A 144,179-nucleotide genomic window follows, 5' to 3' on the forward strand; every position below is an offset into this window, starting at 1 on the left:
TAAAGTGATCATATAACAAACAACTAATCAGTACTGATACTATATGCTAATAGATATAGGAGTGATAATAATACAGTAAATGCTTTGAATTTCTTAGATATAGCTGTGCAGTATTCTTAACAGACTGGATAGCAGCAGACAATAGAAGGCTTATTACAACCAGAAGAGACATGAGACTTTTATTTTTTAGAGACTTGAGACTTAACTTGGACTCGTGACCAAAGACTTGAGACTTGATCAAGTCTCACCCCACAAAGACTTGAGACTTGACTTGGACTTGCAAAAAAAGACTTCTCTGGCGCACGCACACAAAATGGCTCGTTCCACACACACAGACCCGAGCTTTAATGAAACAGAGACGTAATAGTACTGTACTGTATCATATTCTTTTCGAATCAATAATTTTTGAAATTATGATCTTTTTTTTTTTGTTGCAATAACCATTTTTCCTCCTGGTCCTCCCTGTCATGCCTCTGCGCCCCCCACTTTGAGAACCACTGGTCTAATGTATTATGAAGCATCTACTGAACCATTACAGCTCAATAACATTCATTGACTCACTTTGAATACATATTCTCCACCACTTTCAAACTTTGTACCTGATTTGTATTTTATCCACTATCAACTATCACTGTTCTTCACAGTGAGACTCATTGTTATTCAGCAATTTGCTCTGTTTGATTTAAATGCACGTCTGAGGGGCCGTCCACTTTAAGTTTTAATTAATTAAATTATTCTCCTGTGAGCCCTAGACCCAACATGTTAAAAGCACTTCTGTAACTATTGAAGTCATAAATGCCAGGATTTCAAGCATAAAGCCCTTTTCAGACTTGCATGCTTTAATTGATGTGCTCATTAACCCTCTTTTAATTGGACATGTCAATTTATATACTTCAAACAACTTCTATAAGGCTGAGAGGTCGAACTTGTGCCGCCTGTATACCGTGAGCACACTGGGGATTTATTTATCAGTACAAATGCAAAAGGTCGCTAATATGTAGATCCGGTTGTCAGACAGGTTATGGACATTAATGCTTAACATAATGTTCTTCTGCAATAACTAACTAACATTACCAGTAAAGAGTAAAAGAACGGATATATTTATTTGAATTGAATGATTGTGTGATGTGCCTTGGTTATTTGGTTTGTCTCTTTCTTTGCTATTTAAATTGGTTAAATGTCACGGCGGTGCCTCACATCTTGAAAAATAAAGTTATTAAAAAAGTAATAAAAACAAAAAGTGGCTAAAAGTCCCTGCATGCACTGAGGCTTCTTCTATTTCCTTAGGTTTTGATGAGAAAAGTCAAGTTTGCACTCAACTCTAAACTACATCAAGTGTTCATCACTCTTCTCCACCAAACTTTCCTTTTCAAGTAAATATAAGTGTCTTATTTTAATGTTTATTTGTTCTTCATCTGTTATGTAATACCAATACTGCACGAGTTTGATCTAAACGGAAAAAAAAAAACGTCAATATGATGATTCACAAAAACATGTGGTCCAGGGCCTGTTGCATTACGATACCAGACAACTTGAACAAAATGAGGAGAGTTTGAAATAAAAATGAATGATGCAACAGTACAACGACAATGTGTTAATTTATGTTTTTTCTTCAGCTTGCAGGATCTACTAGTGACGTTATTGCCTTTTTTTCAAGAGTCCATTAATTCTCTTACGCATACAAATTAGTCAGTATTGCCTGATGTGCATGTGTGCATTTGTGTGAATGTGTGTGTGTAGGCAGCTATTGTAGTGCCATCAGGTGGGCGCGTGTGTCAATGATACAAACTGTACAAAAACAAGTGGTTGCAACCTCACCAGTCCTCAGTCTAACCCAAACAGAATGATGAAGAGAATGACGCACAGGCCTTCCCCAACACCAACTCCTCCATATTCATTACCAGATCAAGCGATGCATGATTTAAGTTTTAATTGCCACATGTAAGGAGATGTGAACATTCATATGTATCATAATATGACACAATCAGGCAGAATATAAAACGTATATCTGCTTTCACTGAGAAATCTCAGAACCAAATAAAGCTTATAGTCAGGTTCATTATAACTTGATTTTAACTTTCGTGGGATTTTTGTGGGGATTTGCTAAACTATACATTTTTGGAAAGGGTATTGTATAAGGATTCAGAAAATCCATGTTTCCATTTGCCCAGATGTTTATATGGCGGCCATATTGGAATTTCCAAAATGGCCGCCGTAAAATGTAGGTTTTGTAATATCTCGGCTTCTAAATAATCTGGAACATTGATTTTAACTTCTAAACCTACATTTTCAGGGTCAAGGAACCCAATGGTGGTAGTTACAAAGGTATCACATTTTACAACATTAACCCTTTGATGCATGAGTCGGTCGAAAATGACCTGTGCTAAGTTTTTTTAAGTATACAAAAACAAATTGAATTGATTATTATTCATAAAATACTCTATAATAGACCATTATCTTATATCAATAAATATAAAATATCTATAAATTCAATTCAGGCAAAAAAAAAAAAAATCTTATGGCAACGGCCCTGTTCTTCAGACTTCCGATATTCTTCTGATATTTGTTGTGGACCACAAATAGCCTACTATATGAGAAGTGTCATCCTTCAAGGTTATTTTACACATCATTTGATACATGTACAGTAAGTATTATCTTCATTTTTACCTCAGAAAAGTTCAACAGGTTTTATGTCCAATTTCATTTAAGCTAGTGTGGTGACACGTTATGGGACATAATTCACCTCTCTTATTGTGTTGCCACACGGACCCTTTAGTGGGGACACCTGGAGAGTTAGCCCCCATTCCTGCTAGCTCGTTAAGCAGAGCAGACGATGTGTTGACCTCTCTATATTTAATGGATAATAAAGAGTGGAACTCCGTTCTGAATACACCGCCTCCGACTCCCTTTTCCTGGCGCTACACTGGTGACCCTGACGTTTCCGAGAAAGTTTCCGGAAAATTAACGAGCATGGCTGAACGCGATGTGTTCGTAAAGCTGCCGGAATTCTGGGAGCACGCCGCGGAGGCATGGTTCGCACATGTGGAGGCGCACTTCGCCTGCCGACAGGTCCGTGACGGGGACCTGAAATACTACCATGTGGTAGCAGCGCTGGGCAGCTCTACGTCGTCCAGGTTGGTGGGATTCATCGCAGCCCCCCCACATCATGGCAAATATGAGGCGATTAAGGCCCTTCTCCTTAAGACATTTAGCTTATCTGCTAAGGAGAGGGCCCGCCAGTTACTTGACATTCAAGGCCTGGGAGACAGCAAGCCATCTCAGCTAATGGAGAAAATGCTAAATCTGCTAGGGGGGGAAGATCCCCGGATTTTATTCACGGAGATTTTATTCACGGAGATTTTCCTGCGTCACTTGCCTCCCCGGGTCCAGACGGCGCTGGCCAACACGCCTGTCACGGAGCCGCGTGCCTTGGCGGAGGAAGCGGATCGTTTTTTCCTGGCTACACAACAGCCCGGTTCAGAGACGTTAGCCGCGACGCGCAGCAGCCCATCTGCAGTCAAGACAGCATGGCGGGGGCCGGACACAGCTGTGCAGCTACAAACCCCCGGGAAACGGAGGGGCCGGTGCTCGGTAGTGGCCCTGAGCGTCGGCGGCACGTGCAGGCTCCTCTTCGTCAGCGACAGCGTTTCGGGGAGCCTGTTTCTGTGTGACACGGGCGCTCAACGGAGCGTAGTTCCCGCGTCGAGTGAAGACGTCACCCGGGGAGGGCACGGACCGCGATTGACGACGGCTAACGGCGGTCCCATTCGCACGTACGGCGTGAGGCCTATGTGTTTGTGCATCGGAGGACAGCGTTTCAGCTGGGATTTCGTGACAGCGGACATTTCTTTTCCCCTCCTCGGAGCGGATTTTTTGTGTGCTCATGGACTCTTAGTGGACGTTAAGAATAGGCGTTTGATTGATGCCTTGACGTTTTCTTCCCCCGTGTGCACACTTGGCAGCGCAGCGTACGACGGGCTGTCGGGCTCGCTGTCAGGGGCAGACACGTTTCTCAGACTGTTGGCCGAGTTTCCAGACCTGTCGCTGCCCACCTTCTCTGCGCTTACCACTAAGCATGGCGTGGAGCACCACGTCACTACCGAGGGGCCTCCTGTCTACGCCAGGGCCCGGCGGTTGAACCCTTCTAAGCTGGCTGTGGCGAGGGCGGAGTTTGCAACCATGGAGCGCCTGGGCATTGTCCGCCGCTCTGACAGTCCTTGGGCTTCCCCCCTGCACGTCGTCCCCAAACCGAACGGCGGGTTCCGCCCGTGCGGGGATTACCGCCGACTCAACGACGCCACTACGCCTGACCGCTATCCAGTGCCGCACATTCAGGACTTTTCGGCGCATCTGGCCGGTACAGGGGTGTTTTCCAAGGTGGACCTGGTGCGTGGATACCACCAGGTGCCCATGCACCCCCTGGACATTCCCAAGACGGCAGTGATAACACCTTTTGGACTTTTTGAGTTCCTGCGGATGCCTTTTGGACTCAAGAATGCCGCTCAGACGTTCCAGCGCCTGATGGATTCGGTACTGCGGGATCTGCCGTTTGTGTTTGTCTACCTCGACGACATACTCGTCGCCAGCGCTTCAGTGCAGGAGCACCTGTCCCACCTCCGAGCCCTTTTCACACGGCTCAACGAACACGGATTAATCATCAATCCGGCAAAGTGCCAGTTCGGGGTGTCTGACATTGATTTCCTGGGGCACCGCGTCACCAAGGGCGGTGCGACACCTCTGCCAGCGAAGGTGGAGGCTGTTGCGGCTTTTCCTCGCCCGCTCACAGCCCGGTCGCTCCGTGAGTTTCTGGGGATGGTGACCTTCTACCACCGTTTCATCGCCCGGGCCGCACACATCATGCGGCCGCTGTATGAAGCGTTGAAAGGCAAGACCCCCGTCCAGGCGATTGACTGGACAGCAGAGGCGGACGTCGCTTTTGCTGAGGTCAAGACCGCGTTGGCTCAGGCGGCTTTGCTGGCACACCCATCATCTACGGCTCCCATTTCCATCACCACGGACGCGTCGGACTACGCGGTCGGCGCAGTGCACGAGCAGTGGGTGGAGGGCGCTTGGCAGCCGCTCGCCTTTTTCAGCCGCCAGCTGACGCCCAGAGAACGCAGGTACAGCGCCTTTGACCGAGAGCTCCTTGGACTTTATTTGGCCGTGCGGCACTTCCGTTTCATGCTGGAAGGCCGTGAATTTACGGCGTTTGTCGACCACAAGCCGCTCACCTTCGCCATGTCAAAAGTGGCGGAGCCTTGGTCGGCACGTCAGCAGCGGCAGCTTTCCTACATATCAGAGTTCACTACGGACATTAAGCACGTGGCTGGCAAGTCGAACCTGGTTGCTGATTGCCTCTCCAGAGTCGTCATCGGTGCCGTCCAGTTGGGCCTGGACTATACTCGCATGGCGGCGGACCAGGTCACAGATCCCGGCGTCCAGGCTCTGAAGGTGGAGGGCGCGGGGCTGCGCTTGGAGGACGTAGTGTTCGGCGACGCGGGCATTACCCTCCTGTGTGACGTTTCCACGGGCCTGGCGCGGCCTGTCGTCCCTGCCAGCTGGAGGCGCTCTGTGTTCGAAGCGGTGCACGGCCTATCACACCCCGGCGTTAAACCTTCGGTGCGCTTGGTGGCCGCGAAGTTCGTCTGGCATGGGCTGAAAAAGGATGTGAGGACTTGGGCCAGGGAGTGAGTGGCTTGTCAACGCGCTAAGGTGCACCGCCACACGAAGGCCCCGTTGGAGCGTTTCCTGGTGCCTGAGAGGAGGTTTGATCACGTCAACATTGACCTGGTTGGTCCGTTGCCTTCCTCTCAGGGGTTTTCCTACCTCCTCACCATGGTGGACAGAACGACCCGTTGGCCGGAGGCAGTTCTGCTCGTTTCGACAACAGCCGCAGACGTTGCCCGGGCCTTCATTGCAACGTGGGTTTGTCGTTTTGGCACCCCGTCAGACATTTCCTCAGACAGGGGCTCTGAGTTCACGTCCGAGCTCTGGAACGCTGTGGCAGGCGGTTTGGGGGTCAAGCTGCACAGGACTACCGCTTACCACCCTCAGGCTAACGGCCTCTGCGAGCGCTTTCATCGCTCCATGAAGGCGTCCCTCAAGGCGTCCCTCAAGGCGTCCCTCAAGGCCGGCCTTACGGACGGTAACTGGGTCGACAAGCTGCCCTGGGTGATGCTGGGCCTGAGGACCGCACCTAAGGAAGATCTGCAGTGTTCTACAGCGGAGATGGTCTACGGTCAGCCGCTGAGAGTTCCGGGGGATTTCCTCCCAAATGCATCAGCTCCCTGGTCTGCCACGGCCCAGCGAGTTTTTCTGCGTGACGCGGCGGAGGCTTTCGCTCCAGTCCCGACTACTCAGCACGGTGCGCCAGGGTCTCAAGTTCCCGCGGAGCTACGCTCAGCTGGGCACGTCTTCATCCGTCACGACGCAGACAGAGGGCCCCTGCAGCCCCCTTACGACGGACCTTTCCGGGTTTTGGAACACGGTGAAAAACACCTGGTGGTCGACATGGGCGGTAAGGCTGAGCACGTCTCGGTTGACCGGGTGAAGGCTGCTCACTTGGACGTGGACCGGTCGGTGGTGCTGGCTCGGCCGCCGAGACGGGGCCGACCCCCGGCTTTGATTCCTGTCAGGGAGTGTGGACCTGTTGTTCCGGTCCCTCCTCTGTCAGGGGCCGCACGGGCGGAGGTCGCTGTACCGACTCCGGTGCGCAGGTCTCGTGGGGGCAGGCGGATTGTTCCTCCCCGCCATACGGATTTTGTTTACACGTGAATTCTGGGGGGGCTTGTGTGGTGACACGTTATGGGACATAATTCACCTCTCTTATTGTGTTGCCACACGGACCCTTTAGTGGGGACACCTGGAGAGTTAGCCCCCATTCCTGCTAGCTCGTTAAGCAGAGCAGACGATGTGTTGACCTCTCTATATTTAATGGATAATAAAGAGTGGAACTCCGTTCTGAATACACCGCCTCCGACTCCCTTTTCCTGGCGCTACACTAGCTAACATTACTATTGTGTAATTCATGATGACGTCATGATGTTATCATCTTGTATCATCGAATACAGTAGTTTGCTAATACTAGTTAGCTAACTAAATATGCTAGCTAACAATACTGTATAGTTTGTGTCATGACTGTTGTTTGAGAGATGTGTTATCATCCAATTAGCCTACTTTATAGTTAGCTAACACTAGCTAGCTAGCTAACTAACTAAGCTAGCTAACATTAGGACTACTGTATCTACAGTATAATGTGTGTGTGTGTGTGTGTGTGTGTGTGTGTGTGTGTGTGTGTGTGTGTGTGTGTGTGTGTGTGTGTGTGTGTGTGTGTGTGTGTGTGTGTGTGTGTGTGTGTGTGTGTGTGTGTGTGTGTGTGTGTGTGTGTGTGTGTGTGTGTGTGTGTGTGTGTGTGTGTGTGTGTGTTGTATCATGTGATGAATATGTGTTATTGTTCCTCAGACTTCTGATGTTCTCCTGATATTTGTTGTGGACCACATCGGCCCTACAATATTAGAGGTGTCATCCCAAGAAGATTATTGTACACAGCTTCTGATACATGTACAGTAAGTATTATCTTCTTTTTTACCTCAGAAAATATGTAATTGGGTAGATTTCAGCAACATACTTGCCATGTAAGTATTGCTACTGTAACTAAGCTAGCTAACATGAATTATAGTGTGTCATTCCAACCCAGTCTCACGGCATTTCGTGTTCACCAACACGATTTTTAATCTATTGATTCGTGTTCACCATCACGATTTGCCCCTTTTTTTCGTGTTGCACAGCACGATTTTAAAAGCAATGTATTTCTACTGGTAACGTGTTTCGTGCCTGCAGGCTGCAGCACGTCTTTTTCTCCGGTCGGGTCGTGGAAGACCAGAAGCTGTGTGGTTCATAAAAACATGTTCTTATTCAAGAAGTTATTGCTTTTATTTTAAATCGTATAATTTCGGACTTTTGTTGTCGTCTGTGAGGAAAATAAATGGGGCTCAGAGCCTCAGGATACTAAAATCTGTATTTTTTAAATCTTTTTTTCCTTCTAATTTGTTATTCTTTTCAAAATAACGCACTGTTATTTACTCACCAATAACACACAATTATCCTTGCTTTTATTTATTGGTTTAATTCCATAATCTCGGGCTTTTTTGGCGTCCGTGAGGAACTGAATTTCAAAATAAATATAACCGGAAACAGACGTAGACATTTCGAGCGATTACCCAAGATCCTCAGCTATGGTTTTAAGCTCGCTGATTGGATGTGTTAGCCGCAATGCATGCTGGGATTTGGTGTTTATATTATATGAAATCCGGAAAACATTTTAAAAGTATAAAATAATACTTAATTCCGAGTGCTCTTGCTTTTCTCTTTAAAAGTCATCACATAACGGCATTGTAATACAGGGTTCGGCTGCATTACATATTACAGATCTGCCGTAGTTCTTTATTTAGAGAGCCCTGATGAGAAGACCTTTGGAAAAACTGGAAGAAATGGCGCCGAAACTGAATAATTGACGTGGATCATAAATATATCAACAATTAAACAACATCTTCAATTTCTCTTCACACAATACGTCTCCTTGCAGTATCAACACTAATTCGGCTGACTTTTACATTTGATCTAATTCATAGATAGGTTATATTTACACCATAACGGTGCACAGCTGATAGAAAAGGACTGTAGTTTTCAAAGATATTATTGATTTTCTTTGAATGTAAGAATGTAAATACTGAGTCTGAAATAGTATAGCAATATGCTGTAAAATGATGTGCAAGCATGCATAAAACTATACATCTTCAGATGTTGTACATACACACTAATAATACAAAGTTATTATGGCTGTGTGCACCTTGTGTGCACCTCCTAGTGGTTAAAGCACGTTATTGAATTATTGTTTTTATGTGTTATATTTGATTAAAAAAATATTAAGAGTACATACTTTCATAGGGGGAAAGTATAAATATAGAAATATAGAATATAAAAAATCAAGAAGATACTTTAGTGATCTCTACAATAAAACAGTTTAGTGCAGGATGTACACCATAGACTGTATATATAAAGATGTACACAGATATTAATAGGAGGAGGTGCAAAACAGAAAAACGGATTAACCTTTATTTAAACATTAAATATTAAATATTAAGCCTGACAAAGTAATTAACGTCTAATATATTGCTTTCCTGCAATGTTAACTATGTTGAAGCACTTATTTTAACTGATATTATACACATTAATTATACTCTTATGTATGTAGATAGAATAAGAAATGTGCAGAATATGACAGTTTAATGGTGGAGGTACACACATATTGATAGATGTGTAATGCACTGTTGAGGAACCTGTGACCCAAGTTTTTCATTCATTGCATAACTATACCGTAGTTGTGTAAATGATATGTCAATAAACCTTTGAAAATCTTGAAAGGGATGTGCAAAATAGCCATAATATACAGTCTTTAATTAACTATTAGTAGAGAATAACGAGTAATGAATATACTTTATTACTTGTTTCCATTCATGTCAATTGCAGATACATGTTTAGTCTTCTCAAGCACCAACTATCAAATATCTCTCCTGATTGTTGGCACTTGACAATCACCTTACCTGAATTTTAGTCAGGTGTAACTAAAGTCTGATTTAAGGGTTGTTTATATTTCACATCATTAATCAGAATCTGCAAAGTAACTCAAATAAATGCAGTGGAGTAAAAATACCAGGTTAACCTCTGAATTGTAGTGGAGTAGAATTACAAAGTAGCAATGAGCTATCATGTGGGTATACGGCATTAATATAATGCTGTGCATTATGGACACAAGTGATTTTCACCCATTTATTAATTATATGTTTTACATTTGATAACACCAATGTGTTTAATAATGGCAACTTTTAATTGTGGGAAAAACGAAAACGTTCAGTAGAGACGTCCCATAGAACATTTTGCGAAACACAATAGCCAGCATGTGTAGTTCTGGAGGGGTGTTCGATTCCAGTTTTGGATAGTCTGGCGTGGTTTCGTTCCATTTCACACAGCTGTTTGACGCTCTGCGTAACCTTACGGGAACTGTAGTCCTAAACGATAGCTGGAGATTATGGGTAGTGTAGTGTCTTCGGCCATCCTAAACTCAGAAATGTTGACAATCGCAATGATGCTCGAAATGTCCCTTATAGGCCTACGTCTGTTTCCGGTTATTTTTATTTTGAAATTCAGTTCCTGACGGACACCAAAAAAGCCCGAGATTATGGAATTAAACCAATAAATAAAAGCAAGGATAATTGTGTGTTATTGGTGAGTAAATAACAGTGTGTTATTTTGAAAAGAATAACAAATTAGAAGGAAAAAAATATTTAAAAATACAGATTTCAGTATCCTGAGGCTCTGAGCCCCATTTATTTTCCTCACAGACGGCAACAAAAGTCCGAAATTATACGATTTAAAATAAAAGCAATAATTGTGGCTTGATATTGAGTAAGAACATGTTTTTATGAACCACACAGCTTCCGGTCTTCCACGACCCGACCGGAGAAAAAGACGTGCTGCAGCCTGCAGGCACAAAACACGTTACCAGTAGAAATACATTGCTTTTAAAATCGTGCTGTGCAACACGAAAAAAAGGGGCAAATCGTGATGGTGAACACGAATCAATAGATTAAAAATCGTGTTGGTGAACACGAAATGCCGTGAGACTGGGTTGGTCATTCATGACTATTGTTTGAATGAGTAGCGTATTAATCATGTATAAATTTAGCCTGTCAACTAGCTTGACAATATTTTCTGTCTTCGCAGTTTCTAAGCATGAGTGGAGAGTCACAAGGTAGAGAAGCATCATGTCAAGCCGAGGAGTCCGTTAGCTGGAAGCAGTGCATTATCTGCCAGTCTGATGATGACACGAAAGAAGTCCTGGTGCAACATCCTAAATTAGAGTCCTATGGACTCGTACTGCAGGCAGTTCAAGAGAGGGTCAGTTTGAATGATGGGGACTACGTCCAAGTCCAAAGGCGACTGCAAAACTGCACACTAGAAACATTGTGCACAGAGCAGGCAGTCTGGCATCGCTCCTGTCACTCAAATGCAACTAACAACGACCAAATACAACGTGCAAGAGACCGCAATGCACACGCTCTAACTAGAGGACACTACACTGCCAAAAAGCGTGGACAGAAAAGAGGAAGCACAGAAATTGATGATCCAGACCTCTCAACATTTAGTTTTTCATCGCCATTCACACGATCCTATACAAGTCCACTGAATAAGGAACAGTGCTTCTTTTGTCAAAAGGACGATGGCCAACAACTGTACCAGGTCAGGACTGAGAATGCTGGTAAACATCTTAAAGAGGCTGTGGAAATGTCCCATAATACTGCACTGAAGACCAGGCTGAACACCTGCATCTCACCAGGTGATGCACATGCGATTGATGTCCAATACCACAAAGTTTGCTGGAGAAAAAATGTGTTCCATGCTCTTCGAGAACCTAGCACTAGCAAAACTGCCAAAGAACCTTTCCTACAAAAGTCAAGTCTGCTTGAGCTGATTAACCTTATTGATGTAGAAACACAAAACCAAGCATACCTTAGCATGGATGACATTGAAACCACATATATCAATATGTTTGGTTCAGAAGTATTGGAAACTCATCTACCTGCATTCAGTAGAAAGTGGCTGAAAGAAAGAATCCTCACTGCTTTGCCACACCTGAAGTCTGTTTGTCAAAAAGACAGAAGGAAGCCAGCAATCCTCTACTCCCCATATGCATGTGAAGAGGACATGGTTAATACTATGACAACAACTGATAAGAAGAAGGAGGAGAACAGCATGAAGACAATCTAGAAAGCAGCACAGGTGATAAGGAAAAGCATTGCAACCTTCACCAAGGAGAGAAATGTCTTACAGGTATCTAGTGACATTACCGATGTTCCAGCTGAACTATACACCATAATCCATTGGATAATGGTTGGGCCTGCTGAAAAGCTGGAACTGAAAAGAGGACCAGAGTTGTTGACCGAGCCACACTGACGGTGAGCCAGAATATCATGTATGGGTTCAAATCCAGTGCACAGGTAAAGTACAAGCCAAGCAGTGAATCAGCATCATGTAGGTCACCCCATGCACGAGGACTGGCACTGACTATCCACCATGACACACGCAACAAGAAGCTGATGAATCTGCTCAATGCTCATGGCTACTCTGTTTCACATGGTCGTGCCCTTCTCATGGAAACTGCTCTGGCCAATGCTGTTGTAGAAAACACCAGAGCGCACCAAGGCCTCTATGTACCACCATTCCTGAGGAAGGGGACCTTTGTATTTTTTGCAGCTGATAACACAGACTTTGCAGAGGACACTCGTGATGGTAAAGGAACCACCCACGGGACGATCACTGCAGTGTACCAGAAGATTGATCCTTCTAAAGAACCTGTTGCAGAGCCTCTCATCATAGGTGATGCACAGAGTCTATCAGTCACTCCCTACCATGTAGACATACTTCACTGTGACAAGCCAACACCGCAGCATGCCAAGAGGTCAGAACAGTTTGCCATCAGCAGGGGGATCTCAGAATCCTATCAGCTGACACATCTAGGATGGGTTGTTGCATCTGCATTATCCAGAATGAAAGCAGGAGAAACTTCCAGCAATATTCCAGGCTGGGCAGGATACAACTCACTGTTGTCTGAAAGCGTTCCCTTGACACAGGTTGGAGCCTTGCCACTATTTCCAGAGGTGGCACACGAGTGGTCAACTCTGTTGACTATAATCATGCAAGCAAATCAGCTGAGGAAGTTGGCAGTTGGGGAAGATCACCCCACAGTCATTACCTTTGACATGGCCCTCTATGAGAAGGTGATGCAGCTCCTAGATGCCAGACCTGACCTGAAACAGATGGTTGTTCCCAGACTGGGTGAGCTGCATGTCGTCATGGCTGCCCTCAGAGCTCTTGGTGCCTCCATGGAGAACTCGGGTATAGATGATGCCTGGATGGAAGCAGATGTGTATGGTCCTGCCACAACAAGGCAAATCCTGAAATGCACACACTACAAGCGAGCTCTCCATGCCCACATCTACTCCTATGTAGCACTCTATGAAATGGCTCTGGAGGAGTTCTTCAAGGACAACCCACAACTGAAATATGTGTCCCTGAAGGCAACAGAGGGAGTAGAAGCTGCCTGCTCGGAGGGTAAAGACATCAAGGCTGAATCTGTGAAGCAAGTCAACAGGACCCTCCTGGAAGCCACTGCTGAAGTCATCACAGCATTCCAAGAATGGGAGGAACAAAAATCCCAGCATGCAATGTTCAAGGCCATGATGAGCTACCTACATCGGGTGGAAACAATCCTGTTCTTCGTAGCAGCAACTCGGAATGCTGACCTTGAACTCCATCTGCAGGCTGGAGAAGCACTGAGCAAGCTGTTTTTTTCCATGGATCGCATCAAGTACAAAAGACTCTGGTCAAGATACATCGCAGACATGCATGACTTGAGGATCAATCACCCTCAGACCTGGGAGGAACTACACGCAGGTAATATATCCGTCACCAAGAGTGTCATTCCCTTTGTGTCTGTTGGGGCAGACCACGCATGCGAACATCTGAACAAGCTGATGAAGATTCGCTCTGGGATTATTGGCATCTCTAACAATGCCAATGCCAGACAGAGATTGTTCATGGTCACACCAGAACTTTCACGTCTGTCGAAAGAGTTCAAGAGTCAATTTGACATGGAAGCTGACAGAAGCACAGAGCACCATGAGCTTGGGCCAAGTGCAGTCAAGAGGGCACATGGTACAATCGACAAGATCAAGGCAGCCATACTCAGTCATGGAAACCCCTTTACCACTGAAGGTGACACGCTGTACAATGTAATCACACTTGCCTACATACCAGATGAGTATGTACCACAGATCTTGAATGCTGATGTCACTGGCCAGAAGTTGTATGAAGACTACGTGTCAGAGCGGATCAATGGAGATGTCAGCCTCTGGGCCCCTGTGAAGAAAGTGAACAATAAGATGTTCCTGTCTGGGAACAAGAAGATTACAGAGAAACTCAGAGACAATACTGTGGATCTGAAGGAGACCAAGGACCTGTTTGCAAGGCTGATGGTACTTGCCAGGTCAAACCGAGACATAAACCAGAAAGAGGCCATAGGAAACTATGAATTTACTCTAACACCAAGGGCACTGTTTGCTTCTAATGGAACAATCCTGCCATGCCATGACAAGTCCAAGTTAATCAGTCTCCTTGAGAAGCTGACAAGAGAAGATGTGCCCCATGAAGACCATCAGCTGCCTCAAACTGGAAGTACTACCCACCAAGATGCAATGGATACAGGATTCATAGACACCACATCTACTGATCAGCCAAGTTGAAAGATAGCACTGATGGACCGCATGGTGCTTGTGCAGAGGCTGAGCAAAAAACCAGCCACTGTAGTGACAGTCAAGGATCTGAGTGGCTGCTTCAATGACAGACTGATGTCACTAACAAGAGACTATGATGAAATCATCCTTGTGTTCGACACATACAGGACAGATTCTCTGAAGAGTGCAACCAGAGATAAACGAAGACAAGGAAAAGCTATCCAGTACCAAGTCAGAGATGACACCAACATCAAACACATCTCACTGAGCAGGTTCCTCTCTCATGACCAGACGAAGGCCGATCTGACTGATTATCTTGCAGCCAAAATTCTAGAATACAACAGGGGATCCTCCAAGCTGATCATCACGTCAGCTTCTGGTAACACTAGGAGCAACAAAGACCTGCTCTTTGAAGAAAATAACCACGAAGAAGCAGACACGCTGCTGATCCACCAGGCTGTGCTGGCATCACACCGAAACCCAGCTGATGCACAGTTGATGTTCTTCTCACCAGATACAGACATTCTAGTGCTAGTCACAGCAAACTATGATCTCTGGCTGAAGAACACATCGATTTCGATGGCCTCTGGTGTTGTGCAGATTGAACCACTGTGGCGAGCTCTAGGTAAAGAAAGAGCAAAGGCATTGCCAGCTTTCCATGCATTCACTGGGGCCGACAACACAGGCAGATTCTCCCGCATAGGCAAGGCAACCTGGCTGCAGATCTATTTAAAAGCAGACGAAGATATTATCAATGCTCTGCAGATGCTTTTGGATGAAGCAGAAGTGGCGGAAAGAATGCTGTCCACTCTGGCTTCCTTTGTATGTGCAGCCTACTCACCCAAGGGTATCAACATAAAGACAATCCCTGAACTACGATGGCATCTCTTCTGCAAACACAGGGCAGAGAGTGACAAGCTCCCTCCAACACTTGGAGCGCTGAAGCAGCATATTTTGAGGGTCCATGTCCAAACCAGGGTATGGGCACAGGCAGCCATTGCTCTTCAGGATCCGCAGCTGGACCCCCTGCACAATGGGTACTTCAGAGACTCGGATGGCATGAAACCAACAACCACAGAGGTCCTCCCAGCCCCAAAGGCCATCATTGAGATGGTCCAATGCAGATGTAAATCTAATTGTTCTTCTGGAAGATATTCGTGCAGAGCTAATGACTTAGCCTGTACTGATATGTGTCATTGCAGTAGCCAGTGCCAGAACGAAGATGATTCCCATGCCGTGATGGATGAAAGTGTTGATGATGATAGTGATGATGATGCATAGATGTGTATACATTTAGATGTCTAATTAAGAAGGTTGCTTATTTTCTGTGGACACAAAATGTGCATGTCATGATGATACTGAAGTTCACAATTTTAAACTCAGTTTAATCAGTTATTGTCAATTATCTGTTAAGTCCTCAATAAAAGTTATGTTAACATGCAAGTTCTACCTCATTATTGTTGGCACCATTGGATTCCTTGATCCTGAAAATGTGGGTTTAGCAGTTAAAATCAATGTTCTAGCTTATTTAGAAGTCAAGATATTACAAAACCTACATTTTACGGTGGCCATTTTGGAATTTCCAAAATGGCCGCCGTAAAATGTAGGTTTTGCCATATAAACACCTGGGCAAATGGAAACATGGATTTTCTGAATCCTTATACAATATCCTTTCCAAAAATGTATAGTATTGCAAATCCCCACAAAAATCCCACAAAAGTATATACAGTAGTGAACCTGACTATTAGTGGAGTGTCTCATTTTGGGGATTGTATTCATAAATACACTATTTCCTGCCTGCAACCTGGCTTCTGTTACAGCAAATTAATTGTATATGCTACACAAATATGGCCAGGATCCGTTGAATTTTCTGAATATTGGGTTGTAGATGAAAATGGTCATGGTTTAGCATGAAACACTTTTTATCTTTGGGGGCACCTGGAAGCTGATTGTGTTTGGGTTAGGGGTTAAACTTTAAACTAAAATGTTTTTGTCCTAAAGATTGCCTGTGCTGTAAGTTTAATTTTGTGTTGGCACGATCTGCCTGTTTTTATTTTTATTTGAAAGGTGTTCACCCCAAGTCCTGTCTCCGTGATTTCCCTCCTGTCAAATTTCTGATTCTGTTCACCAGAGGCCTGTACTACGAATCCAGTTCAACATACCCTGTATATGTTTGAGTTATCTGGCTTAACTAACCCAAAACAAACGCGATCTCGCTAAGCGGTCCTATGACGCTTGTTATCATCTCGGCAGTGTTGGGTGTAACGCGTTACAAAAGTAACGGAGTTACAGTAATGTATTACTTTTTGCTGTAACGAAGTAATGTAACGCATTACTAATGACATTTGGGTATACTACCCGTTACAATGCTCACTAACGCAGTCTCCTGCGGAGACTTGGGATGGGCGAGCAAAATCTGTGTACGCAGGTCGGCTGGTAGTAGGCCCTGGAGGAAGTAGTCCCGGGCTAACTCACTCTGGATAACAGGGGGCATGTGAGCATAGGTGAACCAGCCCCTCAATTTCGTTGGCGAGCTCCCTCAGCGGCTCCCCAGGGCGACGCTTATGGCTACACAGTTCAGAGCGGAGCAGGCTAGCTGCAGAGCATAGTCCAAAGCGCCTCTTTAAAGCTCCCACCAAAGCATCATAGTCACTCCTATCAGGGTTAAGTAGCAGCAGGCTGGTTAAAGCATCCCCAGTAAGGCGCCTTTTCTTCAGCAGACCACTTGCCAGCCTGAAGTCATCCACACAAGCAAAGCCTCCCTGTGTTTTTATAGCGAGACGCTATAATATGACACATTATGATGTGATATGAATGATAATGGGACTCATCGACGTCTGCACTCAGTGCCGCAGATCCGGCACCAGAACAAGAGAGGGCATATGATTTTCATGGGAGGGCACCATGTGCCGCGGCCAGTGGCGGCGCCAGAGATTTCTTTTGGGGGTGCTGTGGGTTAGCTTGACGTTTCATAGAGGGTGCTCTAGGGTCCCATTAATGTACCGGGCGCTACAGTTGCATTTTCTAAAGGAACACTCCCCATACGCACATACAGTACACCCGCGACTGTTACAATGAAGGCTCGATAATCAGCTCACGGCATATAAATATCAGCAGGCAGGGCCGTCCCTGGCCAACTTGAGGCCCCACGCAAAGTTATATGATGAGGCCCTCTGTTTCGCGAGCCTCGCAGCGGCGAAACCATGCTGCACCACACTAATTGCGCCGCATAAGCTCAGTTGAGGCTCCCTCCGCAAGATGAGGCCCCACGCAGTCTGTGGGATCTTCCTATAGGGAGGGACGTCCCTGTAAGCAGGGGTAAAGTGATATTTTTCAATCAATCAATCAATCAATGTTTATTTATATAGCCCAATATCACAAATGTTACATTTGTCTCAGTGGTCTTCACAGTGTGTACAGAATATCAGTATGACAATACGACACCCTCTGTCCTTAGACCCTCACATCGTACAAGGAAAAACTTCCAAAGAAAACCCAGTTTAAAGGGAAAAATGGGAGAAACCTCAAGGAGAGCAACAGAGGAGGGATCCCTCTCCCAGGACGGACAGACGTGCAATAGATGCCGTGTGTAAATTGAAAAGATAATACATTTGCAACATAGGTAGTCCAAATGTTTGGAAATGCATGTGTGTATAATAGGAAGATGAATCCACGAGGATATCCATCCAGGACCTATGATCCAGGACCACAGCCACGACTCAAGATCCAGCGCTCGCGATCCAGGACCGCAGGATCATCCATGACTCCGGATCCCAGCGTATATAGACACCAAAAAGAAAGACATTTGGGGAAGCTGGGTTAATCGGAACATGAGTGTACACGGGTATAGACAGAGAGAAGGAAGAAGTAAGATGTCCCCCGACAAACTAAGCCTATATCAGCAAAACTAGGGGCTGAATCTAATCAGCCCTAACTATAAGCTTTATCAAAAAGGAAGGTCTTAAGCGCACTCTTAAAAACGGATAGGGTGTCTGCCGCCCGAACACAAACTGGAAGCTGATTCCACAAATGTGGAGCTTGATAAGAAAAGGCTCTGGCTCCCATTGTACTTTTAGAGATTCTAGGAACAACCAACAACCCTGCATTCTTGGAACGCAATGCCCTAGTAGGACAGTAGGGTATAATGAGTTCTTTAAGGTAAGATGGCGCCTGCCCATTAAGGGCTTTGTAGGTGAGAAGAAGAATTTTAAATTCTATCCTGTGTTCTATAGGGAGCCAGTGTAAGGCAGCCAGAACAGGAGTAATGTGGTCCCTTTTCCTAACTCTGGTTAGTACACGAGCCGCAGCATTTTGAATCAGCTGAAGCGACTTGATTGACTTCTTGGTACTCCCTGATAATAAAGAGTTACAATAATCCAGCCTAGAAGTAACAAATGCATGGACTAGTTTCTCTGCATCGTTTTGAGGCAAGATATGCCTGATTTTTGCAATGTTACGTAGATAGAAGTAGGCGGTCCTTGAAATTGATTTTATGTGGGCGTTAAAGGATAAATCCTGATCAAATATAACACCAAGATTCCTTACAGTCTCACTGGAGGCCAAATGAATGCCATCCATAGTTAGTATGTCTTTAGATAATTTGTTTCGTAGATTTTTCGGGCCAAGTACAATAACTTCAGATTTGGTCATGTTTAACATCAAAAAGTTTAAGGTCATCCACGTTTTTAAGTCCTTAAGGCAGTCTTGAATTTTATTTAGATGATTAATTTCATCAGGCTTGATTGATAAATATAGTTGAGTATCATCCGCATAACAATGAAAGTTTACAGAATGATTCCTTATAATATTGCCTAACGGAAGCATATATAATGTGAACAAAATAGGTCCGAGCACTGAGCCCTGTGGCACTCCATGGCTAACTTTGGTTTGCGTGGAAGATTCATCGTTAACACGTACAAACTGAGAGCGTTCAGATAGATAGGACCTAAACCAGCCTAAAGCAGTTCCCTGTATGCCAACTAAGTGCTCTAGTCTTTGCAATAGGATATCATGGTCGATAGTATCAAATGCAGCACTGAGATCGAGCAAAACAAGAACAGAGACAAGTCCCTTGTCTGAGGCTATTAGAATATCATTTGTGACTTTAACCAGAGCTGTCTCTGTGCTATGATGTGTTCTAAAGCCAGACTGAAAATCTTCAAATAAATAATTGTTTTTTAAGTAATCACACAACTGTTTTGCGACCGCTTTCTCAAGATTTTTTGAGAGGAACGGAAGATTAGAAATAGGTCTATAGTTGGCTAAAACCTCTGGATCGAGGTTGTGCTTTTTAAGAAGCGGTTTTATCACTGCTACTTTGAATGATTGTGGAACATAGCCTGATAATAAAGACATATTCATAATATTTAATAAAGAAGTGCTAATTAATGGAAAAACTTCCTTCAACAGCTTAGTTGGAATTGGGTCTAACATGCACGTTGATGGTTTAGAAGAGAGGATCATTGAATGTAATTGTTCAAGGTTAATGGCTGAAAAGCATTCTAGTTTACTATCTAGTGTAATATTAGAACTTACGATTCCGGGAGCTGTTGATAACACTATACTGGTCGAAGGCAAGAGGTCATTAATTTTGTTTCTAAGAGTAACAATTTTATCGTTAAAAAAGCACATCAAATCATTACTACTGAGTGCTATGGGAATAGAAGGCTCAATGGAGCTGTGGCTCTCTGTCAGCCTGGCTACAGTGCTGAAAAGAAATCTTGCATTATTCTTATTCTCATCTATTAATGAAGAGTAGTAGGCTGCTCTCGCTTTACGCAGTGCTTTCTTATATTCATTGAGAGTAATATGCCAAATTAAACGAGATTCTTCAAGTTTAGTGGAACGCCATATCCTTTCAAGTTGTCTAGACTTTTGCTTTATTTTGCGGGTTTCGGCATTATGCCATGGAGCTAATCTATGTTGTTTTATTTTCTTCTTTTTCAAAGGAGCAACAGAGTCTAATTTTATTCGCAGCGCATCTATAGCACTATCAACAACATGATCAATTTGGGGTGGTGTACATTTTGTATAAGTTTCCTCCCCTACATGCAGACATGCTATCGAGTTAAGTATTGGTGGAATCTCTTCCTTAAATGTGGCTATAGCACTAACAGATAGGTTTCTGCTGCAAGAGCTTTTGACTAATGCTTTGTAGTCTAGTAACAGTACTTCAAATGTTACTAAGAAATGGTCGGATAAAGCAGGATTATGCGGTTCGACTAATAGTTGCTCAATTTCAATACCATAAGTCAGAACAAGGTCGAGAGTGTGATTATAACAGTGGGTTGGTTTATTTACACTCTGACAGAAACCAACAGAATCTAATATAGAGTTAAATGCAACAGTAAGGCTATTTTTATCATCGTCAACATGAATATTAAAGTCACCTACGATAATTACTTTGTCTGTTTTAAGAACCAAAGTTGATAACAAGTCAGAGAATTCTGACAAGAATTCTGAATAAGTGGGGGGTGGACCTAACCTCCTCTAGGGGGGTCCGGGGGCATGCTCCCCCGACTTTTAATATTGAAGTTAAAAGCATCAATCTGGTGCACTTGAAAATGAAGAGATCTATGGATACATCTCTCAACACCCATATAAAACAGAACTGTAAACAGATTTACTTTTTCTTTGTGGATATTTTACAAATCACTCCCCTTTTAAACTGTATTCTTGTTTTACTGTCATATAGTATATTTCATATACTATATGACAGAAAAGGGGGATCAGAGGGTGTGTGCCAATTACAGAGGCATCACACTACTCAGCCTCCCCGGGAAAGTTTACTCCAAGGTACTTGAAAGGAGGGTCAGGCCGATTGTCGAACCTCAGATTGAGGAGGAACAATGCGGATTCCGTCCTGGTCGTGGAACGACGGATCAGCTTTTTACTCTCGCAAGGATCCTGGAGGGGGCCTGGGAGTACGCTTATCCGGTCTACATGTGTTTTGTAGACTTGGAGAAGGCGTATGACCGGGTTCCCAGGGAGTTACTGTGGGAGGTGCTGCGGGAGTATGGGGTGAGGGGGTCTCTACTCAGGGCCATCCAATCTCTGTACTCCCAAAGCGAGAGCTGTGTCCGGGTCCTCGGCAGTAAGTCGGACCCATTTCCGGTGAGGGTTGGCCTCCGCCAGGGCTGCGCTTTGTCACCAATCCTGTTTGTAATATACATGGATCGGATTTCGAGGCGTAGTCGTGGGGGGGGGGGTCTGCAGTTCGGTGGACTAAGGATTGCACCACTGCTTTTTGCAGATGATGTGGTTCTGATGGCTTCATCGGTCTGCGACCTTCAGCACTCACTGGATCGGTTCGCAACCGAGTGTGAAGCGGCTGGGATGAGGATCAGCACCTCCAAATCTGAGGCCATGGTTCTCAGCAGGAAACCGATGGACTGTCCACTCCAAGTAGGGAATGAGTCCTTACCCCAAGTGAAGGAGTTCAAGTATCTCGGGGTCTTGTTCTCGAGTGAGGGAACAATGGAGCGTGAGATGGGCCGGAGAATCGGAGCAGCGGGAGCGGTATTGCAGTCGCTTTACCGCACCGTTGTGACGAAAAGGGAGCTGAGCCAGAAGGCAAAGCTCTCTGTCTACCGGGCCATTTTCGTTCCTACCCTCACCTATGGTCATGAAGGATGGGTCATGACCGAAAGAACGAGATCGCGGATACAAGCGGCCGAGATGGGTTTCCTCCGCCGGGTGGCTGGTGTCTCCCTTAGAGATAAGGTGAGAAGTTCGGTCATCAGGGAGGGACTCGGAGTTGAGCCGCTCCTCCTTCGCGTCGAAAGAAGCCAGTTGAGGTGGTTCGGGCACCTAGTTAGGATGCCACCTGGGCGCCTCCCTAGGGAGGTGTTCCAGGCACGTCCAGCTGGGAAGAGACCAAGGGGTAGACCTAGGACCAGGTGGAGGGATTATATCTCTTCGCTGGCCTGGGAGCGCCTTGGGATCCCCCAGTCAGAGCTGGTTGATGTCGCCAGGGAAAAGAAAGTTTGGGGCTCCCTGCTGGAACTGCTACCCCCGCGACCCGACCACGGATAAGCGGGAGAAGATGGATGGATGGATGGATTACTATCTGACATCACATACATCGTAGCATTAAAGTTCACAGTTTATTTATAATTAAAAAAAAAGAATGTTTTTACATTTTTATAAATAATAAAAAACGTGTTTATTGGGGGAGGCCAGGAATGTCGAATGGGCAGTGGCGTTTTTATATGTACAAAAGTGGTGGGGCACAAAAAACGTAGATGTTTATATTATGCTTTTGCAGTGACGTGAGGTTCATGGCTGGTGAGGCACTGGCACTTCAGGTTTCCAAATATTATATTTTGACCTAAATCAAAATATAATATTATTTTCTAAAGCTTTTTTAGTCTGATGCTTCGATTAATTTTAAACAGACAGTTCAACAAAAGGATACCCACATTTTTTTCATTTTATCATTTCAATATTGGATTGTTTTTCCAATGTGTTTCTTCAATTTTCAATTTCAATTTTCAATAAAATGGTGGTCTTACCTTGACTTGAAGATGAAGTCCATTTGCCTATCCTTCTGGACAAAAATCTCTATTACCTTTTTGTAAAAGTCCTCCTTATCTTCTTGTAGTTTCAGAAGTCGAATCATAAATCTAAACGATAGATTTATGATTAGAAAATTATAAAAGTAGGGTAGACATGTGGATATTAAAACCTTGAAACCTTAATGACCCCATGATGTAATTATTTATATCTTAAAACCTTTAACAACTATATTTAGATTTTCATAAATATCTACATTTATGTATAAATACATGTGTAGCAGTTAGACAAACATAATCAATAGATGATCTAATTATTACCTATTTTATATGTACTAAAAAATAAAAATAAAGTTTACTAAGCCCCCTTTTTGTTTTAATTTATTAATTAGACAAACTGATTCGTGCTTAAAGTCATATACTGTTGTGTCTCAAACGGATAGACTAGATTATTAATTAATTTGCCTAAATTACTTAAAACGCTACAATAACATTTGCAATTCTTTTTTAATCTGCCATGTACGGTATCTACGGAGCCCCCTAGGGGACATGGAGAAGAAATAAAAATAATAATTTAAAAAAAAAATGTTTTGAGAGAACTCGCAATACTTTTCATTTAGTACTTCCTGGTCAGTTCGGCTGCTACGGCAACACAGAAACCACAACAATGGAGTGGTTCATCGATTTTACTTTGAACTTGGCCTTAAATATAAATATATAACATCAGTGCTTGGCAATAGGCACGGGTTTCACACAGACAGTATATATAAAGGGTTTCACATAAGTGAAGACACCTCAAGAGAACACTCAGAGCGAGGGGACATGCACGTCCCTCTGAGCTGAGTTATTGACAGATTCGAATTTTGCGGATCAATATCTCATGAACATAACGTTGTAAAAATACAAACAACATGACTTTACAATCATAGCAAGGTAGACAACGAGCTACAGAGTCGTTTTTATCAGAACAGTTCGATACGCGCCGTCATCCGAGCTAAACATCAAGAATTGGTCACAATCTGCAGCTTGAGGAGGAAGAGGAGTGCTTAGGGACCGTCTACAAACTGCAACGGGGTTTTGCGAGATCTCGCAAAAGAATTGCGAGATCTCGCAAAGGGGTTTTGCGATATCTCGCAAAAGAATTGCGAGATCTCGCAAAGGGGTTTTGCGATATCTCGCAAAACATTTTATTGTATTTTTTTTTCAAAGAATTTTTTTTTTCTTCTCCATGTCCCCTAGGGGGCTCCGTAGGTATCAATGTCTCTCAGCCACCGCAGTGTCGTGTCAGGTGGGCGTGTCGTGTAGGGGGCGTGTCGTGTACTTGCTGCGGCTGCAGCTGAACCATATTGGGAAAAAAATTGGCTTCGTAGTACAGGCCTCAGGTGCCCTTGGGTGTTTCTCAATGTTGAGGAAGGATGCTCCAGAGCCACTATTTCAAGTACACTACGTACGTCATCGAGTGCCGCCGAAGGACTGTTCCAATGTCCAGCATACTTGGAATTCAACCTAGGCCGGCGTACTTCGTAGCGAGAAATTTCGAGGCTGCACATGTGTAGACTCCGCGGTCTTAAAATCCCTACAATTCTTTGCGCACGGACCAATTTCCAAATCTTTGGCGGAAATCGCGCTCCATTTAAGGCGGGGCCTCGCATATGACGCACACCTGCACACCTGTTAGCCTGTTCCACAATTCTTCGTTTTCCGAGGCTAGGAAGGATTCTTGCCTCGCTTTTGAAGCAAGTGACTCGGAAGACATGTGCTAGCAAGCAAGCGTCCTCGACATTGAGAAACACCCCTTGTGTTTTTCCTGTCCTGCCCAGCTGTGTCCTCTGATTAGTTCTGCATGTATTTAAGTTCTGGTTTACTGTTGGTGGTTGGGGGATTCTTGAGTCTTTCACAAGGGAGAGAGTTCTGTTAAATGTTTTGACTTGAAATAAAGCTATTTTCACTTTAAACCATTGTCTGTCCTGCAATTGGGTCCTTCCTGCTCTGCTCACCCCTGACACACAAGTCACAAAAACAATCGTAATTGAAGGTCCACTCACTCCCTTTAATTGATCACAGTCACACGGTCACCATCCACTGTCTCTAACAAGCTTTGAAGTTTGATTTTTATTGACTTTTTTTAAGGTGTAAATTACTGATGTTGTTTTTTCCAAGCACGACCAGGTAAACATATGAAAACAACATAATCTCTGCCATGCAGATAGCAGCTTCAAAGAACCAGGTAAATAAAAAAGCATTACATTTTATTCCCTAGGTATAAGTAAGGATTATAGTTTCTTACAGGATTCCTTGATCTCCTTCCACCTCGCTGTATGCTGTGTTGTTAAACTGCTCCTATGACTGAGCAGATCTTTTGAGCCCTTATGGTCACTTCCGCTGTGGAAAATAAAGCCCTTCACAATCTCACTCCTCCTACCCCAGATAATTACTCTGCCCTCTTAAATCTGTTACCGTATATTCCTCTAAAGGCTGAGACATCGAGCTGAATAAACAAGGTGATACAATATCTCACTCAGGTTTTTGTGTTCGCCCTGAGTTACAGGTGTTAAGAGAAATGCAGAAAGAATCAATTAGCTTCTTCTGTATGGCTTTTATTCCTGACAAAAGCCCAAGGCTGCTGCTTTTCAAAAAAAAATCTAACCGGAAACAGTGAACTATGACACATGATGACAAATTCATAGACAAAAAAGTGTTCTGATACACAAACTAGCACATTCAGAAGATGTTATATCAAATAATGATGTTCTTAATGTATGATTTGGTGATGGATTTTAACGGATAGCAAGTGCCATTTGCACATAAATGTAATTATAATCATTGTTATATATAAAGCAATAATAATAATATTCGTCACATGGTGCACAAACCTGTGTTTTGTTTCCCTGCACTGTAAACATACAGACATGTAAACACCTGTTGCTCCTTTATATGTGCAGACAGTGTGTGCTGTGTGTTTGCCAAGGGTGTTCCCTAATCAACCAGGCTTCAAATCATCACCTTCTTACAAATAGGTGCAACATTTAGCTTGTTTTTAAATGCTTTTGACAAAAAAGCATGCATAATCATGCCTATTTCAAATGATTTGGTTAACATGTCAGGGCTATGTCCTGCGAACAGAGAGGCTGGTGGAGTGCTTTCTGTCCTCTTGCACCGAGGAAGTCCTTTAAGCATAGGAAGTCACCAAAGGTGCTGGTGTCCGGAGAAGTCTTCTGTCAAATAAAGTGATGTATTGCTTTCTCAAGGACTGCTCCAAGCTCTCAGCACTTCTAATTGCCTCTCTGAGCTGGTACTTGCAGGTAGTGATTGCAGTGTAGTTTTTGCAGCCCCTAAAATGTGATTGACGTCATTGGATACAATGTGAAACCGCTAGCCTCAACAATTTGTCAGACCCTTTTCATTCCTAGTCAGACACAAATTAAATGTGCAAACATGCACAAACAGCACACAAACTGACATACAGAACACAGTGAGAAAGCAGAGCGAGTGGGCTGATTGCAGTAATTGGACACAATGAAAATATGAATGATTGCTCGAGCAGAAACAGACGTCATTGAACACAGTTTGAAAAGAGACCAAGAGGGTGAAAGACAAAGAAAAAAGACAGATTCATTCTAAAATACATGGGAAATTCAAACACTGCAATCTGAAATGTACACCCAGTGGAGACACATTCAATTAATAATATGATGTAGGTAAAACTACACTCATAAATATGGGGGGGAAGTGCATATTAGGTTTTTTTTTAAAATTGTATTACCTCATCTCTGTTATCTTTCTGTGATTTTTAATTCATACAGTACAACCTGTCTGCACACCAGCCTCACATAGGAACTATAAGAGTCAAGTAGAAATGTCTGACAATAGTACTGTACTTCAATGTCTGCAGAAGAATAAAGGTGTCATTCTCACAATAAGCATTCTCTGTGAAAGCCTCCCTGCACAACACATGCCTGTAACACAAACTGAATGTTAACCTCGAGGATCATTTAAATAATTATTTGCATATCTATTCTCCCTCTGTAAAGGAATGCTGTGATAATATCCTTCACTCAATATGTTACCATCTTTGCAATAAACACGGAATGAGAGCAGAGAAATTAGGTGGAAAGTCTCCATAGAAAGGATGTGTGTGCTTGCCACTCTGCGAGTTTGTGTAACGATCACATGCTTGATGCAACAGATGGATTTTCAATGTCCATGTCATGGTACCTCTCCAGAAGGCAGCAATTGAAACCTTAAGCTTTTTGTCAAATCGTTGTGATCACTGCAATTCACTGACACAGTCGGAGTGCTGCCGAGTGATCCTTTCCCCACGGGAAAAGAAGAAACATAGACATTTTGAAAGTTTGAAGTAATACCGCTATTGTATTAAAGGAAATCTGTTTGCGGTAACCAACAGAGATTAAATAATACCTTAATTGGCCCTTGTTTAATACCTTGAATACAAAATGTATCCAAATAAATACGTATACTATATTTTAATTGGAATTAATGCAAAAGAATGAAATCACTGGACTCAATCCTTGGAATTAATTGTATTGGACTTTCTTGATATTAGATGTACTTATCAGAATTTGGCCAATGTACATTTTCAAGGATTTAGAGTACAGAGTTTTATCTTTTGTGTTTTTTTTATTAACTGAAGCCATTATGTGGTTAGGGTCACCCTTTGAATTGCATTGCTCTGGGGGTCTCTTGTTCATTATGCACGGGGGATTTCAAGAGAGCTCGCCCTGTGTCAATAAGCTGTTTTAATCTTTTCAAATCCTTTAAGATGTTGTATGGGATTGGGCTGCACATTGAACCTGGCTTGCCTAACATTGAGAAAAGCTCGATGAAATGCATTATGCCTCTCATGACATTTAAAGCACTGCTCTGTTATATGGGCAGGGGTATGTTGTCAGAAAGCAAGCTGAAAGAATGAAGCAAACATCAAATCAAGTTTCTGCAACACTAGCAAACAGTTGCCTGCTAAATGTTCCACTATGTACAGTATGTTCACTAGCTGGTCGCTGAATAAGAGAGAATGGGAGTTTTATCTTGATTTTTTTTTTTTTACAATTAAAGAAATACATTTGCAGTCTGTCAAATCAAAACAATGAGGTAAAGGATGCTAAAAGGCTATAGAGCTGAGGGATGCTGCAGAGTCAGAGACAAGAAAGAAATATCTTTAACCATCCACTTTAAAATGTAATTTTAAACTTTAAAACAGGTTTTAGTTTAATACATCATATATGCTTTAGCTAATTAAAAGAAAAGCTTTAAAAGGTACAAAACATAAATTTGACTTACTGTCCTCTGCCCCAGATTTACGTTACAGTCTCTTATAAGTCATCTGCGGGGTTAATATCTTCCTCAACATGTTTTTATTTACAAAGGTGACCATTTGTGCTTTGCAGATCAGGGCGTGTATTCTGTATAAAACCTCTGCTACAGAAGTGTTTGCGCAGCACAGTAAGTGGTTGCTTTTAATGGATTTGCCCACCACTGTAAGTGCACAATCTAAACATGCCACACAAATGCTACTCACAACATAAAACATACCGTTAATGGATTCAGTTATTTTTCTCTTTGTTTATTGCATTGCCTCCAGCTGTTGATGAGATAATTGTTGCCCTTCTCTTTCATAACAGAATATATGTTCTTCACCTCTAAATGGTTTATGTCAGTCCATGAATTACATTGATATTGACATGCAGAAGCATGTGATTTAGTTATAATACACTGACTACCCCTGATAAAAGAACTGCAGAGGGGTTAGCCTCACACAGATGGTCGAATGACGCACACAAACCCTGAGAAAAAAGTGAGAAAGAAAGACAGGTGGACATGAAATCCATGTGGTATATCATGGTCTGCATGCAGAATTATGAAAAGTGCAGTCTTTTCCAAGCTTCTGTTGGAACAGATTTAGATCAAGAGTTCTGGGCACACAGACAATGTTTTTAACAGGAAGTGAGAAAGAACTGCAAAAAAGGGTGTAGGCTGGGCTTGTTTGTGTCTGATAAATACCTTAATCTCATAAAGACACAAGTGCTCCGACAGCCTCTGGCCAGGTCAGGCAGAGACGCAGGCTGCAGCAGATATCTTGCGTCACTGAGTGAGCACCAACAACTGTGATATTTAAAATGAGTGCCCACGCCTCTGCATGTTTACAAAGAAACATGCTGCAAACACACTTTGCATGCATGCTCTGTTTGTTCAGCACTGGACTCCACATTCAGAATAATGTTTTTCACAAAAAAAGAAAATCTATTTAAGATGATATTTCTTCAGGAAGCTCCTCTGTTCTGGAACTTCACCATTAAACATGTTGTCACGGTAACTGAGTCTGACATATGAAGGAAACCTGAGCTTGTGAAAGCCCTGTTGCTGTGGTGATGTCTTTACTCAGAAAAAATGAAATGACTTTGAATGAAGAGTGTGAGCTGTGAGGGAAGCAGGACGTGCAAAAGAACAATAGATGTTCTACTTAGATAACGCCAATACAAACACACTGCATGTCACTGCAGACCTGACAGCATAATAGGATGACATCTAAATGAAAGCCATTGCAACAGGTGGAATTGTTCATTAATGCCAATATCTGATTTCATATTAGAGATGATACAGTTGTGTCTTGCTGCACATACAAAGCAAATTAACAAACATAATTCCTAATTAGTCTAACTGATGATTTCCATAGATAATGGCAATTTAGCTTTCATGCATTTTGTAGTGCCTTTTGTATGCCTTGCAAAATCAACAAGAGGTTGTTCATAGAATGTTGCAACGTCTAAACAATTCAGGAGAGCAAAATGAATGCAGACAGAAGCTGTGTTGGTTCGAGGAACTCAGACAAAGAGTACAGAGGGTCTCTGCGGTTTTGTAATTACAATGGCTTGCACTGGCCATCGGTGTCTGGTGGAGCCTCAGCTTCCGGCAGCAGCTCAATACAGAATACTAATGCTGCAATTAGTGTAACCCAGCAACAGGAAGTAGGCTGCCCTTGAGGAGAGAAGAGAGAATGGAGCTGAATACATCTCTGTGATACTGACAGGCTGTGGTGGCGGCTGCCAGGTCCCTGCTCAGACCCGAGAGAAAGCCTGAACAGCCGGAAGTGCCCCGGCTCCAGCGGCTGCAGGGAGGCAGAGGTCAAAGTGCAGTGGCAAGGTCAAGAGCAGCAGGATCATTACGGGTTACCCCTGTGACAGTCGAGTGAAAGACACTTCCGACCGCTCCCACTTCCGCTGAAAAGCTGTCCTAGCAGGTTCTGACCCTGCATTTTTATTCAGAATATATAACCCAATAAAAAAAACTGTGAGTAAACTAAGCAAAGTAGTCTACTTCTGCAGCATGAGGCAATGCAACTAGGAGTATAACTAAATACAATATTTATTTATCATGAACAAATGTACCTGCAAATGATGAACAAAGTGACAGGTGCAGAAAAAAACACCACCCATGCCATAAAAGTAGCAATACCAAATACTCAAATACTCTTTTACAAGTAAATGTACTCATTATGTGAACTGGTCCACTTTAGAAAATGACATTACAAACATAGGATTAGTTTTGCATTTAGGTGTCTTTCACAGCTGTTTTAAGAGGTACTCTAAATGACTTGGTATACTCCTGCTGGATATCTTAACCTGGTATAACATGTTAATATGATGATTTATCAGTTGATTCATATTTTAGTCTTAGCTTAAATCTGAATCTCTAAAGTAGCTAGTAACTATAGCTGTCAAATAGATGTAGTAGAGTAAAAGTACACTTAAGGCTTCTAAAATGTAAAGGAGTAAAAGTAAAAAGTAGCATAGAATTTAAATACTTAGGTTAAGTACAAGTAGCCAATGTACTTCATATCATTCTACCCTTCACACATCAGCCAATTTAAATATAAACGAGTTCAAACATTGTAAAGGAAAGCAGACACATTGAGGTAATTTTTCGACTCAATAGTAAGATATGAACAACATATTGGCAGATAATTGGATGCCATCTCATTTATTTTCTTTGATTGCACCCCCATCCCTAAGTGTGATAATCAGTCACTGAAACAATTAGAGGTGCATGCAGCCATTCAGAGCTCTGAAACATGGCAACCCTCCAAGTATCGACCTTCAGGTAAGTCTGTTATAGAGCCGGTAGTTAACTTTCAGATGGGGCAACGCCATACCGTGGTCTTCTGTGGTGTAAAGACTGTCAGGGTGAACTATCCAGACAACAGCCTGAAGTTATCGGATGGATGCCTGGTTCTGATTGAACTTAAATGGTACCATTTGTGACTCTGCAGACTGCATCAATTCCACCTGCTCGTCCCCTCGCTTACATCTCAAGTGGAGCTAGATAGCACATGTCCTGCATTCTGATGAACCCGTAGCTATGACAACTCGTCCTCAAGTGGTAACTCGTTCAATGGAACACACTTTGAGCATTACGCAGCACTTTCACTTAAGTGCAGCTTTCTGCTTGACTCGCTTATTGCAAAGGCACATTATTCCAATGTGGATGGACAATAACATGATAGACCCAGAGCTTGTTTTCAACACTTTTTACATGTGTTTTTTCTTCCTGAATGAGTAGTCCAGTCCATTGACAGTGATGTCATGTCTGAGTCCTCCATTCATGTTTTGTCTCCTCGCTTATAGAAGAGAGGACTCAGAAGAGGGAGGTTTACTACTTGTCATGCTTCATACTACCAACGCAGTTATTGTTTCATTATAGTTTTATTTTTGCCTTTCAGTGGGACGACAGTAAACACATTTATTAGCAGAACATGATTAATTGAATCCAACAGTAGGAGGAGGATAACATAATTGAGATGTTATTCAACGAAGAACACGGTTATACTGAGCAGCATCTGCAGCTTGTGACCTTCCTGTGACAATATATACATATTTTTTAAGCTTATACAGTGCCGTAAAATGTACACATATTTGATACTGTGTAGAAGTAGCAATACTTAAATGGAAAATATTTGTATTAAAAAGTAGAAATCTAGTCTAAGTCAAAGTAAAAAAGTATTTGCATCAAAACATACGTAAGTACCAAAAGTAAAAGTACTCGTTTAGTGTAATGGCCCATTTCAGAAACATATTGTTAAGGACCTTACAGACACTTGGACTCAAACGCACGACTCAAAAGAAAGTTTGTTCAAAAATAGTCTTTACTTTGTAAAAGTATAAAGTTCTAACAAAACATCACTCCTAAGAGGCAAAACATAGCAAAGCAAATTACAAACTAAATAAACTTGACTATGGTCACAAAATACAATAATCTCTGGGCGAGACAAGCTGGCTCTCTAAATGGCACAAGGCACAAGACGAACTGGCACAGGACAAAGGGAGACAGGACTATTTATACATGAGGTAAGGGGGAACAGGTGGAAACAACCAGGGGCGGGGCAGACACTGACGATGGCGGGAAAACACACAAAGGGAGGAAGTAAAGGGACCTGAAATGAGACCAGAGGTAAGTACAAAATAAAACGGGAAGTGCAATGACAGGACTAGACAGGTGAACAAAAAGACTTGACTAAACATAAATCTAACCTGGGCTATGAACTAAACGTGAAACAATAACATCCACCACCTCCTTCATCCGGCTGGCACTGCGCAAGAGAGCCCGACGAGCACCGGCCCAGATCCGGCGGAACCGACGGACCATAGCGTGAGCTGATGGGACCGTGACCTCGGCCTCATTGGCAGGGAACAGAGGTGGTTGGTAGCCGTGCACACACTGAAACGGTGTGAGTCCTGTTGCGGAAGTGGGAAGCGTGTTGTGGGCGTACTCCACCCACATCAGGTGCTTGCTCCAGGATGCCTGGTTCTGGGAGACCAGGCAGCGCAAACAGGTCTCTAGCTCCTGGTTAATGCGCTCTGACTGGCCATTCGACTGGGGGTGATATCCTGAGGAAAGACTCACGGTGGCTCCAAGGAGATGGCAGAACTCCTTCCAGAAACGGGAAATGAACTGTGGGCCCCGGTCTGACACAATGTCCCTGGGAAAACCATGAATGCGAAAGACATGACGTAACATGACCTCTGCCGTTTCCTTGGCAGAGGGAAGCTTGGATAGTGCAATAAAATGTGCCATTTTACTAAATCTGTCCACCACCGTCAAGACGGTGGTGTTACCTTCTGATATCGGTAGTCCGGTGACAAAGTCCATCGAGATGTGGGACCATGGCCGATGCGGAACAGGAAGTGGCTGCAGCAACCCCATCTGTGCTTCAGTGGAGGTCTTGTTCCTGGCACAGACAGTGCAGGCCGCAACATATTCTGCCACCTGCTTCCTCATAGCCTGCCACCAGAAACGTTGCTTGATCATGAAGGTTGTGCATTTCACTCCAGGATGACAGGTGAGCATAGACGTGTGAGCCCAGTGTATTACCTGTGATCGAACGGAAACAGGGACAAACAACCTATTTCGTGGGCAACCCCTAGGTGCCGGGGTCTCACCATTTGCCTGCTTCACCACCGATTCTATTGGCCATGAAACTGCTCCAACCACACGGTTAGGTGGAAGGATGCTCTCGGGCTCTTTGGCAACAGGTTCAGGATCGTACAAACGTGACAATACATCAGGTTTAACATTCTGTGTGCCTGGTCTGTATGACAATACAAAATGAAACCGATTAAAAAACAATGACCATCTAGCCTGGCGTGAGTTCAGTCTTTTGGAGTTCTTAATGTATTCCAGGTTTTTATGGTCAGTCCAAACTAGAAATGGTTGCTCAGCCCCCTCCAACCAATGACGCCATTCCTCCAAAGCTGTTTTAACTGCTAAAAGCTCCTTATTCCCCACATCATAGTTCCTTTCTGCAGTTGTCAACTTACGTGAAAGGAACGCACATGGGTGTAGCTTGTTGTCCTGGACAGATCTTTGGGACAGCACCGCCCCAATGCCATCGTTGGAGGCATCCACCTCCACGATAAATTGTCTCCGTGGGTCGGCCACTGTGAGGATTGGGGCAGTCGTGAACAGTTTCTTGAGCTTCTGGAAAACTTCATCCGCCTGTATATTCCACTTGAACATGACATGGGGAGAGGTTAAAGCATGTAAAGGTGCTGCAATGCCACTAAAGTTTCTTATAAACCTCCTGTAGAAGTTTGCAAAGCCTAAAAATTGTTGCACCTTTTTCCTGTTGGTGGGAGATGGCCAATTGGCCACTGCACTGACCTTCTCTGGATCCATCTGGATTTGATTGGCCGAGATGATGTACCCCAGGAAGGAGATGGTCTTGACGTGAAACTCACACTTTTCAGCCTTGCAGTAGAGTTGATTCTCCATCAGGCTTTGCAGTACCTGGCGGACATGATGGGTGTGGGTCTCCTCATCGGGTGAGAAGATCAAGATGTCATCGAGATAAACGAATACAAACTTGTTGAGATAATCCCTCAGCACATCGTTGACAAATGACTGAAAAACTGCCGGAGCATTGCATAATCCAAATGGCATGACTAGGTACTCGTAGTGACCACTGGGAGTGTTAAAACCGGTCTTCCACTCATCCCCCTCTCGTATCCTAATGAGATGGTAAGCGTTTCTCAAGTCCAGTTTGGTGAATAGTTTTGCATCCTGCAAAAGTTCAAAGGCCGAAGACATGAGAGGGAGTGGGTATCTATTTTTAACTGTTATTTCATTAAGGGGACTATAGTCAATGCATGGACGGAGGGTACCATCTTTCTTATCGATGAAGAAAAACCCAGCAGCCGCTGTGGAGGAGGATGGTCTGATGAGTCCAGTTTTTAGAGAGGAGTCAATATAGGACTTCATAGCCTCCCTTTCCGGTGCAGAGAGAGAGTAAAGTCTCCTTTTAGGGATCTGAGAACCAGCCAACAGGTTAATGGGACAGTCATAAGGTCGGTGGGGAGGTAGGGACATGGCCCTAGTTTTGTTAAATGCTTCCTTTAAGTCCTGGTAACACAAGGGCACTTTAGTCAGGTCGGGATAATCCGAAATGGAGTCAGGCTTATGAGTGTGTTTGTCTTGTTCCTTTTCAGGTTCTGTGGAGAACATAGGAAGGTCTGAACAGGTCAGCCTACAGCCTGGGCCCCATTCCTTAACCCTCCCTGATCGCCAGTCAATGATCGGATTATGTTTGATCAGCCATGGATAACCCAAAATCAAGGGGTGTAGTGCAGAGTCAAATAACTGGAATTTCATTTCCTCTATGTGTGTATTGTCAATAGTTATTTGGACAGGTTCAGATACATGGGTTATTTTAAATAATAACTTGCCATCTAAGGCACTGGCAGTAACAGGGGAAGTCAACGGAACAGTCTTGATGCATAGTCTCTTTGCCAAACTCCAGTCCATCAGACTTTCGTCGGCACCTGAATCGACTAATGTCCCCACAGTAATGTCTTGGTCACGCACTTGAATATGTACCATGGTCAATGAACGTGGAGGGAAATCAGTTGCAGAGAATTGGCTCACCAGCTGCATGGGTTCCTCCGGTGCAGCCAAGGGCGCTGGTTCCTTGGGCGAGGCTGAGGAAGGTGGACTGGAGCTCCATGGGTGTCGAAAGGCAGGTGAGTACCCCATGTGGCTCGGAGGTCGTGCACTGGTTCTAATTCTCTCCTTCTGCCTTTCATGAAGCCTGTTATCAATGCGAATTGACATGGCAATGATGGAATCAAGATCTGTGGGTATTTCATGGGGTGCCAACTGGTCCTTTATAGAGTCTTGTAGACCATTCATGAAGGCATCAATTAAAGCAGGGGTGTTCCACCCACTGTCTGCTGCTAGAGTACGAAAATCTATTGCATAGTCTGTCACTCTCTGTTGTCCCTGTTTGATCTGCATAATGACTCGTGAGGCTTCTCTGGAAGGTGATGAGTGATCAAACACACGGCTTAGGGTCTGGGTAAACATGTTCAGTGACTGACATATGGGCGAGTTTCTTGACCACTCGGCTGTAGCCCAAGCAGCGGCTCTACCAGACATGTGGGACAACATAAAAGCTACCTTAGCTTGGTCCGAAACAAAGGCAGCAGGGTTATGAGCAAAATGTAGTTCACACTGTACCAGAAAGGATCGACAGTTACCAGAGTCCCCGGAAAACCTCTCCGGAGGAGCCAGGCGAAGCGTCGATCCAGGTGGGGTGGTGTGATCCGAAGCAACAGACGGTGGACCTGACATTGCTGGAGTAGGTGCAGAGGAACCGTCTTTGAGGGGTGAGAGAACTTGCTGCATTTGAAGTGCCAGGTGATTTACTTGGTTGGTTACAGCTGATTGGAATTCATCCTGACGATCCGTGAGACCAATCATTCCTTGGTTGATGGAAGACAGCTGTTCAGCATGGAGGGTTAGCTTAGCATCCTGCGCTAACACATCGGCCTTGAAGGAACCGGAGTCGGCTGAGTCCATTTTTTGGCCAGTTCGTTCTGTTAAGGACCTTACAGACACTTGGACTCAAACGCACGACTCAAAAGAAAGTTTGTTCAAAAATAGTCTTTACTTTGTAAAAGTATAAAGTTCAAACAAAACATCACTCCTAAGAGGCAAAACATAGCAAAGCAAATTACAAACTAAATAAACTTGACTATGGTCACAAAATACAATAATCTCTGGGCGAGACAAGCTGGCTCTCTAAATGGCACAAGGCACAAGACGAACTGGCACAGGACAAAGGGAGACAGGACTATTTACACATGAGGTAAGGGGGAACAGGTGGAAACAACCAGGGGCGGGGCAGACACTGACGATGGCGGGAAAACACACAAAGGGAGGAAGTAAAGGGACCTGAAATGAGACCAGAGGTAAGTACAAAATAAAACGGGAAGTGCAATGACAGGACTAGACAGGTGAACAAAAAGACTTGACTAAACATAAATCTAACCTGGGCTATGAACTAAACGTGAAACAATAACATGAACCTGATTAACATGACATGAACAATTTAGCAGACATGACGGGATGTTACACATATACTGTATATGAAATGAATATAGTTTGATTATTGATGCATTCATGTGTCCATCACAGCTGGTAAAGATGGGGATTATTTTAATTACTGTATACTGCTGCTGGATATCTAAACATATAATTAAATGTAAGTGTTAATCGATTAGTTTATTTATATTTTCGAATTTGCTAATAATCTGCTGAATCTGCAAAGCAACTAAAGCTGTCAGATAAATGTAGTGGAATAGATGTATAAAGAAGCATTCAATGAAAAATAATCAGGTAAAGTACAAATACCTAAAGTACAGTAAAATTGTACTTAACTACATTCCACCACTGGTATACCTTTACATAATGTAATCTCGATGTACCATGGTGTTTCATTTAATGTGTGAAATACATTTAGAATGTATTTGAAAAGTTAATAGACAGGGATTTTCTTTGTTTACTACTTGGTATTTTTCAGGATGAAACATTTTGTTGTTGCTCAGTATGCCGAGGAACTGTTGTGATGTCAGAGTGTTGCTGTGTGCTTCCTGCTGAGGACTAATGAGGTGAGGAAAGAAAAAGCGACTTTTCTATGCTGGGGGACGTGATTACAGTCGCAGACCCTGATTTGCCAAAATTGCACATAAAATTGCAACTTCTTCAGACAAATTGGTTCTCAGCTGAGGACCAAATCAGAAAAAAAGAAAAACAAAGGTGTGCAGATCACTTGAAATCACCCCCAAAAATACCTGCAGTTATTTTCCAGATCTTTCTGTGAAAAATATCAATGTGTACACACGGTCGACCAATACGGTCTGCCAACATATTACAATTTAAAAATGTTTAAAGGTTATTTTAAGTTTGGGTACTTGTTGAATTGCCTGTTGATTTTGTGATATAGTGGGTGGTAATCAAACAAAAAGCTTGTTCCTATCATGGAGAACAGAACATCCATTGTGTTAGAGTGGGCTGAGCTGTTTCTTCCAGTAACTATCCTTCAAAATACCTTTAAACATCACTGACATTTCTGTAAATGAAATTAAACATTACATTACATTACTTTTCAAAAGATGATTAACAAATGTAACACTTAATGGATTTTTGGAGCAGTGATTTTCTTTTATTTGGTTTATTTTTTTAGCTTGAGCTAGAAAACTTTCTTTCAATCCGACCTATCTTTAAGTGGGGTTATACAAGATGATTAGTTGCCCCCTATATGCTTCATGTAAAGACTGTACTTGTGAGGATAGTTCTTTTTTTAAATTTGCCATTTAAAAAAAGGACTTCCATTTTAGATCACAGTTTCCTAAAAATACATGTCTTGAAAATGAGCCACTGGTTGCAGAACACCAGTAATTATCGTCAGGGAGGATTCAAGGAAGTATTTATAGTTGGTGAAACTAATAATTTACCACGAGTGGGGAGGGATTTCTATAGCAAAATGGCATGCAATTGACCTAGCCTAATTCACAGTTTCTTCCTTCCTTCAGGCAGAGACCACTTAGATTTAAAGAAGGACTGAGTCATTATTCTTGCCAGATGTACGAGGACACTGAAGGCTCATGGTGTGACTGCTATCAGAAGATACCCTGGATGCATCAGATTGGCAAGTGACATTTTCTTTTAGAACTGAATATCACACATTTGCGTCAGGGGACTTTACAACATGAACAGCATACGACAGCCTACGTCTTTAGACCCTTGCAGACAACATGAAAAACTCCCCCCCATAAAACTATCAATGAGGTTACATGAACACTGGATGATACATAACAGGGGCAAGACAAGATCACATGACATGCTGACCTCTCACTCCATGTGCACACACTGAATCTACTGCACATGGATGGTGAGGTATAGGTGTTAAAGAACTCAACTTTTGGGTATTGTCCTCTCTCCCTCCCTCTCCCATCTCTCTTTCTCCCTCCCTTTCCCATCCCTCCATCAGGAACTCCGTTTATGGAGCTCCTGCAGATCAGAAACCTGTTTCCATGGGGACTGCTGCCTTTTAAACTGGCTAGACGTGTGTGTGTGTGTGTGTGTGTGTGTGTGTGTGTGTGTGTGTGTGTGTGTGTGTGTGTGTGTGTGTGTGTGTGTGTGTGTGTGTGTGTGTGTGTGTGTGTGTGTGTGTGTGTGTGTGTGTGTGTGTGTGTGTGTAAGACAGTCATGCAGAGAAAAGTTCTCTCACTTTGCTTTACCTGGCTTTTGGTTCCGGATAGATTGCTGAGGGACATCTAAATCTCTAATCAAAAGCCTATTATGTCAAATGAGAGTTTAAACTGCAAGCAGACTGCAGTTTGCATCAAAGTGCATCAAAGTTTATATAGCATAACAACAAATACAGTATATGCAATCAGTGTCATCATCCATTTAACAACAATATGTGAAAATAAGAGTGAATGCATCAATTCTCGAGACACACTGGCCAAGACAGGGTTTGTGCATGCACAACTTAACGAAAGCAATACTGCACTTTGAGAACATCTTTTCTTATTGTTGCACATTATAATTGCTTGCCTAAATGTGATTGCATTGTTGATTCTGTGCAGGAAACGCTGCTGGCCACAGCTTCTTGTCCTCTTGGTTTCAGTGTAAAAGTGAATGCATACTGCCCCCCAGTGTAAGCAACAGGTTTGTGTTAGAGTTGTGAGTGTATGACTCATCAGTAGCTGTGAATGGTACTCATATAACATTTTTAATCAGATTGGATGGTATGTGGTTATAATTATATTGTCAGTGTGCAGTTAGTAACATCAATGTATGATTACACTTTTAAAAATGCATGTAAAGGCAATGTTAAATGGTGATTGTGAGTCATTGATAAGATGGACTTTTATTAATCCCTCGTGTGGAAATTGTTTCTCTGCATTTGACCCATCCTAGTGTAAAGGCCCTGACACACCAAGCAGTCACCAGAGGACTAGCCGACGCTGAAGTCGGCTGTTGCCTGGCCGTGTTCTCCTGCGTTTTGGCCATGTGTCGCACGGGAACACACCGCACCGACTTCAGTGCGTGAGTGGCAATAACTCTCCTTACCGCAGGCGGCGGTAGTGTGTATTCGTCATTCAAAAGAGGCAACAACCGGAAAACAGAGAAGAAGAAGAGTATCTTTTCTCCGTAATATCATACAGAGCTGGCCTCTCCTGGATCAAGGTGATGAGCAGGTCTTCGTTTGCATCATTCCAGATCGCCATGATGAGATGAAAATGAATAGCAGTCTGTGTGTGCCTTCTTAAATCGTTTGTTTACATCCCTCACTTCCCATGCACTGATTTGCTAGCTGAACAGCCAATCAGAGTGATTATTTGGTCCGATGCATGGCCGATTCAACATGTTGAATCGGCCATGCATCGGGTCTGGCAGTCCAAATAAGGCGTGTCACGGTCGACGGTGCGGGACACACCAACCTGACTACGGCGCCGCAAATGCCCGACAGCCTCTGACGGCATCTGACTCCCAAAATCGGGTTGGTGTGTCAGGGCCTTTAGGAGCAGTGTGCTGCCATTTTGAACGCCGGGGAGCAGTGTGGGGAACGGTGCCTTGCTCAGGGACACCTCGGTAGCACTTGGTCTTGCCAGGACTTGAACTGGTGACCTTCCAGTTGCCAAGCCAAGTCCCTATCGACTTCGCCATCACCGCCATTTTTTTTTTTTAACATAAGAAGTGGCAGAATACTCTGCTAATGGAAAACAGTGAAGGTTATGATAAGTAAAGCTGTACTTATAATTATGGCATAATTAAGGGTTTAAGTTGAATGGTCTTCACCAGAGTTTACTGGAGTTCAGGCAGGCAGTTAAACCCACCCCTTCCCCAGCCTGTGAGTTGTTCCAAGCCAATGACTCACTAATCACAGACAACCATACTCAATTACAGATCAAGGGGGCAGAAACTATTCAGCACAATACAAGCGGAAACACAATCTAACATAATTGACTTACAGACAAATGCTTTCTTTTATTTGTGGTGACGAATGATTGTTCAAAGGGCAAATGTCAAGACAAGAAAGCTGAAACGTTTGGAAAAAACCTTCCAGGTATCCCCAAAGGATTTGTCAATGCTTCACAGAATTAATTTTGATTTAACGTCCTGAGCAATAGCTTTGTTGCAGACGGATAAATCAGTTTTACTCCACAATCATCTTTAAAATTTAACTTTTGAGCATTATCCACTCCCAAAATGTACAAATACATTTACACTTCGATGACTAGCACTAGGGATCTTGGCACACATTGCAACATCCTAATGACTTCATAGTGAGAAAGCTGTCTGTATACACATACACCAGAGGTGAGCTGCGCACAGAGAGGCTTGGACAGATGGACCTTGAACTGGTGTTAAAGTGACCCTGAGCATATCATTTACCCAACAGTCCATATTGATCTGACACAAAGTACATCATCTGTCCAAGGATGACGAAGATATCTGCCCTTCCACTGAAGGTGGAAACTTCAACCAAAGTGCCTGCGTAAGCAAACTCAACTAAATAATGAATGGCATGAGCAGACTGCACTGGGATCATAGTCAGGTAGAATATGTCAGGTGAAATAGAAAAGCCTTAAAAACTAACTCCAATATAAGAACCTTCAGGTGGAAGATTTAATGACTTTCATGTCTCTTTCTGTAGTTTATGTTTATGCTTAGAAAAACTTCATCAGACATCACAATGAGCCCCTCTGCAGGAACGAATCCAGGGATTTAATTAAAACCAAATAAAAATTATTTTATTATTGTCTTTTGGACTTTGTCATTATTGTACAGACAGATAGGCAGGAAAGAGGAGAGACAGGGGAGAACATGCAGCACAGGGCTGTTGGATTTGAACCTGTGACACTGCCAAGGACTCTACTTAGAAGATAAAAAAACAACTCGACATTTTTTGTATTCATACAGTTTCTGACCAACTAAATGTATTGGAAATTACAGACAGGCAGAAGGATGCGTGGACGCAGGGGAAGAGTTAGATAACAGCAATCAAAGAAAATGTAACCCAAACTTAAAAAGAAAAACTGAAAGAAATTCACATTGTTTATGTTTTTACAATGTTATTATTGTGTTACTGAATTAGATCTATATAATTAAAAGAATAAGTCTTGTTGTATGCAAAACACACCTGCTGAAATAAACAAGAAAACTGAGGTAACATCATTTAGGGAAATATAGTTGGAAGAAGACTATTAAGCTATTAATGCCCAACAGGTAAATGTATTTTCCACTCTGGTGTTTACACACATTTCACACACAGGGAGGATATACATGAACCGAGGATGAACATGAACAAACAAGTGGGATAGTAGAGGTGGGAGAGTGAAAAAGCTGCAAATTAGCCGGTGCCATGGAGCAGTTATGGCACCGGTTCAAGGGCACCTCGGCAGTGCCCAGGAGGTGAACCGGCACCTCTCCAGCTACCAGTCCATTCTACGGTTTTGTTTTTGGTCTGGTCTTCAGTTCCCAGGCCCCAATAATAACAAGAAGCAAAGAAAAGAAGCAGAACTACTAATGAGTAGACAACAATCCAAAAAAATGCATTAAAAAACGATTTGGGTAAAAGGGTCATTTTAATCTTTAATTGAATTTTCTTAAAAAGCTGATTTAGTTGTCAATGCTCAATAGAAAATCTCCTCCAGCCAGTGACCTTCTCACACCATGACTCACTGATGCAGACACTCATCAGGAGGCACACGGCCTCTCCATCTGTTCAGTTCAAGTGAAAAGGACAAACCACACCACTGTTGAATTAATAAATGAATAATGAATGAACAGCTTTTTACTTGCATTGACCATTGGGGAAATGTTACAAAGCGATTTTAGGGGTTTTATTTCTTGTGTTGCACATAAAGGAAATTAAATGTTTTCTATTAACATGTCTATGCTTCTTAAGGGTCTACTAAGTGCTTCACCTTTTCTTCATTTACATGTTTTGTTTATTTAATAGCATTTCATTTTGCACAGCCCGATTGCTTATTTTTGAAAAACTTCAATTTGCAAGAATGTTCAAAGTACAGCTTTAAGTTCTAAGGGAAATACACATCTTCTCTTTTGAAATATATTGCAGCTAGAAATAAAACCCTGCACCCTCAATTTCAAGCCCCTGCTCCAAAGCTTTCCTGTGAATGGCCTCCCGACATATTTTTCTTTTACATACAATATATTTCATTGTCTCTGCAGGGGACGGCATGATATTGCCGGGTTGAGGGTTGTGAAAGCAGGCTGACATGCAGGATCAAATAAATGGAAGGGGAAACAAAATGAGAGAAAGCTGTTTTTTCAGTTATTTAGGTTGTGTATAAAACAAATAAAGGATTGATATAGAACACAGCTTTGTTTATATTAATGAAAACACCCAAAAAACAATCTTTATAAACAAAATGACAACAGCAGCAGAGACTACTTCTGCCATATATTGTCTCAGATAATGCATGTTAATGAATCAGAAAACACACCTATGTGCATGTAAAGTTACATCACAAATGTTCAGACTTAAAGGTGGGTGGGGTAGGTAAGTTTGAGAAACCGGCTCGAGATCACTAGAATTTGAAAATACACAACCGGAGAAAATCTGCCACTTCCTTACAGAGCCCCTCCTCCAACACACACGAACGCGCACATGACCAATGAGGGCACGAGATAAATGTGTGCCCCGATGGAAGGCTGACAGGCAGGTAGGCCAGGTTGTACTTTTTACAGTATTACGGCTTCTACAGATGAAATTTTTGTATGGATTTTTTTGTCAAAGCATTTAAGATATTCATTGCTATCGGGATGTTAAGAGCATTCCATGGAATATAACAAAAAGTGTATCTCGAGCCGGTTTCTGAAACTTACCTACCCCACCTTTAATTTCAACCCTTACCACTTCAAACATCTCACACAGCCGCAAAAGGTCAGAATGTCCCAAATTGTAATATCACCCACTGCTAAATTGATGCAATGTGAGATAAACGGTCCTTTGTGAGGAGGGATAATGGAACTCTACACAGTGGGAGAAGGAAATGAAAGAAAGTGGATGTCTCTACTGCACCACCATTAACGCCACAGATGTACGTCACCTTGTTAACATGCTGCTGCCTCAAAGGGAGGCCTATCTGTCACTCACAATCATAGATGTGAAAAGCAAAGTGCTTCACTCTCCTGGTGAGGTGTTTTGAATAACAGGAAGTCCTTTAATGGTTGTGTAACTTGTGACAAGTAAGAAACATTCACTATGGCATGATTCATTGTACTCCTTTGCCAGGCTAAATGTCAAAATTACCTTACCTGCATGTATTTGGATTGTGAAAGGGAACTGGAGCATGAGGAGGAAATGTAGGAGAAGAAGTGGTCAATTGATGAAATAGGTCAAACAATATGTAACAGAGCTTTATCCCAGAAAACTCAAATTTCTGATTTATTGAGGCACTTTGCTGTGGCTCTGTAAAGGTGTGAATAGTTTTTCAATATTACTTAAACAGTGAGGCTATGTTGTGACACACACACTAGCAATAGCATAAGGACAGAGTGAACAATGCATGCTTTCGTTACTCAGGAAATGGTAAGTTTTGTTCCGTACAAGGACCTTCAAGGCCTCCTGAGTGTTATGCATCAAGTTAAATAAGGTTAACCAATTTTAAGAGCAGATTAAACACATTTATTCTCATGTTGTCATGCTGCGCCACCACTGGATGGCAGTCTGAATCTCTTCAACTGCACTTTCCAGCACGAATCACCAACTTATTTAGTTAATCAGACACCAATTCAATTGTTATTTGATTGACATGCTTGTATTTTAATTGTTTCCAATCATTTTCCTCATTTAAAAAAGGTCAGAATCATATTATTAGATTCAGATAAAATATGTATAAAAATACAATCTTCAATATCATGTGGTACAGAATATGATAAAGAAACAACAATTCAATTCAATTCAGCGGTCAACTAAAATCTTCACAAAGGCTATAATGTGGAGAACTTTTGTTTAAGAGGTGTTGATTATTTTTGTTTGATTGGTACAATGTCATCCAGAGAGGAAGTTAATACATGTTGTCTATCCCTTGTATAAATGTGGATTTTCCTTTTTTAAATGTAATAAGCTTTATGTAATTATAGTCATAGACTGTTTATAAAGCCACATTGACGGTTATGTGCTGAAACACCAATACTACCCTAAGGCAAGGCAAGTTTATTTATATAGCACCTTTCAGCACACAGCAATTTAAACGCGCTTTACAAAATAAAACATTTAAGAAGAAATACAGCAGAAACACATTATAAAATGGCATTTAAAAACAGGCATTAAAAAGCAAAGATAATCAAAATAAACACAACATGTATAGAATACATGAATAAAAGCCATAGGCTACTGCAGTGTGAATATGAACAGCTCAATCAAAAGCAGCAGCAAAAAGAAAAGTCTTCAGCCTGGATTTAAAAGTAGTAAGAGTGGCAGCGGACCTGCAGGATTCAGGGAGTTTGTTCCAGATAGTCGGGGCATAATACCTCAACGTTGCTTCTCCATGTTTAGTTCTTACTCTTGGAACAGAGAGCAGACCCATCCCAGAAGACCTGAGACTCCTGGATGGTTCATAGTTATGCAGGAGATCGTTAATATAATTTGGTCCTAAACCATTTAGTGCTTTAAAAACCAGCAGCAGTACTTTATAATCAATTCTTTGACAGACTGGAAGCCAGTGTAAAGACTTGAGAATTGAACTGATGTGATCCACTCTTAGTGTTTGTGAGTACTCGAGCAGCGGCATTCTGAATCAGCTACAGCTTTCTAATGGATTTTTTAGTGAGACCTGTGAAGACACCATTACATTAGTCAAGTCTGCTGAAAATAAAAGCATGGACAAGTTCTTCCAAATCCTGCTGTGATATTAGTCTTTTAATCCTAGATATATTCCTAAGGTATGCAGACTTAATAATTGTTGTAATGTGACTGTTAAAATTCAGGTCTGAGTCCATCACTACACCTAGATTTTTTGCTTTATTTGTTGTTTTGAAGTCTGCCGACTGAAGCTCTGCGATGACTTTTATTTGTTCCGCCTTTGCTCCAAAAACAATACTCAGTTTTGTTTTTGTGTAATTGGAGAAAGTTCTTACTCTTCCAGTCATTGGCGTGCTCCATGCATTTACTCAGTGTTGTAATTTGAGAATAGTCTCCTGGTGAAATTGTTATATAAATGTGGGTGTCATCTGCATAGCTATGATAACTTAGGTCGTTGTTTTTCATTATTTGAGCCAGTGGTAGCATATAGATATTAAAAAGCAAAGGTCCTAAGGTGGAGCCTTGAGGAACCCCACGTCATGTTTGTCAACACTGATGTGTAGTTGCCTATAGAGACAACGTTTTTTCTGTCCTTTAAGTAGGATCCAAACCAATGCTAAATTGTAGCCGGAACTCCCAAACAGTTTTCTAGTCGGTCTAGCAATATGTTGTGGTCAACAGAAGAACAGAAATGGGGAGCTGCACTGGCATAGAAGTCTCTGGTCGTTGGGTGGCGACAGAGAGCGAGATGGCAAGTGTCAGCGGCATCAGTGAAGAAGAGTTTCTAGTAGTCTTAGGCTGCAGTCGGATAGTTTAAAAATCAGCTCCTAAGTTCTAACCCTATCGTCTATTCCTTGACCTCTGAGTGAAACGTCACGGGGTTAAGGGATAGTGGATAGGAGAATTCAAAAGGACTTAGGAGAAGAGACTGCGGTACTTTAGAGAATCCGAATGCACTTTCACTATCCAACGTGTTTATGATGCGCCAGCGGACGTCATTGTGTGCGTCTGCTGCTGTGGGGAAACTATGGAAACCAGTTTTCTATACAGCCGCAGCGGACTACAACATGGATGTTTAATAAGAACGACGGACTACTGTAAACTCATCTAGAGACTCTGCACCCAGGGCCGGATTAACCATATGGGCAACCTGGGCAAGTGCCCAGGGGCCCTTGAGCAAAGAGGGCCCTCAGTGACAAGATTAAAAAAAAAAAATTAAAAAAATATATTTATTATTATTTTATTTTTTTCGGGCACAACCTCACTCATCATACATTGTTTTTAAATGACACTCACTCTTCGCTATAAATAACACAGCTTTTCTATAGGGTCAAATTAATATATTTTCTAAACCGTCTCTGTACTGTAGGTCTCACTATGTATGCGCTCAAATGTATTACTACGCGGTGGCAGTGTATAGCCGAATCACAGCCCCACCCTCACTCATGTCACATTTTGTCACGTGAGCAGAAAAAATGGATGGTGCCGGTAGCCCAACGCCCAGCGGGGCTGCGAAAAGAAAGAAAAAGAAAGAAAAAGAAGAGAGAGTGGCGGCTGCATTAAAAAATGTGCCAACAATAAATAGCTTTTTCAAAAAAGCAAAAAGTGACGAAATAGGCCAGCAACAACCACAAGGAACAGTGGCGGCGGTCACGGAGGATGTTGTTGAGCTAGCGAGCAATGTTAGCCTTGAACCTAGCATGCTAACGCAGCAGCGAGTAGAAGAGGAAGATAAAGATGAAGACGAGCCTGACGAGGACGTCACAGAGCAGGGTGAAGGTTCGAGTTCATCGGAAGTTCCCTGTGTCTCTCAGGACCCTGCACAATGGGGATTAATTGCAGGAAATGTCCGGGAGGAGACTTTGATGAAAGAGGTTTCATACTTTCATAATCGGGCAACGAAGTATCCAGCATCTCGGAGGGAGACCGATGCTAGCGGCCGGACACGCTCACTGACCAATGATATGCTGACCAGACAGCTTCACAATGGAGAAATCGTTCAACGCGATTGGATTATTTATTCTCCATCTACCGGAGCAATTTATTGTTTTGCCTGCAAACTTGTATCCACTCACAGCCACAGTAATGCATTTGTTCTCGGCTTTAGTGATTGGAAGCATCCCGAGAGGATAACGGATACTGATCACTTAGTTGAGCAACCACACCATTTCACTACATATTATACTTTTGTAACTCTCAATGTTTGTAACTAATAAAACTCCTCGTGTACGTGTACAGCCAGCCAGTCATATTTTGGCATTAAGTAGGGTGCTACTCTGAGGTTTTGAGTGATATTACCTAGGTATTCCTGAGCCATACACTGTCTTGGAATCTTATCCATTGTATTTTGTCTTGTGATGTTTGACTAAAAGGGCAAAAGGCTAGACCTACTTTGGTTGAACTATGTGGCTGCGTCCCTGCTTTTGACAAATAGGTGTGCGATTTGACATGCCAGATTGACTGAAAATTCTAAATATTGGTCATGTTGGTAGGATTGGGTAGGCGTGGTGTTACTTGTTGGGTTGGGGGGGGGGCCCATGAGCGCTCAGTGCCCAGGGGCCCCTGCAGGTACTAATCCGGCCCTGTCTGCACCGTGCTCTGATGCTGCTGCTTTGCTTTATGAACGTGGACAACAGAGAAACATATTCTTCATGACCAAAGTTGGAATTGAAATAAAAAAGGAAAGTGAAACTTATGCTCGTCACCCTCTCCCTCCGGTCCACATTAATACAAATGATCCCAATACGTATGATTGTATGAACTAAAGATCTTAAAATCAATACAGATGTATTTATTATAAACGTTAGTCCCTAACATCTATCACTGTGTATATCACCATTCAAACATCTTTTAAAAGTTGAAAAACCCCACACAGCTCAGTAAAGACTGAAATGTTGACTTTATTTGATCATTTCAGTGAAAACTAACGTTCATATTTCTCTTTTTGATTATAATACTGATGAACGTTCAAAACAAAGCACTTTGGCAACTTACCACCTATGTTTTAAAATGCTTAATAAGCACCGTAACTTTCATGATATAATTTCTCGGTCATAATCGGTTGTTTCCGTGAATGGCCGACTGTTGAGTGACGGCAAATGCTGCGGCTGCAAGGCATTGTGGGGCAGCATTTTCGCTTCTCCTGTCGGTTAGGGAGGTCCAGTGGTTCCTAAGCTAAAGGAGGTTATAAAGCAAGTTTGAAACCTCCTTTCCTATCATTCTCATCATTCTAGAGAATTCGAATGGCACTTATCATGGCTGCCACTGAGGGACTTCCGGGTCATTTCACTCCTTTAGGAAGGTTCCTAAGCTAAATGGACTATTCGACTTCAGCCTTAGGCCCAATCCACGCCCTACACACTCCCCCTCCGTGACGGAGTGAGACACTCGCAGCTCAATGAGGCTCCCTCCTGTCAGATGGAAGGAGTAAATACAGCGGCAAGCTTTGGGACGGCCTCCCCTCTCTCCGGCAGAAACAGGAAATGCCGTAACTGTATGTAACAACGGTTTCAAATCAATAAACTTTTAATATAAAAAATAAAACTCCAAACATCTTTAATTGTGTTACTTTTGTAATGCTCTTTTAGTTTTGAACCTGACGTTTATACGCTTCTTACTTTTTGCAACAGTCTGCAAATATACACAACTTAATAAAATTCCCACATTTACCTTTTTCTAGACTAAACACAGGTATGATCCTAAGTTAAACAAATATGAGGTTATCATGAGGTTGTTAACATCGCAATTTATCAGTGGATGTTTGCTGGAACTACTTTTAAACAGCGTGTTTCCTGACGGACACACACAGCGTTGAGACCGGTCAGGTAGAGATAATCCAAAAATCAGCTCCTAAATTCTAACCCTATCGTCTATTCCTTGACCTCTGAGTGAAACATCACGGGGTTAAGGGATAGTGGATAGGAGAATTCAAAAGGATTTAGGAGAAGAGACCGCGGTACTTAGAGAATCCGACTGCACTTTCACTATCCGACGTGTTTATGATGCGCCAGCGGATATCATAAATGTGCGTCTGCTGCTGTGGGGAAACTATGGAAACTACAGTTTTCTATACAGCGGACTACAACATCAATCAATCAATCAATGTTTATTTATATAGCCCAATATCACACATGTTACATTTGTCTCAGTGGTCTTCACAGTGTGTACAGAATATCAGTATGACAATTGACAACATGGATGTTTAATAAGAACGAGGGACTACTGTGAACTCATCTCGAGACTCTGCACCGTGCTCTGATGCTGTTGTTTTATGATTTATGAACGTGGACAAGAGAGAAACATATTCTTCATGACCAAAGTTGGAATTTAAATAAAAAGGGAAAGTGAAACTTATGCTCGTCGTCACCCTCTTCCTCCGGTCCACATTAATACAAATGATCCCAATACGTAGCCTATGATTGTATGAACTATGAAAATATCTTAAAATCAATACAGATGTATTTATTATAAACGTAAGTCCTTAACATCTATCAGTGTGTATATCACCATTCAAACATCTTTTAAAAGTTGAACAAACCCCACACAGCTCAGTAAACACTGAAATGCTGACTTTATTTGATAATTTCAGTCAGAAACTAAAGTTCATATTTCTCTTTGATTATAATACTGATGAACGTTAAAAACAAAGCACTTTGGCAACTTACCACATATGTTTTAAAATGCTTAATAAGCACCGTAACGTCAAGGGAGGTCCAGTGGTTCCTGAGCTAAAGGAGGTTATAAAGGAAGTTTGAAACCTCCTTTCCTATCATCTAGAGAATTCGAACGGCACTTATCATGGCTGCCACTGAGGGACTTCCGGGTCATTTCACTCCGTTAGGAAGGTTCCTAAGCTAAATGGACTATTCGACTTCAGCCCGTGTAAACAGCATGAAATATGTTTGCAGACAGAGCACTGGTGCCCTGTGAACTGGGGTGGAGGCCGTCTCAGCTAAAATAAGTACCACGCTCCCAGAACAGAACCTTAGTCAGAATGAAGAAAATCCTTATAAACATTTTCCATTAAAAATAAATATCTCGTGTATTACAGAACTAACAATTACTGTAAAAAACTTGAATGTATTTGGCTGTGTTTGAGAGTTACCTTAAAGGTGGGGTAGGTACGTTTGAGAAACCGGCTCGAGATACACTTTTTGTTATATTCCATGGAATGCTCTTAACATCCCGATAGCAATGAATATCTTAAGTGCTTTGACAACAAATCCATAACAAAAAACTTCATCTGTGGAAGCCGTAGTACTGTAAAAAGCACGACCAATCATTTTAGGTGGCCCGGCTAAAATAACTGTATGGCCTACCTGCCTGTCAGCCTTTCATCTGTGCACAAACTTATCTCGTGCCCTTATTGGTCATGTGTGTGTTGGAGGAGGGGCTCTGTAAGGAAGTGGCAGATTTTTTCAGGCTGTGTATTTTCAAATTCTGCACACTCGAGCTGGTTTCTCCAAAATTACCTACCCCACCTTTAAGTGCTTCTGCCTTGGCATACCAGTCAAAGTATGAGGAGGACCAGAGATGAGAGCCGTTTAACCATTTATTTTCGTCACAGGAGTGGTTGACGATCGCAGTTAAAGATGATTGTATCTATGGCTAGAGTATAAACACAAAAATAGCTATCAGGAAGAGCATACCACTAGGGTTCAATCAAATCAAATGTTGCTTTAGCATGGTAAGCATAAACAAAGCTATCAATAACTATAAAACATATTAACAACTTACTCAAAGAATGCATCCAACAGTCAGCTGGTGAGGAGAGCATATTTGAATCAGCATGCTGCTTCAGAACTTTATATATACAGTCTATGCTCACAAGAGAGACTGAGCAGGGCTGACTCATGCCTTAAATGAGTTCAGGTGTGGCCTGGTAGGTGGAAGCTAAGCCCCTCCTCCCACCAGACCAAATAGGCGAAAGGAATTTCAACAATTACATTCGAGTACTTCATATTTAGCCAGTTCAAATGTCAATCATTTCAATTCTGAATGTTGAAATGAACCCACTGTAAAATGCACCAAGACAACTGAGCACTTAGTTTAGTCAGGACTGGAGAGTATGTGCTTGTTGTTGTTGTTGTTGAGTACTGGAGTTCTTGTATGACACGCATATGCATGCAATCTCTTAAGTATATGAATGACATAAAATAAATGAAATAAAAAAATCTGTATAACAATATGAATTCCATCACCTTTTAAGTATATTAGATTTAGATTACATAAAATGAGATTAGACTTTGTATTGATCCCAGTTTGAGGAATTATTTCAACATTGAACAAAAACATTCTGGGAGAGAACATCTTTTGGAGAGAACATCTCTACATCTGCACAACAACCTATTATAACACAGTACCAGAACGGGCAACGTATTTTTCGGCATTACTATCCCAAATCTTTATAAATCAAATATGATTTAATATCATCTGGCTCCAAAATGCTCTCTGAACTGTAGCTTTCTTTCTTGGTTAGCCCCTTACAGAATATAACTTTATTTTGCATTATTGAAAAAGATAAAACTCATTCACATAGGTGGACAAAGTACTAAGATGTTGTACTGAAGTAAAAGTAGAAGTACCAGAGTGTAGGAATACTCTGTTACAAGTAAAGGTCCTGCATTTAAAATGTTATTCAAGTAAAAGTAGAACAGTATTCGTATCAAAATATATGTAAAGTACCAAAAATAAAAGAACTTATTGATGCAAGTGTTATCAAAGCTCTGGTAAAGGTGTAGCTCATTTAAATTATGTTTTATGCTGCAGGGTAGCTTGTGAATGTACCTCTTAATTGTAGTGGAGCAGAAGTACCTCCAAATTGTACTTAAGTATAGAACTTGAGTAAATCTACATAGTTACTTTATAGTTCACACCACTGCTCCAAAAGTATGCTCGTATTATTGCATTCAGTGGATTTAATCAAGTCTCTGTTGTAGCTCACTCGTCCCCCAGCGGGGAGCGGTAATGCATCACTTCCACTGAATGTCGACAACACCCTGAACTCACCGAAGAAGAAGAAGAAGACGAAGAGGAAGAGGAAGAAGAAGAAGAAGAAGAAGAAGAAGAAGAAGAAGAAGAAGAAGAAGAAGAAGAAGAAGAAGAAGAGGAGGAAGAAGAAGAGGAAGAAGAGGAAGAGGAAGAAGAGGAAGAAGAAGAAGAAGAAGAAGAAGAAGAAGAGGACAGCCCCCAGCAGCTTCAGGGCTGAGTAACAGGAGGGCTCTTCGGTCACTGGGGGTAAATGAGGTAAGCAAACATGACATGTCACTCCTCTATTTTAAACAAATATACTAATCAAACTAGATCGGTTGAATTCGGCTAGCTAAGTATGCTAGCTAACAACTTTATGGCTTGAGTTGATTGACATTAGCAGCAGAGAACCCACTGAGGCTAACGTTAGCAAAGCCAGTTAAATACCCATAACCAGGGCTAACAGTGTTATGTTATCCATTTACTGCCGTTATATCTCTGTACAGATGCACGAGCCTGTGTGACAGTGTAGCTGTGTCTGTCCATATATGTTCCGCATTAAAACCAGTAACATTAATCAAATTATTACACCGTTATATGCAAAACCACATTTCTCCTTGCCTGTCAGTCTAATACACGGTCTGTTTTACATGAACTTACTAATTTGTCATTGGAATCACTAATGTTTACCTTCCTCTCTTTAGGTCCCAGCTGTGTACCGTTTGAACACAATCACAGAAAACAACATCAAGATTTACAATAACCTTAAAGCACATGCCGATGTCAGATACCACATACTAAGAACAACACTATTAGGAGGACTGTATCCAGATCCTTTTTGTTTTAAATTGGAGACAAATGGTTTTGAGTCATGGATCAAGGTGTTGTCGACAGTCCTGTTATCCTTGTCATCAAAGCACCCAACCAGAAGTATGTTGACCAGACCATCAACTGTTACCAGAACTGGACTGTGGAGAAACTCAAGGCACACCTGTCAGATGTTTACCCGAGCAAACCGGTGAGTATTGTTGCCCCTGTCAGGAGATGAAAACATGAACAAAATAGAGAAACACAGGAGAAACTGGTGACATAAACGTATAAAATGTGTTCCCAGCCGGACCAAAACTGTTCACTTTTATACAATATAGTCACTTGGTATGCACAGTCAGCTGGTTCCCTTCATGCTATGGTGTGAATGATGTTTGTCGAATTTGAACCCAAGAAGTGAGATGTGAAAGATGAGATCAAACATTGTTGCACCACCATACACGCTGCTCTAAGGTAACCAATATTGCCCTGATCCCGTTCTCCTCTTTATCTGGGTTTTGTATTGCTTGTCTTGAAAAAAATGTGCTTTAGTTTGCCCTTTTTTACTTGCCATATATTTTCTTCCATTTTAATGTTGCACATAACAGATTTTCATTGTCCTAAGCACAATGACAGAAAGATATAATGAAATATATTATTTTATTGAATGTCAGAGTTACGGTTTACCTCAGAAATAGTTGTGGATTTATCAGGTATTGGAAATATAACTCTATTTCAGTGCAGGGCTTATCCAACATTGTCAGACTCCATCCTCTGCGGTTTAAATGACTGTCTTTATTATCATGAAAATGTTCACCTTATTTAGTCTCTGAAGTGTTAAGATGTTCGGTTTCCAGTGTCATGGGGCCTGAAAAGGCCTTGGGATTCTGTAGATTTGACGTCACAATGAGAGGAAAGGGTTTAGATTCCTGCTTTGTCGTGCTGCTAATCTCACTGTGCTCCTTTCCTCTGCCTGGGGCTTGTCTGACGCACTCATGGTAAACACACAAGGCAAACTGCTTCATTTTAAAGAGGTGGAATAATCTCTGTATGGCTTCCCTTTTGTTAGTGTAAATAGGCAGACATTACCTGTGGAATATTTAACAATGAAGCATCTTGAACCCAAAATAAAAGGGTATCTGTTGCATTTTAGATGTTAATTCCTGAATGGTCGTCCTGTCCATTGGATGCTGGCTTTAAAAGGACACACTCTGACCGTGTTGCACTGCGAGGTTAATCCACCTTTAAAACCACTTATTCAACCAGCTACTATAATCTCATCCTCCTTATGCATTTGATGTCGTGGTCTACTTTTCAGACATTGCAGTTTTCCGGCTTATTGTTGCCAATTTTAACTACAATAGTTCATGAAGGGTCAATGAAATGTATTCTTTAATCTCCTGTGAACCCATTGTCCTTATCATTCTGGATTTATAGAGCTCCAAAGACCAGAGGCTGGTGTATTCTGGAAAGCTGCTTTTGGATCACTTTACCTTAAAAGATGTGCTCAGAAAGGTAGGTTCTCTCCGTGCTGAATATTGTTTTTATTCTAGTTTAATAATACTAAAGCTCACCTCTGTCAAACTCTCATGGTTTGAGCGAGCTGCTTTAAATCTTACGGACACAATGAGATTTCAGACAAAAACATTCTCCCAGCTTTGTGGCAGCAGTTTGGAAAAGGTTCCTGCTTTAACATAAGCCACGAGTAAGGGCTTATTTACACCCTTATAGTTCAATAGTTTTCTTTTCTTTTGAAAGTGCAATTCTTGTTCACATTTTTATAATTACCTGTACCTTCTGCAGCAGGATGAGTACCATATGCTCCATCTGGTGTGTGCATCACGAACCCCTCCCAGCTCTCCGAAGCCCCTCCGTAGCCGCGGTAACAAGCCTCAGGAGAGCCCGGCCGGTCCCACGGTGGGTCCGCCACACACTCCTCACACATTTCATCATCAGTGCATTTGCTTTCATCATCCGGCTCACTGCTGTCATCTGCATCTCCTTGAGGTTTGAAAACAACACTCGCCTTTCTTCATACATGAACCTTGAACGTTCTTTTTTATGGTTACAGCCCCTTCAAAACTCTGCCAGTCCTCCCATTGGTCAGCAGAGCCAGTCGTCTACAGGAGAGAGTAGCGATGGACTCACACAGAGAGCTGGACCCTTCCCCTACCACCAGATATATCCTCAATTTATGCACAGGTTAGTTTCTGGACTGCTGCAGTGCAGAGGTAAATTGTAGTTTAGTAAGCTGACTCAAAAAAGAACATAAAAATAAACCTTTAAGAAGATAATTAAAGATGATTTAGGTGCCAAATATAACTCGAGCAAGGCAAATGACATTAACATCAGAAACACCAATGACTAGGAAAAGCCAAAAAGCCATCACTTCCACAAATTAATGAAGTGCATTTTTCTTTATTACAGAAACTGTCTGAAAATCCATAAAAATAATCTGAAGAGGCCTTAAACTAATTTATCCAAAAATAAGCCCTAAATTGGTCAAATTAAATTCAATCAATTTTTTTATTTAAAAAATGTCTGGGACAAATTGTCAAAGGCCTCTTGTTTTCACGTCATGCAGATTCAGATAGCGGAATGATTGCATGTGAAATTAGTCTTGATTTTCATTTAAAGTGACATTTACAAAAAAAGTGCTTCTCACCCAAGCTGAATGAAACCTGGAAATGGGCTTTAGCTGCAACTGAATTCCATTTATCATAGAAGTTTTGTTGGAAAAAGACAGATTTTCCATTTATCCTAGTCTCTTTACAATGGTGGTTCATGTTAAGTTATGATGTGTGTTGCAGGTCAAATAAATGTGTTGTTATAATGCAATGTCCCTTATTTCCAGCTGGAATCAATACTCCCCTCAGTCCACCCCCCCCACCAACATGCCTGCTTATTACAACCCCATGACACTAATGTGGTGGCAGCAGCTGTACGCCCGACAATACTACATGCACTAGTAAGTTGCTTCATGTTTCTGGATGTTTTACCCCTACAGGCAGAACTAAAAAGCATTACAGCCAACTTTATTTCTTATTTGTCTCCCTGCAGTCAGTACCTGGCGGCCTCCTCTCAACACCTCAGACCCGATCAGCCCTCGCCCCACTCCAACCAGCCCGACCCTCTGAGCCAGCGTCCTCAGGCAGATCGCCGGGGCAACCCAGAAGTCCAGATGAACGCTCAGGGAGGAGAGATCCTGAACGAGGAGGAGCTCAACAGGGATTGGCTGGACTGGGTGTATACATTTTCACGTGCTGCCATCCTGCTCAGTATAGTCTACTTCTACTCTTCCTTCAGCCGCTTCGTCATGGTGATGATGGCCATGCTGGTGCTCTACCTGTGAGTCCTTCCTCATTCTGCAGTTCTGGTTTATATTATATCGTGTTATCAATCTCCCATAATCATTGAGGCTTTTTTCTTACTGGAACTACATCAACACAGTCAATACAATTTGGTGTTCCTACATTTAGGCCCAAAAAACCTGATGTTATTCAAGGTTAGGGCAGGATATAAAAAGTGTTTATCCCCATTTGCAGGCATCAGGCTGGCTGGTTTCCCTTCAACCTGGAGAATGAACTCCAGCTTCCTGGAGCCAATCAGGACGATCTGGAGGGAGAGCAACAGAACCAAGACTTTCAGGAAATGGTAACCACTAACCAGCCATCTCTCAGACATCTCAAGCTTTAACATCAAACCAATGTAGAAGTCACGCTGGAGGATCAAGCATTTCATATGATATATTGTCTTCAACTTCTTTTTAGCTGGAGAGCGTTTTGCTTTAACTCTTCAGCGGATGTGATGTGAAATGTATCAAAGAACACTTTGAATCAAAAGTAAAAGTACAGTTTTTTCAAGTCATCAAATCCATGTTACAGTTATGAAAGTAAATGGAATTTATTTGTCTTTAAATGTTGGTTACAGGGTTACTTTAAAGTACAACATGGACATTGACTGAAATACCTTATCTTCATACGATGAGTCTGAATTGGTCAGACATGGGAGTAACTTTGCATTAGTGAGCAAATGCTCAAGTTAACATAATGGAATCTCATCTCAGTCAAATATAATCTAGTGCATTTTAGTGCTACTGTTTAACACCCGATTGTCCTCTTATTACACTATAGGAAGGAGTGTTGGACGATGGGTCAGACGATGATGGGGAAAGTGGAGCGGAAGCAGCAGAAGATCCGAACAGCGCCCCACACACGGGTTTCCTGTCCTCCACCTGGTCCTTCATCGTCACCTTCTTCATGTCTCTCATCCCAGAGGGGCCGCCAAACGCTGCGAACTGAACCACGAGCCGCCACAGTTCTCCACCAGGGCACATTGTTTCTTCACAGAGGAGGACGAGTCTCCCTCCTGCTTAGGGAAACGGTTTCTGTTGCAGTAAAGTGTTAGTTTCCCCAATAGTGATCTTTACCACATATAAGACTAAGACAAATGACTGATTTAATCTGGAATAGATCAAAAAGATACAAACTTGGTTTAACTGCTATATACAAGGATTGCTAATGACGCCTTGTGAACATAGTCAAAATAATTAATAGTGTCCGCCAATGCATTATTTAACTTTTTTTTTTTTTTAAATGACAGGCACATTTAAATAGCATTGCAGCATTCGGCCTCAAACCTGAATCCGTCTTTATTTGTTTTTTTTTAAGAAGCTGCAATATTTGTTGGAATAGTTTTGTTTGAATTGTAATTATTTTTTGTAACTGTTTTATCTAAATACGAGATGTTATTTTAAAAGGGGGCCACTAAGCCTTCAGTGATTAACCCCGAGTCATGTAGCGCCTGTGATCATTTATATGAGAAATCCTAGAATGAGAGTTCATAAAATTGTCTTTACACATTGTTTACTGTGTTGAAATGTATCTCAGAGTGATGATAGCTGCCGATGTGTGATTTTTACAAAGTGAAACATGAACCACTAATTCGCCGACAGCCTGAGTAAAGTAGAAGAATGGATATTCCACTATTAATGGAAATACAACAGGCTGGGGTTTGTTGGGGTGAAAGTCACGTGGCACCGAGCGAACATAGAAACTTTAAAATGTCCTACTGCCCCGATTCAGAGTTCCTGTAGGACAAAGCTCTCACCTTAAGTGTGTGAAATGGCTGCTGCTGTTAACATGTTGTGAACTAATCATGTTTAATAAACCTTCATTCATGGTAATGTTATCATTTGGGTCTCCAGATTCTCTGTAAATAAAAGAACATATCATCAGAACTACTGACATCATTGTCCTGCGCCACAGAAAGCATCATAAAAACAACTATTTAATTGTGTTAAATGGACTACAGTCAATCAGTTAACGTGTAGCTCCACTGTGGAAGAACATTCGATTATATGCTAATAATGAGAATTTGATATACTGATTAGGTTGGTATTACAACTCCTAAAACAGTGCACAACAATAAACACACATTACATTCAGGATGGATTACACTTACATATGAATACTTTAGGTCATTTAAATTATTGTCCACTATTATTTTCTGGCCCTTACCTGCTCGTATGAAGGTTCCGTCAAATATACGCTTCAGCATATCTAGACTGACAACTTTGATACTAATTAAGTGCACTAATCATATATCTGTAAAATCACATTTATAAACCCTGCAGAACGACAAGTGTTCTCACTTACCGCGGCTGAAAAGACCTGCTGCTCAGGGTTTCTTGCAAGTTCCCCACCCTAACAAGATCACTAAACTAAAAGAGCAGTGAGGGAAATGTAAAATCGAACCCAATCATACCTGCCCACAGGCCTGAGAGCAGCACTAATTAGTCAAATGAGTGAAAACACCTGGGTGCCAGGGAGTGTAACCAAGGTTACTCAGAATCTTTAAAGGGCCAGTAGCCTCAGCTGTAATGTGGAAGATGGAACTATACTGCCACCTTTCGTATTCAGCATGAACTGTTACAAATAACCTCGTAACATTTTCCTTTTATCCTTGACACAATCAAAAGCGTTTTAACTATTACACATTGTTTTCAATATTTAAGTATTAAAGATACATTTTTTGTCAAACATCTTCACCTCATTACTTTATATGTTCACTCACTTTTAAAATGCTGCTACTTATTGTTGTATGGATGTGTAGTTATTTTCTTGTTCTTTATTAACGTGTACTTTCCTCTCTACTCTTACTGTACATTTCCCAGCTGTGGGACAAATGAAGGACTTCTGTTAATTTTAGTTAAAAAATAAACATTTACCATAGTCTCAAACATACCATGAGGATAGTTGAGGCATATCTTTCTGATGGATCTTTGCTAAGCTAAAATAGATTAAATGAGCATTCCTTTTGAATTGGTCCTGCTTTGGTGTTGCAACCATTAAGGAAAAGTATGACTTGTATAGCGGGAAGTAAAAAAAAACATCCGAGTGCCGAGTTGGGAGAAGAAAGAACTAGTCCATTTATCCCCACCTGAGAAATTAAACAGCCAAACACTCAAGACTCATTTATAATGAGTGGTTTTAAAATGAAGACAATAGAAAACACCATGTATTCACTTTTATTGCTTTGCACCAAATGGTCATGAAAGAAAAGTCATAATTCAAACCAACAACAGGATGTGTACTAATGTATGTTTACTAAGTGATGACTGAGTGTGCCATGTTTTCGTTGATCCACCTGTTTGAGCTAAAATCTCTGTGAAAATAGGTTATTTTTCATCAAAATGAACATGAAATGATTGGTACAGTAGGTGGGTGTTCCACTGATCGACAACTCACATTTTCAAGATCAAATTGTCCATAAGTGCAGGGAAACATCTTGTGAATTACTTGTGACCCAAATAAAATGTAAGAGTTTTAGAAAATAGAGGTTTGGCAGTATGTCACCATCTTAATTTGTTATGTTGATCAATAAATGTAACATTCACTGATCATTCAAAAACCAGTACCTCAGCGTTGTTTTCAGAGCTTTTGGATGCGAGAAGATACTTGAGCAGAACACACAGTATTAAGAGTACATTACGTTTGTAATGGAAGATAAATTCAGTTACATTATTCAAGTCAGCGGCTCAGGCTACGACTTTCACACAGACGTGGGATAACACTACGACAGACAGAAGCCTCTGAAAATGAGCCGTGTACTAGTTAACTCTTGAAAAGTAATGATGGTCCATCTTTGGCATGTGTGTGCCATCACGCGAGAACCTGTACATCTGTTCTGAACACTTACATTATCAGTACAAGACTTACACATAAAGAGCTTCGACAAGGCACGTAAGCTATTGTCCGTATAGTCACTGTAGCTACACACAGACGGACGTTGATACGAATCATATCACAAAGTAATCTTTGCCTGCGTATCAGCCAGGTTCATCAGTCCATACACTGCACAGTATGGAATATTTATTGCTAAAACAGGACCCCACATAGCAGAACAAGAACAACTTCATAGAATATAATAGTTTCTTTTACACTTACTGTAGAAATATTTTTGCAAAAATAATTTGCAACGCTAACCATATCAAATTATCTTTACACCACACACACTATAACCAACAATAATAGACAGTATAAAAACCGGTGCATCTAACTGGGTCACGGATATTCTCTTTTTTACTTTGTAACTTACTATATTTTATGATTTACAGCATTTATTAAAATAGTTGTGATACCAGCGATGAAAGGAATACAGTGGACAGGTAATTATCACTGCCTAGTGAGCACAGTCAGAAATCATTAAAGATTCCTGAGTTGTTTTAACTGACATTTGAACAACAGCTTTATAGATATAGTGGGAGGAGTGACCATTTATTTTTTACATCCATTTTAGGTAAGAAACTATACTGACAAAGTGCTTACTGTACAGTACAGACTGCATATGGCCTCTGAAGTAGGTTTTCTATAACGTTACAAATGAAAAGAACACAGTATACATACATAATATTTCTATAAGATAAACATACACTATGAACAGTGATGTTTACAGTGAACACAACTGACCAACTTATGAGCGGCAATATCAATACTGACTGATCCATGAGAAAACACCACAAAGACGTACGAAGCAGTAGTGTGGTGCATGAGTAGTAATCTGAATGTACCTCCTTTTGGTTTGTTTTATTTACAGTGCCATACAAATGATGAAATATAATCCGTACAGTACTTGAATGGCTTTAATCAAATGGGATTTGAAGCTGGTGTCGTTGCGTGGGGTCTTAATTTAACCTTAAATAAATGAAAAACAACAGCAGGGCGACTCCTGGTGTATGAGCTCAAATAAACAGTACTGTGATCGGCTAAAACAATAACAGTACAATTGAAATTAAAATATATAGTGAGCTAAAAGTAAAAGGTTTCAGTCCATGCTCCTCACCAGTGAGGCCCGTTCCTTTGGCATCTTTCAATGCGTGTCAAATTGCAAGATGGAGAGACTTCCTGGACAGTGAGCGGCGGCGGGCAGTAACAGCAGAATTCCTTCTTTTCAGTGCATTGGCCATTTGTGCATGTGCTGAGATGCACACGTCCAAGACCCGAGTGGAGTGGGACTCAGGGCCCGGGGGGGGGGGGGGGGGGGGGGGGGGGGGGGGGGGGGGGGGGGGAGCTCGCCTGCTGCCCCCGGAGAAGGGAGCTCTGCAGGCGGGTTGTGCTGCTCCAGTTCTACGCCCCCCCCTCTGCCGCTCTGATGGTGCCCGTCAGCGGGGTGAAGTGTTGTGTGGGAGGCGGTATTGGGGGGGGGGGGGGGGGGGGGGTTATCACAGGAAGGTCTCGGAGCTGGAACCCCCTCCTGGTGAGTCGGGGCTGATGTCGACTTTAACGCAGGCCATCTTCTCCTGGCTGTTACAGAGACAGAGAGCACAAGGCAAGGTGAGCGCCGGTGCTAATTTATGCAGGGGCTAAGGGGTGAGATTTTGTCGGGTAGAGGAGTGATATATCTGCTCTTAGAACTACATTTCACCACCTATGGTTCACCTTGTTGATGACAGGGCTCATGTGAGGACTGTTAAAATATTCAGCTGAGGTGAGACTTTGAGGTTTGTCAACTTTTGCAAAAAGGTTTTACGGATTTGGATGGGTACAAGAGTTTGAGGATTCCTTTAATTAGTACTTACAGAGAAAACAAACCCTGTTCTTTGCGGATTAAGATCTCGACTGACACTCGAGACCATTTTCTCATGATTTAATATTAAACTCATATCCTACCTTCAAGGCAGCGATGAAATGCTCAGTTTGTTCCACTAAAGTATACAAATATTCTGGCAGTCTTAGCCTTTTGGGTGAATATGATATACAGTGATACAGTCGGGAGGTGGGGCTCTGGGAAACTCCAGGAGATGGCATAGCTACCTTTTGCTACGCTTCACAGGTTGGAGGCATGAGGCACTCGAGTTCACGGCTTTCCATGCTGCGGATTTGGCCATTTCATCAGAGATATTTACAACCAAGGGGTCAGTATCAGAACTTCATGCCACAATGCAAATACACACACACACACAAACCAACGGACACACACAAACCAACGGACACACACAAACATGAAAAACAAAGAGAAGACCGGCATGGAGACACCAAATCAACAGGAGACGTTTAGTGCAAGACAGTTCAAACAAGCAGAGACAAACATGCAGAGAACTCAGAGATGAACACAAATAAACAAATTAATGACAGACAAAACATACAGTTCTATGCTGACATGTATCAGGAAATGTGGGTCCTTTCCATTAGGGACACAAGTTATTATTCACAAGTTTAATTTATACACATTCTGAGTTAGTAAGACAAGGACAACAGTCTTGCACAGGTCCAGTTTTGCAAACCTGCACAGCTCAGTATCGCAAAATCTATTCTTTAAAATAAATGTAGACTTTGAGACAATTAGAGAGAAAATTAGAGAGACGCGCTGGCATTGAGTTTTTAAGAGAGATTATTACCCGTGCCTGCAACCGTTTATTTAAATAATAATGTTTTGCCCTGTTTCATAACTTTTTGCAGGGTACCCACCCGACCCAGTGCAGGACTCTGGATAAGGTTATTTCCACAAGACAAATGTTTTGTCACATGATTTTACCCTCAAAATGTAAATTAACGAGAAACCAAATCACACAAAGCAGTGTGTTTTAAGGCAGCCTTTCTATTTTTGACGACAGTTTAGGCCGTGCGCTAACTGTCTGAGCATCAGTGAGGGTTAGAACACGGCTGTGTGGGTCAGATGTTTTGCATCAGACACACAACCCTTCTACCTCGTCATCCATTGGGAGGCTGTGGGTCACTAGTCCTATTCTGTATGATCTGTTCAAGATGGTCATAACACACAGCTGACCAGTGTCCAGAATCACAGTTACCATTACACGTTGTACATGACAACACGATGCATCAGAAAATATGTGTACATCTTTAGTTTATACGTTTACCACAAGCTACATGGACAACATTTCTGGATATTATCACCCACAATATAATTATGAGGGAGGAAGAACATTTCTTGGGAATTATTTACAGTCTATTAAACATTTTAAATGTAGTTTGCTGCATCAGACCATTACAAAAAGTAAGTATAAAAGACGAGCTGTTTGTTGTGACATGAGAGTATATGTTTAAATAAAGAATACACCTGTTGCCTCACTTAAACCTTTGAAATAAACCTGCTTTCATCCCAGAACTGGGCCTCAAAGTGTGCATTACTCACCTCCCTGAGAGGGCTTTCACAGGGATGGTGAGCAGGTTTGAGCCTTCAAAGTTGACCTTCCGGCTACTCTCCTCTTCTTCTTGCAGTCTGGTCTCTTCATCCTGAATCAAAACAGCATTGGAAGCCTAAATCACAAAATAGCCGTCAATAAACAAGTGAGGCTAGTAAAACACTGCGAAGGGGTTATATGTCCAACTGTCTATCTTTTTGATCATTAGTGTGAATGCTGTGCAAACAGCAGGCCACTATTGTTCTTCCGTTTCTTTATTCTTCTGAAACTTCTTATTTCACCCAATATTTTCCATCGAATAACGTCAGCATACTTTCAGATACAGAAACCATTCAAATATCAAAATATTCAGCCTTTTCAGCACATGATGGGGAAACCTTCAACTTTTTCAAAATATGTTATACTTTTTGAAATATTCAGCTTTTAAAACTCTTTTTTTAACATGTAACTCAATGGGAGGAACCTTCAAATCCTTTTTTAGCTACACCGTTTGCAAAATGCTACTCCTTCCGCATACTTTCAGCTAGAGACTTCATTCCAACTTTAAGACGGTCACAAGACATTCAGCTATAAAATGTATTCTTCAGATTTTTGACATCTTTTACACTTTGAGATATTTAACTTAGTTTGGAGCTTGGTAAAGAGGCCTTCTTCAGATTTTAACATTAGTGTGTATTGCGCTGCTCGTTAAGTCTAGAGTGCTTTGATCTCAAAACAGAGTGGAGGAAAGCTTGAAATTCACCCCAATTCTTTTTGTAAATTCAGCCTCATCTTTCCTAAAAGCACAAGCCTCACACCTTTAGTTAATCTGCCAAAAAAGCAACATTAGTGACCCGAAAGTACACAAAAAGAACATTAAAACGCTCATCAGGGTCCTGACAGGCTCAAAGCGTAGACATTTTACCGATAGCAGCTACCGGTTTTCAACTATAGTTAGAAATGTAAGATGTTTATCCCTCATTCAGGCTCTCCTTTCACTGATCCCTGCAAATCTCCATGGAAACCTTTGATCTCAGCACACAGGTGTTATGATTAGGAGTTCAGCACAGGCACGGACACACAGACTGGAGTTTAACAGACTGTCTCAGCCTATACCGTCTGATGGAAACTTCATACACTTAAATATTAAGCTTCATCACTATTTGTCCTACTCTTCCAGTTTTACATTTCACTTTCAAGTCATTGCAATGCATTTGAGCTTTAACAATTTGAATTCGTTAAAAAAAAAAAACTCTAATGTAATGCTTGCATGACCATCTTACCTGTGGTAACCAGATTACAAATATTATATATATATTGTGTGTTTAACATCGATTTCTAAAATCTTTATAAGATCCAACGTGCAACATGATTGACATCCACTCATTATTCCCACAGAGCAACATTGTTACAGTTAGTTTGGACACTTAAAATAACTGTAACTAAGAACTTGTTAAAGAAAATAACGTTTTACCAGCTTTTGTCGTGCTTTCTTTTTCTTGTCGTCCTCTTTCTTCTTCTTGCTTTCCGGCATCAAGTCATCCAGCCAGCTCAGCTCTCTCTTTGTGAAGAAAAAGTCTAGAAGCTTTCGGATAAAGACCAGTGCCAGAACCTAGTTACAGATAGACAAAAAAGCAATATCATGGTATTATTAGAAACTTTAATTCATCCTTTTACAGCTGAACCCTGTAATGTGACAGTAAACCGTTGACTATCATGAATCCATATCTGTCTTTGAGATCATTACCATCATAGGAAACACAACGGCGGCCGTGGAGGCCTTGATGACCCAGAGCAGCACCAGGCAGGTGAGCTGCACCAGGGTGAAGATGTGGACCTTCCACAGCGGCACGTAGCGCAGGTAGATCAGGTCCGGCTGGTGCTTGGCCGGCATGCCAAACAGCTTTATTCTGTCGAAGAACTACGGAGAAAATCAGAGGCTCAGTGAGAGAGGTAAAAAAATGCTAACGAAAATTAATTCAAACACAAAGGGGGATCAAAGAAAGGGGAAAATCACAAGAGGGAGCAGATTAAACTAAATATTTTAAGGACTCTGAATTAGGATCAAAGGTTTGGAACTACAAGGGGAAAGCTTTACCAAAAGCTCATGAATGTAGTTCCGTTTAGATTAAAAAAGGAACATTTTCTAGCAGAGTAGTCTTACTTGAATTCCTTTGAGGGAAGAGACACCCATGTAGAGAAAGACTCCATATAGTACTGGCATTGGAATAAACTGTAAAGAGTAAAAGTATAATTATAGAACAAATCAATTCACTTGCAGTTCAAGAAAGAAACTTGGTCTTTTCTGCACCAGGTTGAGAAGACAGATTTAACAGATTACTCCTTAAGCTCATGGTAGTTACTTAGATAAATGTCTTATTCAGGGTGATTTAAAATATGATATAATTACATTGTTTCTCTTTGTCTCACCTTGAGTGCCGATGTCATAAAAACAGAACAACCCATGAGCATAAAGATCAAGAACCCAGTGACCCGCTGCTCCCGGATGCCCAGGAACTTTGGCGACTCTCCCGGAGCGGAGCAGCCCGACTCCACCTTCAGGCTGTTCACGTGCGAGATGGAGAGGACGGTAGCAGCCACGAACCACGGCAGGCCCATGATGGAGCACACACCCAGCATTATTGCCACTATCATCAAATCCAGGTGATAGCCACAGCCTTTCTGTAGGATACACAGTGAGACAAGAGACAGTGGGTTTGAGAAATATTCTCCTCAAGCAGAAATAGAAGTACAAAAAACAGATTCAGGAGCACGCTCGCTAAAAGATTTGTATTCAACCTTGGAAAAAGAACACCAAATGTTTTGTGTTTCAGTTTTCAAGGCGGATTAATTTTTTTTTTTTTTTTAAATAGCAGCACTCTAGAATGTAGAAGCATACAAATACAAGAATATGTCAGCCTCAACCATAATTAAAGATGACGGCAAAGAAGGGAGAGGAAAAGATCTTAATATTATTCAAGTATTTAAACGAATTGAACGAATCTGGTACAATAATACATTCGTTTCAACATTACATTCCAAACATCACTAATATGTTTTGGAATTTTTATAAATTGTGTATTGATGCTGCAAGGCTTGATATTAAAGAAGAGATTGTCTATCCCTCGAGCAAAATATAAAACAACTTTTCAGGATACTTGCTCCAGAAACAAACGTGTGTAACTCAAAGATATCGCACTGTCAAAAATAAACCTCCACAGGCTGACCTTGAGCTTGTGCTCCTTGCGGTTGATGATGACTGCAGTGATCTGTTGGTCCATAAAGATGAGGATGGTGCAGAGCAGAGCGGGAAGTGCCGCCACCAGCAGCGTCCACCAGGGATTCTCTCCTAACGGGTCCATTAGCCAGCCTCTGTTCTTTGAAGTAGGCTGCCGGGAAAAAGGCAGGAATGAGCTACAGTTAGTATACGAGGCATACAGTCATTATTTGATAATGTGAGCGTTAGATTTACTACTAAATGTACTGCGGTACATTAAGACCTTTGCCTACCTCAAAGCGGTCAGGGACTTTAAGTTTAGGAGAGGGGATCCCCATGAGATAGTCCACCAGCACCATGACCATGATGGTGATAAACACAGCAAAGTCGCTGATAGTGGATCGCACCTAAACGACACACAAGCAACACGATTGAAGGTATCTATTAGGAACTGCGGCTTTGCATGTACACCATTTAAAAAAAGTCACTAATGCAAACAGCCTTTTACTTCAGGTCACTGTTAAGATACAATGAGTAATAATTACTTTAATGTCAACAGTAAAAGCACGACAATACAGCAGCTGCCTACAGAGAGGATCATGTGATGACAGACTAGCTGGATCTGTGTGGGAGGATACGAGAAGATCTTTTCTTTCTGTACACAAGCCTGTTCCGACTAATGACTGACACCATGTCAACATTTACATAGCGTGAGAAGCTTTAAGCTAAATCTATTACATGCACAGAGATGTAGAATAAAGACCCTGTTCAGATGGGAAGATATCGTTTGTATTTAATTTGACCTCGTTCGGCAAAGCCACATTTGTGATGTTAAGAGAAGTACAATGAAAGTGCTCGTAACAAATCTAGCAAATATCTCACCCTGGTTGGGAAATATCTCTCCGTCTTGAACTGCTTAAGAAAGCCAGACAGGAAGAAGGTGGTGAAGAAGAGGATGATGGACCAGAAGAGAACATCTGGGATATAGGGCCCGTGCTGACCGCAGGCAGAACCTATGAACTCTCCATGGAGTGTGTGACACATCTAGAGAAAGAGGAGTCATAGGTTAGTATTGTAATAAAACAATTATAAAAAAGTGTATCAGTACTGAGGATGTTTTGGTAGTGGATGTTCTTCAGTTCTAAAAGCAGGATGTTTGAGATGATGTCCGTTTGCTCTACACATCCTATTCATGCGAGTGTGATTCCTGCCCATCGCACTGGAGGTCACGGTGTGCCGTCTCACCGTCACGTTGAGGCTGCTCCATGGGATAGAGTCGGGGGTGTATCCCGTGCGGTTCCACTCCTGCACGAACTGATCCGTGGCGTTGACCGGTGGAGAGCACTCACACCTGGGGACCAGAGAACAAATGGTGAGCGAACTACGTAAGGGGAAAACATTATTTGGTTCACTTTAAAGTTAATTAAAAGCAGAGGCTGCAGCAGATCTGCTAGCATCAGTTATTTTTAAATGTGTTATTTTGCAAGGAGGTGATTTTCCTTTCAGCTCTGGGAACAGCTCGAGCCCCTGCAATTACAGCTCGCAGCAACAAGAGCAGTGTGTTCCTAATACGGTACTATTTATGTGCATAATACACTACTTGATGTTAAACCTTCCGATCCATAGCCAGAGCAACACCAAACTTGTGATCAATACACATTTGCATCAACACTGACACTTTCATACAGGCAGTCATTTGTTGTATACTTCTACCTTTAAACTGGGACTTTACAGGGATGAGCTCTGCCACACTGCAACCACCTCCACTCGGAACAAATACACTTCTATCTTTACTTAATATAAAGAATAAACTATGAAATTCCTAGATCACTTACACTTTGAAAACATAATGAATGAGAACAGTAACTGAAATGTTGGTACTCACGAATACATGGTAAGATTGTCCAGGTGGTTGTGCGTGTTGACTGGGAAGTGTTCTCCCAGGTGAAAGAGCTTCTCCAGAGCCTCGTAGATGAAGATGACGCAGATGAGGGCAGCGAAGGCCTCCTCTGTGAATCTGGTGATGTAGCACACCAGGGAGCTAGCATCTGTGGCTACCAGCACCAGACAGAGGAAGGCCGTCCACAGACCAATGCTGGTCCGCAGGGACAGGTAGTTCAGGCCGTAGTCACTGGGAGAAGAAGACGGACGACAGGGATGAATATACAGGATAGAGGTAAACCTGTTTTTATTAAGGGTTGTACCAAATTATATTTTATATATAATTATATTGTATTCAAAGATTCCATGTCTTCCTGTCTATTTCCTAAGATAAACAGATTCAAACAAAATCTTTATTTAGAATAGTGTGATTTATTGGATTAAATTAGTATTATTAAACAGACTAGTCAGTGCGTATAACAAGCGGGAGAGAAAACCGTTCTCTGACTGCAGTGAATCTGCAAATACGGGGTATAAACTGAATAAATAGACATGCAAACTATTTGGTAATTGGAAAATCAATTCACTTTAAAACAAAATGCTGCATACTGTATATTGCTGAGTATTTAGTCTTATCAGTAGTTTGTCTTGGTATCATATCACAGAAAAAGCGAAGTTGCTTAAACGTACGTGCAGAACTTGAAGAGGATCTTCTCAAACACTAATACAGGGCCTGTGCTGCCAAGAATAGTGAGGGGCTGGCCTGCGAAGAGGGAGTATACCACTCCTGTAAGTGACGCCCCAAACAGAGACTCTATGGCACTCTGTAGACACAGAGGAGAGGGAGGGTGTGAGGGAGGATGTGGGAGGTGAAACCGCCCGAAGGAGGATAGAAAGGGAGAGACTGAAGGAGAAAACAAGAGGTGAAGAAGAGACCCGACGAGAACAGAGAGTTTGGATTAAACAGACATCTGGGCTGCGTCTGTTTCCACCCTGATGACTTGTCCAAGTCATCAGTCATGTGTGTGTACAGGCCTCCACTGCTGAGTTTACTCAGACGCATCACACACACCAGCACACAGACTGCGCTATGCTAACAGTCCCTGTTCTAGTAAGGCCCTCTGGGTAAAACAGGAGAGAAAGGCAGACAGAGAGAGCGTAAAAAAACAAAGACACTTTACAGCAGCAGTGTGATGACATGGGAAAATAAATAACCAGCATATCCTACATTGGACAGTGAGTGAAGAACTCAGTGAGACATCCACCACAATGTATATCAAATAGCAAAGTGAAGTAGGTGCAAGATTACAGACATACACTGGATTACCTGCTTTAAAACACAACAAATGGTCAGGTTGTCAGAAAAGAGGTTTTTCTTCAGAAACAGTAGCCAATGTAACTATGACTGGGATGAACTGTATGCAGATGTTTACATCTGCCTTAATCCCTGTATCATGTACTGTATGCACACACATAAACACGAGAAATACATCTTAACTCGAATGATATGGTGTAAAGAAATAAAAAAACATATCTCGCTAAGTGATTAACGGAATCATCTATAGCCTTTTAATTTTTCTACATCAGATGCTTTATTTTCCAATACTCACACATTTAAATTCTATATTCAGATATGATAGCCACATTGTACCATTACATTTGATCTCATTTGGAACAAAATGGCACTTGCACAACACAGGGTTAGATTTTGATTCACACTGGGGTCATGAATAGCACAAGTATTGACTTTTAGGTTGCCAAGCTTTTGGACTCACTATGTTGCCGTGTGTTGCCTCGCCAAGCAGCCCTCCAAAAGTGATGACAGGGGACATGCAGGCGCAGTAGAGGAAGAGGACGGAGGCTAGACACTGCAGATTGAAGGAGTCTCTGATGTCGCTCCAGTAGAACGGGAGCTTCCGTTTGATGTCCTGGTACAGACCTCCAAATATCCTGGAAGAGGCCGTTTGAACATTCAAGTAAACATAATGCTTGCAGTGATATTGTATGATAACATCAAGTCATAATAATACATCAGTGAGTTTAGTGAGGAGAATAGAAACCGGCAAGTGAATGCATTTCATTTAGTGTAACATCAAATAAGAAGTCTACTTTTAAGTTCGAAATTAGTGCAAAGGTAACACCCAACTGTGATTTTTAAGGTTATGGTTGAAAAATAAAATGATAAATGCTGGCATGTCTTATACACTAGACATTGTAATAATATTATTTTTATTTATTAAAAAAAATTACTTTTCTGTTGTACTTTAATGCCGCGTTTCCTAATATAAAAAGGTGATTAAAACTGTAATTTGCTATAATAATTATTTACTGGGTGTTCAGGTAATTTTTACACATTTGAAATGCAATGCATGTTTGCTTTAACACTAATTAAAAGCACAGCCAGTGTTATTGCTGAGGAACCTTTCAAGTCGATTTTTATCTTCCTCAAACATAGATGGCGCTGTGATCGTTCCGCCTTCTCCTCTCTTCATCCCTTTGCCTCTGAGGGATTCCATTTCTCACTTATATAGCTTTCTTTCTATCCTGACACCTGTCCAATTGCTCTGCTGTGAGGCTTTCTCTCATTTTCTTTTCCCCACACCTCTGGATAACCTCTATTGCTGCCTCCATGACCCCTGCTGTGTCTTCTACACAGCTGCTATTTCTGATAGCTTTCTTTACATTAGCCTCCTACTCTTCCATAGTCTCCACTGGCCTCCAGTCGTGCCCGCGTAGCACAAGCCTTTTATAGGAGCGGTGAAAAGCAGAGTGAATCTGTAAATAATACAGTGTGTGTGTGTGTGTGTGTGTGTGTGTGTGTGTGTGTGTGTGTGTGTGTGTGTGTGTGTGTGTGTGTGTGTGTGTGTGTTCTCAAATAAACACATTCTCTCTTGCTGTGTGGCCCGGGCTCCAGGGACACAGAAATATTTTTTTCATAAATGTCAGCATCTGAGTTCACACAGTACAGAAGATATGCTAAATCAATATAGTGCCGTTGTTGAGTTTATAACATTGTACATTTCCTCCTAGAAATAATTCAAAAAGCTCGTACTGAGCACAAATCAAGCACAAGGAAAAAAGACATACTGTGATAATGTCTTGTAATTCATCTCCTCTTTATTTAAAGAGAAGATGAGATTAACCTTTATTGATCCCCAAGGGGAAATTCAGCTTTAAGAGGGTCGGCAGACATTCTAACTATTAACCACATAAATGTATCTGAAGAAGATCAAATGAGCTCCTTAGTCTTTAAGAGGAGTTTCCTCCTGCAGCGCTTGTTAACAAGAAGCACTTGTCTCATATCAACATGATATATTAAACATGCCTACTGGTGCTAATGAAGTTGTGATTCCAACTAGGACACACTTTAATGATCTAATATTTCTCCATCAACAAACACAAGGGATGTTAATAGAAATACCTGGAGCGAGTAACTATCAATAATCATTTGAGCTAAATGGTGTGCCAATAAATGAACAGGCTTAAATGGAGGGATTCATTTAAGATGTTCTCTAACTGTCTCAGTTATAAAGCAAGTCAATTGTAAGCGAGTCAAGTAATGAAAGATGGATATATTTGTGTCTGTAACTTCTGATGTAACCTCTTGTCTTTGTGGAGACAGAGGAAAGGTGTTGGACTCACCTCCCCGTCCTCTGTAGCTCGGGCCCCGTGTTGTGCTCATCTTCCTTCTCCATTTCTCCAGATGGAGACGCATTGCCGTTGGGTTGTGAAGGTATCTTCCTCTTCATCTGCAGATCAAAGGGCATTTCAATAGGATACAATTACATTTCTTTGCGGTCATGATGCTGCAAATCGATAAGGGGGCACTCAGTGTGACAATAGTGGTGTGGAGTAAAGTGTGATATACAGAATATACATCAAGAGAAACGACAAAAAACATCAAGGTTACACTTTGTGAGAGCAGAGTTCATGAAGTATGTGACGTCTGATAAGTGCGCTGTGTAAGTCTGCTGGCTATCTGTTAGTATGCAGCTGGTTAAAGATCTCTGAGGAAAATGTATATATGTATTGTTCATGGCGTTTGATTTTCACATCTCTTTGTATGCAATATTGCCTCAATCATATTAAGCAATATCTGACCAAGAATCACCAACCTGAGAAGGGACATTCTTTGGGGGCTCAATTCGGATTGTGGGGTCCCATTCTCCAGGAGGCAGGACAGTGACCTGATCCAGGAACTCATCTAACCCCGAAAGCAGATCCGTTCGGTCTTTGGCCCTGTATGCCACATCATGGAAAATCTACAAAACGATTATTAATAGGAGTTATTAAATGTCTTTTGTAGATATAATTTGCATCCTCCTGCATAAATGCACTTTAAATCCCCCCCAACAAATCCAGCTATTTCTGGATACAATATTATAACGTGTCAAAGTGAAGTTAAAAAAGGATCCATCTTTCTTTCTCTCACCTCATCTGTCATTAGTGTGGCCATGGACCTGCCAATCTCATGGTACTGGGGCCCTTTGCCATGAGGACCCAAAAGCAGGAATAGAAACCTTAGAATAACAAAAGTAAATCATGAATGAGATGCAACATAAACTACACCGACCAGTACATACCATATTCACTGCATTATTTGATTTGTTAACTCATTTTAAAAAATTGTACACGATTTCTTCCATCTCAATAAATATCAAACCTAATTTCCACCATTATTGATCGGTGGAATATATTGAAATGATCATGACTCATCAATGTGCTCATGTATTATGCTACCTCAATTAATGCAAAACTAAAGTATTTGTGAGTATACAATTAAACCAGAGTGGTCTCTCTACTTTAATGAGCCACTATTGTGTCTTGTGTGTAATGAGCATTAGCACTTCCCAGGAGTTGTGTAGCTACAGGCTCTTAGGCTTGTTACTGTAGAGATTAAAGACATGGAAAGCAGTGTTGCGGACACAGATTTACTGTGGTGAGAACCAGAGTTAATCCCCAGGTTATATTAGTCCCATGTGAACAGGGCTGTTACAAATGACTGTCAGTTTGCTTTAAGTTGCTGCCAGATTTGGCAACTGCTATCGAAAATAACCCTTCAACATCCTTGTACTCCAAATGATAATACCTGGTGGGCACAGGCACCTCTGTGAGGCCTGTGATGAGGACTGCAGGGGACAGTCGTACGAAAGCAATTATGGGCTTCTCCAGGAAGTCCACTTCTCCAACAAGGACATTGGAGGCTTCAGCACCCGGAGGAATCTTTTTCATGAAATTCATATCCACCTGAAAAAAACAAACCATAGAACAAACTAAATTCTCCCAAAAATCAGATATACATAAAAATACTAACAGAAAAAATAATGCTGGAAAACACACATGCAATCAGAAATAATGAAGACATGTTGGCAGCAGGTCGTTTGGATACTATGATAACTAAAACATGAGGGTTAGTAGCTACATATTCTACTACATAGTACTGAGCAAAGATTGTCCGTTGCAGTTTTATGTTCCTGGACAAATATCTCTTATGTGCAAAGCTAAATACAGATCAGAGTACAGGGATAGAACATCTGTATCCCTGTGTAGAACAGACTGTGCATTCATCCCTCTTTTGTATCCTGACTCATATATACACTGAACCTTATTTTTTGGCAGTGATTATGGAGGGTTTTATAATGATAACTACTTATGTCAGCCAGCCATTTTATTGAATGGATGAGGCACTAAGTGGGAGGATGATGGGAGACATTTTCCACTAACTAACACTAAACACAGCCACAGAACTGTTTTACTTTGTTTATTCGTAGTCTATTGAAGCAGTGTCTGGAGAGTCTTCTTACTGAGCCAAGAAGAAAAAGGGTATGTGATGGTGGCTCTCAAACTGGCAGTTTTCAACACAGACCATTGAAATGTCTGTGGAAGTCCAGAAACTGAAGAAAAGACACTGATGAAGTCATGGGCCCTCCACCATGAAGGACTGTTTCTGTGCTCAGTACTGTGGCTAGGTTACCTTGCTGAAGTCGACACTGCTGCCCTCTCTACTGACCCCTACTTTGGACGGTCTCCTCTCCACAGCCTTGTTGCCATCCAGGTTGTTGGGGAGAGAGTTCGGAGAAACCAGTGGTCCTAAAAAGGACAAGGGGAGCAGAAGTTAGACAACGCAGTGGTGGATGCGGAGGATTTCGAAATCAAAGGTCGAGAATGGCAATGTGGTTCACCATGAAATCCTATTTTTGATTTCATCATTAAAACGGCATTTGCCTTGCATCTTTCCTTAGATTTTAAAAGAAGTGGGGAAAAAAAAGATGAGGGTATTTTAATCCACGATAGACTGGTAATTGAGGCATGGCTTCATTAAAAGAGACAACATTTCACTGGGATGACTCATTTTGAATGACAGGTGAGCTCTTGGTAAACAAACCTGTTACAAAATCCTTAGATCACATGGCTTTCTACACTGGTGGTTTGTGATGCAATGCTACAAGTTAAACAAAACAGTATTGTTTATCATGAAATGTACATTCCATATAGGCGATTTTAAAGGAAAACGAACCACTTTTCAATCATTATTTACATTTAAATGGGATTTAAAAAAGCCTTTTTAATTTCTGGGGCACTTCAGGTCTATCATGCATCTTGTGTAACTTAAGTACAACAGGCGATCAAGACAATAATACAGAGTAAATACAAATGTCAAACAAATTGAAACACTAGTATTTGGATTTGAGGTTTAAAACGTCACCATTTGTCTGGAAGTGAAAGGATCTTTTGCACAACGAGCAATACTACACACAATGTGATGATTTGGTGCAGCAGAGCTGCAACACTGTGATGTCTCTCCACAGGGAAAACGATATATTTCACGATTCCTATTTGCTCCCCATCTGTCGAGCTCAATACTTTGCTGCTTAAGTCAAGTCCTGCTTAGCTTGAATTCATGACAGCTTTGAGCTAAAGTTGAAGGGATGTATTTGATATGCCTGACAGTATACTTTCCTCAGACTTCAGCACCTTCAAGTGTTGAAGCTCCGGTATTTCTGTGCATAATTGACTGCATACTTCAACATTGCTTATGTAGTTTGAGCCTTACCAGATACAGGAAACGCTAGCACTCTAAGTGACATGAGAGCAGGGCAATGAAATGAGGGAGTCATGTATTTGGATCAAAAGATAGAATGTGCATACTATCCTCTGATATAGCAAAGCAACACTTCTTTTACCAGGTTGTTCTTCTTTTCTCATTTTCAACAACACATTTCTCTTATCGCCAACAGGAAGTAACCAACTAACCCTAACTAACATTAATAAAGGCTTAAGCAATATGTCCACTGATCCATACCCTTGAAATGTACCCTGGAGTAAACCCAGTGGATTCTGGGTAGCTGTGACTGCTGAACAGGAGCATGATTGCTCACATACCCGACAAAGCCTCTTGGAATAAGGGAGGGATTAGTATAGGTTGCGTTCGCCAACACACTTCATTCAGGGGCGCTAAGCCCTGGAATGCTCCCCCATACTGGCCTTTTAAACAGTGGCGTCATAGCGCTACCTCATTCAAATGGAAAACAGTAACACAAATAACTGAAATTATACAGATTTTCTGACCAGACTGAAACTTTTCTTGTTATGGTAAAAGTACATTATTAAATAATAACTGACCCAGTTGCCTCTCAATGACAATAATTAATTCTTAAAATATGAAAATCTCTCAAATAAGGCGTACATGCCCCGTTTCGAAATATTTCACCAATGACTTCTTCCTTAATAGTTCAGTAGCCTGCCTGCATATATATATATATATATATATAGTCTGTCTACAAAAAAAAAGGTGCGAACATATAACCGTTGCATTCTTCACTAGAATATTTTCGTTATTCCCTATTAACCAGAAAACCTGATACTACTCACCCAGACAAATGAACATATTAAGGACATTTTACTGTCCAACAGTTCTTCTTCCAACAGTCAGACCGTTTAGCTATTTAAGATAACGTTGTAAAACAGAACATTTACAACCTTAAGTGTTAATAAGCTGTGATGAAGACTTGATAGACCTCACTTAATAATAACCCACACACTGATGTGAGGACACTCGCTTCTTGGGAAATATTGTATATTTTCCTAGTAGGGGGTACAATTACCAAAGCTTCTCAGCTATAATAAGACCACCACAACCTTTCAGATTCAGCTCTCACCAAGTGATTGCAATGACCTATACTTTGAAATAGAGCCATTCCCAGAAGTGGACACACAAATACAGTCTAATAATAAAATGGAACAACGTAGCTTGGGAAGAAAAGTCACTGTTGGTGCAAAAAATATAGGAGATAGAGAACCAATACACACAAGCTCCCTCTCTAGCTTATATTTATCCATGCTGCTGGCACCCGTCTCACTTACCCTCACTGCTCTTAATCGGGTAAAAGAGTGTTTATACTTAGGAATTGATGTGGAGGAAGCGCATGGGTGCAAACAGATGCAATGGGAAAAGCACAAGTTGCATGAAATTCATATCCGTGTGCTCAAACTGGGGCAGTCATCCGAGGATGACGTATTATGTTAGTGTCTGCGTCGTTCACAGCATAACAAAAACATAAGAGCTAGGGATATTCAAAGCTTATCTGCAAGATCTCTTTCTGACACTGATGCAAATTACATTAATTAGTATCAGAGATTTAAAACCCAATCCATTTTAAATCCTTTACCGTGATTTATTGTAATCTAAATATAAAACACTATCAAAAACATTTGTTAATAGTATGAGCAGATAAAAAGACTAAGACTGTGATAATTACTAAAAACATTATTAGGATATCGCTTTTAAGGTATTTCATGAAACGCCAATGAAAGACATTGGGGAAGCTAGCTAAATGTGGCAATAAAATCACAAAAACCATGATGCATTATGGGAGAAAGACAGACCAAAAGACTTTGGATGACAGCCATGCAACCAGAATGAAGGAGGTGTGAATAAGGACAGGGCCAAGCAAGAAATTGAGTCTTCAAAATGTGTTAAGAGAGGGGGAGAAGTTTGAATAGCAACAATAAGTATAGTGAGTTTTAGAGCGAAGCAAGAAACCAGGTATAAGTAGAAAAAAAAGGTTAGTTGAAAGAATGTAAACAGTGAAGGGGCCGAAGCAGGAATCATGAGGCGGAGACCAGTGTCAAACTTTTGTGGATTAATACATTGGGAAGAGCGTTTTAGCAAGTGAGGCTTGCTGTGGGTTATTGATGAGATGGCTGCAGCGAAAGTTAACAGGGAGCGGAGCTTTCATGCTAGTGCTAGTGTTCTCTGTTCAAGCCGTGACTCACACTAGCAGGCTACACAGATATTTGCCTTCTAAGGGCATCAGCTCGAGGCCCTGGGATGCAGAGGATGCTCGACGGCTGAGCTCTGGTGAAGCCGCCTCTTCTTCAGCAGAGTGTGGGTGGTCGTCATCCTCAGGAGGCGATACCACCACTTCGGGGATGCCATGAGGGCCAAGGCCTGCGCCCTGGGTTTGGGAGGAGTGCCGGGGAGCAACGGGGGTATTTTGAGGGGTGGTGAGGAACGGGCTGCCTGGGGCGTGCCCAGTGTTGGAGGAAGAGGAAGGTAGGAGATGGTTGAGCAGGATGGAGACTCTGGACTCTCGTCTCTGGGAGAGGTTGGAGACAGAAGAGGCTGTCCCTGCCTTGTGGAGAGAGAGACGTGAAGAGGACAGGCCCTCTCCTAACAGAGGAGACAATGGCAAAAGGGAGAGAGAAAAGGAGGGAAAAGGAATAAGGGATGGAGCAGAGGAATAAACATATGAAGTAGGAGTACATCACAAAGGTGGTATCTGGAGGAGACACAGCTAGAAGGGGTGGGCAGCAAGAGCGTGGCAGGAGTGTTGTTAGAGGGGACCATGCTTGCATAAACATGAGCGAAAAGCATGGTAGTGTGCAGAAGACACTAAGAATGATTCAGTGAGGCGTGTAGGAGGTTCTGCAAGAGGCCAACACAAATTGTATCATTCAATTCCAAACAAACCAAATCGTACAACATGTCTGAGGTCAACCTCGAGAGGGTTCAGATGCATGCAGGAGAGGATGAGTTAGCACGATGTCAGTGCACTGTAAGCAGACGTGTGCTCTACCACAGACCAGTCATAATTCCTACAGAGTGCATACGCATTTGGCACAAAACATACATCTTACCAACTACAACCATCACCAACCATCAATGTGAGATTTATTCATTTGACCTTTCACGTTTAAGGTTTAATGATATTAAAATGCAAGCCCCACAAGAACCACAGGCACAGAAGTGGAGAATGGGATATTTATTTCATTCTTTAAACTTCAGGCTGGCACCCAACACCATACATTAACACCACTGCAGCCATGCCCACTCAAAAAACACACAATGCTGACTCCAGTTGCAGTTTAGTGTCACCCTATGGAGTAAAAACAATCATTATTTAAATCACCCCGAGCCAGGCCAGCCATACAAGTTAGCAGAGTCAGTAGCACCCGGATTTCTCTTTCACTATTGGGGCAGACTCCTTCTCTTGATTTTACTCACTTTTACCATCCACCTTCTACGATGGCATTGAGGGATTTGAACAGTGGATTTTTAAGCAACATATCCCCAGAGGTGGAATACATAGAGGAAAAAGAAATGTGAGTGCGTCGCAGAATCTCACCGTTTCTTTCAAGCAAGAGTGGGTCAGAATGTTTCTTGCCTATGTCAGCAATGGAGCGCACCAGAGGGATGCGATTGCTAAGTTTTCTCTCATTCTGGTGGTGGTGTTTCTTCAGCATGGCTTCCCGCACCTTGTGGCGCAAATCTTCCTTCAGCTGGCCCGACGCCACCATGCTGTCTATCAGCATGTCTGATTTGTAGAAAAGCAGGGGGAAAAAACACAGCAAGGAAAATGAATTTAATATGGAGATTACAAATAATTTTACTTGAGTATAAATTAGCTTTTATTTTTCTGAATTTAATCATGAGAAAAAACTACCTGCAATTTCTTCAATACTGTTGGCCCTCATATCGAGCATGACCGTGCCGTTGAGTATGCAGCTACGCAGTTCAAATAAGCTGTGTAGTGACAACGTAGCCACATAGGGCTTACTCCATCTCTCCCCACCATCTTCCACATCTTCTTCAAATTTCAACCACCTGTGGATAAACAACACAAACACACACAGAAAGAAGATATTAACTTAAAGTTGAATCAGGATCAGTGTTTCCAGTTTACTCATGGTGTTATTTTATGAGTGCTACAAACCTATTTTACATATTTACACTATGAAACAGATGCATCAAATATCATGAAAACTATTATTTGTTCAAAAAGTCAACAGATCTATAAAGTTTGGTATTGCTTTCACTCCATGAGGTTGTCATTATGCTAGTCCTTCAGTTGCTTTCTAACCTGGCAGTTTCCTTCCACTCAGTGGATCTGCCGTCTCTGAAGGAGAGCTCGTCCAGCTCAGTGAAGAGGTCATGTGGGACGTGCTCGAGGTCATCGTCCTCTGCTCCCAGGATGAACTGAACCCGCTGGGATGGTGTGTCTACACAGAGAGTAGTCAAAGGCCAAAGGACATATTTACAATCACTACAACAATAAAAGTTTATTTCTCAAGGCATTATGGGCTATTAAAAGAACCCTGTGGAGTTTGACCTCTAATAGTGTGTTTGTTTACACATGCACATAGATGATGTGATACGCAGTCCTGCCAACGCTTTTTCACTGATCTACAGGTGGCTGTAATTTGCCAAAAAGGCAATGGATTTTTGAAAAGGCAAGCTAGTAAACAAAGCATCCAGATGTTATACTTTGGAAATGTTTTATGAGGAAAAGGCATGTCTTCTTATTAGTTAGACATCACATTTAGTTGAATGTGGAATGTAACCTATATTTTTTAACCGTTTATAATAAAACTCCACAGGGGAACCCTTAAGTGACTGTCTTAACCGTAGAGGGGGAGATTAAATCGGCCCATAATAAAAGGTTTCAAGGCATTTATTTGTCATACGTGCATAGCTACAGTGTAGTTATGACGATGAACATCTTAGGTCACAGGAGATGGTAGTATGATCAAACGGAATTCTTTAGGTCCTCCTGAGAAAGTATGGCTGTGTGTTTGGCCATTACCGCTGCACTAATGCTTTCTGAAGGTGGAGAGGATAATCTTTGTGGGAGTGTACAGAGAGACCAGTAGATAACTAACTGTGTCAATCATGCCTGATTGAATTAGAGACATGGCAGATTACAAGACTAAGCGCCACAGGGAGGCAGAAACCGAATGAATGGAGGCAAAAGGGGAGTTCTTTCTGTCCACACATGGGTGCAATGTGTGGTGATCTGGTGTGTTTAATGCACATGGGAGTACATACATTGATGCTGTTGGTGCTTACCGACAGCAACTAAACACGTATAACCGTCTCATAGATTGAGATGCTGTGTGCCCTCAGTCAGTGCTCAACATGATAACCGGACCAATGCAGGTCTTGTTTGGTGTCGTCGTAAAGACTTGATAACACCTCAAAGCATTGTTTGGCTGCTATAAGTCTTGCAGTTGAGGTGACGCAGCAAATTCTCACTTAGCGCACCTCTCTTAAAATGTCATAGCCTTCAATCAGTGTCGGAGGCTATTTACCAGTGGCCTTTAAAGCCTTTTAGAGCTGAATGTTTATTCAGAACTGTTTGAAAGAGGGAGACGCATAAGGCTTAAGCAGAGAGGTAATATAACCTGGTAATCTGTGTATTTTTAAAAGTTTTTTTTTCTTCCAAATGAACGTCACACATGATTCCCTATATGTTAGTATTTCTAAAAATCTCCTGGGGGACAATCCCCCCAGACGCCCCTGCTGGGGTTGGGTTTTCAGAATGTGGGCCTTTTTATGTTATACAGTTCAGCTTTGATTCCATCATCTCATTAAACCTTTTTTAAAAGCATGCTTTAGTTCTGTGGAGGGATATAAGGGATATATGTACTGTACTTCACTTTAATTAATATTGTATGCTAAAAAAAAACGTACATATTACAGCACAATTTTTTGTTGAATAGATTTCAGTGGTTCAAAATTTCGGGTCGCGATTTATTGACAAAGGAAAATAGTGGGTCCCGAGGCCTGACCAGTTGAGAACCACTGCCTTAAACGATGTTGTTATTGGCTCTAAAATAAGACATTAACGACAAGGTCGACGAGTCATTTGTAATAGGAACTATGTAGAGAGGGATTCAAACTAAAAGAGTGGTGTGGGGGCATTAAGACATTAAAGATAAGCGTTTCCAACCAGTGGGGGATTCCCGGCCATCATCCTTCCCCTCCTCAGAGTCTCTATCTTTCTTCTTTCGGTGGTGTCTGTGTCCTCGATGACGATGTCTCCGTTTGTTCTCCCTTCCAAGAGGAACATGGACGCCTACATACACCGCTCTGTGGCCTAGGGAAAAGACAAGTGCAATACCATTTTAGATATCTTTTTCTTACACACTCTTTTGCACAAATTAATAAAGGTTCGGGGAAGTTTAAATACAGTTCACAATTTGAGTTACATTTTCATTATAGATGATTCAAACTGACTAATTAGCAGGTGGTAAAGGGACATACAAATGTATCTTATTGGAAATAAAGTAAAAACCCATGTTGTTTTAACATAGAATGTATCATTTAAATGAAATAAAGTTCTAAATGTTTACAACATGTCCCATCTACAGTATTCTGTACAATCTGATGACCAGATTTATATCATAAAACATGTTGCCCTTGAAGTTTCCTGCCCATCACACACATCAGATGTCCACCTCTGTTAGCAAATAAAGCTAAGACAATGGCAAACCAAATACCATTTCAGTGTGGTCGAGACAACAATAAGATTGATTGAACTCAATTTCAAAATCCAAGGCTTCATTGTAAAACTTAAATGTTGAGCCTACAATAACTGTCAGTATTTACAACTGAACAGAAACACTAACATTTAAAAAACTGAAGGCGGAGAACTCTGCTTTTCAATGGAGTGCTCTAGATAATCAACTTGAAGAAAACCAGAGTACAATGTTTAACTTTTTTCACCACTCTGTTCTCCCCAATGTTTATATTTACTTCCCCTCATTATTTTTACTGCCACACAGGAACTGTGTTCTGAAATGCAAATGCCCTATTTTCACCCTACTGTACATACTCTGCCAATACTCATTTTTCACAGATGAGTCATCTCTCTTTGATTTGAGAGGGAACCCTGGGGGAATGAAACCAAGACGCAGCACTCACAGGAAGGCACAAGTGACACATGAGCTGAACAGATGGAGAGGAACAGAGAGGAAGGAAGAGAGAGAAAAGACATGGGAGATGAAAGAAGATGGAAAATAAACAGCCTGGCTGGACAGAGAGCAGAGGGCTGCAATAAAGATAAGGGATAATTGGAGATAGTGCTGTGGACGGACATAAAGAAAGAGCAGAGTGCTGGCGGGGGAGGACAGAGGGACAAGTAGCAAACACCTGAAGGACATATTATTGGTACTAAAGATTTTTTTTGTGAACAGCATTGACTATAAGATGTAACATACAGCTAGTGCTGTGTATTGGGCGAGAATCGGACGTCTTGTAATGAGTTCCAGTGTTTCCCCCCCCCTAAAATTCAAGGTGTTTAAAAATGTTTTTTAAATATATCTACTGTCACTTTTCACATTGAACATGTTAAATAAATAAAATAAATAAACATTAAATAAACTAAACACTTTAATTTTAAGTTGTGAGTTTAGTGTTTAATGACCCTAAGAAACACTGATGCATTAATCAATAACAATAATCCACAGCTCCTCTCTCTGCTCCAGAGGATTAAAAAAAAAGATATCTCTATCCTAATGCCAATGCCGCCGCCGCCCCCCCCCCCGCTCAGGCAGCACCCCCCAAAGCAGGGGTTAAAGTGATCAGCAACAAGTGAATGACTAAGCATTTGTTCAATAGGTATCTTCAGTCGGTGTGGCTTCAAACTTACTGTCCAAATCCTCCTTTTCGTAGTTTGTGTGAGTACTGAAGCTGCTCTTTCCATGGTCCACTAATGCCTCCTCATCTAGACCCTGAGAACAACGGGAGAAAGCGCAAAAGAGATTGAAGGATACATTATTTATAAAAAAACTAAACACATATGTAAAGTGTGCAAATAAATAGTTTCAACCCCAATTATTTTACTGGTTCACAATTTAAACCTAAATGACGGCTTTTAGAATGAGTCAAGACAAATGAATCCAGTTCAATAGACATTAAAAGGAAGTGTTGGCGAACCATTAAGAAAGAAAACGCATTCAAAGCACGTCTTACTTGCAGTAGCTAACATAACCAGACACAACAGACAATCAATAAAGTGTCTCTGATAATGCAGCACAATGACCGAATGAAAATATATTTAAATTCAAGCTTTATTTCAAATAGACTGTCGCTAGAAAGGAATACATATGAAGGTGGGTTGATAAACAGGAGTGGCAGATATAGAATCTGTTGCAGTAAGATCTAGCAGAAGCATCTGGGGAACCAGCAGGGCAGAAAAGGACCCCGACTCAGATCGTCTAGGCTGTGATAAGAAAGGTGGGAACACAGCATGAAGATCTTTACATTTCTTCTGACACCCCGGATATGTTAATCAATGGTGGGTTTGGTGAGGGTCCTGTTTGTTTTTTTATTTGTATTTTTATCCCCATACCAAATGACTCTATAGCTCTGTGTTTATGCGTTTGAGTAAAGCAAACTAATGACTTTGCAACACATTACCACAACACTTACACAAGGCAGTCAATATCTCGGGCCATAACATAAAATATTAAGTGTACTTAATGTTTAGTTGACTATGATCATAGACCAGAACGCAAATATATACTCTGATAAACAGGTTAGCTTATTAAGAAGATTATCTTTTTTCCCACAAACAAATTAGCCTCTATTGGAATATATATTCAGTGTTGGTCCATGCCATAAAAGGTTGAGTTACATGGCAACGTCAAGAGGCTGGCTCCACTCATTAAAACGGAGGTTATGTGACCTTAGTGAAAATGATCATTCAGATATCCATATCATGGAAACAACAGATTGAAGGATCCAATGAGAGGAGACACCACGTTTTCAGAAAACATGGCTGAAAATGTGCATTTCATTAGTGTTTTTTATCAAATGATAGTGCCTTAAAAAAACAGATAATACCTAAACACATAACTGCTATGTGTGTGAGGGGACTCCTGAAATCCCAGCCTTAACCATCAGCAGTATCAACATTTATGATGAGGATATCCCAATCCTACCTATAACCTTATACAACCCAAACATTGTACAATTTGAAACTCAAAACTAGTTCTCATAACAGAAATGTGTACACACACACAAAACATAAAGCTCCTCAACCCAAAACGAGTTTGGCTCTGACTCTATAACCTTAAGAACATTTAAAGCAGCCAAAGACACATCTCCAGTTACTCTTGCATGTGTGGCCAAAACAGAACTATATATGTGCTTGAGAAGCTCCTGTGGGTCCGCCATCAGGGAACAGCAACTGATACCGATATCATCCCGGTCAGTCCCATCTTCGTGAAAATATTTGAATTCGGCACCTCAAGTAACCTTCATACTTCCAGCTGTTCTTTAAGGCCACAAGGTGTGAATCAATAGAAGTCAAGCCAGCTCGGCCACATGCTCAGCAGGCATGATGTATTGGGACAAAGAAGGAAACGCTTTTTTTAGACACACATTCATATAGAGTCGGTCAACACCACAGGGTAGCAGTGCGCTGAAGGTGGCTTTGAAAGCCAGGCTGATAACAAGATCAGCCTGAATAAGATATAGGCCTATATAACATAAGTGTGTGTCTGACAGTATGGATCCTATCTTACAGGGTTTTTTGAGAACTTCTGCTTTAATACCATGTTGCAGGTGACTGTTCATAAAATGTAAAATACATTTATTCTATGATTTTCTATATATACATTTCACATAGGACATATAACATAAATCAGACACTTTGCTGAAAAAGAAACGCTGCTTCCTGTCTCGTGTACAAACCCTTTTATGCAACACAATCCCTAATTGGTTGATCCTTTTGATCACTTCAACCAATCACAGAAGCTCTGCTGCCATGCAGGAGGGTGTAGAAACAAAAGTGACGATGACAGCCACATGGTGAAAAGACACACGATACGTGGATGACATCAGGGCCTCGTGTGCCTTTGCCCCCGCATGCCTGTCACCCTCCACCAGACTGAAGGTTCACTCTGGTAGAAGGGTACTAACTCTATTTCTATCTCCTGCTTTCCCTGTTTCCTTACTGGCTTACTATTAGGAATAGGTCTTCAATGACATTCAGAGTTCCACACAAATATTACCATAATTATTCTCCTGTTAGAACCCCACCTACAAAGAATGATGCCATCTGTGATTGTGCCAGTGTGTTTGTGCGTCCCAGTTGCTAGTGGATTTGCATGATAATGAGCCATGTTGCTCTCCGACAGTGCCTCTGAGGAGCGGTAAGAACACAGCTGCAGGCAGAAGAGCAGCAAGACATGAATCTATCTGTAGTAACTGAAGTTCCTCCCCCTACAAGTGAGGCTGCGGCCCCACGAGGACGAATTCGGTCGTTTGCGTTACTGTTTAGTGTCATATCGACCGTTCGGCCACACGAGGACGACCGAATATGGCACTAAACGACTGAGGAAACGACAACGGGTCCCAAGGTGGATAGAAATGCATACGCCACTCTCTGGGGAGGTCAAACAGCTCCGTGTGTCCGCCCTATACGGACATTTTCAGATCACTGATAGTGATTGCGCAATAGCCCCGCCTCTCTCCACCTCTTCTGCTCACCTCCGCTTACCCCGCGCCAGTGCTGAAGTGTTTCGCCACCAACAACAACAACAATGGCGGATCGCAGAGTTGCTATCGTGCTCCGGACGCTATTGACCATGCTACAGTTGTTTGTGCAACATCTACAGCAATAATGATGAGGCAATAGCCCCGCCTCTCTCCTGCTCACCCCCACGTCAAAGTAAACTGCATCCTGAATTCAGATTATTTATCTTTCTCTCGCGAGTGAAGTCTAATCTGACAGGACGGAGACACGCAGCTCTGCCCACCTGCAGCTCCTCCCGCTGCAGCAAAACACACACTTCAAGTCAGATCATCACCCTTAGCTATTTTAATTACCTCTCAAACTCCCTAAACTAGTTATAAATATGTTTATTTTTTACTGTCGGCCGGGTCACTCATTACTGGATGAGCTGCTGCATGAGACAGACACTGACGCTGTCTGAAGAGAGGGAGGAAAAAGAGAGGCTCCGTGTATTTTATCATTATATTATATAGAGTCGTTATTCATTTGTTTTAAAGCTCAATAAATAACAAAGAAGACCTTTGACCGGCACTTTTATAATTTTGTCCGGAAGATTTCAACTTTAATACACGCTGACTGGCGAAAAACTCTGCCCGGTTCCCTCGGCCCCCACCGCGGAGAATAAACAGAAGGGCAACCATGACAACCATGCTTCTTCGCTGCTTTTGTGGAGGAAGTTACAGCGCCACGTAGAGGCTCCTGCATATGTACTGCAGCTTCTCCAGCGGTTGGAGCTAAACGGAGCGGTCTCGTGTGGGCAGACACTATCCGGATAATTATTGCATGTGGACGGAAGCCGTTTGCGATTGCGTTAATCCTATGCGTTTAGCCGTTTTCGTCCTCGTGGGGCCGCAGCCTCAGTCAGATTGACCAAAGTTGACAAAAGCTAGAGTGGTTGGTCAAGGTCATTTAAGATGAAAGGTCACTGGATTTTCAGCTTCCAGCATCACAACAAAAGCTAATGTTTGGTCCATCATAGGGCTGTGCGATTATGGCAAAAATCATAATCACGATTATTTGGGTCAATAATTGATATCACGATTATTTTGACGATTATTCATTGAACTTTAAGATCAACAAATATGTTGGAGCGCACTTCCAAAACCATACTAAACATATATTATTAATATGATAAATAAAAATAAATTAGACCAAAATAAATTAAATCAAATATGATGCAGTGCACTGTCACAACCTACTGAAAACTCCTTAACATATAGCCAACATTTTGGTAAAACATATTCAACATATTCCACGTTGAAGGCTGGCCAACCGTCATGGTCCAGAAGTAACAGGAAATAAATGTTGAACTACAATTTAAGACCAAATAAAAATGTTTTGGCCACCATGGCAAATGCTGGTAGGGCTGCTCATGTCATCTCTTAAAGATTTTTTGCAAGAAACACCAGCCTGTTTACATGGTCTGGTTTCAGAGATGAGCGCAGGCAGGTGACCATATTGCCACCTGTACTGAAGACCCTCAGCCACGCCCCGACACATGGGGTGACGCCGGCCAATCACAAAGCTTTGATGCGTTCAAGTGCATTATTCTGGCACAGGAAGATTATGTTATGGACATTAACGATAAAACAGAATATTGTTGTTCTATTTTTAGACACATCTCGCGATCGACTGGTTGGGCACCCCTGGGCTAGACCATAGGTCTGTTGTGGTAGCAAAGTAGTCAGCTGAAGCCACATCTCTCTCAACTTCCCCACGGCATTTGTCATACAGTGCAGGCAGCGCAGACCTGCTGAAATAATACCGAGACGGCTTCGCGTAACGCTTGTCCAACGTGTTGACAAGTTGCTTAAAGCCCTGGTTGCTAACAGTGCTAACTGGGCACATATCTTTAGCGATGTGAAATGTAATGGCAAAGTACTTAGTGGAAATAGTTTTACCCTTCTTTTTAACGAGTTGCTGCTCTTGTTCTGACATCTTCGCGCGCACTGAACACTCACAACACATGTCACTCCCACGTGGCCGAGTGGGCTTTTAGGGAGGGGCGAAAGCGCACCCAGCAAAATAATGGTATTTTGTCAATTATGCTGTTTTCATAATCGTCGTAAACCATAATCGTAATCGCGATTAAAATACGATTAATTGCACAGCCCTAGTCCATCATTCAATTAGCTGAAACCTTCAGAGATTTCCAAAGGACAAACATTTGCACTTGATGTCATGCCATCCATCCATCCATCTTCTCCCGCTTATCCGTGGGCGGGTCGCGGGGGTAGCAGTTCCAGCAGAGAGCCCCAAACTTTCTTTTCCCTGGCGACATCAACCAGCTCTGACTGGGGGATCCCAAGGCGCTCCCAGGCCAGCGAAGAGATATAATCCCTCCACCTGGTCCTAGGTCTACCCCTTGGTCTCTTCCCAGCTGGACGTGCCTGGAACACCTCCCTAGGGAGGCGCCCAGGTGGCATCCTAACTAGGTGCCCGAACCACCTCAACTGGCTTCTTTCGACGCGAAGGATGTCATGCCGTTTTAGGTAATTAAATAAAACATTCTAACACATTTAAAAACAGTTAACAAAATCATTTTTTGCTTGGCTTCTGGTTTGGTCACAGTTGTAATTTCCTAATCCTATTGTGCCAGAATCACATGAACACACTTTTACTAGCAGGGTGCACAAAGCTGGAGGAAAACCATTCCTGCTTCATGAGTATCGTCTTATTTGTAAGCTTCTTAAAATACCACTTTTACTGTGTAAACAACAGTTTACTCACTATGAGGTTTTCTATAGTATATATGCATGTCACTGTCGTGCCTGTATATGCACGTGTTAAAGTCTGTCGTGCCCTCAACCCCACATTGCTTGGTACATTTTAAGAACACATGATGCAACCCGTCACATAGCTTTGTCCAAAGTAAACCCCAGTCTATCAGCCACAGTCCCCAGGCCAGGGAGGAAATTGGCCATTATGCCTACAAAGCACAGCTGTGGTTGGGCTACAGAAGCAGTGCCAGTGGGGAGCTGGATTTGCGGGCTTAGCAGGCAGGAAAAAGAATGGCCAGCAGAGTGGAAAAGCCACCAAATAGTGACATCAATATATGACAAAACGTAATAGTTCTCTGGCTTCACCTAAACAATTAAGGAAACCAGATTATATTTTCCTAGCACTGTTATCTTAACTGTGTGGCTATAGATAGATATTTGTGTAGTGATGACCATTATGATTGTTTTTAATATGCCTGAAACTAGTGTTAGATAAGGATGCAGGCCAACTTATCTAAGTGGATCTGGATCAACACATCACCAGTAACCAGGAAGCTTGATAAATGCCAGATAGTGATCACGATAAAAACATGGATGGAAACATCGAATGCAAGTGTAACCATGGTATGAGGTAACCCTCAGTAGGCATACATGTAACCACAGTGTTGCCTTCCCGTTCAGGGTCCACTGAGACATGTGCTGCCACATGACCGGAACAGTGCTCTACACATTCTGCTCCACCTGACAAAACCAATGTCAGACACCGGTGGGAATTCGTATCAGAAATCCATCGATGTCACCAGGGAACAAAACGATTCAAGTCTGAGTTGAGAAGTGAAAGCATGCATGGAGTCTGGTGCAGGATAAGCCTGGCTTTGCTCAAGCAAAACACCTCAGAGGGTACGAATGCTGAACGAGTAGAGAGTGGATTCCAAATAACAATCAAAGAGAGGAAGGCAACACAAGCAGGCAACCTGCAAAGCGCCAACACAATCACACGGTAAATAGTGTCTCATTACTTCTCATCTTTCCGTATTCTAATCATGCCCCTCATCCACTAATCTTTTTAACATGGGCGTCTCGTGGGAATGTTTTTACCAGACAATACAAAAATATGTGTAAATATGAGTGGTGAAAAGAATGCATATAGGACATTGTTTTTACAATAACACAAACTTCTGCTCCCAACCACATCAACAACATGAAGTCCAATAAGATAAAAGACTCCAGCTGTTCTTAGTTATACTCCACAAAAGCCTTTTAGTAATAAAACATTCACCACCTACAGACATGACATGTAGCTGTATTGCTTCCTTTTTCCATAGAGCATATGTGAGGGCTTCACCACACCACCAAACAAACACTGACAACATACATTGACACAATGAAAAAAACAAAACCTTATGGTGATAATGCTTAGTAAAAACCCCAAACAACATCTGCTAAATCGTATTGCTGCAGTTTTGAAAACAACAACATACTGTATCTAAATTCCAAGCAACTAATGCTGATCTGATGCACACTGTAAGCATGTATGTTTGTTTTACAGCAGCTTAGGTGAGAACATCACCAATGTGTTGGGTATTATGCAGGACTTTAGGATTTATGATTCACATGAACCTTTAACAGTAAACACAAGGCTTACAATGTTCCATCCCATAGGAAAGACAGCACTCTGTTGGAACTCACAATTGATCTATACAAGAATTTCTCAAGTACAGCATGAAAGATGTGGGAAAAAGTTGGGAAATCTGTTAATGTATCTGGGCAGGGTGACTTTAGATTCAGAAATATAGTATTAGTCCCACAGTGGAATTTTACAACTTTACCATCAAGATTGTTATCTTAAATGAGTACATTCACATATGTCCATTTCTGTGGTCTTTGATGGGTCTAGGATTGAATGATATTGACGTTGAATGTATTTATGCTTTTTCCTAGGCTGATTTTGGTCCATTTAAAAAAAGGCGCCCTGTGGAGTTGTCCTTCCTCATAAATCACTTGCAAACTTGAATCCAGCAGAATACCGTTTCAAGTCGCTACTAGGTTGAAAACCGCACTGCGAACCATTCATTTTTTTGCCCGAATAAAATGTCATAAATACTGATGAATGCATCACGATTCAGGTGGCACATTTTAATTGCAGACATTGTACACCTTACAGTTCGAAACTTTGTTGACATTCATTTTAATAAACGATAAGATAAATAAAAACAATTGGCTGGAACCAGAGAAGGTTTGGCTCTTTGGAATGTTTTGTTTCAAATGAAAGATTAATCATTTTTCATACATTTAAACGTGATTTTCTAATTCATTGAATACTTGTAGGTAAACCCACTTCTGTTAGAATGCAGGAGTGATTTAACCAAGCAGCAGCCAAACACCTCTTCAGTCAAACAGACAGTGAATAAAACAAGCAGCCACTGAACAAGGCCTGTTCCCTGTAATCTCAGCTCCTCGCCAGCCCTGCTTCACTGGGACCAGTTACAATCCGTAGAGACTGACGTAAGAGAGGTGTGACAGCGAGAGTCCTGTCCCTGCAGATTACTACAAATACATCTCCCGTCTCAGACTGCCAACATTTTCAATTGCATACTATGGATGCAACTATTGTCCTATACTGCAAATTAATGTAATTTATTGGAATTATGTAACTCATTTAATTATTTCTGAAAACAGAAATAATAGATTTGAGAGATTATTGATGGCTCCCAGCCAAATGATGTACATTAGAATATACAGTGGGGCAAACAAGTATTTAGTCTGCCACCAATTGTGCAAGTTCTCCCACTTAAAAAGATGAGAGAGGCCTGTAATTGTCATCCTAGGAACACTTCAACTATGAGAGACAGCATGGGGGGAAAGAATCCAGGAAATCACATTGTAGGATTTTTAATGAATTAATTGGTAAATTCCTCAGTAAAATAAGTATTTGGTCACCTACAAACAAACACGATTTCTGGCTCTCACAGACCTGTAACTTCTTCTTTAAGAGCCTCCTCTGTCCTCCACTTGTTAACTGTATTAATGGCACCTGTTTGAACTCGTTATAAGTATAAAAGACACCTGTCCACAACCTCAAACAGTCACACTCCAAACTCCACTATGGCCAAGACCAAAGAGCTGTCAAAGGACACCAGAAACAAAATTGTAGACCTGCACCAGGCTGGGAAGACTGAATCTGCAATAGGCAAGCAGCTTGGTGTGAAGAAATCAACTGTGGGAGCAATTATTAGAAAATGGAAGACATACAAGACCACTGATAATCTCCCTCGATCTGGGGCTCCACGCAAGATCTCACCCCGTGGGGTCAAAATGATCACAAGAACGGTGAGCAAAAATCCCAGAACCACACGGGGGGGACCTAGTCAATGACCTGCAGAGAGCTGGGACCAAAGTAACAAAGGCTACCATCAGTAACACACTACGCCGCCAGGGACTCAAATCCTGCAGTGCCAGATGTGTCCCCCTGCTTAAGCCAGTACATGTCCAGGCCCATCTGAAATTTGCTAGAGAGCATTTAGATGATCCAGAAGAGGATTGGGAGAATGTCATATGGTCAGATGAAACCAAAATAGAACTTTTTGGTAAAAACTCAACTAGACTTGTTTGGAGGAGAAAGAATGCTGAGTTGCATCCAAAGAACACCATACCTACTGTGAAACATGGGGGTGGAAACATCATGCTTTGGGGCTGTTTTTCTGCAAAGGGACCAGGACGACTGATCCGTGTAAAGGAAAGAATGAATGGGGCCATGTATCGTGAGATTTTGAGTGACAACCTCCTTCCATCAGCAAGGGCATTGAAGATGAAACGTGGCTGGGTCTTTCAGCATGACAATGATCCCAAACACACCGCCCGGGCAACGAAGGAGTGGCTTTGTAAGAAGCATTTCAAGGTCCTGGAGTGGCCTAGCCAGTCTCCAGATCTCAACCCCATAGAAAATCTTTGGAGGGAGTTGAAAGTCTGTGTTGCCCAGTGACAGCCCCAAACCATCACTGCTCTAGAGGAGATCTGCATGGAGGAATGGGCCAAAAATACCAGCAACAGTGTGTGAAAACCTTGTGAAAAACGTTTGACCTCTGTCATTGCCAACAAAGGGTATATAACAAAGTATTGAGATGAACTTTTGTTATTGACCAAATACTTATTTTCCACCATAATTTGCAAATAAATTCTTTAAAAATCAGACAATGTGATTTTCTGGATTTTTTTCTCATTTTGTCTCTCATAGTTGAGGTATACCTAGGATGAAAATTACAGGCCTCTCATCTTTTTAAGTGGGAGAACTTGCACAATTGGTGGCTGACTAAATACTTTTTTGCCCCACTGTATATGGACGTAACATTTGTATAACATCATTTAAGAAACTTTTTTCAGGAAGGCACAAACATCCATGATGCTTAGCAGGTGCTGGGTAGCAAATGGAAACACAGATATCTGAGAAACTCAGAGTATGTTAAATATTGTGATAATGATCTAACTTGCAATGAAAAAAACTGATTTAAAATGTGCTTCTTTCCCTTTGCTGCTTTCAGTATAGCACTCAAACAACGTTCGTGATGTGTTCATTGCGCAAGTTGACATTGCGATGAAAACTAAAATGTCATATTGTGCAGCCCTAAAAAAGTGGTATGATCTGATTGCAGCTATATGTTGCTGACTTTTGCTAACTAGCCATTCAATTATTTACCTATCTGCAGCCTCACCATGTTTGAGCAGAGCTGAACTAAGAGGGCAGAGGCAGTGGGAAGCACGTAACCTGTATATAATGTCTCCAGACAATCTTCACATTTATAAAGCTGGGAAGCTATGTCATTTGGCAGAAACGTTGGAAAATAAAACAGATTCTAATCATAGTCTCCATAAGATGTAATCATCACTGCCAAACATGGACAGACTTCGCAGGCAAACACAAACCTAAAGATGGAAACCATCCCCTCTCTCTGCCTCACAAATATTTTCCTTTGGATTCCAACAGCCCTTCCTCATTCGTTGCTCTGAGCGTAATCATTTTTGCACTAGACTGAATGGAAACAAGCATTTAATTCCTTTTAATGTCAGTCAGTCAATAAACATCTCCATTGACAGCTTGCACCTTGTTTGTATTCAGCCACCTTGGCAGACCCATTCCCCCCCTCTCTCCCTAACACTCCTCGTCTTTCTCCTCTCTTCTTTCCTGTTCTCCTTGTCCCGCTCCTTTAAGCAGCCATAACTGTCAGTTTCCTCTCTTCTCCTCGAGGCGATAGAGTAGAAAGGAAACATTTCCATTTCGAGAGACATGTCTCTGATGAGGCAACAGCTTCTCTGCACTGACCACCTGCCACATTCATTAGCACAGACCACCCCACTCTGCCGTAGAACACTAGAGGACAAACCAATACAAAACACAAGCACGCAAAAAACACACACTTGATCCTGTTCAGTGAAGAACACAGCAGTGAGGCACACAGACACAGACGTACCGTAAGCACATGCTCTCCTTCGCTCGAATCGTCCATTTAGACTAAAACATCCACAAAGCACAGGCAGCAGGGACGTGAGGCAGCTTTCTGATCTCTATTGTAGAAGGTGTGTGTGAGCTAAGCGCTAACAGAGACACTGTCGCACTTATCTGTTGCCCCTTCCTCCGCTCATCTCTTTATACAGAGAGAGGAGGGGAGAGAGGGAGCGAGCTGCTTCTAAAAACACGGTGCCCTGCTCTACCCTGTCAGCCCGCTCTTGGTTCAGCAGCCAATCCCACCATGAATATTTTATTTGCCCGGCCAAGAGCATACAAACGCACATATACGGACACACACACACCTTTGGAGGACATCCAAATGCTCACCCGCAGAGTTATTCAGGTCACAAATGAAGACCCGCCCCAAGTAAAGATAAATAGAAACAAGAACACGTGTGAGCTTGGCATTCCTCAGAGGGTACAATGAATTGATAAAGGAAAGATAGTGCTGTGTATTCATTCATTCTCCAATGTCTTCATGCCTATGACAGTCACGATCCCTATTAGAGCCTGAAGGTTGCACATGTCTTTCAACAACCTGTAATTTTAAAAGAAACGATGTCTCAGTTGTTTCCAGTCCACAAAAAGATCTGTTATATGAGTAGGGCAAAAAGAACACATTCATGAAACCCAAGCAGCAAATATTTTTTATTTAACATCCTGGGTCGCAGTCCAGTCCAGAGATACTCTTGGCTTTGATGTATCACCTGTTAACAGAGCCAGTCACTTCCAAGTAGATTTACTACAAAACAATAAGGGCAAAGATGAAACCAAGCCTAGAGAATACCCCTGGCAATGAGGAATACACAGTGTAAATAGAAAGAGTGCCATCTAAAGGCTGAATTAAACTTGAGACTGAACAGAAAGCAAGACCACGTGCACTACTATATAATGCAGCAAGGTTTGTTTTTTTACTAAAGTGTTTTAGAAAACTGACAGAATATAACAATTTAGAGCTTTAACTTTAAAATAGGGCAGCAGCTATTATTTGTATTATTAATTAATCAATACATGTTAGAATTGTGTTTTTACCAGATCAACAGTCTAAAACCCCAAATAAAACAGTTTATTGTAATGTAAGACACGAAAAGAATCACATCCTCAGTCAACTATACAAACAGTTGTGTATGAAGAATAAAAAAGAGGGCTAGAGAGAGATGGAGGAATCTTTAGTACCTAACACGGATCAGTTTGATGTTGTGTGGGCTTGAGTGAAAGCTATCAATGGAACAGACCACTTAAAGCTGGGTCAGTCAACTTTCACACGCTTTCAACAGTCTCTGTGACTGTTTGTTTGTGGTGTGAAAAAACAACCACATGAATTATTGATAGTAATAAACATGCAATCTTAGCATGATTTAAAAAAGCTTGGATTGATCTGTATAAAGACAAATCAACATCGTATTCTGTCCATTTCCATACAGGCAGGGGAAACAGCAAATACGCTCAGGAAGAAGAGACAATTGATCATGTTTTCATCAATAAACTTATGCCTTTACAGCAATGCTATAATTTCCACTTATTGTAAGGTACAACAGAAAGTGCTTTGTGGTACAGCTTGAAAGAGGCTTACGGTACAAAGATTAACCGCTCAATGTCTCAGATCCATTATCCATCCCAGGTTAAGCCGATATTACCAACAAACTGAAAAACCATTACGCCTATATGCCATCATCAGGCTCACACTTCAACCATCAACAATCAGATCACACTTAACAGTATAATGATAGGGTTGGTGAATTTTACAAGTTTTTATTGCACAATTCTAATCCTCTGTAGACAGGCATACTACCACATAGATTAGTGCATTCTCAGGGCCTTAAACTGCTTTTCTGTATTTCAAATTACCGTTACTGTATTGTTCCGTTACTCCCAGCGGTAATTTAGATGCTAGACAAGTAGAAATGTAAGTGGTGAAGGGAATGAAGGAGTAAATGTGTTGAAGTTTATTTAGGTGAGCCTTATAGAACTTAAACAAATATGCTATAATTATAACTATTTCAACTTATTGTGGCAAGCAAATAAGATCTAATTGAAATACAACATTTGCTTTGAGTCAAAACCGAATTGAGGGATTATGATACACATTATTTAGACAATTTATAACACATCACTGTTGTGTACACAAATTAGCCTGGTTAAGGTAGGAATTAATCATTGTTAGCATATTATCTTAATAGTATAGCTGAACAGAACACAGCACCAACAGAACTGGCAAAGAGGCTCATTCTGTGTAATTACCCATTCAGCAATGTCATACAGTGAGTAAGCTTCATAAAACACTCACTAACCCGAGCAGTAAGTGCTGAGCCAATAATAGTCCAGCTCATAGAGCCTACCCTGGCTGGAATAAAACCCTTTTGCACTGGTGGAGCAGCAGGACGTACAAATCCCTCTTTTCTTGGCATGCTGACGAACATGTGAAGCAAAATGCAATCAAAGCTTAGACTGTACAACCAAATGAGTAAGTTGATAAACAGGGGTCAGGAACTAAAAGTGTGAATGTCTATCAACTAGTCTAGACCTCGATCAACCTAACACTAGTTAGATATCAATAGTCTATCATAATCCTTAATTTTTCTTTCAGTGTCTTTTGATTTTTAGCTGTTCGAACTTCAACCCATCTTTACTGGTACAAGTGTAAAGGCCTAATCTGGCCACTAAGCACCCGTAGTAAAGGCTAAACATGGAAAACACGCAGCAGAGAAGAAGGTTCACCTCTAAGTCAAAGCCTTCTAAGTGGCCTTCTATAAATGCCACAACTAAAGCCTAAGAAGAAGTGGTGACAAATGCAGCAGAACACGTAACAGAACACAGTGGCATAACATGCTATGGGTTCATTCCTAGCGTAAAACAAGTGTTTGAAATTATTAAAAGTTGGGGGGAAGAATTAATTATAATTGCTAAGGATTTATTTTAGAGAGAATCACTGTTCAGGACCATTTATACAGCCAATGGCAGCAATGCCTCATTTTCAAAATGACTCCCTAAAATAGCATTGGTCAACCAGCAAGCCTGATCACAACAAGAGTCTTCTTGTTTAAACCAGATTAATGCGTTGTCAATATGCACACACTAGCTACATGCCTGCGTCAAAGCTCAACCAAGGGTATGTTCCTTGGGAAGTGCATTTTGATGGGTGAAGGGCAGACAACATGTTGTTAGATTGGCAATATTCAAATCACAGGAAGCACTATATTTGATAAAGGTTGAACATGTGTTAACTTGCAATACCATTTTGAATTATCTATTGTGAAGCTGCAGATATATCCCTGCAAACAAATGTTTTTCTGCAGACCTAAAAAAACAACTATTTGTTTGGATCCTCTTGATCGTCAAATGGTAGAGCCCAAGATTGGTGCACAGTTAATAAGTTCAGAGCCTTAGTTAGGTATGGAGCAGTTGAATGTTTCTGTGTCACAGTGAATGCATTGACTTCCATGCCAGGGAAGGAAGTAGGCCTGCACAGCAGCTATCCAGCTACACCTTCCATTGGGCAGCCAGGGGTCAAGTTTCCTCAGAGGCATGCTCATGTTCATACATGCACACACATATACGTATAGGGTCATCCCCACACACACAAACATAGTGGACAACCATACACCAGCATTGATGTCACACAGTCAGCATGCATTTTAAACTTAGCTCTGAAACAAGTTTCTTTTTTGGTCTCCATCATCCCATATGTGACTGTAAAGTTACACCCAACGGACAGGATGTGGGCCTCTACTTGACTAACAACTCAATTAAAATGTCAGATTCAACAGAGTGTGGTAGATTTACTGTCACTCACGGGTCTGATCATGTGCAAAACAATTTCTCTTCCAGTTTCATGTTTGTTTTACTTCTCTAGCTTTCACTGTAAAATTAGCAGCATTTCCTGACTTGGAAATGTCACACAAGAAGGCGGATCTATTTTGGGCGCATTTGATATGCAAATTAGCCTTGTTATGTGGGTAAACGTACCAGTGGATCGTAACAACTAAACTAACTAACTAGGGCACACACTATAAAATAACGGAAGAGTAGACCTGTTGAGCGTGAGGGGAAATGCTACAAAGCAGCTGGCATTTAAAGTCAGACTTACTCAGGTAACACACAATGCTAACAGAAACGTATTTATGTGCACGTTTTAGTTAGTGTAAGTGCATGAACACGTATGTCTAGACTTGCCAGAAAAAGGGTAAAATAACCATTTAACCACTGTTAATGACGTCACAAAACAGGCTCGCTGCCCGGCTACTACATTATCGTTAGCAAGTAAAGCTACTAGCTGAAGTAAAAATACACTAAAAACATAAAGTGGTCAGAGAAACACCTCTCTATAAAAAACGTTTGAATGAACGTATTCGCTAACTTTCCCAATATATATTAACACAACTTGTACCCATGCCACGTGTCAGAAGTAGAAAGCCGGCTAACATTAGCAGCCGCCGGATGGTGCCTTATTGAATCTGACTCCCAAGCATCACTACTTCTGCTGCTGCTTGGCAAACAAGGGGCAAACACGGACAAACACGGACAAAGAGCCACACACATCATGGTAGGTTAACAGTGAACTGTGCTGGGCGGGTACTTACTGTTCTCAGTAGCGGCCTCATTTGTTCCGAAGGTTCGTCCATTTCACCTTTCGCCGGTCGCTTACCAACCGTTAGCTTGTATTTTTTTAACAGTTGATGTACGGAAGAGACCGGGACGGGTGACACTTAGATGAACTACGAGGACTGCTGTCCCTAATGACACGATAAGGACACGCCTTTAACTTGATGGACAGGGGTTGATTGCCAATTCGCGTTCAGTAACCGGCATTCTCAGCCAATAAAATGCAACTACGTCACTATGAGGGCGGGGGATAATTTCCGTGTCGCCTCAAAGTCCCAAGCGGGCTTTTTTGTTATGATTTTTAAAACCCAGTTAAACCATGCATTAAGCATGCTGGTACAGCTCGCAATGTCCTCTATATGTAAGTGGAAAAGATGAACACTGCTATAAGACATACAACTTCATTTCAAAGTGAAGTTGGATTTGTAAAGTAACCGTAAATGAAAACTATGCTGATTTGAATTTGTGGGCACAATACAGCTTTAATGAAGGAGGAACAAGCAGATAAGCAGCAGGTAATATAGTGTTTCATATTCTTCTTTGGTACCACTTTACAATAAGACTACCCTTATAAAGGATTCATAAAGGGTTTATAAGTAGGTTATGAATTAGTTTGTAAACACTTTATTAATCATTAAGAACCATTTATAAACTAGTTCTAACATACATAAACACAGGCTCACTATTTGGCAAGATGAATAAGCCTTATTGGCTACTTAGCGAGAATCAACTCAGTGAGCAACAGATACTAAGGATGCTGGCTGATGAAGAAGACGAAGTAAGCATACGGCTTAACAGCACAGATAAATGTGAGCTCACTGTGTAAGTGTATTAATGATTTGTAAAGTGTTCACAACCTAATTAATAAATGAATTACAAACTATTCGTAAACCCTTTATAAGGGTAGTCGTATTGTAAAGTGGTACCTCTTCTTTTAACTTAGTTTTACAAATAGGACTACCATTATTGAAAAACAAAGGTTGTAACAACTACTTTCCTCAGAATGCCAGCCTAGGAGGTTATTTGAATGGTGTTAAAGAAGCATGTACACCACCAGTAGGCCCCTATTAACACAGTGAAAAACGTTGCTATTCAAACTTGTTACAAACACATATGCGCTTACAATTGTCTTTGGCCTTTTTCAGTCTTTAGAATCAATAATAATACTAAGCTTACGTTTTTGGAGGATTCATTATTACCTGTTATTTAATGCAGTATTATTGCATCACAGATTTACAGACAAAGTAGGCAAAGTAGGCTAATGTAGTATTATTTTGGTTATGGCTTTCTCTTGTATATGTTTACATCTACATATACTTAGGTCTACTCTATATAGGTTTGCTGAAATGTATGCATGTATTGTAGTTGTGCTATCTTATATGGCTTGAGAGGGACGGCTATGGCAGCACATCCTCAGATATCAATATTAATATATAGTGTCATCAGTATAGGATCAATTAGATGTCACATTTAAAAAAAAGTCTGAAAGCTAAACCTTTGTCTTGAAGTCGAAGGCCAAGAATCCAATTCTGTCTTTTCATTTGTAGGGACTGTTGATATGTAGGTAGCCTAAATATTTTTGAAATTCAATCCTTATCCTCATACATCCTCCTGACACTTCATTTGTGGCTAATCATCCACCTTCCATAATACCACCTTTGTTTACCATGTGTTAAGATTTGACATTGTGTAATAATTCCTTTTCTCCAGCAGATGGCAATGCTGTATCAACCATATCTCGGATGTGAGGGAACAGTTGGCTGAGAGATTGACCATATTGAATTCCCTCTGAAGAGGTAATTCTTTCAATTCCCTTTTATTGCTGGTCTTTAGGGTCAGTTAATGGTAAACTGAAATCGCCTGTAACAGCCAAGACTGTGTGTTATAATGCATTTTGAGCCCTTTTGTGTATTATAAGTTTGTGTAGGTTACACGTTGGAAACATTGTTGAATGCTCGTAGTCTTTGCAAAAACCTTTGATAAATATCCTAGGAACCATTCAACCTTTCTTCCAGAACTATGGGATTTTGCACATACTTATAATAAATAGAAAGCTAACTTCTGCCATTGTTCCAGTAAACGCACTTACTAACTAAAGCATTGTTGCAAAATCATGTGGTAAGTTTTATTGCAGTGGCGTACATTGCAATATATATCAGGCAGGTACAGAAGTAGTCTGTTCTTTCAGAAGATTTCATGGATGTCTTCCTTTAAATAGACCCCGTTCCTCACCCACCGATCATCCTCCGGCATAATCACGCGGCAGCTCAGAAATAGAACTGCGAGGTGGGAGATCAAACTATCACCTCTTAATTGTACCCTGAGTCTTAAAGATGCTGAGAGCCCATTAACGCACAAAGAAGAGTGCTGTGTACTGCTCCTGAAACATGCATCTGCATAATGCAGCTGGGAGATGAGTCAGAAGTTAGACAAGTGGAAGAAGCACCACACTGGCATCCACCTGTGCTGGGACTAAAGAGATGCAGACTGCAAGGTGTGGTGATGATGTGAAAGAAAGTTTTCTCTTTCACAGCTTTAGAGAGAGAAAGCCAAAGGAAGGGTGAAGTTGAATTGAACTTGCTGTAGTGGAAGAACTACGACAATTGTCTCTCAAATGTAATTCAAACCTTCAGAGCAAAGGTTACTCAGATATTTTTCATTTAGCTTGGAGCAGCAAGAGGCAACAGATTGGAAAAAAAAGAATAACATGTCAAGCACAAGCCACCAAATGACTATTGACTATGTCGTGTTTTGTCCCAGAAGCTGTAGAAATGAAGAGTCCCTGTCTCCCAGAAGGTTTAGTGGATGATGTTTTTTTCCTAGTGGTGAGGCCTACTGATGGTGCCAGGAGAGAAAGAAAGGGAATGTGAAATTCCCAAATCTGTTGGAGCGCTCCATCAAAGTGCCAATGCATTGATTTTGACCACCAATTTTTCCCCATGGCTGCCTCTGGATGCCCTACCCAAAACATTGCTCTCAAAACCAGGGTCTTACGGGAGCCTTAGTGCCCCTGAATCCTATTCAACTCTCCCGGGACACTCCGAGGAGGGGGGTTTAGAGGCCAGTGACCAGCATGGTGTACCCAAATCGACTCAGAGATGGGTGGAGGGTGGGAGGGGTGGATTGTGGAGACTGAAATGGTGGTTGTGGTCAGAAGGGGAAGGTGGAAAAGGGGATAAGAAGGAAGGGGGGTCCGGCCTTTTGAGGTGCATCCAACTGCCCTCCAGAGGGAACACAGGGGTTTGAAATCAATGTGCTGTTAAGTGCAGCTTAGCCGCGGGATACTCTCTCCAACATTATCCATGCACCAGTGAGTCAGGGTCTTGCCTCCGCGCTTCACTCGTCGTCTGAGGGCACCGACACACGGCCCCTCCGAGCCTCTGGTTCCTCTCACCTCCGTGCTCTGTGCCAACACTCAACGCCCTTCTCCAAACAGTTGTGGCTCCGCTAACTTGAGACTCATCTCACACCACGGTCTCACTCTAGCAGACCTGTGAGCATTACACGCGTACTTTAGTCGGCCCACCCACCCTCCCATTTACTTCTGATTAACCAGGTCCAAAGCAGGTAGTGAGACTAAATAAAGCATCATGTTGTTTACAGGCTGAAAGGAGAGCCTTTGTCAGCATCATTAGTACTGTCAATGACCTTAATAATAGAAACAACCCATACATAAAACACAATATTGCACAAAGTTCCAGGATATATCTACAGTGAATGTTGTACTGGGCTAATCATTTCACACTATCTGGTTATTTGCTTTAGCGTTGGCCAATGTGTGCATGCAGTGTCCATCGTATCATATGATTATAAAGACTGGATCTGACTCATGTTGACTAGTGACATTAACCTCAAGATATTTAAGGAAGTCTTTGTAAAATAAAAGCGATTAACTAGATCAAAAGTGAATGCATCACAAACCAGCGTGGCCACATGAGACTCAAACCGTCCCTGAGGAACAATTCTGCAGTAATTCTAACAGAAGTGACATTTATCAACACATCAAAAGGGGAAATATAGTGTGAAGAGGAAACATAATCGCCACCGTCTCACTCTTGCTTGTCTTTAGGTTACTTTTTAAAAGGGGCGTCTGAAAAATCTTGACCCAGTCACACATCTGCCTGTGGCTGCGTTTAGTCAGTGAGAGCAGTAATAGTGTGTGACTGAAGGTGAGGAAACAGCCTCAGGCCTTCTGCTGTGTTTAGATGTCAGCCCTCCTTGGGTACAATGTCTCCGTAGCCTCCTTGGCCTTTCTTGAACATGAACTCTTAACATGGTCACCAATGGTTAGCCTGAGGGAAGGGCACAGACACGCGACTGTTCACACATGAAACAAGAAGAAGTTTTACTAATAATATGCTGTAATTTCTACAAACCACTGCTCAGTCCTCCCAGGCCTTGTATTGCTGACACTACAGCAATACTCAGTTAATTACTGAGATCGTAGCTAGCAATGTTAACATCATAGTGGATTCTTCAGGTCTTATCCCGATGCGCATAGCAAGTAAACATGGTTTGAATTTGTGGTAGCATGCTGAAGAGGTGTCTATTGATTACTCTACGTCTTGCATGAATGGTTGAGAAAGGCACAATATATCGACTTGTTGCTTGGTTTTTCGACAGGGGCTCCCTTGCTGTGGAATATCTATGAAATTAGAAAAAAGAGGATGTTTGCAGAATTGGAGCCTCAGGAGGGTATGTGTGTTTTAGATATCAGTTAGATGTCTCCATTACAGTTTTGTTCTAAACCTTGTTGTCATCTATTGCTTATTTTTGAGATTTTAATCAAGTGGGAGGATGGCAGGATTTACACCTTTTAATGTCCAATATCAAGGCCAAGATGCATTGCTAATTTCAGTGGTGGATTTAAATAGGTACATTAATACAAAGGGGTTTGTATAGAGGACCCAAATATTTTGAGGGATTCTGACTGATTTATGTAATTTCGACGGCATCTAATTTTTTCTAATTTGTTGTCATTTCATCAATTATTAATACATCTCTTCAACTCTTTTTTTTGTCTGTAGTTGCTTTAGTTGTCCAGTCATAATCTTGATAGCTTTTTTCCGCTTTACAGACTCTGATTAGCAGGGGTCAAGACAACATGAAAAGGAGAAGAAAAACATCATCAGATGCTCTGAAATACAATTTGCTGACACGCACAAGTGCAAACATTTATATTCTCCAGACTCGAACCCCCCAAGAGCTTTTTCTTACAGCTTTCCTGAGAGGCCAGGGCAATCAAGCTCTCTACCTTGTTAGGAGGTGTTAATTGGAGTTAGTCAGACTCCGCACTTTGTCAAGGAGTCTGACAACAGAATTAATTAGAATTCAAGTATGTAAATCAATTCAAATTGGGGTGCTTATGGGGGAGGATTTTAAGTATTTTAACTGAAGAAAAACAGGTGCTGAGGACATGAGCCAAGTCATCTCGGATTGAATATTATGACTTTTCTTTTCGTGGATTTTATCTCCACTTATCCACTTTTGGAGAGGCGTATACTGTAAATAGAGGTGTTGAGCTGTGTATGGCCCTTAGTTGGTTGGTTGATGGACAATTTTTCATTTAGCCTGTTCTCATATTTTCAGAGTAGGACACATGCCTCACATGCAATTGCATTACTTAAAGTAAATGATCAAATGTGTGAAAATACCATGGCAACAACAGAAGGAATAGTATAGGACTTGGTGCGTTTGTGGGCTTTTCACCTAATTGGTTTTATGACGCGAGTCAATAAGACATATAAATCTCATATTTAAATAGCACCTTGCTCACTTGAATTCTGAGTTGTGGTTTTATCTATTTGCAATTGTTTGTTGGTTAAAAAGGATTCCTCAGCTTTGAGAATTTCTGCTTTCTATTTCCAAGAGCAAGAAAACAATCTTAGTGCTTACTGACTGTGGCCTTGAAACCAAAATGGTATCTTACACAATTTGCCATTGCCCCTATAATTTTCTGTTGTTTTTAACTATGATTTTGATTATTTATATGTATAATACTTGATAAGTCTTTGGATATGGATAGTCCATTTAAAAATGACACACAATTAACTTTATTAGGGGAGTACCGATAAGATTTAAAGCAGCAGAAGCGTATGGAATTGTAATTTGCAATGTAAGGTTGATGAAAATGTATTGAATGGATACTTATTCAGACTCTCACATTCAGGGGAAGTGATGATAACCCATACTTAAAATGGTCCTCATTTTGAAGTCAACGTGAAATCGGCTATAGGTTATTGCCGTATCACCCCTTTTTAACCATATTATTTGGATGCGTGGTAGATTTGCTGCCTTTAATTGGCATGACCTTTACAAGCCGTGACAGGTAACTCTAAGCATACAGATTCACACTTTCTTGATTTATCTGAAAATGTGTATTTTATTTCAGTTTCAGCAGCCATTGTAGATTTTAAGATGTGAAGATGTCAAATGAACAATATTTTTAAACTGCCAATGGTTTGTCTTAATTTCCCATAACCATAATAAAACATCCCGAGAAAGACATTTGGACAGTGCTTTGTGAAAAGCTGTTTTATTAGCCATTTAATAACACCTCCATGAAGACAATTTGTACAAGATACATCACATTCTAAAGTGCACGAATACTGTACAACGAAAATGACTTAAATACGCAGGGATAAATTTAAAAATCACATTTTAAAGAAAAAAAGTTGTAAAAAAAAAAGTTAAATAAAAAAAAAAAAAGGGACATGCTTTTTTCAAAAACAACAATCACTATGCATGTTTCTGCTCAGGTATGTGAGAGGGGATGGCCTGGGAAAATAACCTTGTGCAGCTTGCTTGGGGGGGGAACACTAAGCTTTGGCACCTTTAGAGAAAAGAGAAAAAAGACATTAACAGGGAATGGAGAGCACTCAGTAATAAAACAAAGGAATTATATTTAAATTTCAATAGATACAGTCTTAGGGGCTTGTGTAGAATGCATAATAACCCATGCCTTTTGGGTTGTCCTTGTTGTACTCTTCTGTAGTCAAGTCCTCACACTTGATGGTTGGGGAGTTTTCTGTGCTTGAGCCCCCAGGGGACATCCTGCGCCTCTTACACACTGAGTACACGCCGGAATCGCTAGAGTCCACAGATTTCAGTGAGTGGGACGTCTCAATCCAGGTGGAGGCTGGCGGCGTGTTATCCTCAAGCAGCTTGTCTTTAGCGGCCCCCAGCTGGTCCTCCGTGAAGGCTGGGGGGCTCGGCCGAGGGGACCAGGGCAGGCCCGTGGTCATCTTGCGCTGGTAAGAGCTTCTGGTGCCCCAGCCCGCCGCCATGGAGGCGAAGGCCGAGTCTGGGTAGTAGCTGAGGGCGTGAGATGTCTGCAGGGACAGGGGCTTGATGCCGTAGGACAGCAGGCTACTGGTGGAATAGTCATTCTCATAGGACAGGTCCAGCTTGTTGGAGCCCGGCTGCTGGACCGGGGGGACGAACCAGCGCTGGGCAGAGGCCGCGGCACTGATGTCCTCACTCTGCGGGGAGAGGAGGCTGTTGGTTTGGGGTACGGCCCGTTCACTCGTGTAAAAGCGGTTCTGAGGCAGGTTGTTGACAAACTGGTCCTGAAAGAAAGGCTGCATGGCGTAGCGGGCCCCAGGCACGATTTGGGTGGAGCGAGGGGAGTCTGTAGGCGACGGAGTCAACCTGTCATTCTCTGGGGCCGTGTACATCCTGTTCCAACAAATGGGGAGATAGAGAATACAAAATAAATTTGCTGCACAAATTCAGGGTCAGAGGTATGTGCACCCACAGGAAAAACGATAAACCGCACTGCTTGAAGTGTCAAATACTTACGAGTCATAGTTGTCCCGGAAGCCTTTTGCAAATGGGTTGTGATCTATCTTCAGCTGTGTGATCTGAAAGAAAAAGATAAATAATGCGTAAACAATGTGCATGTTAAAGCAAACACGTTCACTGTGGCTAAAGAGCAATTGCTCAAAATGATATCTTAAATTCAAATGAGTTGCATCTAAGCAAAACAAATTGATAATCTAACAACATTTATTTTGTAATACTTACGTCTGTGTTCTGGTAGGCAGTGACGGCTATAAACTGGTTCTCTGGGAAGGTGAATGTTTGAGTTCTGGCCTCGTTGGTCATGTCCTCCACTCCGTCTTCCGTCACCTCCACAATGTGCAGTCGCGGCTGGTACTTGTGAAGCGACTGCATAACTATCATCTGCAGAAGAGAGAAGTGTGATGAGTGCAACGCTGCAGATTTTAAAAACATGTTCTATGAAGGCTTTTTTTTTGTATTCCCTATAACATATTTCAGTGCTTTTTTATATATATATATATATATATATATATATTCAAAATATGGCAATCAAATGAGAAATATCATTAACATTATTTCAGTAAATAAAAACAACAATACTTTACACTCAATTAATGTGAGAATGTTAGAAAACAGTATCTAACCTGTGTGTTGTTGTTGTTGGCCCCTTTGTTGTTGGTCAGCTTCAACTTGCCAAAAGAGATTTCTTGCCTCATCCAGTGAGCACCAGTGTTTGGAGATTCAGGATGAACATACATTTTGTTACCTGAAATTTAAATAGAGAAGTTATTAATATGACAAACAGAAATGTAGAGATTCTGTGTAAAGGATATAAACCTGCTTTTGACATTTAATATCAATGACTGTTAAAACATTAACTATATATATATATATATATATATATATGTATGTATATGTCTCTTTTATATAGGCCTAATGTTTTATTCTATTAATGTCTTCATTACTTTTGGATGGAATATTAGTCAAATTCAATTATAACTACATTTGTTTTGAATTACTTTAATGAAAACAAAAAATAATTGCAATATAAAGATTCATGAAGGGAATTACTTAAAAAGAGTTCCACTGTTCTGTTAAAAAAAACTGCTAAAAAAGGCAATTTTTTTTAAATAAATGTCCCTTATCTTTAAATCACAAGGAAAAAAAACATTTTCAAATGTGTTCAAAATGAGTTTTTAAAAAAGAAGAAACAATTTCACACTTAAGTTAGTTTTCCGAGATGACTTGACTCTTCAAATAAAATAAAAATGTAGTCTTATTTTTTGCATCAAAAAACACAAACCCAAAACCTGTCAAATAATTTTACTAAAAAAGAATCAGGTAAAACTGTCTTTATTTCTAAAATAATCTTATTCTTAACACATGTTTAATTAACATATCGTCAAGCTGTTATTTCTAATAACGTTTTTTTCATTTCATGATAATAAAAAAAGAGTGTCCCACAGAAAGATATGTTTCGTTAGTTCTCCAACTTACCTTGCATATTATTGTCTGCTTTTCCACAAGTGACCCACTTTCCTCCCTGAAAGCGCCAGTGATTCGGATCAGCCAAAATAACTTCTACAAAGACATTGTAATGGGCCGTTAGGTTGAGTCCAGTGATGTTGAAACTGAGGAATGGGAACATCCGTCTGGAAAATAAAAACAGGAATAAATAGCTGTTCCCATGAAGCAGGAAGAAATGTTAAAACTAAACGTTGGTCTCTCATATCACATGTTGCAGAATGATTTTTCTAATATTCAATTTAAAATTAATTCAAATTCCATCTTTATCATGTTTAGCCTGTTATGGGATTGTCGATTTACAATTTACCAGAAACGAAACTTGAAATATAAAACGTCAAAAACCTATAATTTGCGTAAAGGGGGAGACTTGGATCGTGTGCGTAAAAATATTCCTCATGCGTAATAGGTGATATTAAAATCATAGATTTCTTGAAAAACAAAAAAGGATAGAATGGCCAAATAAAAATATAAGCAAACGAAACATGTGTGTTGTGTTTAAATTGGGCCTTTAGAGCCTCGGGCAGCGCATCTGCTTACCTGCCCTGTTTGGTGATGATCATCTCGGTCTGGTGCCGGTGGAATTTCAGCCACAGAGGCCGGTTGCACAGATACACCTGCGCTCTGGCTCCAGCGGCAGACCCCGGCAGAGACATGGAGCCAATACCGGACCCCGTCCCGGGATAGGAGGGGTACAAACAGCCCGGACCCTGGCTGAACTGGTACCCTCCGCTGCTAAACTGGCTCCGGCCGGTGCACACGGACGAGGAGGAGAATCCTGTGGGCGGCAGGACGGATCCGTAGTGAAGCGAGGCCGGGTACCTGGAGCTGCTGGAGCCGGTGTACACTGAGCCGGTCTGTCCTGCGTAGGGGAAGAGGGAACAGGGGCTGGCCATGTCGGAACTCGTCTGGGAAGGCGAGATGAAGTATCTGTCAGAGCCGAGATCGTCTATGTTGTAACGCCGACCGCTCGTCAACTCGTCCTCGCCAAGCACAGGGGAGCCTTTCCTCCCATCGGGCCCCGTTTTAGTGAAAGTGTCCCCCTCTCCCTCGCCCAGCATCCCGTTCCCCACCACGCTCAGATATTTCTTAGGAGCGCTGCTAGACTCTGATTCCGCCCGGTCCACTTCTTGATAGTCGAGCTGCGATGATGGCCTCGGGCTGTTGTTGGCACTGTCCGATGAGGAAAGATTGTAAAAGGTCTTGGGTAAATTGATGCTGGCGCTGGGAAGGATGTTCTCTAGCTGCATTGTACAGATCTTGAAATAAATAAGAAGAGTTTCAAGAGTTCCAGAGAGTGAATCTCGGCCAAGGAGGCGACACAACCGCCGGAGCCCGTGTTGTTTCTGTTTGTCTCCTTCCTTATACGAATGATGGAAGGAGGTTCAACCTTCTCCTCACCTACGGATTTTCAGATCAGATTATGGGCTGGACATGGGATGTTCAGCGGCTTTTATAAAATGTAGTTCTCCACACACCCAACGTATTGTAAGCGAGAGGGGAGGAGCTTTTGGAGAAGCATGCGGGGGCACCAGCCCTCTCCATAGCCAATGGTCGCACTACTCTAATTCAATTAGAAAGTCTGGCAGAAATAATATCAAGAGATATGTTGTCATGTGCGTCGTTACATTTATTTTTACTCCCTAACCCTGCGTTTGGATGTCATCGATGTAAAGCAATCTCTCCACGCACCACACGTCCAATATAATATTTTTTATGTCAACATAAATGACAACAGATATTTAATTTGTTGTAAAATATGAGTGGAACATTATTTTTTAAGTGTTTCGGAGTGTTTCCTCCGAATTGAATGCATAGATTTAACACGAAATGAATCGCACCTCACCATTCCTTCACACTGCGCGCGCACAATCATTTTTACGTTCAACCTCTGCGTCAAGTCATCACTTTAAACACAAATTCAGATATATCTTGTCAGATCACTGCCACTCACTCACCCAGGAAGACTTTCCTCGATGAACAGCTAACCCCGAAACCACTCTGCTGTGCTAACACTCCAACACGTAAAAAAAGAATCACACGAGTGCACCTTATTTCCTATAATTGGCCTCCGTTGCCTCTTCCCCTTCCAGGTGTTCAGCCTTGACTCTGATAAAACTGTAAGACCGTCAAAACTGAATGAAAACGATTATCTGTCATTTGAAAAAACACGCCTTTGTATGTTGTGTTAATAATTTGTCTCTGCTTAAGAAACATAAATGGAGTAGGCCATAGTGTTTTTCCACACGCTTCCTTCTCCCTTTACCGTGTGAGAAATTATTTAATTACGTATTTGAACTGGAGCTTTATTTCTCTCTCACTAAAAAATAGAAATGTTTTATTTTGGTGGCTTGTTTTTAGCCAACCTTTGAATTATTGTTAAATGATACTCAACAAAAACATCCTCTATCGATTACCATTTAAGTGATTACATAGAAAATTGCTAAAAATATATTCGAAAAATTATAATTAGGACAAAAAAGATCGGTTATTTAATTTAAATTACCTTGTATTATAAAATATGCACCGTTTAAATTGCATTCGCACGTTTCCAATATTTAAATGGGCTTCTAAATGGGAATGAGCTCTCTGAATACAGACGAAAGAAGGTTATTTTTCTGTCTTTCTTTTGGCATTTTAAGTAACAGAAGGGTTAACGAAAAAGGAGCAGAACAACAATGTTTTGGTTAATAATTTTTAACTTAAGCCACTGAAATTCAAACAGTATACAGAATGTTTACAGCTGGCAGGGGGTCCCACACGAGAAAAATAAAGAATGCTGTAACACTGCACATGAACCGCACACATACCGTCAAAGAAAGGATGAAGATAACAACATATGTATATAACATCATCAATTATTGAACAATAATTCAAAAACAAAATAAAAATATGTTTGCTGAATATTAAGCAATTTATGATTGCGTCTGACACTCTCACACCCAATAAGACACACACACACACACACACACACACACACACACACACACACACACGCACACACGCACACACACACACACACACACACACACACACACACACACACACACACACACACACACACACACACACACACACACACACACGAAAGAAAGATCGAAAGCTCCCGAAACCACAATAATCAAAGAAACATATCGCACAGCAAACGTCGTGCTTACTGCCCTGAGGCCTGAGAAGAAGCAGTGGCACCTGGACAGCGCCCTCTAGTGACAGGTCTTGGTAAATAGTTCACGTTCCCATTGTTGATTATATTAAAGTATGGCAACATTGTATGGGAGCAGCATGCAGACCGTTAACTCTCACTTATTCCGCTCGCCTCTCACTTTACATCATCTTCAACTGCAGTGAACTCAGCCCGTGCCTGTGTTGCATGTGTGTGCTTTTGCCTGTGTCTGGGCAGTTTGTGCATGTGTGTGCATGTGTGTCTCAAAGTAAGCTGGAGGGAGTGTAGGGGGTGAGATGAATTTGGGGAAAATGGGGATACAGATCTGTGAAAAGCTGAGGGAGAATCTCTGCTGGAGGCAGATTGGCTGGTGTCATAAATGGGACAGTAGGGCTGGCTATTGGGCCATCAGGGGACCCGAGCTACATGCACACAGCACACAATCTGTCAATCAAACCGAGACCCTTCCCAGACTGCTGCCCAGAGACGACAACAGCAAACATTTGACAATAGAGATTAAGCTTCTTTTAAAATGACTCAAACGCAGTTCTATTATTTATTTTGACCTGTCTCTCAACAGAAAATCTCACGTATCTGCGGGATACCCATATCGTGATTTTCACCAATCACCTCCTTCTTTTCTGTGCTTTTTGTAACACATGCAGAATTCCTCAGGGGGGAGATTTCAAGAAGAAGCCACCAGAACAGCTTTGGGTTTCTGTGAAATAGAGTCACTCTAATTCCAATTTAACTAAATCCACATCTAGGAATGTTGTGAATGCCATTTGTCTTTGAATCCAAAATACTTGGAGTGAATTTGCTTCGATGCAATAGGTAACATTAACAAGCATTGGAAATATGCATGACGGGGATCATTATGTAAACTTCCAGTAATGAAGCATCATGCACTTTTTGCCATTCTGTCCGTCCTTTCAAGTCTCCTCTTGCTCTCACACACATGCACAGCAGAGGTGCCACTCTCTTGACTCAGTGTTGCTACAGGCTGTCATTCTATAGTTAGACAATCTATACTTCAAAGGAAGCTGCATTTGTATTCGCAACAAAGTCTTGCATTTCCCACCTGAGCTGTCAACGCCTCATTAGTGCAATCCTCTTTTCCTTATTTATTGAGAGCTTCTATAATAGGCAAATTCCTAATTGGGGAAAGTATTTTTTAACAGGACAATTTGGTCTTTATGCCACCTGCACATTCCCAGCCTCTGTGATTATTTTACAATCTCAGATATAAGTCAAGTGAAATTATCTTTGCATGAATTATTTCACAACTTTACAGCGATGTTTCACAGACGATTACAGAGAATCGCAGTAAAACCAACTCAGTGCTGTAGTTTTAATGGCCGTGTTCTAAAATAGTTGGTTTTCTAAAGTGACCCCAAAGCCTCGTTTGCCATTTGAAAACAAAATAAATGTGATTTACAAACCACCTATAAATAAGCTAATTCCAAATGAGGTGGATGTTTAGGTCGGCTCATAAAGGAACTGCTACTTGTGACCTGTCAGCATGTTTCTTGACCGCCTATAAAAGTCCAAGTGTGTCTGAGATGACCCCCCTTGGCCCCAGGCCAGATCCCGCACGACAGGGGAAGGGAAGTCTTACCATATTGTTGTCAGAGTAGATCATCAACAGTGCACATGAAAGGAATACATTCCAGGTTTTATGGGCCAAGGTGGCCGTTGAAGCCTTTGCTCAGGAGTGAATTCATGTACCCCATTGCAAGGATTAATAACGCAAGTCTCATTAGAGATCCTCGCCACGGAGCCCCCTGGAGGGAGGGGTGCTGGGAACAGAACCGAGTGCAATGTGCACCATGCCAGCGCTGCGCTCCTCCGCAAATCATCATCCTCAAGAGCATTTTTATTGGAAAGAATTTATTTCACAAGTTTATCAAAGATGTCCCTCCGTATATTTTCCAGTGTGCGGGGATTACCTACATTTAATCAAAGCAGTAGCTTTTACAGGAGGACAGCTTATGTTACAGACATGCTGCTGTTTTCAAAGATACAAAGTGACAGCTTTCATGAATTGCCATTTGGGTATTGCTTTCATCAATTACTCTCTCTTCCTTATTTCCTTGTCCCCGCCATTTTCTTCATGATTTAAACAGCACAAGGTATTCCCTCTAGCCTGGACCAATTGTATTTGTATAAATAAGGGCTGCACATTTGTGTTGTAATGCATTATTTGAACCTATACTCAAAGAACATTAGTATATGTAAAGTATATTCATGTTTGATGTCATTTCGGATGTCATTCTAGCAAATGATCATGAAATGGGAATCTTCTCCATCTGCAACCAGTCAGTGAGAGAGACCCGCGGGAATTCTCTCTATATATGCAGCACGTTTGAATTCCTCAAAATACATTAAAGTACGCCAGATTGCATAAAACCATCGGATGCTACTTTGCGTCATACCGACAGATAAGTCTCTGTGTCAGCATGTTGCTGCATGCATGCATGTGTGTGTGTTTGCTCGCCTGTTTTGTGTGTCTGGCTGTGGATTATTGCAGAAATGTATCTGGGGATATGTGAGCCCAATGCTTCTGTGATGCACAGGTTTTCAGGGGGCAATGATAGTCCACTGTGTTAAGACAAATCTTAGAAAAAGAAGGTGTACTGACTGCATTCAGGGAAATAGGATTGAAGCTGCACTCACTGTATATGATTCCCCAAGGCATGATAACATGATTTTTGGATTACTGCATTATAGAAAGTGTCACCCAGGGCCTGTGGGAAATGCAGCCTCGACACAGTATGGATGCAGGGTGAGTTTCAGCTATCTGTCCTTTCCTATCTGACTTCAGATCCTCTCTCATAAATACATTATCTCCTGGTTCTGTCATTCTTAAAGCAGTCTCCAGGTCTAGTAATGATGTCCAGATGTTGAGAAAAAAGGAAATACATGCTTAGAATCTCTGCTAAATCTGAATTAAAAAAAGAATACACATACAAGTAATTACTCTCAACAGGGTGCTAGCATCCATTTTTTTGTTTTGAATTTAGTAAGCAGATCACTGAACTGATTTTGACACATCCACCCTTTTACTTTCACTTACTGTCTCGTTGAGAGCAGAACACGAAGCCGACGACGTCAAAAGTCGATGGGAGTCTGATGGCCTGAGTCTCACCCTCTCATCCCCATTTTAGCATCAACCTTTGTTGACCCACTTCTCCCGGCCTAGCCTCCTGAAACACCAGAGGAATTGACATAAGGGACCAAAGCAAAATAGCAGGTGCTAAAAGTTTGACAGCGTAGACTGGATATATGTGTTCCCTGGAACGTGAGGTGTAAGGGAGGGTGGCGGAGTTGTATCGACTCGGCATTAAGCCTCCAAGATAACACGCCCTCTCTAACAGGCATACTCTCTTGGCCAGAGGAGAGTTGGGGCGAGCTGGGGGGGGGGGAGACACGGCCCTACACTTGAGCTTGTCAACCAACCAGCCTCGGCCACCCAACCCAGGTCACCCCTGGTGCTCCGTCCTTTCCCATAGCACTATTACTGCCAAACAAGCTGGGCTTTTATCACATTGTGAACCCTGACTCAGAAACTGCATTTCAGGAGGACTCTTTATTTTTGTTTTTCTCTTGCTTTTTCCCCCCCTTTTTTTTTTTTGGACAGAGAACACAAACAGATTTACACCACAGGAGTATTCTGCTGCTGCTCCTGCCTCGATGTGGTTAAATCAGTGAGTCAGAAGTGAGAATGTAGAGTTTTAACACCCGGTATGAAAGCTTCTAGAGCGACACAGAGGGAAGCCCTAACTGACTTACTGTCTACCAGCCAGAGGCAAATGCTAGTGAGAGGGAGGTTATATAGACATGATTAATGGTTGAAGGTAGACCCCCCGGTGAAGCAGTGATGTTACCTCGGCATCTTCATCCTCCTCTGGGGAGTAGGGACTACATTCACAGTGCTAGAAGGCCCTCAGATGCTCCTCTCTGTCAACATCACCATAGCTCCCTTTAAAGCCTCATTTACATGGATACTGGACACATTTAAGTCAATATTATTATTTCTCTTCATTGTTTTGTGCAATTAGATATTAAAATAATTGATAAAATGCCAGATTATTCACTAAAGAGGCTCATATTTCTGCCCTGTAGAAATGCATCCAGCAGCCATTAGATATAATTAGAGACCACAGAATGCTTTTGTATTAAAACATTTGCAGCAATTTGGCAGCTGTATAATTTAGATGTACTGGATCATGCCATGCACATACATGAACACACACACACATGCACACGCCTGCTCACACACAATCATATACAGTCGCCTGCGTATATGCACACACGCTCATATATGCACACACAGAGGGACCCCAGTGCAGCGGACACCTTCAATATTGAACCCAGACCCAGGCCTGGTCTCTGTATTTACATGTAAATGGTCTACAACAATCTGCGGCCCCTCTCGTCTGCTCCGTCCCTGCAGCCGTCTGGGCCCGGGGAAGAGAGCTGCTAGTCAGATGGGGGGACCACATCAGATGGGCTCCCGTGGTTATGGAGCCAAACGCTTCGACGAGAGAGGGAAGAGGCTGCCTGCCTGGCAGCCACGGAAACAGCAGGGACTCCCACATATCATGGAAGTGGTCCATGGTTTGGTCTCCTTCTCTGACTGGAGAGCAAGGGAGGGATGTAGAGGACTGAGTGAAAGGCCTTCCTCTCTGGGGACATTAGCAGACGTTTACATTTAAGGGAAAGGCCCACTCATATGTGGCCTGCAAGGTGGGACAGTTTAGTCAGGCTTTCTACATAACCTGGTCTCCTCCTTGTGGGTTGAGGTGTCATTTTTGACAAGTGTATATGTGGTTGTGGAAGGGTGGGTGTCGATGATAAGAAATTACGAACAGCAGTGAGCAGGCATATCCAAGTCACATGGTGCAGCGAAGGAGCCTGCCTGTATTTGTTCCTTATGATCGTCTGTCGAGTGTTTGTGTGTCCTTCTGTGCTGGCGGGTCAGATATGGTGGAGGTCTAGACACATGGACCAAACATTCTGTCTCACAGGGGAGCGCTTGTTTCGAGGTTCATCTGATGGTTGCGGACCTTGATAGAACACAGCAGCCGCGACAGGCTGGACCCATACACAGTGTTAATGGTCCAGACTTCTTTGATAAATCTGGTGTATGTTGGGCTAATAAAGCCGCTAGCAAATTCTGACTTTTAGCTGTTCTTTCTCTCACAGAAGCATGATGAAATAAATAATCTTTTAGAGTCTGATTGAGATGAATAACTTGTAGTACATTTGAAACAACAAAAACATAAGATGTTATTTACTTGGTAAATTGCAAATATTGGATGATTCAACGAGAAAAGGGTCCCATTTCTCACCGTATCTTCTTCGAGTCCGTAGCAATCTCAGATGTCGTTCTGCCAGTATCGGGCACAGGCCACAGCTGATGGGGTAGGTTCTGCCAGGTCTTCTGGACTGCACCGGGGGGCATCGGCACATTCCAGTAGGTGGGACATTGTCTGCACTGATCCACAGCTGCACGTGTCTTCTGTGGTGTAGTTCCACACTTTCATCAGTGCTTTGCACCTCCCCTGTTCCACACGCAGTCTATTAAGTGACTTCCAGGTTGTCCAGCCAAGGTCGTGGCCACTAGCGAGGCTTTCCGTTTGGTGTGATTCCTCTGTCCAGCCATTCAAGAGCTCGTGTGTCATTTCTTTGCCATTCATCTTCCCAGATGTTGGTCCTTGCTGCTTGTTTGGTTGTCTGGAGGGGCAGGACTGTCTGCACAAAACTGGCCGTATTATTTAACTGGTTTTGAGCTACAAAATGTACATTTGTTGGGAAGTAAACATGTTTGTCTTCTTGCTGAGAGTTAGATGAGAAGATGAATACCAATCTCAGACATTAGAGTGTTATCAATCTTCTTATCTTACTCTTGGCAATACGTTTTATAAGCATATTGAATAACATTTAAAAACTATTCCTCCAAAAATATGTTTTAAGTACGAATTTGTTTCAATTAATTATAGCTTAGTTTTAGTGAGGAGGACACGACAGTGCTAGGAACCACGTTTGCAGTAACTGTCATTCAAATCTCTGATCGGTGCATCCGGGGATCCCCAATGATGGCTCACCTCAATCAGACCTTGAAAATATGATTTGACAGAGGACACAGCCGGCTAATAACTTCCACCCCTGCTTAAAGAATGTTCCCCACCTCCTCACGATCACACCTTTTGTGCAGAGGCAGACGAAAGGGGGGCTCCAGGCTGACGTGGTCTTCAAATGGCTGTTTGAGTGTGAGTGCGTGTGTGGGGCTCTGTGTGTTTCTGCTGCGTCCCTGTGTGTGTTTGTGTGTACGTGAAAAGCTGTGTAGGGGGACAATGCAACACGTTAACCAATGTGGGAGGTGTGAAGACAGGGGATCTGCTGCAGTCAAGATGAACACGGCAGAAAACTGCTTTTGCTTTGTTTTCACGTCTTGTGAAATTGCAATTAATTATGTGCATTGATAGGCTTTTTGGTTTTTCTTTTTGCCTATAGAGTTGCTAATTGTGAGATGTCCGAATGATTCATGGAATTCTGTGGAAAGAACAGTTATAGCTGCATGGACATGCATTTAAGGTCTGCTGTGTACAGCCCTAACAATACACCAATAAATACAAGAACGTGAGAGGTATTCTGCGTTGTGGAGAACATGGACAATGGCAGGCATATCACTGTAGAAGCTATGAAAACAGCCCCATGTTTCATTTTCTTCTGAAGCGATCTATGTATGTGTAGGGGACAACACTGGGGTTCTTTCACCTGTGTGGTTAGCGGTGCCTGGCAGTGAGTCACCCAGAGCTACAGAGGAAGTGAGTGGGTGGTCCCTCCCCACCGTAACGCTTTTTACTGGAATTCCCTTAATATAATTCAAAATGTCTTATCTCAAAGTAGTGAGAGAAGCGTAGTGTATTTCAGATAATAACTGTAAATGTTACAAATAAACAAGGCCAATGCCCTGCTGGGGTCAAGAGTCACAAACTCTGCCATTCCATTTTCAACAGTTATACATTAAAGTGTTTTCTGTTCAAAAGCTATCACTTTCAAATCATTTGCATACAATTACATCTACTGTGATTTAGTTATATGAACCTTGATTGATGACTATGAACACATGTGTTTTGTATGGAAGAATACATCAACATGGGCATCAGAGAGCCATTTGACCCTTTTTGGAAATCCATCCATGTTCAGGAGATTAGCAGAAGATGTTTCTGATTTAGAGAGAGAAATTGTCTGTTGATACATGATGTAAATACAAGTTACATATGTATTGTCTCATAAAGAATAACCACAGTGTAGAACCTTATGTGAAGTATAACCTAAACAAAGACAAATATTAGCGCACAGTCACACTCACAGAATCATTACCATTAGCTCTACACCGGCATATGGAATTACAGAGGAAGACCGTGTTTATTGTGCGTGTGTCTGCCTGTGTTTCTCCTAGTGTCATTTGAAGATAATCATTTTTCTTGGATACCTTTTGCCAGATTTGACTGCCACCTATGTACCGAACCTTACGTTACAGTAATGTGACTTGTTACAATATTGTTGGCTTCTTGTTTGTGTCCATCTCTCTGAAAAATCTATTCACTGGTCCAAAACCTTGTGTAGAGGATCAATAGCAGAGCACACTACACAAACCCAACTCATATGACCTTAACTCATAACCGAGTTAAACCTTCTCGCTATACCAAATTGACAACGTTTTCCTCATCAGGATAATCAATACAAATGGTGTCAATCTTAAAAATGTATAGTAAAAAAAAAAGAAGATTTTTGATCACGGTATGCCAAGTTGACATCGGGGAGATGGATGCGATGCCCTCGGCCAAACACGCGCTGTAGCACCATAAACATTTGTTTTGTCTCTTTGCTGTCTCTAAGATGAGCTAGATGATATCTGACACAATCTGGCATATTGTAGTTTAACCTGAGCTGAAACCCATCCCAGTTTGCATTGCTCACTCGTGACATTTTGCCAGTGTTGGCAGGGCCGTCCTGACACGGGGTTCAACACAAGGGTAGGCAGACATCAGCTGCCAATTAGCGATCTGCTCTGTGCTCTTAGTAGCTTCTGATTCCTGCCATAAACAGGGTCACTAGTTGCTCCCCCCTCTAACCCTGCTTGTGTGTGTATAGCCATGACTCCCACTGCAGGTTCCAGTGTGTGCGTGTGCGTGTGTGTGTGTGTGTGTGTGTGTGTGTGTGTGTGTGTGTGTGTGTGTGTGTGTGTGTGTGTGTGTGTGTGTGTGTGTGTGTGTGTGTGTGTGTGTGTGTGTGTGTGTGTGTGTGTGTGTGTGTGTGTGTGTGTGTGTGTGTGTGTGTGTGTGTGTGTGTACTGTATGTGTGTCGTGCTGCAGCCTGCTGGCCTTCCTCTCTTGCAGAGGCCAGAAGGCTTCCTCCCTGAGTCCTGCCAGCTCCTCCACAGTCTGGGGCCACTAATGTCAGAGTGGCAGGAGCTTGTAGGCGGCTGCTATTCGTGAGTCCTCTTCACGCCGGATTCTGGAGTTCCATCAGCTGGTTGTGTAACTTGTTTCTTGTGGGACAGGGAGGGGGACGCATGTCTGTGTGTGTGTCCAGGAGGAGGGAAGGTGTGAGGAGTTGGGGGGCCAACTTTTGGCTCCAAGCAGAGCAGTGTGAGTGGACATTCATGCACAGAAGTGATTTCTAGGAACCAGTAATATCGCAATTAGAGCTACATTTTAGTATTTTTAAATGAAACACAGAACTATTTTGTATTTGTTATTGTCAAAATCAAAGTAGAGATTTTGATGAGAACACCTCCGAACAGCTGTCCTCCCCACGTCTGTGTTTATGGTTCAGTCCTGCCTCCTGTATAGAGCAGCAGCAGGGGCGAACCATCACATTTGGTGCCCAGCATGGGGGCGGTTGGTGAGCTGTCGAGCTCCAACTATCCCATGGAGCTTTTCTTCTGTCTTTTCAGTACAATTTTGACTAACCTCATTTGCATCTGCTAATTAGATCCTGTTAGCATAATTCATACACATGACACCCTTTTGAAGCTAATGAATAGATACATCTCCAGACAACTCGCAAAGAGCATTTAATGAGACTCAACTTACTTAGGAAAGCCTGTTACTGTGAAGAAGAAAGTTGAGATGGAAAATTACATTTTGTACCTCAGTCAGGTGGGAGTTAGATATTAAAACTTGATAATGCAGTCATATTTTCAGGATAATAAATGCAATGACCTGCTGTAAATAGAGGTTGTATACATATTCATAGTGTGCGTGGATTGTGTGTGTTTTTTCTTTTCACACTGAATTAAAGTTTTCAAGAAATCATCCATCCATCCATTTGTGTCAATATGAAAATACACTACAGATGGTAGGACATAGACTATAACTGTGATACTGAAATCCACAACCATCCGTTTCTATTTAGACAAGCTATATGCAAAACATTGACTTATGAATATTCATTGGTAAAAAATGGCAGGTATGATTCATCCTTTACAGCTGGTTATAATTCACAGAGACAATGTGTAGAATAGAGCCTTTCCTGCCTGCTTTCCAACACAGGAACCAAACTCCCCATGTACTTACATATGTGAGCGGCTGATCTCTCCATTACCAAGATGTATTGCTGATGAGAGTTCACAGCTTTCACAGTGATCCCTTTTAGAGCTGGGACACCACAGGAGGTTAGTTTCTATACTTAACGCACAGCTTTTTAGACTCTTTAATTTTACATTTCAATTAAATCCAAACATTATTTCCTCACCTTTTACTGAAATGTGAACAGATCTGCCGTACTGCTTTCATATGTCATGTCGACACCACAGTCAATTTGGGGTTGTGTTTTGAAAAATGATACAGAAAATTGAAATTTGTGGGAAATGTAGGTTCAATAGGGGTGTAACGGTTCACAGAAGTCACGGTTCGGTTCGTACCTCGGTTTGGGGGTCACGGTTCGGTACGGGTTCGGTACAACAAGGAAAAGTAAAAGAAAGTCCCAAATGCATAATTTTTTTTGCTGTTATTTATTTGTAACTGTAGTGCACGTTTTGGTATGAAAATAAGGAACTCTAACATTTGGAATCATTAACTGTATTACACAGTTAAAAACAAACCACAAACACTCACACTCAGATGGCCATATTATTTATAATGGCTGATGTCAAACAAAAAGGTTAAATAAGCTGAACAACTAAAAAGAATGTCTTGAAAATATTAAAATAAATAATAAGAAAGTGTTTCAATCACAATCAATAAAAGGCAATACAGAACTGTATAACATCTCCTGATGTCAAAATAGAAAATAAATACAATGATAAATATAAAACAAATAAAATATGTACCTTTAGGAGCAATGTCTAACATGTGTAATTAACTTGTGAGTGTGTGAGGCCATTATGTCTAAATAAAGGTACTCAAGCTTTACTCTATTTTCAAGTTTGTCTTCAAAAAGATGAGTTTGTCTACGTTGTCAGTTGTGAGGGCAGATCTGTTGGCGGTAACTTTGGCCCAATCCCAAACCACTCCCTCGACCCTACCCCTCCGTGATGGAGTGAACTCCGTCTGTAGCCACACTCGCAGCTCAACGAGGCTCCCTCCTGTCAGATGGAGGGAGTAAATACAGCAGCAAGCTTTGGGACGGCTTCCCCTCTCTCCGGCAGAAACAGGAAATGCCGTAACTGTATGTAACAACGGTTTCAAATCAGCATCTCTTAGACAAAAAGTTTAAATGAATAACACAAATAAAACTCCAAACATCTTTCATTGTGTTTCAAAGCTCTTTTAGTTTTAAAACTGATGTTTATAAGCTTCTTAGTTTTTGCAACGGTCTGTAAATATACACAACTTTATAATAAAATGAACACATTTACCTTTTTCTAGACTAAACACAGGTATGATCCTAAGTTAAAAACATATGAGGTTATCATGAGGTTGTTAACATCGCAATTTATCAGTGGATGTTTGCTGGAACTACTTGTAAACAGCGTGTTTCCTGACGGACACACACAGCGTGACTCCGTTCAGGTAGAGACCGGTCTCAAGTCAGCACCGCTGCAGACTCGCTGTTTGAGGGCTTGATAGCCCACTCCCCCTCCACACTCGATGCTTTGGAACAGCCCTCAATATGGCGGACCCTCCGCGTGAACGCGCAAACGGAGGGGTAGGGTGTAGGGGTAGGGTGTAGGGGGCGGTTTGGGAATGGGCCTATGTCACCTGCCGTCGAGGAAACCCTCTCGCTGGGGACTGAGACTGACTCGGATGTGATTGAGCATGTTTGACGTGTTACCACTAGCATACCGCACCGCTGTCGAACAACGCCGACACACCGTCCTCGTCCGATCCACAACTCGCACCCCATCATTGTTGTAGTCCACAGGGAACCCGAAATGTTCCAACACAGCTGATTTAAAAGAAGCAGGTGGGTCTTCTAGCTCCTGTGTGTTGTGTGAACTCGCCGTGGCTCTGGCCGTAGCTACTAACTGTTCTTCTTCATGTATTGTGTTCGTTTTGTTGTGTTTTGTTCTTGTTCTTCATTTGTTATTTACGGGCGGCTGGCTTTTAGGCGCAATACCGTCCCCTGGATTATATATAGTGTAATACTGCCCTGAGTGACAGACTTTTTTCCCACTCGTAAAAAAAGGCGTATTCGCCGTGTGACTGCGGCCCATTCCCAAACCGCCCCCTACACCCTACCCCTCCGTTTGCGCGTTCACGCGGAGGGTCCGCCATATTGAGGGCCGTTCCAAAGCAACGAGTGTGGAGGGGGAGTGGGCTATCAAGCCCTCAAACAGCGAGTCTGCAACGGTGCTGACTTGAGACCGGTCTCTACCTGACCGGAGTCACGCTGTGTGTGTCCGTCAGGAAACAAGCTGTTTACAAGTAGTTCAATCAATCAATCAATCAATCAATGTTTATTTATATAGCCCAATATCACAAATGTTACATTTGTCTCAGTGGTCTTCACAGTGTGTACAGAATATCAGTATGACAATACGGCACCCTCTGTCCTTAGACCCTCACATCGTACAAGGAAAAACTTCCGAAGAAAACACAGTTTAAAGGGGAAAATGGGAGAAACCTCAGGGAGAGCAACAGAGGAGGGATCCCTCTCCCAGGACGGACAGACGTGCAATAGATGCCGTGTGTAAATTGAAAAGATAATACATTTGCAACATAGGTAGTCCAAATGTTTGGAAATGCATGTGTGTATAATAGGAAGATGAATCCACGAGGATATCCATCCAGGACCGATGATCCAGGACCACAGCCACGACTCAAGATCCAGCGCTCGCGATCCAGGACACAGGACCGCAGGATCATCCATGACTCCGGATCCCGGCGTATATAGACACCAAAAAGAAAGAAATGTGGGGAAGCTGGGTTAATCGGAACATGAGAGTACACAGGTACAGACAGAGAGAAGGAAGAAGTAAGATGTCCCCCGACAAACTAAGCCTATATCAGCAAAATTAGGGGCTGAATCTAATCAGCCCTAACTATAAGCTTTATCAAAAAGGAAGGTCTTAAGCGCACTCTTAAAAATGGATAGGGTGTCTGCCGCCCGAACACAAACTGGAAGCTGATTCCACAAATGTGGAGCTTGATAAGAAAAGGCTCTGGCTCCCATTGTACATTTAGAGATTCTAGGAACAACCAACAACCCTGCATTCTTGGAACGCAATGCCCTAGTAGGACAGTAGGGTATAATGAGTTCTTTAAGGTAAGATGGCACCTGCCTATTAAGGGCTTTGTAGGCGAGAAGAAGAATTTTAAATTCTATCCTGTGTTCTATAGGGAGCCAGTGTAAGGCAGCCAGAACAGGAGTAATGTGGTCCCTTTTCCTAACTCTGGTTAGTACACGAGCCGCAGCATTTTGAATCAGCTGAAGCGACTTGACTGACTTCTTGGTACTCCCTGATAATAAAGAGTTACAATAATCCAGCCTAGAAGTAACAAATGCATGGACTAGTTTCTCTGCATCGTTTTGAGGCAAGATATGCCTGATTTTTGCAATGTTACGTAGATGGAAGTAGGCGGTCCTTGAAATTGATTTTATGTGGGCGTTAAAGGATAAATCCTGATCAAATATAACACCAAGATTCCTTACAGTCTCACTGGAGGCCAAATTAATGCCATCCATAGTTAGTATATCTTTAGATAATTTGTTTCGTAGATTCTTCGGGCCAAGTACAATAACTTCAGTTTTGGTCGTGTTTAACATCAAAAAGTTTAAGGTCATCCACGTTTTTAAGTCCTTAAGGCAGTCTTGAATTTTATTTAGATGATTAATTTCATCAGGCTTGATTGATAAATATAGTTGAATATCATCCGCATAACAATGAAAGTTTACAGAATGATTCCTTATAATATTGCCTAATGGAAGCATATATAATGTGAACAAAATAGGTCCGAGCACTGAGCCCTGTGGCACTCCATGGCTAACTTTGGTTTGCGTGGAAGATTCATCGTTGACACGTACAAACTGAGAGCGTTCAGATAGATAGGACCTAAACCAGCCTAAAGCAGTTCCCTGTATGCCAACTAAGTGCTCTAGTCTTTGCAATAGGATGTCATGGTCGATAGTATCAAATGCAGCACTGAGATCGAGCAAAACAAGAATAGAGACAAGTCCCTTGTCTGAGGCTATTAGAATGTCATTTGTGACTTTAACCAGAGCTGTCTCTGTGCTATGATGTGTTCTAAAGCCAGACTGAAAATCTTCAAATAAATCATTGTTTTTTAAGTAATCACACAACTGTTTTGCGACCGCTTTCTCAAGAATCTTTGAGAGGAACGGAAGATTAGAAATAGGTCTATAGTTGGCTAAAACCTCTGGATCGAGGTTGTGCTTTTTAAGAAGCGGTTTTATCACTGCTACTTTGAATGATTGTGGAACATAGCCTGATAATAAAGACATATTCATAATATTTAATAAAGAAGTGCTAATTAATGGAAAAACTTCCTTCAACAGCTTAGTTGGAATTGGGTCTAACATGCACGTTGATGGTTTAGAAGAGAGAATCATTGAATGTAATTGTTCAAGGTTTATGGCTGAAAAGCATTCTAGTTTACTATCTAGTGTAATATTAGAACAGTTCCAGCAAACATCCACTGATAAACTGCGATGTTAACAACCTCATGATAACCTCATATGTTTTTAACTTAGGATCATACCTGTGTTTAGTCTAGAAAAAGGTAAATGTGTGCATTTTATTATAAAGTTGTGTATATTTACAGACCGTTGCAAAAACTAAGAAGCTTATAAACATCAGGTTTAAAACTAAAAGAGCTTTGAAACACAATGAAAGATGTTTGGAGTTTTTTTTTAGTTATTCATTTAAACTTTTTGTCAAAGAGATGCTGATTTGAAACCGTTGTTACATACAGTTACGGCATTTCCTGTTTCTGCCGGAGAGAGGGGAGGCCGTCCCAAAGCTTGCTGCTGTATTTACTCCCTCCATCTGACAGGAGGGAGCCTCGTTGAGCTGCGAGTGTGGCTACAGACGGAGTTCACTCCGTCACGGAGGGGTAGGGTCGAGGGAGTGGTTTGGGATTGGGCCTGCATGTGCGGAACCGTGACGGTACGGGACGAATACGGATACCGTTACACCCCTAAGGTTCAACTCTAAATTATTTTTCTTTTTTTAATTTCACCGACATTTTAAGGAATATAATTTGACTAACGAAATGTAGCTTATCTTGTTTTTGAATAATAATAAAAAGGGCCTGTAGTCTGATTTACGATTCTCTATTAAATATATTTTATATTATAAATAATTGTATTGTGTATTCATTTACTGATTAAAGCACTAACAGAGAAGTCTCTGCTTAGCCACTGATCCCTAATACTGGGGGTAACATAAGGATTGTAATATGTTTGAGTACTGGTCAGGTAACAAGTAACTTGGTTTCTTTTGAATTATTCACTTGCATTTTCCTTGTTTCTTTTTCTAATAATTGAGACGGAACCAAAACATTTTTCAGTAATTATGTCAAAATACAAAATAAAATAACTAATAGAAAACATTTTCTCCAACATCCTTTGTGTCTTATGGCCCTAAAAAAAGAATGTTCCTTATAATTATAACTATAAAATATACAATCCTCATACAACCACTTTGATTAGCACAAATTCACAAACACAAAATTCATTTCCACATTTAGTGGCAGTAGCGTGGCGTTGGAGTTGTGCTGTCATTCTGTGCAGCTCCACCTGGCCGACGGAGCGGGGACGCAGCGGGGAGCCTGAATCATCTCAGCTGAGGCCTCATGGCTTGGCCTGGCTGGAGCCCTCGTGATGTGATACCACAGTGAGCCAGGCCTGAGTGTGCCGGAGTGTGGGTGCGCTTGTCTGTTTTGTGAGTCTCTGTGTGCATGGATTTTTTGTCTTTGTGAGTCTGTGTATGTCAATGCGTGTGTATTCATAACGACTTATCTACATGTGCACTCTTGTCTGTGCCTTTGAACAAGTGTGTGTGCACTCGAGTGTGTGTTTGCTCCCGTCTGCTCCCTCCAACCGGTTGATCTTTCACATTTCGCACGGGCAGGAGGGACAGGAGGCTGCCAGGCTGCGCCCGGAGCCTGGGTACAGTTCGGTTAGCAATGCCCGGCATTCATTAGCACCTCCCAAGCTGTCTGCACTTTTACCAAACGCTCTAGCTAGCTTACATGCACTGGCTCCCTGCTCTCATCACCCCAGTGAAGGCCTTCAGCATGCGTTGGCTCCTCTCAGCCACAGATGAGGCCTCTAGTCTTGGCTTGGGCCTTTCCAACTTTGTAACAGTTCAGCTCAGTGACACAATGTGAAGCCAGGCAGCTTTGACGGAGTTCACAGAACTTTGTAGAGGAGGATTTGTTTTACTCTTTTACACAAAGTTGCTTGATTCTCTCACTTAAGTTTAAATTACACGCTTTGGCTGAGTGTATACATAATAATAGACTATGTTCTATAAACATTGCTTTCTCTCGTTTTGTTTTCTTGTGTCCTCGAAGAACGATGACTCACTTATTAGATCTTTACATTTTCCTCACACTTCTTTGTGGTCAAAAAATAAAATCACTGGTTGGCTCTAGCCTATTTCACACATGGTTATATAAGAAGCCATCTCAAATTGAAATTGGCTAACATCTAGTGTGTCTGTTAGCTAATAATATGGTTATGGGTATGCCATATGGATGTAAATATTAACATAAATGTGCTCTAAATAGGTTGCAAGGATGGCAAGAATTCTCACCTACAACCACAAAGGCCAGGGTTCAGTTCACGCTAGCAATGCATCTGACTGGGCCGTGCATGCCAGAGGACATCATTGGCACTGGATGATAGTGGGATGCCAGTGAAGGATCATGTCCTTGTTAATGTACTTATAACTCCTACGATAAAAAACATTTTATATTGTAAGGTGTAACCAAAGGTACTTATAAACTGAGGGAAATAACAAAATGATCGAATATGCTGGCATACATGCTTAAAAAAAGATATCGAAACATGTATGGCAAGAAGAAGAGCCTCATATATATCAAAGAGGGCACACACACACACACACACACAGTTGGCACACTGCTGAGGGATTCACTCGTTTTTTTACACTTTGCACGATCATATGACTTAATGACAGTTCTCTGGGAAAGAGAGAAAGAGCTAAAACATCAGACCTGTGCTAAGCTGTGATTCAACAGCAGGCAGCATTACACAAGATATGTCTCACCTCATTACTCATGTCTTTGTTTTACATCTCAAGTACTCCCCTCCCTCTACTTCTCTCTCACCCACTCTCTCCAACTTTCATATGTTTCCTCTCTCCTCTCATTTGATCCTCTCTCTTTCCCTCTCAAGCTCAACAGGCTGGGAATACCTCTGAGAGTTGCGACCGGGGTGCAAAGAACACAGCAGGAGTGGTATTTGCCAGTCTTGGCACTTAGCCAACTCTGTTAAAGCCAGAATGTGCTCCTTCTTGCGTGCTTCCGAGATCCCCAATAAACAAAACTTCTAAAACTTCTATGATTCCTGTGAGGTCTAGTCATTTAAAAAAAAGAACAATAGACATGTATGTGTCACGGTTGAGTGAAGGAAGCAGGACCCAAATGCAGATAACTCTGATAAACCTTTATTTCAAGGATAATGAAACTAATACAGACTAAACAGAACACTCACCGGTGAACTCAGTCACCAACAAAAGACGAACCGACAAAGACAGACAGAAAAACCAGAACTTAAATACACACAAGACACAGGTGAGGAGGGAGGAGAAAACACGGGGACACCAGGTGAACACAATCGGGTAAATTAGACACACCAGGGAAACTAACGACAGGGAACCACAGACAGATTTAAACAAGACAAACCGCAGACAGAAAACCAAAAATAGATCTAGACAAGACACCATAGAGACAGATCGTGACAGTACCCCCCCCTCAAGAGACGGATCCCAGACGTCCCAGAAAAAGAACACAAAAGTCCAAAACCTCAAGCAGGGTGGGTGGAGGGGGTCCAGCGGAGGGACGTATCACTAGGCCACCAGGGTGGGTGGAGGGGGTCAGGAGGACGGGACTGAGCTGACCGCCAAGGAGCACAGCAGAGGACCAGGAAGGGATCTCGGGCGGACGGCCCGGGGGCAAGGCAGAGTTCAAGGAGGGGCTCTCGGGCGGACGGCCCGGGGGCAAGGCAGAGTTCAAGGTGGGGGTCTCGGGCGGACGGCCCGGGGGCAAGGCAGAGTCCATGGAGGGGTGAAGACCACAGCGGGCAAACTCAGGGGGCCGAGCATGAGAGTGAAGGCAGCGGCAGGAAGAGTCAGGGGGCCGAGCAGGAGGGCGAAGACCGTGGCACTCAGGGGGCCGGGCTCGAAGGCGAAGACCAGACAGCTCCGGAGGCCGAGCAGGAAGGCGCTGAAGGGACAGCTCCGGAGGCCGGGCAGGAAGGCGCTGACGGGACAGCTCCGGAGGCCGGGCAGGAAGGCGCTGACGGGACAGCTCCGGAGGCCGGGCAGGAACCAGAGCCGGTGGGACAGGCTTCGGCAGGATCCCCAACGGAAGAGGACCAGGAGTTGGCAGGACCCCCGGCGAGACAGGTAACGGCGGGACCTCCAATGGAACAAGACATGGGATTGGCAGGAATCTCAGCGGGTCCTCCAACGGAAAAGGACATAGGGCTGGCAGGACCCCCGGCAGAAGAGTAGTCGGCGGGGCCTCCAACGGCACAGGACACAGGGTTGGCAGGACCCCCGGCAGAAGAGTAGTCGGCGGGGCCTCCAACGAGACAGGACACAGGGTTGGCAGGACCCCCGGCAGGAGAGTAGTCGGCGGGGCCTCCAACGGCACAGGACATAGGGTTGGCAGGACCCCCAGAAGAAGAGTAGTCGGTGGGACCTCCAACAGCACAGGACATAGGATTGGCAGGACCCCCGGCAGGAGAGTTGACGGCGGGACCTCCAACGAGACAGGACAAAGGGTTGGCAGGACCCCCGGCAGGAGAGTAGTCGGCGGGGCCTCCAACGAGACAGGACACAGGGTTGGCAGGACCCCCGGCAGGAGAGTAGTCGGCGGGGCCTCCAACGGCACAGGACATAGGATTGGCAGGACCCCCGGCAGGAGAGTAGACGGCGGGACCTCCAACGAGACAGGACAAAGGGTTGGCAGGACCCCCGGCAGGAGAGTAGTCGGCGGGACCTCCAACGGGACAGCACAAGGAGCTGGCAGGGTCCCCAGCGGAACCTCCAACGGGGCAGGAGTAGGGACTTGAGTGGGAACTCGAGAGGAAACTCGAGAGGTGACTGGAGAGGAGACTCGAGAGGGAACTTGAGAGGGGACTCGAGAGGAGACTCGAGAAGGAACTTGAGAAGAGACTCGAGAGGGAACTTGAGAGGGGACTCGAGAGGAGACTCGAGAAGGAACTTGAGAAGAGACTCGAGAGGGAACTTGAGAGGGGACTCGAGAGGAGACTCGAGAAGGAACTTGAGAAGAGACTCGAGAGGGAACTTGAGAAGTGTCTTGAACAGGGACTCGAGAGGGGACTCGAGAGGTAACTCGAGAGGAGATTTGAGAGATGAATTGAAAGGGAACTCGAGAGGGGATTTGAGAGGGGATTTGAGAGGGAACTTGAGAGAAGACTTGAGAGTGGACTCGAGAGGGAACTCGAGAGGGAACTGGAGGGGTGACTTGAAAGGAGACTGGAGGGGGGACTCGAGAGGAAACTGGAGAGGAAACTTGAGAGATGACTCGGGAGGGGACTCGAGAGGTGACTCGAGAGGTAGCTCGAGAGGGAACTCGAGAGGAGACTTGAGAGGGAACTTGAGAGGGGACTCGAGAGGGAACTTGAGAGGGGACTCGAGAGGGAACTGGAGGGGTGACTTGAAAGGAGACTCGAGAGGGGACTCGAGAGGAGACTCGAGAGGGAACTGGAGAGGAAACTTGAGAGAGTTGGTTCGCCAACAGAACACGGGGGGCTGGAGTCGGCCGGTATGCTGACTGGACTCGGGGAGCTGGTGTCGGCTGGAGAGCCAGCAGGAGACGAGGTGCTGGAGTCGGCCGGTATGCTGACAGGACTCGGGGAGCTGGCGTCGGCTGCAGAGCCAGCAGGAGACGAGGTGCTGGAGTCGGCCGGTATGCTGACAGGACTCGGGGAGCTGGCGTCGGCTGCAGAGCCAGCAGGAGACGAGGTGCTGGAGTCGGCCGGTACGCCGAAAGGACACGGGGAGCTGGCGTCGGCCGGAGACGAGGGGCTGGAGTCGAAACCATGGCTGTTGGGGCCAGCACTGGAGCTGGAACCATGGCTGTGTCGGCCAGTTCTGTTGCGGGAACCATGGCTTCTGGGACCTGTACTGGAGCCCGAACCATGGCTGCTGGGGCTGGAACCAGGGCTGGAACCATGGTTGCTGGGGCCAGGACTGGGGCTTGAACCATGGCTCTTGGGGCTCGGGCTGCTAGCTTGGCCTTGCGACTCCTCTTAGCAGCCGCCTGAATACTCCGTGGACCTCCATAAGCCAGACGAGTTCCAGAATACGACTCCTGGACAGGAGCAGGAACTGGGGCAGAAGCATGGGTTGACTCCAGACGGAACACACCGAGACGTTTGTAGTCAGCAGGCTGGAAATTACACACCCAGAGGAAGTTCAAAATCCAGCCAGGTAAGAATTTCACCAAGTCTGGTTTCTCCATAGCCAACCGGTGTGCCTCTACCAGAGCGGCCTCCTTCTGCAGAACACTGGACGCTCCCTTCCACCAATCATAGCAGCAAGACAAATAAAAGGAAAAATGTTGTAGTTCCACCTCAAAAGGATCATCTGCTGGGTCCATTTCTGGTCGGTTCGTACTGTCACGGTTGAGTGAAGGAAGCAGGACCCAAATGCAGATAACTCTGATAAACCTTTATTTCAAGGATAATGAAACTAATACAGACTAAACAGAACACTCACCGGTGAACTCAGTCACCAACAAAAGACGAACCGACAAAGACAGACAGAAAAACCAGAACTTAAATACACACAAGACACAGGTGAGGAGGGAGGAGAAAACACGGGGACACCAGGTGAACACAATCGGGTAAATTAGACACACCAGGGAAACTAACGACAGGGAACCACAGACAGACTTAAACAAGACAAAACCCAGACAGAAAACCAAAAATAGATCTAGACAAGACACCATAGAGACAGATCGTGACAGTATGAATGTATTTTCTTGTTCACATGGAGTTCTGTGGCTCTTTTAGGAATAACGCGTGCTGCCTGATAGATCTCAGGTCCTCAATTACTGAGTGTCAAGCAACACCTGAGCTGTGAAATAATGGTGACGTGGTGTAAATCAAACCACGTCAAATCCATTCAATATTCAATAAACAATATGTTACATCACGTCTACCCAGGAGCTTACTGAAAGTCAAAATCAGATACATTTATACATAGCTCTTCATTTCATTTCATTTCATTTCAAACCTTTATTTATACAGATAAAATCCCATTGAGATCATTGATCTCTTTTCCAAGGGAGACCTGTTCAAGTAGTTCCACATGAAACATAAAAGCATAAACAGAACAACAAAAGGACATCATACAGCATCATTTACAAAATTATCCACATAAACAGGTACCAATAGCTTCTGATTGACGAGCATCCAACCGAGCTTTAAAAACATTTAGTGGCATTTTAAATTTGATTTCATTTTGACTGTATGCATGATAAAATAAGATATACTGTATTGATTCCAAATTGGGAAATGTTTTCGTTGCAGCAGGATGTATAACCAAGTATTGCACATCATTAGAAATAAACAATTATACAATATAAACATCAAAATAAAAGATAAAACAGAACAAAAAAGTGAATCAAGTGATACAATTCTGTAAACTACCTGACAAATAAAACACCATGAAGGGCAACATTACAAATAGCACAATACAAAAGTAGGATATTATTTACATTTAGTGTAAATGTAAATAATAATTTTTAAAAAAGTAGTTTTTCAACAGTTGAGTAATTTCTTGCATTTAAATAACTTTTTTGATGTGTTCCAGTCAGGCTTTCGTCCAAACCACAGCACTGAGACTGCTCTTGTAAAGGTCTTTAATGACATCCACTTAAACACAGACAGTGGCAGAACTTCAGTGTTAGTATTATTAGATCTCAGTGCTGCGTTTGACAATGTTGACCACAACATATTACTAGACCGACTGGAAAACTGGGTGGGACTTTCGGAAACAGTTCTAAATTGGTTTGAATCCTACTTAAAGGACAGAAACAACTTTGTTTCTATAGGTAAATACACATCTGAGTTGACAAATATGACATGTGGGGTACCTCAAGGCTCCATCTTGGGGCCTCTTCTCTTTAACGTCTACATGCTACCACTGGCTCAGATAATGAAGAACAACAAAATAAGTTACCATAGCTATGCGGATGACACACACATTTACGTAACAATTTCACCAGGAGACTATGCTCCAATTCAAACACTGAGTAAGTGCATTGAACAAATCAATAACTGGATGTGTAAGAACTTTCTCCAATTAAACAAAGATAAAACTGAGGTAATGGTTTTTGGAGCAAAGTCAGAATGTATAAAAGTGAGCGCTGAGCTTCAGTCTGCAATGTTTAAAACAACAGATAAAGCCAGAAATCTAGGTGTAGTCATGGACTCTGACCTGAGTTTCACATTAAAACAGTTACTAAATCAGCCTACTATCACCTAAAGAATATATCTAGGATTAAAAGACTAATGTCACAGCAGGATTTGGAAAAACGTGTCCATGCTTTTATCTTCAGTAGACTCGACTACTGCAATGGTGTCTTCACAGGTCTCACTAAAAAAATCCATTAGAAAGCTGCAGCTGATTCAGAACGCCGCTGCTCGAGTCCTCACTAACACTAAGAAAGTGGATCACATCACTCCTGTTCTGAAGTCTTTACACTGGCTTCCTGTGTGTCAAAGAATACATTTCAAAATACTGCTGCTGGTTTATAAAGCACTGAATGGTTTAGGCCCAAAATACATTTCTGACCTCCTGCTAAATTATGAACCATCCAGATCTCTCAGGTCTTCAGGGACTGGTCAGCTTCCTGTCCCCAGAGTCAGAACTAAACATGGTAAAGCAGCATTCAGTTATTATGCTCCAAACATCTGGAACAAACTCCCAGAAACCTGCAGGTCCGCTGCAACTCTTACTACTTTTAAATCCAGGCTGAAGACTTTTCTTTTTGTCGCTGCTTTTAATTGAACTATTCATATCTTAGACTGCACTGTAACTTTTATCCATGTATTTTTTCTTTTAATGTTTATTTTATTAGCTTTTCTTTTTAATGACTGATTTTAAATGCCATTTTCTTAATGTCTTTCATTTTTTGTAAAGCACTTTGAATTGCCTTGTGTTGAAAAGTGCTATATAAATAAACTTGCCTTGCCTGGCCTTGCCTTAGTGCGCAAGAATGCCATATTAAATTAAATATAAATGTAAAATGTGTAGTGTGTAAGTCAGTTTGTTAGTGCAGTGTGTAAATCCAGTTAAAAAAAGAGAACATTTTGTTAACTCAAAACTTTTAGGAACTATTTAAAAAAAATAGAGCTCTTTTACATATTCTGCCTTAATGTACATAGACATATCTGCATCTATCATGCAATTATTTGATATACAATCTAACATGTTAAATGAAACTGCTTTCAAATCAAAATAATAATGAGAGAAAACTAAAATTAATTAAACATCTCTCACAGTAGACATAACTTATGGTACGGCTCAGAGCAACAGGATTTTTTTCCCAGAGTGAAAAACTCAGCAAAACCAATTAAGGAGAGAAACACAATCAGCACATCACATGCAGGTATATAACACCTCCCAGAAATAATCACACACAACACGGTTTCAGCTCACATAAGGCTGGTTCGAACCATTAGCTAGATTTATTTAGAATGTGTAATCCTTGCCTAACAAGTAACATAGTGGTTAGTGGAAGAATCTTTGAAACAGGAGTTGAGGCCAATTATTTGAAATAAGTTTTAAGGGGCCTTTAAAGTCTTTTTGTGTGGGTTTCTTTTTGGTGTGTATATTTTTTAAACACTCTTTTTAATGTATTGGTTATCTTCCCCAAGCTTAAACGGATGGAAATGCTCATTCATTTTCTTCTGCGCTAACAAGCTTCATTTGAGTTTTAACAACCCACCAGCATAAGAACTGCTATCAAAGGAGACATTTAAAATGACTTGGAGTTATCCGATCAATGTTTGCTCAACCTTAACCCTTGTAATTCACTCTCACTGCTACTTGTAAGTCTCATATTTCTCCGGCAGAGAGGGCACCATAATGCACGCCTCCAGGCCACCATAAATGCTGGGGGTCTTAAAGTGTACGGTAATATGGACTGAAGGTTTGAGCCACGGTTTCTTAGTGCTCGTTTAAGGCGCACCATGTTCAGTCTGTTCTGAGCAAATCCATCTGTTTCCCGGATCCGCTGTAGCATGCTACGCGCCCTGACAAACACTTCTGAAATATAGTTTGAGGCTAATCATCTCAATGGAAGACAACCCGAGAAAAGCTGTTCCGCCACATCCTGCGGCGGGAGGGGGCTAATGATATACGATAGGGAATGTATTTAACTACTGAGCCACGTCATTCTCAATACACTCATGATGGAAAGATAGATGGGGAGGAAGCAGAGAATCTGAAAACTAATTAACACTTAAGTGCATGACAAGGCTGTCATGTCTGTTGTGTTGAGGAGTTTAACAATTCAGTTCCGTGGACTCCAATTCCCAATTTTTATTTTATTCGACGTGGTGATTGACTTTGGATGTTTGATTTATTCACATCGAGAAGATTATAAAAGGTGTCATACGTCGAGATAAATTATGTGTTTATTTTCTAAATATACATTACTTTTCCAATCAGGAATTCAAACAAAGCTTGTCACAAAGTGAGTGGGACAAAGCTGGTTTTTTGGATCCGCAAACATCCGCAGTACCAAAGCTGCAAAAAAGGCCACCGCTGACTTGAACTAATTTTAGGTGATGCCATGCGCACAGGACAACCTGCTGGGCCTAAAATGGGCCTTCGCCATGCCATGACAAACAAGTTGTGGGCGAAAAGAGAAAGGGAAAATTGATAAAAGCAGCAGCCCACGCCAGTTTTCTTTTCCAAGGGAACAATACCATCATTGTTCAGCAGGGGCTCTGGCACGGCTTTCATGGTGGCGGTTGATTGTTTTGTAAAATCAACAACTTAGAAAATAGATTTCTAAGATTCCTGGCTCTTGTCTCTAATGTGGGTAGAGTACATACATCTTTTTAAAATAATGTCACCTTATTGTGCAAGCTGCGATGAGCAAATTATGGTTTGAACAGAAATAAATAAATAATTTGCAGTAAGGTTATGTGTTTTCTTTTTTAATATATTTCATTTTTATTCTTTTATCGCCCGTGGGCATTCAGCAATCTGCGTGTGTACATCTGCAGGCTGCATCACGTCACTTCTCTTTCTCTTCCAGCTCACCATGAGCTGTTTGGGCAGATGCTAAATGTGAGCAGCAAACCCTGGATCCACCCCTCACTCCACATTCAGCACATTGGCCTTTGTCTGCTTTAATTGAGCCCCCCCACTCCATTTAATGGCCTGTTTAATACTTATTGAAACAGAGCTAGTGCTGGAGGTTAAATACATCTTAATGCACTGCGTTAATCCTTTCATTAAAAGAAATGTAAAGCTGGTTGAAAGCTGCAAAATTGCCTCCATTAATTAGGGGGTCTCTTTGCCCCATTGCTCGGCCAAGCCGTGTGTCACTGCTTTAAAGGGTTGAGAGAGGGCTGCAGAAAGAGGGGCCGCCGGCCGCTCAAACTGCTAATACAACTGGCAGAAATAAATCAAAGCAGAGCCAGAGAGTTTTATTTAGCGACGCATCTAAAGAAACCAAAAGAAAAATGCTTTTTACGAGCTTTAGTGCATTATTCGTTGGTAAACTCGTAGTTGTCGTTGGGGATGGAAACAAAGACAGGGTGTTTTTTAATTGTATTTTTTAAATTGAAATGTAGTGAAATACATTTGTTCATGGCAACCACTTATATATCAGTGTTATCATTCCTGTTTGTGTCAGTATTTTTTAAATTCTAGATTGACAATAATTGCAAGTCTTTTGATGACATGATTTCATCTTTTCCCACACTTATTTTTCAGTATTTGAATAATTCATCTCTAAAAATCACCTAGTTTACACTTGTGTTCCTTTCTCTACCTTGAGACTCATTAATGGGAATGGTAGTCATACGAATTTACCAACTAGGATCACTTGTTTGTTTTTCACAGTGCGGAGAGTTGGCACCGGAGCATTTTGATCCCTGCGCTGCTGTTCCTGACTCCTGTACAGAATGACCCTCTTTCTGTAGACTTGTCTGGGCTCCAAGCCATGCACTACGGGTGAGGGCGTGTGGTCACAACACTCCTACGCCCCATATCCTACCCCCTTCCCTTCCCTCCTCTCCTTTGCTTCCACCAAAGTCCAAGTCCATCTCCTTCAACCTCACATCCTCTTCCCTTCCTCTGAATTGTGCCTCGACTGAAAGCCTGCTTCTCCTCATCTTTACTTTCTTTACTTCAAAAGGTAAACACTTGCAGGTTCATGCCGGGTAACAAAAAACCGTGCCTCCTTATCACTCCATATTGTGTCAGAATCACCTGCTCAAAAATCTACCTACTGCTAAATAATCCTCCAACTGGAGTGATGTATCTAATGCAGGAGAAGTCTGAGGCCGCTGAGGACAACTCCTCTGTGGAGTCACATAAGCAGATTGCAGTCATCTTGAACGCTGCTCTACCACCACCACCCGTCAACCAACCCCCCACCCGCGTCCCCCGCCCTGCTGCTGCACTCCGCTTTAATTTCCCGACACTTTGAAAGCTTTTCTCACTGTATATTTTATCACTTTTTCTTAAGACTTGCGCTCAGCTACGCCTCAGCTCCTTTTAAAAATACAGAGCCAAAAAACAAGACAACTCGCTTCTTGGATTCTCTCTCTCTCTCTCTCCACCCCCCACCTCTCTCTCTTTTTCTCTATCTCCCTCTTCCTCTCTCATCCCATTGTGAACAGGCTTATTGGAAAGAGCGCACTTAACAGAAGAATTTCACACTGTATTAGAAGAATGCATCTTTTCACACCTGTAAATATCTTGTCTAATCTGCTTGGTAACCAGCCCCTCTGAGGGAGGGCCACATGCTGTACAGCAGAGGGGCGACGGTGGAATTTGCTTCCTCTGCCAGAATGAGAAACAGAATAAACACTCATTTTACATAGTAATCCTGTAAAATATAGAAATTGAACATATATGAAAACGGCGGTTCTGGTTCTTTGTTTCCTTGCTGCGTGTAAAACATATTCATTCATCCTTTGCTAAAAAAGAAGTCAAATAAATAGCAGCACACACCGTCTATTAATTCCTAACATGCGGTCGGTTAATGTTATGTGATTGAAGTGTGACAAAAAGTTGTGAGGTTTATTTATTTTTTTGTTGCTGTTGTGATGGAGCTGGTAGATCTGTGGGCGTGTAATCGCACCGAGGTAGAGACGCTCGGAGACAGACACACATTACATCTCCACGTGCCAACAAGTTCAGGAGTGAAATCCTGTGGATCCGAGCACATGTAAAGTCATCATAACATTGGAACAAGGTTATCTGAGAAATGGCAGTTTATGTGTCAGTTTATGTTTTACCTTCATGAATAGAAAATATGCTGACGTATTAGAACGATTTTGCACGAATGTGAAACTCACACAAGCACACATATTCACCACAGGCCTCAGATGATCACTACATCAGATTCTCTTTTGCAGGATTGTCGATGAACAAAGGGCTTTGGTCTGAACAAGTCCTGACATGTAGTTATCGATCATTGTTCCAATCAATCCATCAATGGACATGAGTGCTGTTGATGAACAGGTGATACTTCAAGTGGACAAGTGTCAGCATGCCACGTTCAGAAGACTCAAGCTCCACTGATACCTCTTCATCCTCCCCTCCAATGGTTCTCAGATATCTCTAATTGGCTACAGTCTACACCCCCCCCCCATCCTCCCTCTACAACCTTCCACCTTGCCCCCGGCCAGAGCAGGGGCAGAATGGCGGTCGGTGGACCTTGGGAGAGTGGTCTCGGCTGGGGCCCCCTCACTAACACTCAGCCCAATGTGTTAATAGATCCAATGCCATCTTATTTTCGCACTTCTGTGAGACGGCAAGGGGCGGCCAGGCGGGATCGGCAGTCTGCCGCGCTGAGAGAGCTGGAACAAGGGGAGGAGGAGGATTGGATGGAGGGAGGGGGGGGGGGGGGCAGTGGTGGGTTCACAGCACTCTACAGAGGAGGTCAACAAGAAGGCAGGGGGCACAAGTTCAACTGTGCAGTGCAGAATGAGAGGATCAGGAAAGGAAGGGTGCAGCCCATGAATGATGTGATAAAGTGAGGGTGGATGGCTGGATTGGTGGATGAGTGGTTGATAGATGGGTGGATGGATGACGAGTTGGATGAATTGATAAATAATTGGACAGATACATGTATACATGGTTGATGAAGTTAATTGATGGATGAATGGATAGATGGATGAGTTTATGTAAGGATGGATAAGTATATGGATGTAAGAAAGGGTGGTATGCTGGATGGAAGGGTATATTGATGGTTGGATGAATGGACACAACATTGGGATAGATATGGATGGTTGAATGAATGGAATTATTAATAATTGGATTGATTAATTTAATTGGTAGATGAACAAATGCTTTCAATCAATAGATGGACATGGATGGGCTGTTCTGCATCTGGATGATTTGTTTGGGCTCTATTGGATATTGGATAATAAAGTGGGTTCATATTTTTTCCATGACTGAAAACCAATAGCATTGGCACCAATTCAAGCAGTAACTGTGTCTTGTAAGTATTTGCAAAATGGTTAATTTGGAGTTTAGGGCCATTGGTTGAATGTTGGGTTAAATAGAGATCATGGTTCATGTTCTGTCTTTAACAAACACCTTAACCTTCCTCTAACCTTGCAAGTGTCTTTTGGTGCCGCTTATGTAATCCAACTAGACCATTACCAAAGAGGGGATTCAATAGAAAATGATCATATGAGTCATTTTGGAACAGTCATAAACTTCACGGAGGCTTAGAAAAGCTACACAAGCATGGCCGTTTTAACTGTCTCTGACCCATGATACCATGTTCTCAATCCTTATTTTGGCCCCGAATACTCTATCAGTGGTGTTTCATAGCAACATACTGTACAGGAAGCTGATTGTGTCTTTTGCAAAATAACGGTGACACAGGAGGGCACCATTTTCTTCTACAACATCTGCCTCAATGAGGGGTATAAAATGGCTGGAACAAGTCAGGGATTCTTGTTCTTACTAAGCTGCTACTATAACCGTTGGCCTATCCGCCTACACTAATAAAACCACAACTGAAAAAAACAAGTTTAAGCAGGTTGCATATAAAGAATAGACATAAATCACATGAAATGGCCTTATTTTGTATTTTTCACCTGAAATGCACCAACTGATGATATGCAGTAACAACAGTGTTGATTTGTACTTTAAGTTATGATCTCTCAAGAGGATACTGTGTGGACCTGAGAGGCAACAGTGACACTTTTTTTTCTCATACTATCAATTTTGTTCACAGATGAGTGAGTCACATGCCAGGAACAAAAGAAAACGTTTTTGATAAGGAAACGTTATTCACTTTTAGTTTTTTAATTAAACTTGCCTTAAAATGTATGAATACCTAAGAGAATATAAATCACATTGAATACTAATTTGTGAAAAATCCACACATCACATCACTTCACATCATCAGCAAACTAAAACGTGTTAAACATGATTTGGTGATGTTGCATTTGGTGATGTTGCTTTTCTGTATATTGCCTACATATAATCATTCTTAGTTGAAGCTCTAATATTTTATCATTTTCATGTTCCGTTAATTTGGTTCTGTTGCTGAACAATCCCCAAAATATGATCAGTTCAGTACTTATTGGAGTAAAATCAGATCTAAACCAAGAACACCACTGAGTCCTGATGCACCTACGTCTTCAAATGTGGAATCCCTTGCTCACTTTGCAACGCCTACACAGTATCAAAACATTAGTCATCGTGTCACATCGCTCAGTCCTGAGGGGGTACTTCAAGTCACAAGTGTTTTCTTCGTGTGGGTTTATCTGTGTGTGCATGCCTCTGTTTTTGTATGTAATAATAATAAATTATATTTCTATAGCGCTATACATTATGAGGGAGGGTAGACAAACAAGGACAGGCAAAAACAAACAAAAACAACAAAACAATATGTGATATCTTATAAGTCACGTGTTGCAAGTATTACTTCATCGAGCCTCTTATAGTCTGAAGGTGGTCTTTTTGTTTATTGGTCATTACAAATGATTGGAAACTAATTGACCTATAGTTACATTTTATTCCATTTGAACTCTGTTGGACTAAATGAAATTCAGACGTCAAGACGCAGATTGCTGAATGCCCATGGGCGATAAAATAATATAGGGTTTCAAATGAAATATATTAAAAAAGCAAACACATAACCTTAAGGAATTTATGTTGTTATTTTTTTAGCATATGGATACAATATATGTCTGATTAAGTTAATACAACCACAGCATTACACATTATACTTTAATGCAGAATACTTCAATATGGCTAATTACATCTTGACAGCATTATGTGAGCGTCTGCCTGCAAAACAATGTGACAGCGTTGTCTAACCTCAGCACACCTCGCCCACCTTTGGGCAGGGGGTTGCTGCAGAAGCCTCAGCACCTCTCCCACCCGTGGTTGAGTCTGAGGGCAATGTGTGTGGAATCTCTTCAGCACCAACTGCACCTTATTTGTACCAATCAACAGTCAGTGTAAACTTCCCACAATACTCACAATGAGTTTCTTTTCACACATCGCAGAAGTTGCAGCATTTGTTAATAAGACGCAGTTTGTCCATGTTTGCATTCTTTCGTGAGGGTGAGGGGCATAATAGAGAGCTGGCAATGTGAAATGGGCGGGCATTGCAGCCCAATCCATTGTGTTTCTCATATGTAGCTCTGGTGGTATTAATCTTACAAAGCAGACATTTTCGATATACTGTGAACCTTTCTCTCACTTGTCATATTATTGTGTCAAAAACATGATTAGCTCTGAGGAGAGAAACAAATAGGCCTTTCAGTTTCTTTCAGATTGTTGTCCCAAAATGTAAAGGTTAGAAGATCATAAAGAATAAAAGTTCACATAGACTCTGAAGTGTCAGGCATTTTGCATCATAAAGTATAAAGTATAAGTATTTGCATCATAAAGTATAAAAGTTCACATGGACACTCTGAAGTGTCAGGAGGGGGGTGTGGGGGCAACAGAAAGCAAAGGAAGTAGAGTTTGGCTTTGAGCCAAGTGTGTCTCAAGCATTTTAGGTCCTCACCTTCCGCTGCCCCTGTCAGGCTGCTCATGGTCTCCCTCTCCAGGCGTCAGAGATGCAAAGTGACAGCCAGGGTGGCTTCCATGTCAATGAGGTGAGAGCAGGCTCTCCGGCTAGATGCCCTGACCAGGACCACCCCTTTGGGTCTGCCGCGTGTGAAAACTAAGGGAAAAAAATCCTCACGCTGCAGTGTCTCACCATGATTATATTGTCAGTGCCCCCTCCTAACCTGTAAGATATCCCTCCCCCTCCTCCCTCCTCCTCCCGTCCTTCAGCCTCACAGAGATCCAACGGTGGCAGATTAGCATGCTGTCATCAAAGTGGCAGAGTACTAAAACATCCATTAAGCTTTTAATCGAAGAGACAGTAGGATGGGGGAGAGGAGCTTGTTATGTCGTGTGCGTTGGTATGACAGAGCTCGTCTCTCAGAGGTGAGAAGTGACAGAGACTTGTCAAAGGTCACAGTCGGCCAGAGGCCAGCCCTTCTACGCTGTCAATCCACACTGCTCTTTTGTGGCGGCGCTCATTGATGCAAAACGCATTAACACAGATCAAATGCACTCATGATTCAATTTAAACCTATATACTACACCCTTTTATTTAACTACATCATACATGCTTGAAACATTGGTATCTTGGATATTAAAGGGGTTCTTAACTGTAAATCTGTGTTTTAAAGGCAGGCACACTTCTGTATTTCTCCTCATATGAAGGCTCACACCTCCATTGTTCTTTTTGCAAGGCACACACTCAAACCCACAAGGTCACTCAGCTGTTGAGAAAACAGATGATTGCACGTTGAATAAAAGCATGGGTATGTGTGTGTGTGAGAGACTGGGAAGGGGTAGTTAGATTATTTTGGCATAAACCCAAAAAATGCTCTTTGATGACATCAAGGTCCCCTTTAATGACTGTTTCTTCCATAGATTCATGTAAACTGTGATTTTTGTTCATTTTTAGCCATGCAGTGTGCATCTGGTGACGACATAATGGTATGTCGGTCCTTTGGTTCAGCCCATTAGTCCTGACTTAAATGTCTCAACAATTATTCAATGGATTGGCTTTAAGCTTTAAACAGACATTAATGATCCCCAGGCAATACATCACTAATCGGATGTATTGCCATGACATTTGATTGA

The 144,179-nt window shown here is 42.1% G+C and overlaps 3 protein-coding genes across 12 annotated transcripts; 1 reads left to right on the forward strand and 2 right to left on the reverse strand.

Annotated features, from left to right (window-relative positions):
- Positions 1 to 52,498: 52,498 nt before the first annotated feature.
- Positions 52,499 to 58,463, forward strand: LOC117455509 (homocysteine-responsive endoplasmic reticulum-resident ubiquitin-like domain member 2 protein). The gene is made up of 9 exons (XM_034095037.2): positions 52,499 to 52,742; positions 53,171 to 53,484; positions 54,711 to 54,788; positions 55,077 to 55,190; positions 55,345 to 55,475; positions 56,128 to 56,241; positions 56,334 to 56,621; positions 56,819 to 56,927; positions 57,407 to 58,463. The coding sequence occupies exons 2-9, from the start codon at positions 53,338 to 53,340 to the stop codon at positions 57,572 to 57,574; spliced, it is 1,149 nt and encodes a 382-aa protein (XP_033950928.1). The 5' UTR covers positions 52,499 to 52,742; positions 53,171 to 53,337; the 3' UTR covers positions 57,575 to 58,463.
- A 3,527-nt stretch (positions 58,464 to 61,990) lies between these two features.
- On the reverse strand, positions 61,991 to 99,848 carry LOC117454786 (sodium bicarbonate cotransporter 3-like). 9 transcript variants are annotated; one of them, XM_034093974.2, is made up of 26 exons: positions 99,621 to 99,848; positions 83,947 to 84,028; positions 82,246 to 82,392; positions 80,377 to 80,515; positions 79,960 to 80,120; positions 79,642 to 79,830; positions 78,315 to 78,686; positions 74,988 to 75,103; positions 74,103 to 74,260; positions 73,446 to 73,533; positions 73,129 to 73,275; positions 72,656 to 72,762; positions 70,789 to 70,963; positions 69,704 to 69,837; positions 69,018 to 69,263; positions 68,378 to 68,483; positions 68,015 to 68,176; positions 67,426 to 67,539; positions 67,143 to 67,304; positions 66,346 to 66,597; positions 66,080 to 66,148; positions 65,663 to 65,836; positions 65,390 to 65,527; positions 63,927 to 64,027; positions 62,588 to 62,701; positions 61,991 to 62,077 (listed from the first exon to the last, which is right to left on the reverse strand). In XM_034093974.2, the coding sequence occupies exons 1-26, from the start codon at positions 99,660 to 99,662 to the stop codon at positions 61,996 to 61,998; spliced, it is 3,777 nt and encodes a 1,258-aa protein (XP_033949865.1). In that variant the 5' UTR covers positions 99,663 to 99,848; the 3' UTR covers positions 61,991 to 61,995. The 9 variants fall into 9 exon arrangements, with proteins under 9 accessions (XP_033949865.1, XP_033949859.1, XP_033949858.1 ...); XM_034093968.2 differs by lacking the exon at positions 62,588 to 62,701 and having other exon boundaries at positions 63,927 to 64,051; positions 99,621 to 99,846; XM_034093967.2 differs by lacking the exon at positions 61,991 to 62,077 and having other exon boundaries at positions 62,084 to 62,701.
- A 6,199-nt stretch (positions 99,849 to 106,047) lies between these two features.
- Positions 106,048 to 110,383, reverse strand: eomesa (eomesodermin homolog a). Of its 2 annotated transcripts, XM_034093976.2 has the most exons (7): positions 109,489 to 110,383; positions 108,922 to 109,076; positions 108,069 to 108,190; positions 107,668 to 107,826; positions 107,443 to 107,504; positions 106,604 to 107,319; positions 106,048 to 106,474 (listed from the first exon to the last, which is right to left on the reverse strand). In XM_034093976.2, exons 1-7 carry the CDS (start codon positions 110,196 to 110,198, stop codon positions 106,461 to 106,463), a joined length of 1,938 nt encoding a protein of 645 aa, XP_033949867.1. In that variant the 5' UTR covers positions 110,199 to 110,383; the 3' UTR covers positions 106,048 to 106,460. The 2 variants fall into 2 exon arrangements, with proteins under 2 accessions (XP_033949867.1, XP_033949866.1); XM_034093975.2 differs by having other exon boundaries at positions 106,048 to 107,319.
- Between the last annotated feature and the right edge of the window lie 33,796 nt (positions 110,384 to 144,179).

This window comes from Pseudochaenichthys georgianus, chromosome 11, assembly GCF_902827115.2.
Source record: "Pseudochaenichthys georgianus chromosome 11, fPseGeo1.2, whole genome shotgun sequence".
NCBI lineage: Eukaryota > Metazoa > Chordata > Actinopteri > Perciformes > Channichthyidae > Pseudochaenichthys > Pseudochaenichthys georgianus.

What these genes read in the sequence shown, in the direction of transcription:
- eomesa (XM_034093975.2), bottom strand. Translation starts at nt 110,198, where the DNA reads ATGCAGCTAGAGAACATCCTTCCCAGCGCCAGCATCAATTTACCCAAG. An exon ending in ATCATCACCAAACAGGGCAG is followed by an intron (nt 109,077 to 109,488) that starts GTAAGCAGATGC and finishes TTTATTTTCCAG; the next exon opens with ACGGATGTTCCCATTCCTCA. An exon ending in CCAACAACAACAACACACAG is followed by an intron (nt 107,827 to 108,068) that starts GTTAGATACTGT and finishes TCTCTTCTGCAG; the next exon opens with ATGATAGTTATGCAGTCGCT.
- LOC117454786 (XM_034093974.2), bottom strand. Translation starts at nt 99,662, where the DNA reads ATGGACGAACCTTCGGAACAAATGAGGCCGCTACTGAGAACA. An exon ending in CAGTATTGAAGAAATTGCAG is followed by an intron (nt 79,831 to 79,959) that starts GTAGTTTTTTCT and finishes TCTACAAATCAG; the next exon opens with ACATGCTGATAGACAGCATG. An exon ending in GCAAGGAGCACAAGCTCAAG is followed by an intron (nt 66,598 to 67,142) that starts GTCAGCCTGTGG and finishes TGTATCCTACAG; the next exon opens with AAAGGCTGTGGCTATCACCT.
- LOC117455509 (XM_034095037.2), top strand. Translation starts at nt 53,338, where the DNA reads ATGGATCAAGGTGTTGTCGACAGTCCTGTTATCCTTGTCATCAAAGCA. An exon ending in TAAAAGATGTGCTCAGAAAG is followed by an intron (nt 54,789 to 55,076) that starts GTAGGTTCTCTC and finishes TACCTTCTGCAG; the next exon opens with CAGGATGAGTACCATATGCT. An exon ending in ACCAAGACTTTCAGGAAATG is followed by an intron (nt 56,928 to 57,406) that starts GTAACCACTAAC and finishes ATTACACTATAG; the next exon opens with GAAGGAGTGTTGGACGATGG.